This window comes from Protopterus annectens, chromosome 5.part0 (assembly GCF_019279795.1).
Source record: "Protopterus annectens isolate FY-2018-M chromosome 5.part0, PAN1.0, whole genome shotgun sequence".
NCBI classification, from domain to species: Eukaryota; Metazoa; Chordata; order Ceratodontiformes; family Protopteridae; genus Protopterus; species Protopterus annectens.
This window is the reverse complement of record NC_056735.1, coordinates 31,334,448-31,478,626: the sequence shown is the minus strand read 5'-3', so window position 1 is coordinate 31,478,626 and position 144,179 is coordinate 31,334,448.

Here is a 144,179-nt window from a genome sequence, read left to right as displayed (position 1 = left end):
CCTATGCATTTCAATACCCAAGGCTTATATGTTCTCTAGTTATGTAAGTATTCTCTGCATGGCAACAACAGAAAGGCTTTCAATGTTGGCAATTCTTTAACAGTATGCTTATTAAAACTTACTTGCATCTTACAATCTCAGACAAGCTTACCAGATGGTCATTAAAGCATTGTTACTTAAACACAGATCAACAGGCACTTTCTGAATAATAATAAGCATAAATCAACAGTATAAAAATATGGCAGAAACTAGAACATTCTGCAAAATCAAGGACAGATGTAAAGCCATTGTAGTACTTGTGTCTACCTTGGATGGGGGGATATTCTGCACATTTACACTGCATAACTGCTCCTTGCCTTGTTTGGGCACATCCAGAGTCACTACATGGAGGAGTGGGTTGCCACATGTATGTCACAATTTGAAATGTCTCTGGCTGACTGTGATGGCCCTGACACATTTGTCATACCTCTCAACCTCAGAGCAAGAATTCTGGACAAAGCCATACATAGAAGTGGGACAAAGGCCCACAAATAAGGACAATTTTTAAATATTGCTCTTATAAACTTAGAAAGATAATAGAATAGTAGGTCTTGCAATAGTATGAATTTTCTGAAGGGTATGGAATCTGAAACTGAAATGTCTGTCATTATTTTCTAACTTCAGTCTTTAATAATTTGCCACTAATTTGCCAAAAAAAACCCCACAATTTTATGAAAAATGGACCAAAAATGTGATTCAAAAATATAAAATAAATAGCCACACAATATAGCTGGGATCCCGTCAAAGAAGGGACACTTTTTAATATTAGTACTGCTATCTTGAGCAGCTGACAAAATAAAAGAATCTACATGCATTTCTGAAATAAAAGTACTCTATAACTGATTATTACAGTTATTTATTAATTGTAAACCCTCCATGTTTTCTTGCAAAATTGCCATTTTGCGGAGGGATTATTAGGGGAAGGGCAACATTTTGAGCCAAAATTGGGGACAGTTGAGAGGTTTGGATATGCCTAATTCTATAAAGCATTTTATTTGCATGTACCTCTCAACCTGTTAATGCAGGAAATCTGGACAAGGCCAAATATATGGGGGGAACATATAAACAGTACTAACAATTGCTCTAGTATAAACTGAGACAGTTGATCAAATAGCAGGTCTTGCTCTAGCATCCATTTTTCTGAAGGTTATGAAGTCTGAAACTCAGTGTCTGTCATTATTTAGTGACTTCATTCCTAAATGATTTGACAGAAAACCACAAATTTTATGAGGAACAAACGAAAAATAAGAAGCAAAAATCTATTCATTCTGCAAAGATCTGGACAGTTGAGAGGTATAGTTCAGCCGGGGCTGTCTTTGATTTTGCTGCCCTTCCCCCCTCACAAAATCATAGTCGAATGGAGCTTCCCCCCTACAGCCATTCCAGTGAACCATTACTTGGCTATTTCACCCCATTTACCATAAACACTAATGTGCATACTGCTTTACTTCTGCGATGATTTGGACTTCATTTAAAAGTTTTATTTTGTATTTTACAGTGCAAACACTAATAGATATCATATCTGCTAAACAAAGCAATGCAGTCTCACAATGAGAACAGACTTAGCATTAACTCTCCTCTGTCCTTGAAAACTCACAATCACTGAAACAGCATTGAAACCCACATTCAAAGAAAATATATTTTGCCAGTGGCAGATTAACTTTAGGTTTGGGCTGTTTTCAAATCACAGGCCCCTTGCACACAAAACATACACATGCTCTTTCATACACCTTCCTGATTGTATTAAATCATATTTCTTGAACAATACAGTACATTTTTAGAGGGTGTTTTAAATTTATTTTGAAACATTTTCCAGTAAACAATGAAACAAAATGCATGCACCAGTAATGACAAAACTGCCCAATTCAGAACATTTCCATCATAAAAGTCTACTCAAACTTCTACAGTCCACCAGTATCAGTACATGTGCACAATCTCTGAAGAAGTAAAAGTCATCTAAATAATTCCACATTAAAGAGATCTGTAACTAATGAAGAGGTTGCTGCTAGCAAACAACTTTGTATTTCATTGTTTCATCTACAAATAAAGTGCCTGTTACCCTTGAGGAATAAATTGCCTATCTTACACTAAAAAATGACAAGCTAGCAATATTGCAATAGGGATTGGATGGCAAACTGATAACAGGTTCATATAATGTAGAAAGCACAAACCAGGAAACTAAAAAACGGATCGTAGCAGTAACGAAAGCAAAAACAGTATAGGCAGTAAACAGGACAGTCTTTAATCAAGTACAATGAAGCGCTTTTCGTCTGCCAGCATCTGCAGACTTCTTCAGACAAGAGTAACTTACAATTAAAAAAGCTTAATATACTTAGCTGGTCAAGAATAACCAATCAAATAGGGACAAACTAATATGAGCAATTAAAATAAATTACCTAACACAGGCTGTTAAAAACTAGTAGTAATTCAAAGTAAAACAGTCTTATACCAAAGACTTTAGTCTCCCTAGCTGATTAACCAAAACAGGGTAAAAAAGCAAGTCAAAAATACATTAATAAGTATTTATCATAAAAACATAAAACGTCATCTCAGGAAATTAGTTATCTAATAAGGTTTTTAAGTTTTAAAAGGCTGCTAATAGAGCAGCTATCATTCAGCCCTGGTATTACATAAGCATTTAACCTAATTTGCCAGCGTAACTCAGACAATTCCAACAAAAGGTGTGTAGGAGCTCCCCTTTTACTCTCAAGTATCTGGTCTATCACCATAAATCTAAAATAATGGTCATTTTCTTGGCTAATATGTTTGGCAAGAGCATTTTCTAATTTGCCTTTACTAATGGCATATTGGTGTTCATAAATACGCTCTTTTAGTTTACGCTCTGTCTTGCCAATATAAAAACCTTCACATTTTTGACACTGGGCGAGGTAGACCACCATCCTAGAGTTACAGGTGCATCTACAGTGGAGGTCAAAACTAGTATGATTAATAGTGAATCTGTTTGATTCATTAATATGTCTACATTGGTTACAATTTTGGCATTTAAACATGCCTGGTGTTCGTGTTAAATTACTTGTAGGTAGTTCTAGTAGTGCTTTTAAATTTTTACCTCTCCTATATGTAACTCCGGGGTTATCGCCTACTCTGCCCATCACTGTGCTATTGGTACGAAAAATATTCCAGTTTTTATTAATAATGTCCAAGATGAGGTGACTGTTGATGCTATATGTCAAAATTAGTCTATTTTTAAAACAAGCATCTGGTTCGAGACATACAATCCGAGTAGGTACAACAACATTATCAGTTGAAGGATGTGGGGCAACACTAAGAATGGCTTGATAAGTACCATTCCTTCTCTTATTGATCACCTCCTTAACCAAACCTTCAAGCAATCCAGTTGGATACCCTCTGTGTGTAAACATGTTCTTTAATTTCTCACATTCAGCCATAAAATCCTCATCCAGGCTAACCATCCGGGCTGCTCTAACGAGCTGTCCCTTAACAACTGACCGTTTTTGGTGGTGGGGATGGCAGCTACTAAAGTGAAGAAAGGAGTTTGAGTGGGTAGGCTTCCTATAAATAGTAGCAACATAACCATTCAACTCCTGGTTTTTAGCTAACCAGATGTCCAAGAATGCTATGGCATCTGTCCCAAAGTTTGAAGTAAAGGACAGAAAGTCCGTAGACGTGTTAAAGAAATCTAGGATGAGCCTACCATCTTCTTGATTGCCCTCCAATAATATAAATATGTCATCCAGGTAGCGAGTATAATACCTGATCTTAGACATGAGGGCATGGTTGCTCAAAACTTTCTCCTTTTCCCAATGCGCCATAACAATATTAGCCAAACTGGCCCCACAGGGTGACCCCATGGCCACACCTGTTTTTTGAAGGTAAAAATTCTCGCCTAGCATAAAGTAATTATTAAATAATACCAAATCAGTAAGTTCTATTACTAGTGAAATTTCATCTGGTGGAGCATTCTTACTAGTAAGAAAAAAAGCCACCCACTCCAATGCAGTTTCTAGGGGAATGCAAGTGTACAAATCCTTGACATCTATTGTCAAGAAGTTGAAATTGTTGTTAAATGTGCATTCTCCAATTTTGGCTAAGAAGGACCACGAATCCTTGCAGATTTGTTCTTCGTCCTGCAAGTATTTCTGTAAGATTGTGTCAACAATTTTTGCACATGCATAGGTGAGAGAGCCTCTTCCGTCAACTAATGGTCGCATTGGGGGATTAGAGAGGTCCTTGTGGATCTTAGGGATCCCAAAAAGACAGGGGAATCTTGGAAATAAGGTAGTCAAATATTTGTGTTGTTCTTGGTTTAGTCTACCCTCTAAATGCATCTCGTCTAAGTTGTTTTGAATATTACGATATGCTTTGTTGACATCAGACTTAGAGCTAACACTGTATGCATCATCAGCAAGTAAATCTAACATTCTATCGTAATAGTCAACATTGTCAAAGACCACCACTCCCCCACCTTTATCAGGTTTACAAATGCGTAAACTATGCAGTTTCACAAAATCTAACAGTAATTTTTCCTCCTTACATGTGTCATTAGTTCTAAGGTGGCACAACTTGTCCCTTAGATCAAGTTCACACATGTTTTCAAAGCAATGGATTAATGGGTGTAAGGGAGGATTAAATAAACTAGGGACCCTGAAAGGGTTGACGTGTATTATTACTAGGTGCATTATTACTTCCATTATTGGACTCAAAAATCATGTTGAAGTTTAACTTTCGTGTGAATAATTTAATGTCTATAATAGTCCCCACTAAATCCGTCTTACGTTGAGGGACATAAGTATACCCTTTAGACAAAAAATCAGCCAATTCACTAGGTATAGGCACAGAAGAAAAGTTGTATATTTTAAAATCACCCAAATGGTTAGTAGAAATAACAGGTCTAGGATTCAGATCACCAAAGTTAATAGAGTTCTCATCCAGGAATTCAACCGGAGAAGGAACCAAATTCGTCAGGGGATAGGTACAAAAAGTATCTAAGTCAGCATGCACAAGACCCATCTCTAAATAGGGAGGGGGGGCATAGTTGCTGACAGTCCTGAATGTTACAGTCTCTGTTGGTTTCATTTCTGTTGATAACCCTTGTGTGTTGACTGATAATTGTTCCTTTTCTTCGGTATGGCACCTGGGTGGTTGGCATGGTAAAAAACCTGCTGCTGGTCTGAACGCAAGGAGGTGTTATTAACATTAGAATTAGATTGCAACCTCCGGTTTTGTAGCCTCTCACTTCTCCTTACCACTTGTTCGGGTTGTGTGTCTTCAAATGTGTCCAAGTCCCAAATGTTATTGTCAATAGGTGCGCTAGAATTTGAATTTGTAGAGCCAGTTGCTCAACATTCCTCCTCCCCGTTTTGAAACTAACTCTAATTCTAATCGTGGGGCTATCGCAACAACCGGAGAACACCTACAAAGTCTGGCTGCTCACATGGACACAGAGAGTAACCCTGTGCTGCATGAATCCTATGAGAACGCTAATGCTCAGTCGCTTAGGAACTCCTTTAACGGAGCTCCTTCCTTGAGTTCTTGGTTAACCGAGGATTTTGTGTTTTTGAGACACAATGACGGCACAGCGGACATTAGGAATACCAATCAAGGTGTCCAACATGAGGTAAACAATAATTCACTTTCTGATAAACTGAAACTTTTTGATAAATTTCTTCTCAAAATTAAAAAGCTCAAACTAGAAATTTCCTATTTTAGGGAATGTATCGAATGTAAGGTGATACCTAAGGGCCTCAGACACTTTCAATTTCCAACTGGTCTAATTCCCAACTCTGACTTTCATAAAGATTTGGTCAATTTATTTGACCAACATGGGTTCGAACTCCTACATGTAATGATAAAGCATTACTTAATTTGGGTTGAGCAACTAACTCTAGAAATTTCAGAGTTGGATAAACTTATTAATGCACATGAGGAATTCCCAAGGTATAAATACGACTACAATAGATGCTTTAGTAGTATTGAACAGTACTTGAACAAACTCAAGTTGAATAAAATAAAAAAATTAGAGCGTGACCTTAAAGCCTATGAACAAGGGGTAGCATACCCTCCCCCTGCACAGTCACAAGTTTGGCAACCTAACATTATTAATGATCATGGCTCTACAAATTCAAATTCTAGGGCACCTATTGACAATAACATTCGGGACTTGGACACATTTGAAGACACACAACCCGAACAAGTGGTAAGGAGAAGTGAGAGGCTACAAAACCGGAGGTTGCAATCTAATTCTAATGTTAATAACACCTCCTTGCGTTCAGACCAGCAGCAGGTTTTTTACCATGCCAACCACCCAGGTGCCATACCGAAGAAAAGGAACAATTATCAGTCAACACACAAGGGTTATCAACAGAAACGAAACCAACAGAGACTGTAACATTCAGGACTGTCAGCAACTATGCCCCCCCTCCCCATTTAGAGATGGGTCTTGTGCATGCTGACTTAGATACTTTTTGTACCTATCCCCTGACGAATTTGGTTCCTTCTCCGGTTGAATTCCTGGATGAGAACTCTATTAACTTTGGTGATCTGAATCCTAGACCTGTTATTTCTACTAACCATTTGGGTGATTTTAAAATATACAACTTTTCTTCTGTGCCTATACCTAGTGAATTGGCTGATTTTTTGTCTAAAGGGTATACTTATGTCCCTCAACGTAAGACGGATTTAGTGGGGACTATTATAGACATTAAATTATTCACACGAAAGTTAAACTTCAACATGATTTTTGAGTCCAATAATGGAAGTAATAATGCACCTAGTAATAATACACATGTCAACCCTTTCAGGGTCCCTAGTTTATTTAATCCTCCCTTACACCCATTAATCCATTGCTTTGAAAACATGTGTGAACTTGATCTAAGGGACAAGTTGTGCCACCTTAGAACTAATGACACATGTAAGGAGGAAAAATTACTGTTAGATTTTGTGAAACTGCATAGTTTACGCATTTGTAAACCTGATAAAGGTGGGGGAGTGGTGGTCTTTGACAATGTTGACTATTACGATAGAATGTTAGATTTACTTGCTGATGATGCATACAGTGTTAGCTCTAAGTCTGATGTCAACAAAGCATATCGTAATATTCAAAACAACTTAGACGAGATGCATTTAGAGGGTAGACTAAACCAAGAACAACACAAATATTTGACTACCTTATTTCCAAGATTCCCCTGTCTTTTTGGGATCCCTAAGATCCACAAGGATCTCTCTAATCCCCCAATGCGACCATTAGTTGACGGAAGAGGCTCTCCCACCTATGCATGTGCAAAAATTGTTGACACAATCTTACAGAAATACTTGCAGGACGAAGAACAAATCTGCAGGGATTCGTGGTCCTTCTTAGCCAAAATTGGAGAATGCACATTTAACAACAATTTCAACTTCTTGACAATAGATGTCAAGGATTTGTACACTTGCATTCCCCTAGAAACTGCATTGGAGTGGGTGGCTTTTTTTCTTACTAGTAAGAATGCTCCACCAGATGAAATTTCACTAGTAATAGAACTTACTGATTTGGTATTATTTAATAATTACTTTATGCTAGGTGAGAATTTTTACCTTCAAAAAACAGGTGTGGCCATGGGGTCACCCTGTGGGGCCAGTTTGGCTAATATTGTTATGGCGCATTGGGAAAAGGAGAAAATTTTGAGCAACCATGCCCTCATGTCTAAGATCAGGTATTATACTCGCTACCTGGATGACATATTTATATTATTGGAGGGCAATCAAGAAGATGGTAGGCTCATCCTAGATTTCTTTAACACGTCTACGGACTTTCTGTCCTTTACTTCAAACTTTGGGACAGACGCCATAGCATTCTTGGACATCTGGTTAGCTAAAAACCAGGAGTTGAATGGTTATGTTGCTACTATTTATAGGAAGCCTACCAACTCAAACTCCTTTCTTCACTTTAGTAGCTGCCATCCCCACCACCAAAAACGGTCAGTTGTTAAGGGACAGCTCGTTAGAGCAGCCCGGATGGTTAGCCTGGATGAGGATTTTATGGCTGAATGTGAGAAATTAAAGAACATGTTTACACACAGAGGGTATCCAACTGGATTGCTTGAAGGTTTGGTTAAGGAGGTGATCAATAAGAGAAGGAATGGTACTTATCAAGCCATTCTTAGTGTTGCCCCACATCCTTCAACTGATAATGTTGTTGTACCTACTCGGATTGTATGTCTCGAACCAGATGCTTGTTTTAAAAATAGACTAATTTTGACATATAGCATCAACAGTCACCTCATCTTGGACATTATTAATAAAAACTGGAATATTTTTCGTACCAATAGCACAGTGATGGGCAGAGTAGGCGATAACCCCGGTGTTACATATAGGAGAGGTAAAAATTTAAAAGCACTACTAGAACTACCTACAAGTAATTTAACACGAACACCAGGCATGTTCAAATGCCAAAATTGTAACCAATGTAGACACATTAATGAATCAAACAGATTCACTATTAATCATACTAGTTTTGACCTCCACTGTAGATGCACCTGTAACTCTAGGATGGTGGTCTACCTCGCCCAGTGTCAAAAATGTGAAGGTTTTTATATTGGCAAGACAGAGCGTAAACTAAAAGAGCGTATTTATGAACACCAATACGCCATTAGTAAAGGCAAATTAGAAAATGCTCTTGCCAAACATATTAGCCAAGAAAATGACCATTATTTTAGATTTATGGTGATAGACCAGATACTTGAGAGTAAAAGGGGAGCTCCTACACACCTTTTGTTGGAATTGTCTGAGTTACGCTGGCAAATTAGGTTAAATGCTTATGTAATACCAGGGCTGAATGATAGCTGCTCTATTAGCAGCCTTTTAAAACTTAAAAACCTTATTAGATAACTAATTTCCTGAGATGACGTTTTATGTTTTTATGATAAATACTTATTAATGTATTTTGACTTGCTTTTTACCCTGTTTTGGTTAATCAGCTAGGGAGACTAAAGTCTTTGGTATAAGACTGTTTTACTTTGAATTACTACTAGTTTTTAACAGCCTGTGTTAGGTAATTTATTTTAATTGCTCATATTAGTTTGTCCCTATTTGATTGGTTATTCTTGACCAGCTAAGTATATTAAGCTTTTTTAATTGTAAGTTACTCTTGTCTGAAGAAGTCTGCAGATGCTGGCAGACGAAAAGCGCTTCATTGTACTTGATTAAAGACTGTCCTGTTTACTGCCTATACTGTTTTTGCTTTCGTTGATAGCAGGTTCATAGTTACTAGGTATCTTCGCCAAAAAGGAGTGCAGCATCCACCACTTTTGCAACACAGTACAGTATCAGCAATGCATCTATCTACTGTGGGAGTAGAACCCACAGCTTTCTGCATCAAAAGCAAGTATACTACCTGTTGTGCTATTAACAACGCAAGCAGACTCAGCATAAGCAGCACTAAACTTTTTCTCCCCTGCAGCTCTCAGCTCCTTGTAAAATCTACTCACTCAGTTGTATCTCTGAACTTTGCAGCACAAAGAAATCTGGAAAAAGCCAACGTTTATTGTGGGGGTGACAAAAGCCCAAAAACCAGGGACACATTTTAAACATTGCTTGTATAATGTTGGAAAGTTTCTAGAATAAAATGTTGTGCTACCACCATACATTTCACTGCCAAGCCTTAAACCCAGGACCCTGTGCAAAACAGTCAAAGCAACATACACAATGCCATATCAGCTGTTTTGTGAAAGAGGAAGACGGAAACTTAAATGGCTACCATTTAGTGAATTCAGTTCTCACCATAGCACAGCTGTCAACCTCTTAGCACAAAACACCTGAACAAAGCCAATAATGGATGAATACAGCCCCCAAACATTCAGTGAATTCAGTTCTTACCATAGCTCTCAGCCACTTAGCAAAGAAAACTCGGACAAAGCCAGTAATGGGGGAATATAGCCCCCAAACATATTCAGTGAATTCAGTTCCTACCATAGCTCTCAACCTTAGCACAAAATCTGGATGAAGCCAATAATGGGGGAATACAATCCCAAAAATAGGGACAAATTTCAAATATCCATCTTATACACTTAGAAAATTGCTAGAATAAAAGCTTTCGTGTTACCATGCACTTTCTGAAGAATATGAAGTCTGATATTCAAATGCGTGTCATTTTTAACATTTGTTAACCAGGAAAGTCTGACTTGGAACAAAAGCTAATTTTTAGCACAGGCCCAGGGAGAAACACTCCAGACAGACACATGTCTTTGTAAGATGGGAGGACATTAGAGGAAACAAAAACAGGGAGGGCATACAGACTCCACACAGAAGGTAAGGCACCCCAGCCAAGAGTCAAACCAGAGAACATGTAGCTGTCAGACAACAATGCTACCCCTCCACCAATGCACTACTGGCTTTGCAAGGACACAAAAATACAGAAACCACAGATTTTATGAGGAACAGAAGAAGTATGATGGAAAAATCTGCAACATTTTTACAAATGGTGGTGGGTAGGGAATTCAGGCTCTTGTCACCTGGGCCCAAGGTACAGGGTTCAAGCCTTATTCTCTACCCACCACCATGTAGCACCTGGGGCATTTCACACACACACACACACACACACACACACACACACACACACACACACACACACACACACACACACACACACACACACACACACACACACACACACACACACACACACACACACACACACACACACACACACACACACACACACACACTACCTGGGCCAGGTCTGTTGCAGCACTAAATCCTTCTACAGCAGGTCTGTTTGTTGCTGCACTAACAGCTTTGTTTGTTGCAGCACTAACAGCTTTGTTTGTTGCAGCACTAACAGCTTTGTTTGTTGCAGCACTAACAGCTTTGTTTGTTGCAGCACTAACAGCTTTGTTTGTTGGAGCACTACAAGCCCGCGAGATGTCCTTCCCTGACGAGACTCCCAGCCTGCCAACGTTGCAGTCTGATCCCTTTCTAGTGACAGTCTATGCAGTTACAACTGCATAGACCTCTGGGATCTCTGCACTTGAATCCCTCTTAATCTGGACTGCTGCCTAGAAAGTCTGCGCATGCTCCAGACTGTCTCAGCAGCAGTCTGGATATTGGAAATGCTACTTGCGATAATTTTTTATTTTATTTTCTTTGTATTTTATTATTTTATTTTACTTTCTTTCTTTTTTTTATAGCTGGGGGACTGCAGTCCGGCAGTCCAATAGCACGGGCCGCCCCTGCGCATGCTCCTACTGCTCAGCCCCCATCCCAGGCACCTCCAGGGCTGTGCAGGTGCAGTTGTGACTGCCCATGGGTGGGGACCTTGGCCCCATTGTTTCCATTTGGGGACTCATGGGCTTCCACTTTCCAAACACCACTCCCCATCCAAGGTGCTTACCCACCACATGTGTCATATACAACCCCTGTATGCTGTCTTGTCTGTCTTCCAACCCAACCTATCTCCCCAAATATACCTACTATCCTTCCCCAACATACCAATCTCACCTTCACAAACAAGGGCAATGTGTTCCCAACATGGATTTCACCCCAGACATAACTGTCCATTTCGCACCCGCTTACTACTGTGTATATATATATATATATATATATATATATATATATATATATATATATATATATATATTTATATGTGTGTGTGTATAGATATGTGTGATGTTTTCTTATACATATAGTGCAGCACTGTCATTAAGCAGTAGGGGAAATGTATTTATATATATATATATATATATATATATATATATATATGTGTGTGTGTGTGTGTGTGTGTGTGTGTGTGTGTGTGTGTAAGTGTGTGCATGTGTGGTTGCGCGTGTGTTTGTATATATCTAGACATCCATGTATATATATATATATATATATATATATATATATATATATATATATATATATGTGTGTGTGTGTGTGTGTATACATATATATCTATATATATCTATATATATATATATATATATATATGTGTGTGTGTGTGTGCATATATATATATATATATATATATATATATATATATATATATATATATATATATTGATTACATATATATATATATGGAGTTCATTCAAACATCAGGTCCACAATCTCTAACTCTCCTTCCTCCACAGCTGCACTGTTCTGCCTTGCTACAAAACAGACAGGTGTCACATGTGGACACAGCCTAACATTAGGGTGGTATATATAGGGACATATTGCAGGTAAGCCTATTACAAACCTTTGACGTTTGTGTGTGATACATTTCATGTTAATATGACTGTCCTGCAGGTGGTGAGGTCTGTAACTCATGTGTCTATCATAACTTCATTACTTCCACCACCAGCTATTTGCCGCACTAATATACATGTCTTGAGGTACAGAACACACACCCTGATGGCTTGCATCTTGTCATTCAGTGCTGATCGGCACAGTTGACAGGTATGGCCCACTGCCCACAGGCCCAGATGCTATGTCCATAGCAGTTGTTCAGCAGGACATCATTACAACAAGAACTCTTGATGGCACATATAAATCTTTCCACATCATCTATCCCATTATTACAGTCCAAGTACTACATTCAGTTACATGCATATATGTTTCACATACCTGTTGTAGTATTGTCCTCTCTTCTAGGTACACTTTTATGTATCCCTGTGTTATATATTTTTGTTTTTGTTTGGTTTCTAGTTTTAGTTATTTGTTTATTTATTTTATCTCTCTCTCTCTCTCCCCTACAGGGATTGAGCTGCTTTGAATAGGTTGCAGCATGGATTTTGTAGGTGATGTTCATGATCAGGTAATGGCCTCTGCACCAATCAGTGTTCACCACTTGCTAATTGCATGCAGCTAGCTGTGTAGTACTTCCAATTACCACTGTAATGGCAACCCACTACTATAAATTACTACATGTGGGAGTTGTCCCTTTACTTTTCCTGTGTTGAAGACATCCTTCCTGTGTGTGGGCAGCAGTGCTACAGACAGCAGGTAGCAATACCTCTTACAACAGGACTTGCAGACACAGGCCAACAACATATTTGTATAAGGTTCAATACCTATGGACAGTATGAGTATTGTTGTCATATGCATTGTATACCGCTAGTTTTACAGCATTTGTGTGCACATGGTAGTTTTGCATGGAATGCAGACTGTATGCATAGCTCACAACTGTGAGCCTTTCCACATGATGGCCAGAGGACTGGCTGTTATGTTTTGTTTGTTCACCCCACAAGTCTTGTCTCTGATATATCAGTGGCATTCTGTCTGTTGAGTGCTATCAGTACATGGCTACATCCATTTTGTTTCTGACTTCATAATCCTGAGTAAGGGTATGTTGCAACCAATCCTGTAACACCAGCAACGTTCACAGTGTATAACAACAATAATGAAAATATGGCCCTGTGTTCCAGCCTCTGTCCTCCACCTATATACCAGGCTTTGTCCGTATGCCATGCATTAAGAGGTTGTTAAGTAGTGGCCTATCATTATGTAGTGCTGGCATTCCTGTTCTCATTCCAGTGATGTTGTGGACTCCCACACATATTGTGGGGTAGGGTCCATATATATGAGGACTACAGCTGGACAAACCATGTGTGATCTTGTACAGTCCAGAGGTCATTGTATGTAACACTGTTATATGCCTATGTAAGTCATTCTATGAAGGAGGTGTATGCACCATTTTTAACCTAGGCTGTTACAACATGTGAGGGATATCAATAGTAAGACACATGAAGGTATATGGTTGTACATTTTCATACATTTCACCATGGAAACACTGGTGGGTTAGTGCTTCCTGTCTTAAAGACAGTTCTGTTTGTCAATGTGATAGTGATGTTTTAAGTTAAGCATTGTTATTTAACAGATACATTTTCATTGTGACAACGTAATTATTTCCCCTCTAGGGCTTGAGTACAGAGTGTAAATGGAGGCTGTTGAACTACATCTGTAATTAATTAGTGTTGATTGATTCTTATCTTCCAGACCCGTGTTTCTTTACTGTTGTACTACTTGAAGGCCTTGGACTGGACAGCAACATATGTTATGCTTTCAGATTACTGTATCAAATGTTTTGTTTGAGAGTTGCATTACTCAGTTATTATAGTTATTATATATTATTATTATATATTTCAAACACATAACTGATATATGAAATGGCATATACAACTGAAATAGTACACAAATAAACATTTCTATGTATGCAAACTTGTGTGTGGTATATCCTTTGACATGTCTGTGGGTATATGTTTCATGCAATAATTGTCTTTTGTATGAAAGAATCAAACACTGGCCATTTTAAAAGGTGACAATTGAAGGAATACTCACTGTTTGATATGCTGTGCACCCTTTAAATATATATCTTCTTATACATATCTATAAGTAGTAATATATGTATATGTGTGTATGTGTGTGTATGTGTGTGTGTATATATATATATATATATATATATATATATATATATATATATATATATATATATATATATTTATACAACGACCCCCCATTAATATTCCAAAATGTGCACGCTGATTAGTCAGCATGCACGTTGTAAATCAGAGTTATAGTAATGGAAAAAGGTCCGGTCGCCCGGACTTTTTCCATTAGTATCTTTTTTTTTTTTTTTTTAATACAGCAACGGAGAACGCAAGATCTCCGTTGCTTTTTACAACCTGTCTCGCTATGTTTAACATAGCGAGACAGCTTTAAAAAAAAAGCAACGGAGCATCTCTGTTGCTTTTTTTAAAGCTGTCTCGCTATGTTAAACCCATTTAACATAGCTCGACGCTTTTAAAAAGCAATGGAGATCTTGCTTTCTCCGTTGCTTTTTTCAAAACTGTCTCGCAATGTTAAATGGGTTTAACATAGCGAGACAGCTTTAAAAAAAGCAACAGAGATTCTCCGTTGCTTTTTTAAAGCTGTCTCGCTATGTTAAACTCCTTTAACATAGCGAGACGATTTGTAAAAAGCAATGGAGATCTTGCTTTCTCCGTTGCTTTTGCCCTCAGCTCTGATGTACTGCAAAAGTATATGCATGTGCAGTACATCAGAACTGCCGCAGAATACCAGATAGCTGTGGAAGGGCAGCAAGGAGGGATTATACAATGCCATTTTTTAAGAAAAGCAATTATTTTTTTTCTTAAATAATGTCATTGTATAACAGCAATAACCCACTTCTGGGTGTAGGTAATGCTGGATTTACCCATGGTTGTCTTTGTTTGGTCACTCGGGCTTCTCCCTCGTGACCAAACCACACCAACCGTGGGTAAATCCAGCATTACCCACACCCAGGCGTGAGTTATTGCTATAATATATATATATATGTATATATATATATATATATATATATATATATATATATATATATATATGCGTGTGTCTGTGTGTGTGTGTGTGTGTGTGTGTGTGTGTGTGTGTGTATATATGAATCATTGGAATGTTTACTGCTTCCACATTGTACATTCAAAATGGTAGACAGACTGTTCTGCATGATATGTTATTGATATCATCCTGACGTCATACAGCTGAGATGGATTACTGTTTACTTGTTGTGGCTATGTTGTGTAGTGTCCGGGGTATGAGACTTGCAAGTGCTGGTTACTATGTTGCAAGGTAGATCTGTTCAGCTGTGGAGGGGGATGATATCAATAATAACAAGAGGTACTTATTCTGCGACCCCTCTCCCCCATTAACAGTGCCTTTGGTCATATATTTATTTGTTGTGTTTTTTATCTATCTACATATATATATATATATATATATATATATATATATATATATATATATATATATATATATACACACACACACACACACACACATATATATAAATATATATAGATATCAATATATATCTAATATATATATACATACATACATACATACATACAGACATCTACATATATAAATATATTTCCCCTACTGTTCAATGACTGTGCTGGATGATATGGTTGAGAAAACCTCATATTTATTTACATCTGAAATGGCTTAGTGGTAAATCACTTTGGCTATATTGTACAGGATCCTGTGTTTAAGACTTGCAAAAGGTGCTTATTTTGTTGCTGGGCAGAAAAGGAGCTGATGGAGACAGAGTGATTAAAACACTTTAAAGCAGTTGTAAGTGGGTTTGCACAGGTTTGAGAAGAGCTAAGCAACACTTATGTGAGCTTAGCTTTTCTTATGCCTGCTTACGGCCACATAAACCTGCTCTAATTTCTAATAAAGAAAAGAAAAAAGGGAGATAGGAAAGTGGTGAATTTGGGGCAAGCAGGAGGACAAACAAGAGGAGAAACAGGCAGGGATGTGCAGGATGGGTGTAGGAAAGGACAATAGCTCTGTATTTCTTTGTCAGCAATAGCTGCTTTCAGTGTGGGCAATTAGAATTTGGAGCCTCACATCCTACAGGGAGGTGTGTGGGCATCATACAATACAGATGACTGGTAGGGTTAGATTGTGTGATGAGTACATGTCTCAGGGCGAAATGCAGAGCTATGTATGAGACGTGATTTTTTTTGTGAGAGAGATGCCCTTTTTTTTTATGTGAGAGTGGGATGTTAAGAAACGATTATTGCTAAGTGTAGTGAGGGATGTTTGGTAGGAGAGATTGCATTTGCAGACAGACAAGACAGCAGATGGGGACAGTGTATGACACATGAGGGTTAAATACCTTGATGGGGATGGTGGTTGGGAATCTGAGGCCCATGAGCCCCCCAGATGTTAGTAGTGGCACTGATGTGCCCACCCAATGGCAGTCACCACTACGCATTCACAGCCTGGAAGGTGGCTGTGCTGGGGGCTGGGCTGGAGGGGTCACCTGCCCCTCTAATTGCAACAGCCTGCCTGCCTCCTGGTGTAGGTGGTCATCCAGCTCCATCTGGAGGACAATGCGCACCATGCCACAGACCTCGCCCCAAGTGACAACGTCCTCACCGCACCCACTTGCAGGGGGGTGAGCCCCATCCCCTGCATTGGTTCCACCCAAGGGTAGTGCAGGACAAACAGATGAGGGAGGCCTGGGTTGGGTCCCAGACATGCTGGGACCCGGTACCTCAGCCAGGTGGGGTGGGAGAGCCAGATCCACTGGGATCTGCCTTCCCATATGTGCTATGGTGTGGAAATTAACAATGAATATTTGTTAGTCATGTACAACACATTACAGCATTAGTCAAAACAGCATGCATGGATATTCCCATTTACCCAAAACAGTGCAATTATAACAGTACCATAGCAAACAGATCCCATGCATATATGGAATGGCATTCAGGGTTACAACAGCATGCCAGTTAGTGGTATGTCAGGCAGACAATAAGATGATTATTCAACAGGGAATATTAGTATGCACACAGTTTAAACAATGATAAAGCAAATGGAACACCATTCCTAACAGTAGAGGTTTGTTTAGGAACATACCCATGTTGGTTTCACTGTGATGGTTGGATTAGTTGAGTGGTGGGGGAAGGGAACAGATTCAATTGACAACTGCTATCAAGTATATTTGTCAGTACACTACTATTCACTACTCTACATTCTGACCACACTTGCAATCTACCTGGGCCATGGGGCTGCTACAGCACACCAGCAGTTGTAGATATCAACAGAGCAATTGTACCCTTATTTTAGTTATACACATCAGACCTGTCTCTAGACCAATTTCTTTACCTGTAGGCCTGTGCAGATGAACTGTGTGTACATTATATTGCTGTTTCTGCACATATTTCAGATTCACATATAAGTTGCAGGCCCTGGAGTGTGTGTTGTGCCTTTCACATACATCTACTGTGACCAGACCTCTCAACCAATTGGGGACAAATTTCAACAGAATCAGGGGCAAGTCAAGAAAAAATCAGGGATAATCAGGGACACTTTTAAAATATTAGTGCTATTAACTTGAAACATTGACAGAATCAGATAATATGAATTAATACACATTTTCTGAGGTAAAAGAAGTTTATAACTCTTAATTATTGTCATTATTCATTAAGTGTAATTCACCATCTTTCCTCCAAAAGTCACTAGTTTTAGGAGGGATTAAGAGGGACAGAGTTAAAATTTAAGTCAAAATCAGGGACGTCCCTGAAAATCAGGGACAGTTGTGAGGTATGACTGTGACATTCTCTGTGCGCAGGTTTATTGGCAGCTGGGGAAACTGTCCATGACAGCATGACACTTGAGGGGCTTTTCTAGGCCAGACTGCAGAGTGTGGATGTCTAGCTTGCATCTATTTGTAGGACTGGGGCTGATCAACACAGCAATTGTACACCTTTCATAGTTATACACATTATGCTAGTATTAGTATTTCTACTCAGATTTCTTTACCAGTGTACCCTGTAGGGAAAATGTATGTGTTGCAGTACATTATTATTTCTATTCAGATTGCAGTTTACAACTGTAGAACCAGACTGAGATGTTAGTGGCGGTCCCGGGATTCGAACCGTGCTGTGTGTGCAAAAGTGAACTATAGGCCTAGTCCTTATCAGACTGAGCTACTGGGAAGGTGGTTTAGGCTGCTTGTGACATTTCCATCTAGTACATATTTTTGTGCACAGTACTTTTATTATGACATTGCAGTATTTGTTTCCCATTTTCAGTAAAAATTATGCATACACAACAGACATTGGTGTCACTGTTTGTGAAATGTGCACATTAGCTGGATTGCACATTTGATTGTTTTACAACTACATACTGCAATTTAGATCCCTGAGTACACAGTGTAGGTTTTAAGTCTGCACCTGTTAGCCTTATACATTTCTCAGTACATTCACAGCTACATACGGCTGAAATTAAAAGGTTAACAAAGGACAATGCTGACAGGCAAACAAGTGAAACACATTCTGATGGGAATATGAATTGTTGCTTTTTTCCAGTTATTTGACATGCCCATTCTAAAGTATGCAGGCAAGCAGTGCTAAATCAGTTCACCTCAGTTAATGCATTCTGCAGGACATACACATTTCTAGTTATCAGGTACAAGTAAGATGACACACACCATGTTTGAGATCACCTTTATTAGTTTTGACATACATATCTGTGTACAACTCAGAAATCCACAATTACTATTTCTGCATGATCTGCACAGGGGAATGCTTTTCATTTCTAACTGTTACAGTAGCCCTGACATGGCACTTTCTTGGCAGGTTCACTCAGACACTCTCATACATATTCTAATAGTCCTCTCCTGCATATTGTACCTTGTTTGCTACTGATATCTGTATTACACAGCAGCTGGGAATACTCCATTGTAACACTGGCAGCCTGGCACAGGCATTTATTCCTGACTTTTACAGCACAGTTATATATACAGGCAGTACTACCATTACTATAATTTAGATTTTTTGCTGCTAATAGTAGCAGGTATTCTGTACTCACCATACTGCCAATGCAGCTGAGCCAGTCACTGGGCATGAGCCTACACATTCTGGGACCTCTCCGCAGCAGCTGTATGGGGAGATATCACACACATTAATCACACTTGCACAGTCACAAGTTGAACTTTTTCCATACTTAGAGATACATCAGACTGCATACTTACAGACAGGTGGGACAAGGTGCGCTTGGGCTTCTTGAATCCACTGGTCCAAGAGTGCACCCCTCCTCCACTTCAGGTCATTATGGTGATGATGTACCTGCTCACCAGTCCAAGGTATGCCAGTGGCACTGGTGAGATCATGTGCAAGCTGGTCCCAAGCCTCAACTTTGTACTGTGAGCCCTGGTACTGGCCCTGCAGCAGCCTGCCATCATGATTTTTAACTAGGAGCCCAACCATGACCCTGGACTCCTGGATGCCCTAATGTTGTACTTGGAAGTGAGCACCTTCACCAATACCAGACATTATGGTCCTGCTGTGTGCAATCCCAAATGGTTATGGCTGTATTCCCACCTGTGCGGTTTAAATAGGGCAGTTTTCCCACACTTTTTCTTGACTGGCCAGTTTTAATATGCTGCACTATGCTTAGCTCCACGCAAATCCACATAGCAATGCATACACCAGCTAAGCAGAGCTGACAGCAGGTAAGCTATGCTTACACTAGCAAAGCATTGCTTAAATCTATTTTTTTTCATTACATTTATAACGTATTCTTTACATTTATATTTTACATATTGCCACCCCTACTGTGCTGTACGTGAGCCATATGATTGACATCTATCATTCAAATTCCTTAAAAGTTTATTAAATAATTTGGCGGGGGGGGGGATGTTCGAACCAAGCATGCTCTACCATGGCAGTACCACTACACTACAGCAGCTTGATGATGCTTTCATCACAGTAGCACTTGTCTATCATTTTCAGGATTTCAGCCAGGCTAAGCCTAGTGGCACGCCGCGCAAACAAGCTACTCTGTGCTTAAACTTCAGATTTATTTCATGGAAAAAAAATACTATTGCATGTTTTTATTTTTATTCCTCTCCTCTTGCCCTACTGCGTCCATGCATGTAGGGCAAGAGTGCATAGATTTGGGGGTGTGCACTTGAAGGCTGCTGCCTTTTAGGTGTTTCTGTTTTATATTTTTTTCAGGCTACTTGTGTGCAATAATAGGTTCATAGGTTCATAGGTTCATAGGTAGGTACTAGGCTATTGGCCCTAGGGCCTATACAAGCCTAGCCAAAGAATGTACCCTGGCTTTTGCCACCCAATAAAATTCTTTTCCTGTGCCCCTGTTGAGCAGAGCCATAGAAGTGATCCCTGGGGTAAATTTCCCATTTCCCATCCAATCATCAAGATTTCTCTTGAAGAGTGCTAATGAGGAGCTCTGTTTGACATAGATAGGTAGTCTGTTCCAGAGTATGGGAAGTCTCTGGGACAGGAATCTATCCCTCCAGCATGTTCTGTTTATTGTGGTGACAAGGTTTAGGTCCCCAGAGCATGTAGCTCGGAGGGATTGGGATTTCTTTAAGTGGAGCATGTCCAACAGCTCTGGGTTTGACATAGCTTTGTATGTTAGGCAGAGATCTGGTTGGAGGCAATGGTGAAGCAGAGCATGACAGAAACCTCAGTAAAGTTCCAGACAGAACACATGAAGTGAATTTAAAGCTCAATCCTCTGAAGTGCAAATTCAGATTATTAGAAGGTACTTATGTAGGTCATTTATTTACCAGTACAGGCTTATGACCAGATACTTCCAAGCAAGCAGCCATTCCTGAGATGCCTGCTCCAGACAATATCCAAGCCTTACAGCGTTTTCTTGGTATGGTTAAGTATTTGTGCAAATTTATCCCTGATTTTAGTGAGTTATCAGCAACTTTAAGAAAGTTGAGATGCAAAATGTTGCACGGTCATGGTTAGACCACCAGAGAGCATTTGATGACTTCAAACAGTAAATTGCTAACCCACCTACTTTAAGATACTATGATGTCCACAAACCAGTAGTTCTTTCCTGTGATGCTTCAAAGTTCAGTCTTGGTGCAGTTATTCTTCAAGACGGCAGACCTGTTGCCTATGAATCTGGAACTCTTACCCAAACTGAGATGCAGTATGCCCAAATTGAAAAGGAATTTTTGGAAATTGTGTTTGCATGTTTGAAGTCCCATGATTATATTTATGGCCTAGCTATCCAGATAAAAACTGACCATTAACCTCTAGTTACTATTTTAAAGAAGCCTATTCATTCCACTCCAGCAAGACTACAAAGAATGATGCTCAAATTGCAAATGTATAATTTCAAAATGGTCTATACAATAGGTATACATCTTTATCTGGCTGATACCTTATCCAAATCACCCAGAAATACTACAGAAAAGATTGATGAAGAGAATTTTGACTTTGATGTCATGGAAGTGTGTAATATTTCTACCACAAGACTTGATGAGCTTAGAGATCATACAGAGACTAATCCAATTTTTCAAAAGCTCCACCACTTCATCAATGTAAGATGACCATCAAAGCAATCCTGTATACCACCAGAAGTCCAACCTTATTTTCCATATAGAGATGAGATGCTGATGAAAGATGGTATAATTTTCAAAGTTCAAAAATTTGTTGTTCCTACTTCCTTACAACATGAATACATTCAGAATTTGCATCGTGTCCACCCAGGTTCTAATTCTACCAAAAGAAGGGTGAGAGGACTAGTATTTTGGCCTTCTCTAGCAACAAGACACTGATAAAGTGCTTTCTTCTTGTTCAGTGTGCAACAGTACTAAGCCACATTTGCAAAAAAAGCCAGTTCAGCTAAGCCAACTTCCTGAACTATCTTGGTCAACAGCAGCAACTGACATGTATGAGTGGAACAGTCAGCATTACTTAGTGTTGGTAAACTTTTATTCATGCTGGTTTGAGATCGATTTGCTACCTAACTTAACATCCATTGTTGATATTACTACGATGAAACATCATTTCTCAGTGCGTGGTAGTCCACAAAATTTTTTTTCTGCCAATGGTTCTCAGTTTACCAGTTAATTGTTTTAGAGATTTGCTAAAGAGTGGGACTTTATCCATGTTACTAGCAGTCCTGAATATCCACAGTTAAACAGTCTTGCTGAATGTGCAGTACAGAGTGCAAAGCAATTACTGGAGAGGTCAAAGTGGGACAATACTGATATATTCTTGAATTTACTCAATCTCAGAAATATACCCCATAAGAATCTACTTGGCTCACCTGCTCAGATACTTCTATCTAGGCAAACCAGAAAAACCTTGCCTATCAGTTCTAGTTTGTTGGTGTGTAATGCCAAAAACAACAGAGCAATCAAAGCCCAACTTTTTAAGAAGCATTCTTCTCAGAAGTCCAGCTATGATAAAACAAGCAGATTTCTTCATTCGTTAAAAGAAGGAGAGACTGTGAGGATACAAACAGCAAAAGGCTTTGATCAAAATGGTCAAGGTATATGTACCGAGCTGAGATCCAACTTAATGGAATCTGAGGGTACAGAGTACAGGAGAAACAGCAGACATCATTTTCCTATATCAGAAATGATATCATAGTATTGTACCTGTGATACAGACTCTAGATCTCAGAGCAACCCTGACAATGTTCATACCAATGAACATGTCTCAGTATCCATTCCCATTCCTGATGATGTCCCAGATGCCCCAAAGTTGAACATTCCTTGAAGGGAATCCCTGTTGCTAGATCCAATTCTGACTTCTATGTTACACATTCAGGTCATATTTCCATACCTAGTGTAAAATACACAGCAACTGGGATATAATGTTTTATGTGTCTAATTGTGTATGATTGCATGTCAAATAACTAGTTCTGTATAACTGCATGTCAAAATATCATTTCTGTAAATTGCATGTCACTGAATACTGTCATTTCATATAAGGACTATTTATCAAAGAGGGAGGATGTAGATCTTTCTGTTTTTCCATCAATACCCTGGACTATTGGTGTTCAGACTTGGGGATTTTAACTGATATAATGCTAGGGGCTGCTGTAGGTCTGCTACATCTGTATGTGCTAGAGGCTGAAGTCAGTGCTGCTGGTACTGCTGACAATAAGCCTAGGCTGAGAAGGAGAAAAAGTGTTCAGGCCCAAGGTAACTTTCTAGGGACTACATGAGCTGGAGACTGTAGAGCGCTACAGGGTGGACAGGGACATACTACAAGAATTCACTGAGCTTGGCCACCCCCAATTCAGAGCCAGAGCCAAGAGAGGGGAACCCACCCCAGTAGAAACAAAGGCATGTGTATCCCTTAGGATACTAGCTACAGGTACTTTTCAAAGACCAACTGGAGACATGATGGAGGTGTCACAGGCATCTGCATCCAGGATTCTCCACCAGTTCCTGGATGATATGCTACCACATGCCAGTGAACACATATATTTTCCCCTTGCACCAGAGGCCAGGGCCAGCAATATACAACAGTTCTGCCACATAACACACTACCCTGCTGTACTGGGTGTCATAAATTGTACCCATGCACACATCAAGGCACCACATGGTGAGCAGGGTAGAATCTACGTTAACCAAAAGGGTAACACTCTATCAACTCCCAGGTCATGTGCAAAGCCTAGGTTTGTTTGTTTGTTTGTGTCTTTTGGCTTTTCCCGGTTAGGGGTCACCACAGCGGAACTCCGGTCTGCTAATGGTTGGCAGTAGATTTTTTTTACGTACTGGCTTGCCAGGCCTAACGCACAACCTTCAATGAAGGAACGCCCATTCATGCATGTTGCCACACAGAAGATGCTCTAACTGAGAATCGAATGGGCAACATCTAACTGTGAGGCGACAATGCTACCGCAGCACCACCACTGCAGTATATGCATGTGAAAAGCCTAGGTTATTATCCTAAATGTGTGTGCTGGCTGCCCTGGCAGTTATCACAACTCCTATATCTGACACATCATACCTGTACAAGATGTTTACTAGGGGGGACATCCCACATAGCCATTTAATGGGGGATGCTGGCTATGCCCTGGAACCACGGATGATGACACCCATCAGAAATGCATATACACCCACAGAAGAATGCCATAATGAGGCAGATGCACCAACTAGAATCATCATAGACCATGTGTTTGGGCTGTTTAAGTCATGGTTCTGGTGCCTAGATATATTTGGTGGAGCCCTGCAGTATTCTCCAGCCACATGTGCACATATATTCGCAGTATGTGCTATGCTACACAATATGATCCTGTGGAAACAGCTGCAGTAGGATCAGCAAAGAGATGGGATACACAGCCCCCCCTACCAGTGCCTAGGTCACCACAGCCACAGTCACAGGAGGGCTTGGAGGAGGAACCCCCTGCTGATGTCCCTGTAGGCAGATGTAGGCATGCTCAGTAGATCCTGTCTTTGGGAAACAGGCAACACATAGTGCATTCACAAACAACCTAGGGACTGATACCTTACTCCTACTCACATACAAAAATTAAAAATGATGGCAGGCAACCCACACATCCTGTACCTACTCATGCATTGACTGTGCACTGCTTGCATCTGACAGAGTCAGCCCTGAAATACGGTTGTGTCAGCCACTGCATTTGCAAGGTAAGTCGGTAACCTACATAGTACTCATAAGGGTGGTTATGATATGGCATTGTATGCATGGATGTGATACATTATGCAAGTAAATATAGTGGGCAACTTGGACAGAAATTACATCCACATGAGACTACAGATACCCATTCCACTATCATGTTTTCATGACTATTCACTAGGCCTCATGCATGGAATATTCATGCAGTCCTATTGCAACAGATTACTGGTACATCAGTCAAGGGAGATGTTAGACAGTAGGGTGACATAATTAGCTATTATGTATCCCAGCAGAACATGTGGTTGTGTTCCACCAACCCCAACACACCAGTGTTCTCTTGTAACTGTTCTAACAGAAACTCCTCAGTGGTATTTCAGCATTCCAGGCAGTCTCAGGACAGTAACATAAAAATTGATCAGACATTGTATATCTTACTTACAGCAGTAATAACAATATAAGTACTTATGCAGTTGATTGAGTGATTAATGATCACTGTCTTTCAAGCAACTCATGTGGCTCAAAGGTGTAGGGCAATTAGCTTGTGTAGTGGTGTTTGTGGTTCTAATATAACAATAACCACTTATTTTGGATGTGAGGTATTATTACTTTGTGTTTTACAGACTGTCAGTCTGTGTGTGGTGTAACATTATTAACCTTTATCACATATTAATTACATCACACAATTAAACAAAGCCGTATCCAAGTTCAGTGATGTGCAGCACTGCAGAAACAGGGACAGATGTCATTTATTGTAACACACAAATCCTGGCCTGGAATACATGTAGATATGGGCTGGAGTCAGTTTATAACTAGTGGAAATCCCATCGGGCATGCTCATACACTTAGTTAAGCAGAGTGCACGTCTGTTGCTCCCTGCTCAAAATGACATGTTATATATAGATATGTCTACAGATACATACATATATGTATACATATCTGTCTGTCAGTATCTCATTCTCCCTATAGATGTGTATATATATATATATATATATATATATATATATATATATATATATATATATATATATGTGTGTGTGTGTGTGTGTGTGTGTGTGTATATATATATATATATATATATATATATATATATATATATATATATATATATATATATATACCTATATATAGGGACATGTGCGAGTGTTGTAAATACTGTGATAAGTAATGTGTGAGACTTGATAGGTAGGGGTTACAATCTCACTCCACCCCCACGTGGTGTGTGTGTGTGTGCATCTGCTTCCAAAACAAATGGGAATTCCACACTTACTTCCAAATTTCAATAGTTCTGCACTTTTTGGCCTTTGCAGGTGATTTCCAGCCTCCAAACCCCTGTCTTCCACAAGGCCTGCTGGGGTCATGTACCTTAAGACTACCAACTGCCATAATAATGCAAAATTCATCTGTGACGCATGCTATAAATACTGTGTAAGACTAGGTAGGTAGGGGTTCTAGTCTCATTCCAGCACACTTGTTGTGTTTGTGTGTGCACATCTCCCTGCAAATTAAATATGATCACCACACTGCCTTAGAAAGAGGTAGGGTTTTGTAGTATTTTGATTGTAGCAGGTGGCGTGCACCTCCAAAGTCCTGATCACAACAAGGCCTGCTGATGTCATCTACCATAACATTACCTAAAGAGATGTTAATAGCACACTTGTGCTGTGATGCTTGCGTTAAGTACTATGTTCTGTAGTGTGTGCCATTAGATAGGTAGGAATTCTAATCTAAGCAAAACGAATCAACCACAAAGGGTAAAGTGCCTCGAGCAAAATGTAGTTTCAAAATCTAGATAACCTTTTCTTGAGGCACAACATGACAATAAGAAGCTTGACCTTTTATTAAACACACTAAACTACAGAACAAAACAATAAAACATCCAGTAAGCACTTTCACATTCTCTCAAATGCTTCATCTGACAGTCAAACAACCAGACAGCACACTGGATGTTGTGTGACATGATGTGGGAACACAGACATGTGTTCTGGTTACATAAATGTACAGTATGACATATGTAGGACATGTGTGCGTACAAACACTTTGGCCAAAGGTGGCCTCCCCTCTCTAGTACACCTTAGATCCAGGTCATGCAGATGTGCACCATCAAGCTGTTGAAGGTCAGGCTGCATGAATTCCTGTGAAATTGTCACCTAACAGGAATCACTGCCACTGTGGTGTTTGCTTGAGCAACCTTGGATGTCTTTGTTACCGGACATTGAGCATCATATTGTGATGCTGCAGCTTTGCTCCAACTCACCATCTGATCAGTAGCTTAGTAAAATCCTAACAACCCTGGAATACAAGGCATAATACATGTCAAATTGAAATTACTGCTCCGATTGCTAATCAAGGCATCTACCTGGAAAAGGCTTTGTCAAGGCTACAGAGTCTTGCATGACATGAGACAACTATGTGGATGAACAAACAGGCTGTGGCCTATTTCTTATGTGGAGCTTGGTACTAACATTTTGCTTTGGGTAAGAGGCAAAGTGTAGAAGCATGGCTTCCCAGGAGATAGGGGTTGTGGTGAGACCAGCAGTAGTAGTAGCCAGGCACCAGCAATTCAGAAGACTCCCCTCTTGTCAGCATTCTTCACAAGGTAATTGTGCCATCATAATACACACTGCTTGAGTGGTGTGCAACTGCAAAATAACTTTGCAAACACACCCTCCTTACCTTTCCCAGTGTGCATGTATGACTCCCCCCACTGTTTGCCTATGCTTTGTACAGACCCAGACATGTTGGATAACTACCTTGTTGGAAGCCATGATGGGATTAACTTCAATACTTAGCTGCACACAGAGCAAGGCAGTAACAAGCAGTGTCCCCAGATGTCTCAGTAGTCTTACATTAAACGCCATGAAAAGACTTATTAATGAAATGATTAGTAACAATGTGGTACACTTTGAAGGCACTGGCCCACACCCAGATTGTGTTGTTCAAGCTCAGATTATGCCTACCCTAGGCAATGGTATTCACTGAGTGTTACACTATGCAATGAATGAGGGGAGAATGACTCACACCACCTACCTTGGCCTGAGAAGGCATTTGACAAGATTAGGCCATCGGGCATTGTGGAAACACTGTAGAAGTTATTTACAAGCCAGAATGTCAGCTATTGGATGGCCAAGTGTCTGACACTTATTATCCGGGAGGATAGGATTGTGTAGGCCACTGCTACAATGACACCAGTCTCACCAGTGCACTAGCCAAACACATCATTCCTGGGACTACCCCTCCTAGCCATTCCCTTCTCTGCAATCATGGTCACTGTCAGTGACCTCAGACTGACTACATTTGCAGATGACTGAAAATTAGGAGCTGTCACTGAATCCCACACAGAGCCAACAGTTATCCAGGATGGGCTGACACACACATTTAGTTGTTGTCAGAGCCATTGACAAGTACTACATGTTAAGGAATGCACACTACTATACTTTTGGCAATCATCCACCCCTTGGAAAATATTGTATTGTCCGCACACCTCCAACAGTTGACTCATTAGTCAGGGACTTATGGACACAGATAGTGATCTAGCCTTTGAGTTTCACTGGTTGGCAAGATGTGGGGATTCATGCACAGTTGCACAACCTATAGAGAAAGGTATGGCATATAAATCCCAGAATGTCATTGTTACACTGTATGTGACACTCATCACACCTTTCTCTGAGTGCAATACCACCTTTGGTATGTAAGTACATAGGCATATCTGACACCTGTAACAGCTAGAGAGGTCCCACAGTGACCCAATACACAGTGTACATAACATGTCCTATGTATACCTTGTCAAGGCTGTAGCTGTGTATTCTGTTTCCTACATACTTTGGAGGGGAGGTGTATGGCTGCCATACAGGGAGATATTCTTAGGTTCATAGGTGTTTACTAGGCTAACGACCACAAGGTCCTTTTTAAGCCTAGCCATGCATCCCAAATTTCTGACAAGTTCTGATACCCTTGATAAGTGTAAGCAAGGGGCGGTGAGATGAACAATTTACAGGTTACCTGTTTGCATTAGAGACATGGGGGCCAAATTAGGGATGCATTTCTGGTTTCCTATCCAATTGTCCAAATTGCACTTGAGTTGGGTTAGGGAGGAGCTAAGCTTCACATGGATGGGGAGCCTGTTCCATAGATGGGGTAGTCTCTGGGATACATACCTATCTCTCCAGCAGGTCCTATTTATACCACAGACAAGGTTTAAGTCTTTAGAACAGGTAATTCTGCTACTGCATGTTTTGTGGATATGCAGGAGGTCCATCAGAGTGGGTCTGAAAATGCCCTGTATGCCAGGCATAGATCTCCCCTCAAAAGCCTGTAAGAGACAGAATAGGGACTCGAGGCAGTCTGCATAGGACATATTACTTGTGCCCTGTATTCTTTTAGTGAGGAACCTCTGTGGGTGTTCCAGTTGTTGGATATGCCTGGTTAGATACATGCCAAAGGGTGCATTATGCACAATGATAGGTCTGATGAATGCCAAATACAGTGGAACAATGATTTCCTTGGACTTAGATGTCATACCTTTGTTTATAAGTTGCGCAACATAGAATGATTTCCTCACCACTGTAGACACATGATGATCAAAGGCTAGATTACTATCTGTGTCCCTAAGTCCCTGACTACTGGGTCAACTCTAAAGGGTGTGTTGTCAATACGATAGTTACCAGGGATGGATGACTTCTCAAAGGATACTATTATGCATTTCTTGGCATTTATTTTTAGTCCATGGCTCTGACACCAGTTATTTGTCTGTGTTGGCCCCTCCTGGAGAACATTTGTGTCAGTGTAAGATTCAATGACAGCTCCTAATTTGCAATTATCTGCAAATTTAGTCAGCCAGAGACCACTGACATTGGCCTTGACTTCTGAGAAGTAAATGCCAAAAATGAGTGGTCCAAGGACTGATCCCTGAGGGACTCCAGTTGTGATTGGCCTCTTTGTAGAGGTGGACTCCCCAATTCTAACTTCTATGAGCCAGTTGGCTATCCACTGGGTGACATATATGTTTGTACCTATCCTCCTGAGTTTGGCAACAATGCCTGAGTGGGGTATTGTGTCAAATGCCTTGGCCAGTTCAAGGTAGGCAGTGTGAATGATTTTTCCCTCATCCATTGCTTTGGTGACCTTCTCAAAGAAGTGCACCAGGTTGAGTAGGCACCTCCTGCACATCCAAGAAAGGACTAGCATGAGAAGTACCTGTTCTACACAGCTGCACATTGACTATGGTATAAATAGGACATGCTGGAGAGACAGGTATGTAATCCTCACACTACACCCTATATGAGACAGGCTCCACATCCATGTGAAGCACACTTCCACTGTAATGCACATCCATGTGCAAGTTACACAATGGGATGCGGAACAAAACAATCATAACTGGATTAGGATAAATGACTCTAATGGACACAGGGTAACTGGAGATGGTTCATCTCCTATGACAAAGCTTGTAGATGTGTCAGCTCCCAGAGCTCTGCTTACACTTATCAAGGGTACCACACCATGTCAGAGATTAGGGATGCATGAGTAGGCTGCATGAAGCCATTGTCCCTGTTAGCCTGTGATACACAAATTAATCTTTGGAGCCATGCACCTATACTGCTTTACTTTTGTAAAGACCTTTTGCTTCTGCACTGACATTCCGTTTTGCCCTCTGATATTTATGGGTTTAGTGTAGCTGTGTACCCATAGCTGTGTCCCACATAATCCTGAATCTAAAACATAAACAGTTCTAGAAGACACCATTCACTGTGTAAGTATACAGCCTTTGAAACATCAGCAAATGTAATGTACACAAAATAATGTGGTTTACTCATTACAAATGGCAGCAGGCAATATCTGCAAGCGACCAGTTCAAGTGGCATGTGAAAAGCAACAATGGATTAAACACATACATAGTAATTTAGGTAGTCATGCTGTGCATCAGACACATAGCTTCATTTCTTTGCACTTATGACTAGGATGACAGGGATGTGGCACAGGTGTCATCACTGACACAGGGTGATGTGTGGTGGTGCAGGAGGCCTAGGCTGACACAATAGGTTAGCAAGTGTTTGTGTGTGTGTGTGAGTCAGGAATGAAAGCAGGCAAGATGGACCATGGAAATGTGTCATGCGTGTCTGTATGTCCTGACTGTGGCAATGGTGTGTGAGTGTCTGCCTGAACACAGTGATGCTCAGTGCTAGCCCTACATGACTGTATGTTGGATAGCTTTGAGTCATGCATGGAAGGGTGACAGTTCACCTTCTCCACCACTGAATATGGGAACTGGCTCTGCTAGGAGTTGCACTGGCACTTTCATGCCCAAGGCTAGAAGCAGGCTACTACCTGAAGGTGACTGATGTCTGCTGGGACCGTGTCCTCCATTGGAACACCCAGGACCATGAACCCATGGCCTGCCACATCTTAGTGTGGACAGCACACTGGCCTCTGAGGCACTGGATGTACTGCCACTATGGGAGCATGATTGAGCACGGCCACATGGACTCTCAGTAGATGTAGTTGCTGACCTATGTCTATGAATCTGATGCTCAAGTCCAACCAGATGTTCTATCACAAACAATGGCTGTTTCAAGATAGATATTCTGTGATCTGTCTCAGACCAATGTCTTTCCACTGCATCAGTCAACTGATCCAGGGTATCAGCAATGTGATGAAGGCAGTCACAGATGTCAGACTGTGCTGCTCCCATAACCCTAAGCATTCATCAGGAGTTCCTTTGGGAAGATGCCTGTGCTTCCGAGTCAGCCCTAAAGATATGCTGAGTGACATGTGACAAGACATCTGCAACAGGTGGTAGAAGGACAGCAGGCCTCCTACGAGCACTCCTATCAATCTGCCTATTTGGAACCTTGATATTTCTTTGCTATGGTCAGTATCAACACTCACTGCAGGCATAGTAGCCACAATTTCCTGTTCAATGTCCCCACCCTCTGACTGTCCAATATCTGTGACCTCAGGGGACTGGGTACATGTAGGCATACTGACTGTGTACGGTGATAATGAGGGCAGAAGGGGGATGTCAATCTCTGTGACAGATTCAGCCCTTGTAACCCCCACATGTGCTTCACTTTGGCCACCACCATCATCATCAGAGTCAGAAGAGATATTGACATCAGGTTGTGAGGAGGACAGAAACCAACCCTCATGGTCATCTGCGATAAAAAAGGAAAAGCAGTACATTAATACCTGCACTAGTACGATCTGCAGTACTGTTTTGCAATATATGTTAAGCTGTAAACTATACCAGGACATGAGGACATTTTTTCTAAGAAACTTCTGTAGTCACTTGTAAAGAATAAGCTCTTTAATCAAGAATCTCATGAGCAACAGTAATGTACACTGTTGACATTTGGCAAAATGCTGCACAGTTGACAAATATGGCAATCAATAATGTCCTGAAAATACTGTAAATCTATCAGTGTGGTCACACCTACAAGGCATGATATGACTCTAAACTGTGTTCCGTTGGAAAAAATCTGTGCAGTTGGAAATCATGCAGACAGTACATTAATCCAGCTGGCAGGCCTGGGATGACACTTTAGTGAATACATTGCACTAAATTTGCATCTCTAACAAGACAATGTTATGCTAACCAGGAGCAGAAGCATGGCCATGTCCAATTCCTGATGGTCCTGTGAAAATTTAAGGGAGAGGTAATGTAAACAGCACCATATGTTGCACTAACAGGCTAATACATACAAATATCTGATGTTTAAAGTACATACTATGTTAATTGATATGTTGGTCACAATGTGAGCATGAGATTCAAACTGCATCTACCCTCTTCCACCATAAAAATACCTGACACCCACATACACCTATGTACACCCTGACACACCGGATGCTACAGTATTTCAATGTTGATCCAACTAAGCATACCTGGACCCTCCTCTTGCATGGAAGTGGTGGAACCCACATCCACAACATACCATGTGATGGATGCCTGGGAGCTGTCGTGTGTTCCTAGGTTCACCAGGAATTCCTCAGTGGCTGACTGTGGTTGTTCGACTGCAGGCCCTCCACCGATGACACAAAGATCCCTGGCCATGTCTGCTGCTCTTCTGCATGCAACAATGAGCATATCAGTGGCACAGTGTTGAACCTGCTCATATGCCTTGCTCTGGTGACTGATAGCACTGACATTGCGAACCAGGTCAGCCCACAATGCTGCCTGCTCTTCCATGTTTGTCCTCCCCCTTGACAGCAAGAGTTGGTGGTGTTGACACAAGACATCCAGGATAGTGTCGTTCTCTGTCTCTGTAAAAGGGCCATGGTGTCAGGGATACATATTTCCTGAAATACAACAAAATGGGAACACATGTCAGGATCACATACATGGGAGTACTGTATGTAAGATTGCTACCAGTAGTCACTGTTTGGTTACACATCTCATATTCAACATTGCTACCAGTAGTCACTGCTTGGTTACACATCTCATATTCAACACTATGCAAACATAGTAAGAACGTGGATGCAACTAGGATAGTTGCAGTAGTCATCTATTCCTGCTTGTGGCATGACAGATACAGTTGTATGGTCATACACCCAACACAGAAGTCCATTAAGTTGTGGCCCCTAAGTGTAACCCCCCCTTATAATACTTAAAACCAGCAGTGCCACATAAATAGCAGTGTAGTATTACCATCGCTATTAAGGGGAAATTTCCAGGAGTCTGGTATGCTTAATTAACAAAAAGCATTCTACCTGTACCGCACTCTAATTTCTCTGTAGGTGTAACACATCTGCAGATCAATGGCATGTCATCAGTACAGTTCCAAGAAAAGCTTAGCGATGTAACACCCATTCCCTATAAGTATATTGAAACATATGCATCATGTTGGAAACAAAATGGTTACATACCTGATGGAGTACAATACTCTGTTGAAAGGTACAGACATATACATGTTGTGCCAATTAGTTCATCCTGCAAAGTAACTCTCATACACAATGCTTCCCCTTTGCTTTTTTAACATGGTTCTCTATTAGCAAGTGATTGCCTCTGAACCAGTCTGTGCTTCTGAAATGTTAACTGTGGCCAACACAGTTGATTTGAAGTATAATAATCCAATCCCATTCAACCACCAAACAAGATATAAGACCTCAATGTAGATTACAACCCTTTTCTCATATGTTGGGTTGGAAATTACTGTGGTACAGATATTACATCATGGCAGACAGCATGTCTGTAGCAGGTATTATTTGCACACAAATGTGTGTGCTACAGGCTGAAGCCAAAGGTTATGCTGCAGGCAATAGGCATAGGCAGAAAGGGTGAAGACTTTGCAGGAAAATAAGCTTTAAGAGTATGCGTGGGACCTGTGGCAGCCTTGTTGTATAGGCAGAGCCAGATTGAGGGCACCCACCCCACTGGGAAGTAAGGTATGTGTGTCAGATAAGTCTGTCAGCCAATGGTATCAGTACCACAATGCAATGCAAAATATTAGTATTAGTTTAAGGGTGTGCACTCTTATGCAACCAGCTTATTGAACATTTTTTATTTTTTATATTTTCTCCTAACAGATTTGTTTTATTTTCAATTGAATTGTACAGGTTATAGGTAACATTAAGGGTTTGAAAAGTTTTGCAATTATTTATTGTGGTCTCATTTTTTTATATCACAAAAACCTGGAATTTTAACAGGGGGGTGTACACTTTTTATATCAGCTGTAGTTAAGAGTGGTCCTATCTGTAGGCCTTTGACTTATATTATTTAGAAGCAGACATTCCATCTGTACTGTTTTGGGTGGATAAATAGGTGATGAGACAGACATTCATATCACAATTTATAATCTTGATGTCCACATGCATGTATATTCATTGCTAAACACAGCTGTAAGTGAACCCAGGACCATGTGTACCAAAAAATAATGTTTTAATGCATTTTACAGACTGAGCTAGAGAGTCACTGTTATAGCAGGTATATTTTTACATGTTGTAGTTATCATTCCTCAGTTATCTGCTGTTTAATACTGCACTTAAATGTATTATTATGTGTATGGTCCATAAAGTGCTATTTTTGTATACCAGAGTCCCAGTTAAAATCCTATTTTCCATTAATTCAAGTGTGTTCTTACATGTTGTAGACATAATTGCACGGTTACCTGCTATTAGATACCTCACTTACATCTAAGGTTATGTGTGTGCATTTATAGTGATGTATTTCTGTAGTAGAGTGACAATTACAGTGTTATTTTTCTGTTAATCTCTTAGCTGATTTGAGTGGTGTGGCGTGATGCACAGCATCGCTTAAACACTCTTAATGGCGGGAACTTGAGCATTAGTAAGTTTTGATTAAAACACCTATGTTCATTAGCAGCTACGTGGTTTGGTGGGATGATCAACTGTTTTGCAGCTGTGATGGCGCTTGGTTTGAAATAGGGTGCAGGTGTACTTTTTGAATGTGATAAATATTGTTCCAAAAGCATATATCAATATAGTGCTATTTAGCATAGCTAAGCAATGTGGCATACTGTACCATGTAATTCAAAAAATCTTTACAGAAAAGAAAAAAGTTGAGATAGGGTAGTGGTGAAATGGTGTGCAAGGAAGGGGAAATGTAGTGTAAGGCAGGTAGGTATATGCAGGACTGGTGTAGGCCATGTCACAGAAAAAAATCTTTAAAGAAATGAAAAATGGGGAGATAGGACAGTGGTGAAATAGGGCACAGGCAGAGGAAAAAACATAATAAAACACAGGTAGGGATATGCAGGATGGGTGTAGGAAAGAACCATAGATATCCATTTTTGATCAGCAACAACTGTGCACTTTCACAGATTTTTTAGCTGAATTTGGACTGTCACTCCCAGAGGTGGGTGATGACAAATACGTGTGTTGTCAAGCTAATTGGACCAAATTAAGTGTGTCCAGTGGATACATGTGTGAAATGGAGAGCTCTGTATGGGATGATATTTTTTGTGGGACAGGTGCCCATTTATTTTTTAAGGGGAGAGCAGAATGTTGGTGAAGGCACATAGGTAAGTGTAGGGGAGGTAAGTTGGAAAGGTGAGGAAGCTTTTGCTGACAGGGACAAGATAGACAAGACAGCAGACAGGGTTGGTGTGTGACACAAGAGGGGGTGAACTCCTTGGATGGGGAGGGTGTTGTGGAATTAAAGTCCCATGAGCATCCACACAGTAGCAGTGTGACTCAAGTCCTCACCCATGGAACTGTCAGCACTTTTCCTTCACTGCCCCTGTGGTGGCAGTGGTGGAGGCTGGCATCCGGGGTGAGGCTGTCCCACCAGGATGGCAAGCATACTTGTTATCCAGTGCAGGGGTACACCAACAGTTCAGTAGAGAAACCTGTGCACCATACCTGACAGTTCTTGATGGGTGAAAAAAATCACCCCTCCACCTCCACTCCCAGAGGGGGGCCCAGCTCCAGCCTGTGGGGAACAACTACCTGATATGCAGGTAATGCAGGGGCAGCAGAGGGGGCACCACCAGACTGCAGCCCAGACGTGCTGGGCCTCGGTGCCACAGCCGGGTGAGCCAAGGTAGGTGGAAAGCCTGGAACTGGCCTACCTTGTCTTGCTGTAGTAAATTAAATATAAACATAAGGTTAGATAAAAAATAACCAAACAAATGTTAGTATTAACTAATGGTAGATAAAATTGATTAATCAAAACATGTTTATGTATATTATGAGAAACGCAACAATAAATAATATAAAGTTAAGTATGTTAACAGCAAATCACCAGTATATTAAATAATACATAAGACCAACATATCAGTTAGTTACAAATAATATATTAATATCAAATCATAATAATAAATAACATTAATAAATTAAAGAACATAAGGGATGGGAGGAGAGAGAGAAACATGCCATTAGTAGCCTTACAGGTAATATTACTACACAGAATACTAATACATACTTCTACAGATGTGCAGTGTTAGTTGTGAGTACAGTAACTACAATTCTTGTATAGATGATGTTACACATACATACCTCTCAACCTGTTAGCATGGGTCAGTATGGGCCAAGGTAACCAATGCTGGTACACAGGCACAACTACAGGGAACTGTTTTACATAGTGTGCTCATACATTACTACCAAGGTGTTCTGTAAATGGATTTGTCAATAAATTGCATTCCAAGTGTGACAACCCAGCACTGTCAACCAGTAATTAAGGATCCTCAATCCTCACCACTGGCAACAGTGGGGGACATTCACTGAGAGGATAACAGGTACACACACAGTATTTTCAGATGAAGCTCTCTGCATCAAGTGCAATTTCCCTTAAGAGCACACAGAGACCACAGTCAGTCTGGGACTGGTTTCTCCTTCTTCCTCCAGATCCCCAATAACACTCCCTACTGGCACAGCTATAGAGTTGAGATCTCTGCTGAGTGATAAAACCAAGACCTCCGGCATCCTCTCTGTCCAGCCAGTGCTTTGTGTCCCTGCCCAAGTAGCTGATACTCACACACACACACACTCACACACACACACACACACACACACACACACACACACACACACACACACACACACACACACACACACACACACACACACACACACACCTGGGAAAGGCTGACACAGGTTTACTAGCTATGTCCCCTTTGCCCAGACTATAAGGTAGTTTCCACTGCCACCAGTCACTCCTTGACAGCTACTTTAAGGCCCTTAACAAAGGGTGTCCAATCTTACTGTGTAATATTAATACTAATACAAATGGCAGTTTGACCAAGAGCAAGGCTGTTAGGAGTGGCACACACATTGTCACCAAATAAATATGCAAGTACTCTCAAAACTTAAACATCTCTATGCAGATTAGTCTAAATGAAATGTTTAAATATATTTAATAATAAATAATAAAAAAAAACAAGAAAATACTCAGTTTATATTCACAGTGACATCATAATTCAAAACCATAGGAAATATTTAAAATATCATTGCAGTACAGGCTCACACAAATATAGAAAAACATCTAAACTAAGCTTCACTATATTCTTGACTGAATTTAAGAGAATTATACTATTCTAACTTACTATTAGATCAAGGCAGATGATGTGGTGAATGGTTTGTTTTGTTGTCAGGTCCAAGACAGACTGCAGAATGTTCTGTCTCACTAAGAGACTTCTCAAAATAATATCTAAAATATTACTGATGAGATAGCTTGCAGAATGACAATTTCTGGTCATCTGACTTCTAGTTCCCAGGCAAAGCCCCCATTGCTGAAGCTGGCAGTATTTAGCATCTATCTGTAAAAATACTCATGCAAGGGCTTTGCTCAGATCTTTGGCAGATGATAGAAGTCATAAAACAATTGCATTACTTTATGCTTACAATGTAGCAATTAGTTCACACTGAAGACAATACAGAAAGCTTCCTAGAACAGACTTTATGTCTCTAACTGCATTGAAACATCTTTATGGCGTAGCCTATAAAGTAATTTAATTTCAGATAGTTTTCTAAAGTTTGCTGGACTGAGGTTAACCTCCTGTGTTCCAGCTTTCACTGTTAAAATATATACATTTAAACAGTTACAATAGTGCATGTACATTTCTTTTCTCTTCCAGTAGGGCGCACTGTGGATACATTTTAAACAGAGCACTTTACAAATACCTTTTCAATACAAACATCTGTACAGAGTAGTTTGATATACACACAACGTACAGTTCTAATACATTTGTAACACAAGCATCTTATATAATTTAGTTTGATATTCACAAATGACATATAATTAGTTACAAGATTCCAGCTAGCTGTACTGGCAGTACCTCATTTTGTCACACCAGTCAGGTCATGTTTCTGCTGATCAAAAGCCAGTCATAATGGGTCACTAGTCATTACATTCTGCAAATGAGTGACAATTGAGAGGTATGCCTGTGTACACTAAGTAAACTACACAGTTGGCTATTTATCAGCTGGGTGCCATGTGATTAGAACCCACAAGCAGTGACTGCAGGAATTATGTGCACTTTATTTCAATATAATGAATTCTGAAAACAATAGCATCTTTAAGATGTTTCTTGCAACATTTTGTGTGAAATGATACATTTACACATATGTATAGCTGTGTGTGGGGTCACACTGGAAACTAAATGCAGTGAACACATGGATAATGAGCACTTTAGTTGACTACAGTAGTTGCCAAAGCACCATCTCCTTTTATACTCTAATGATTGATGTCACATAAAATTTGCCAGTTACACACATTTATGGCTGTTGAGGTTGCCTGTTGACTTATACCCTGTTCATTTACTGTGTGCTATCTACAGAATATTTTGGGAAAATATTTCAGAACTCAAACTTGACCCTTAATCTGTGTATTGCACTACATTTATGTCTGACATTTGTTGGTGCACTATTTATTAGTTAATATATAAGAGTTGACTGAATGGAACACACATGCAGTGAATAATGAAATATTAACAGCTTATTTGAAAGATTACTTATCAAAGCACAATCCTGTTGTCAAATTTATTTATACAATGTTCCTTTAAATCTGGCATTTAGACACATGGATAGCAGTCCAGGACTTCACTTACCTTACCCATATACCATGTTCATTACCTGGGTGGAATATATAGCATTATGCCAGACAAAGTGAGCAGAACATAGACTTGAACCTTACTCTGGGTAATGCACTGCATTTATTTCAGACAGTTTTTGCTGCATTCTTTATTGGTGTACATTTAACAGTTGACTGGTGTCAGATTAGAACACACATGCAGTGAATACAAGAACAGTGAACAGTTTTTATTTGAAAACATCATATATAAAAGCACCATCACCCTTTAGATTTTATTGATTATTGTTGCTTCAAGTCTGGCATGTAGACCATGGATAGCTGAGTAAGAGATCTAACAAATAACTCATATGCCCTGTCCATTAATTGAGTGCAACCTACAGCATATTTCAGACAATGAGCAGACCAGGACAGTGACTCTTAATATTGGTAGACACCAACATTAACTGATGTTTGGAAGCTATACTACACAATAATGCATGTTTACCTGATGTAACCTGCTTTAGCATTACAGGTAGGCGGTGACACATAACTAAACATGTTACATGTCCCAGGTATAGCAATACCACCAAATCCCACACTTGTATGAAAAGGTGCAAGGCCCAAAAACCCTCAAGGTATAATGAAAATCCAAAAAAAGGCCAGCACTCCAAATCAGCTCTCCAGCATGAAAGAGTTGATTTCAACTCTAAATTAAACATACATTTGCACAAAACACCCATAGAGTGAAAAATTAAGCATACCGGTTTCGGCAATCAGCCTTCATCAGTGCAATAAAGAACACAATTACATCATATATATATATATATATATATATATATATATATATATATATATATATATATATATATATATATATATCATCATCGTCTTTCAGCTGTTCCCATTAGGGGTCGCCACAGCGGATCTTCTGTTTCCATTTCTTCCTGTCCTCTGCATCATGCTCTTTCACACCAACAGCCTGTATGTCCTCTCTCACCACATCCATAAACCTTATCTTTGGCCTTCCTCTTTTCCTCTTACCTGGCAGCTCCATCCTTAGCATCCTTTTCCCAATATACCCAGCATCCCTCTTCAGCACATGTCCAAACCAATGCAATCTCACCTCTCTTGCTTTGTCTCTAAACTGTCCAACCTGAGCTGACCCTCTAATATACTGATTCCTAATCCTGTCCATCCTAGTCACACCCAGTGCAAATCTTAACATCTTTAACTCTGCCACATCCAGCTCTGACTCTTGCCTTTTCGTCAGTGCCACCATCTCCAACCCATACAACATAGCTGGTCTCGCTACCCTCTTATAGACCTTCCCTTTCACTCTTACTGGTACCCATCTGTCACAAAGCACACCTGACACTCTTCTCCACCCATTCCACCCTGCCTGTACTCTCTTCTTCACCTCTCTTCCACACTCACCATTATCTGAACTGTTGATCCCAAGTACTTAAACTCATCCACCTTTACCAACTCTACTCCCTGTATCCTCACCATTCGTCTACCCTCCCTCACATTTACACACATATATTCTGTTTTAGTCCTGCTGACCTTCATTCCTCTCCTCTCTAAAGCATATCTCCACCTCTCCAGGGTCTCCTCACCCTGGTCCCTACTCTCACTACATATCACAATGTCATCTGCAAACATCATAGTCCACAGGGCCTCCTGTCTGATCTCATCTGTCAACCTGTCCATCACTACTGCAAATAAGAAAGGGCTCAGAGCTGATCCTTGATGTAATTCCACCTCCACCTTAAACGCATCTGTCACTCCCACCGCAGTCCTCACCAATGTCACACTACCCTCGTACATATCCTGTACCACTCTTACATACTTCTCTGCCACTCCCGACTTCCTCATACAATACCACAACTCCTCTCTAGGCACCCTGTCATATGCTTTCTCTACGTCCACAAAGACACAATGCAACTCCTTCTGACCTTCTCTTTATTTCTCCAACAACACTCTCAGAGCAAATATTGCATCTGTAGTGCTCTTTCCTGGCATGAAACCATACTGCTGATCACTAATCATCACCTCCCTTCTTAACCTAGCTTCCACTACTCTTTCCCATAACTTCAAGCTGTGACTGATCAATTTTATCCCTCTGTAGTTACTGCAGCTCTGCACATCACCCTTATTCTTAAAGATAGGTAGCAAAACACTTTTCCTCCACTCCTCACGCATCCTCTGGCTTTCCAAAATTTCATTAAATAATCTGGTTAAAAATTCCACTGCCATTTCACCTAAGCACCTCCATGTTTCCACTGGTATGTCATCTGGGCCAACAGCCTTTCCATTCTTCATCCTCTTCATAGCTGACCTTACTTCCTCCTTGCTAATCTGTTTCACTTCCTGATTCACTATCCCCACATCATCCAACCTTCTTTCTCTCTCATTCTCTTCATTCCTCAGCCCTTCAAAGTACTCTTTTCATCTACTCAACACACTCTCCTCACTTGTGAGTACGTTTCCCTCACTATCCTTTATCACCCTTACCTGCTGCACATCTTTCCCAACTCTGTGCTTCTGTCTAGCCAATCGGTACAGGTCCTTTTCTCCCTCTTTAGTGTCCAATCTCTCATACAACTCTCCATATGCCTTATCCTTTGCCTTCACCACCTCTCTCTTTGCCATGCGTCTCATCTCTTTATACTCATGTCTACTTTCTTCATCTCTTTGGCAATCCCACTTGTTCTTCACCAGCCTCTTCCTTTGTATACTGTCCTGTACTTCCTCATTCCACCACCAGGTCTCCTTGTTCTCCTTCCTCTGTCCAGATGTCACACCAAGCACCTTTCTAGCAGTCTCCCTTATTAGCTCTACTGTAGTTTCCCAGCTATTCGGTAACTCTTCACTGCCTCCCAGTGCCTGTCTTAACTCTTCCCTGAACTCCACCTCACAATCACCCTTTTTTAACTTCCACCATTTAATCCTTGGCACTGCTTTCACACTTCTCCTCCTCTTTTTGATGACCAACGTCATCCTACAGACCACCAATCTATGCTGCTTAACTACAATTTCCCCTGTCACCACTTTACAGTCTCCAATCTCCTTCAGACTGACCCTCCTACATAGGATATAATCCACCTGAGTACATCTTCCTCCAGTCTTGTACATCACTCTATGCTCCTCCCTCTTCTTAAAATACGTATTCACCACAGCCATGTCCATTCTTTTCACAAAGTCCACAATCATTTGACCTTCTGCATTCCTCTCCTTAACACCATACCTATCCCATCACTTCCTCATTTCCTCTGTTGACTTCACCAACATGCCCATTATGGTTCACTCCAATCACTAGTCTCTCACCCTTGGATATAGTCACCACCACTTCATCCAACTCACTCCAAAATTTTTCTTTCTCATCCATAGCACACCCAACTTGTGGAGCATATGCACTAACAACATTCATCATTACACCATCAATTTCAAGCTTCATAAACATCACTCTATCAGACACTCTCTTTACCTCCGAAACACTCTTGGCATACTCTTCCTTTAGGATAACCCCTACCCCATTTCTCCTGTCATCCACACCATGATAAAACAATTTGAACTGGCCTCCTATACACCTGGCCTTACTCCCCTTCCATCTGGTCTCTTGCACGCACAATATATCAACCTTCCTTCTCTCCATCATATCAGCTAGCTCTCTCCCTATACCAGTCATACTGCCAACATTCAAAGTTCCTACCCTCACTACTACTACACTCCTAACCTTCATCTTCTCTTCCTGCCTTCCATCAAACAAATCCTATTGGCCATTATAGTTGCTCATTAAGGCCAGGAGAAAATAAAGCCCCCAATTTTATAATCCACATCTGTTCTTTATAATCTAACATAGAATGTCATCCCTTCTTCCCCATAGTTTGACCCCATACTTTATCAATAATAATAAATGAAAATTTAGCACTAGTATGTTTCAAACTGTGTTTGTACAGAGCATTAGTACCCTTAGCACATCTGATGTCACCCAAATGTTCAGAAATTCTCAACTTAAAGGACCGTGATGTCTGCCCCACATAAAAGGCTGAGCAGGTGCATCTTGCCAAATATACAACCCAGTCCGTATGACAATTACCATAAACCAAAATATCAAAAATTTGTCATACCTGACTGTTAAGACTGCAAACTCTGTAACTAATTTATCATCAGATTACGTTATGCATTAAGTTATTACTTTGAAGTTTTCCTACTTACCACACTTTCACCTCATACTGGCCAGGCACCCTGCATGGGACTAGACATTTCAAGCTCTGTCTACTGCAGCTGTTAAAAGAGAAGAAATCCATTATACATACCAGTTTTGCACAGATTCAGCTTGTATATTTCTAAAGTGCTGCCTAACGTACTCATGTATCTGTGAGGTCTGCCCAGCCTGAGCTTCTTGGAACCATGTGTCCAAGGTTCCCCTCTTCCTATGCTTCAGGTCATCATAGTGGTGATGACGCTGCTCACCAGTGCAGGGGATAAAAGTAGCACTGGTAAGTTCCCTAGCCAACCGATCCCAGGCCTCAGACTTACACTCTGAGTCCTGGTCATTGCCCTGCAGCAGCTGGGGTTCATAGTTTTCACCAGGAGTCCAACAAACACTTTTGACTCCTGCATACCCCAACTCTGTGCCCAAAAGCATGCTCCCTCACCAACACCACCAGGCATATCAACAGCCAAGTGAGAACTCCAATGAATGGTGTGAGATTCCTGCCTATTGGACTTTATATAAGCTGCACTCCTGCCCTTACACATCATACTGCAACTTTCAAAAAAGTGGTGCATCGCTTAGCATCTCACAAACTCGCACAAACCATTTCAGAGGAGCTAAGCATTGTGCAGACTTGCACTAATCATGTTTATGCATAGCTTAGTAATATGCAAATAAATTAGACCATTGACCATGTTTAAGTAGAGCTTAGCACTGTGCAGCTTTGCTAAATGTCACATTTTTTTTAATTTTAAATTAGACTGCTGTTTCAGTCATCTGACTCATTTCCAAAGCAATAAATGTAAAACATATGATCACTGAAGACTCAAACCCAGGACTTACTACACTGTAGGTCATAATTCAACCTATCTAGCCACTTGGATAGCACAGGGAAGACGTACATCTTCAGATATACTACTAAGATACTGTTAGCATTGTGCAGCAAAGCTGCACGGGTTTGCACATTGCTAAGCACAACAGAAATACAACCATTAAATACACCTGGATTCTATTTTTAGCTATATAGCAGATGTCAGGTGTATATGCATAAGTGCAACTCAGCCTCACTGACCACCATGCAGATAACACATACAAATAAAAAAAAAGATAATACTGTTTTATGCTTATTACCTGTCCAGACATTTTCTGGACAGTCCACAAGTAAGGGACAGCCTCTATATTGCTGCTTGCATTGATTCAATAGCCACGTAACGTGATCTCCCTCAGCAGTGTGCCATAATTAATATGTATGGCATGCTGCCATGGAGGAACCATGGCCGTGTACACAGGCTCTACATGGAGCTTACATGAATTTTATTGAATCCTGGGGTATGTATCATGGTAAGAACTCGATGATAACATATACACTCATTTTATTATTGCAAGGTAATCCTATGATAGCCTACTCAAACCTGATACGTAAAAAAGCTGTTTGTTAAAAGTGTTGCTTGTAACCACAGTGTTCAGAGACATCTGCTAATAACTACAGTGATCAGAGACATGTGCCTCTCTTGGAGAGGGATTTCTAGGCTGAGACTGGAAACTCATGCTGGAACCAGACTAGAAGAAGCTGTAGAAGTGACAGAATTACTAGAATTCTATGGATTTACTCACAGATTACCAGGAACCAGTGGTGGATTAAGTCTAGCTTGAACTGGGGGCATTTTAAAACCATGCCCACATGCACACCTTTTTTGACCAGCCATTAATATACATGTTATAAAACAAACAGAAACCATCTCAAAGTATCACAGAAGACAAAGTTTAATATGTTTAAAACCAACAACCTTTCACACAACAGTGTATAAGCCAGTTTTTGTTTGTTTTATAGTTTTATTTTTTACTTTGCTCCGTTTTATCTGTTTGAGGTTTTCTTCTTTCCTGTTTTATAAATACTCACATTTTTTGGATTCACCTTTGCGATTGTTTTCACTGCATACATACCTAACAGGTTGTTTTAAATGATTTAATTGTTTAATAAAGCAAAATTTGTGTGTTTAAGTTTGAGTAGTCTTGATCATTTTTACAGCAAAAAGTGACATCAAATTTGCTAACCAGCAGTAAGAAAATTACCCATTTAAGGATATTTCAGCCATAAAATACCACTCAAGCTGCTGTCATTTTAATCCGTCAGTGCCTGCATCTGTCAGTTACAACCACTTGACTGTGTTCAACTCAAATATCTAATTGTGGTAAAAAAATGATCACAGTAAAGTTATCTAACTTACTTTACACAAGTGCACTCTACCTTCCAAAGCCATATTAATGACTGTTTAACTTGATCAAGATGGAAGATCATTCATTCTCACCCACAGGAAGAACCCCAGTATCCAGCATGGGTTCCGGCATGTAGATCGCAAGACAAATGCCCATGAGCTATAATGCCGAAAGCAGAAGGCCGCAGCACTGCGAGATCATAGAGCAGTGCTGCCGAAAGATAGATATGCTGTGGGAATCCACGCAGTACAAAAAAGGGTAAAATGGAGATGTCCCCTAATGTAAATAAGCGGGCTGTTTCCTGACAGTGGAAACAGCCGCTCTAGACAAATGATCAGCAGTAGTGGAGAGCATCCAAACACTCACAGAAAGACAAAACAGCTTACCTGTAGACCATGCACAAGCATTCCAACCCCCCAAACACAACCCGTACAGAAAATCTCTCTGTGGGAAGCTGACGGACAGAAAATGCCAAAGAAGCTGCAGCCGAATGATAACCCCTGTACATGCGCACCATACACAAGACATAACAGCACAAGAATCCCTTCCCATACACCCCAACCATACCGTTTCCACAGACTACCCGGACTACTGCAGATTGTGTGTGGCCCATAGTGAGAACTATTGTGGCTGTCTGGCAGAGTAGTGGCAAAGCAATGTGTACAAAGTTAGAAAGTAATGACAGACATTTAGAGTTTCAGACTTCACACTACACAATATGCATGCTAATGCACAGCCTGTTATCCTATACACTGTACAAGTTTGCAAAGGCAGAATGTGACCCTATGTCTACCACTAGTGGTATGGCTTTGTCCAGACTACCTACTCCAAGGGGCTGAGAGGTATGCCTGCAACAGAAGGGCACTGTCCTTCCAGAGCCACTCTAGGGCAGTGGCAGGTGGACACATGTCAACCCTAGCAATCACAGACTACCTACCCAACATTGCAAAAGCAACCACAGTAGAAGGAAACACAGACACAAAGGGGAGGGAAAGTATGTATGGGACACAAAAGAGTATCAACCCACCTCCAAGTCCACAACAAGGCAGCATGCCCATAATGTGGGGGTTGTCAAACTCATCCAATGGTTGTTGCAGCTGGGGTATGCACATATGCAGGGACATGTAGGCAGAAAATGGTGCTACACAGGGAGACATCCCTATGTGATCTCTGTCGCTGAAACAGAGGCTGGGCCCCACACCCTTATTGGCCAACAGCAATAGCTGGGTGTTAAAGAGGACTTGTGCAGTACATGCAGAACCAGTGGTCTATGCAAGCTGGGAGACTCCTGCTGGACTACATTCACTTGCCAATTGCAGTGTTGTGTGAACTGCACATAGAGAATCCCTAGCAGGACAGGTAGTACGAGCAAGGTGGTGTGTATACTGCTGAAAAGGGCTATCGTAGCAAACACTGCATATTCACAAGGGTACAACACAAGGTGTTGTACAGAAACATATCCAAACTGTGATACTGGCCTGTACCGAAGTTGTATCTACATCCAGTTCCCTGCTACACTGGCTGTGATGGATACCGAGAGGCCATCAACAAGTGGTGTTACCATGATGGAATCTATGTACCTGTATAGCCCCGGTCAGCTTGGCAACAGATACAGCACAGTGCCCAGCCAATGGGGCAAACCAATGCTGGTAGTAGAGGGATACCGCTACCATTTGGAGCATGAAGCACCACCTAAATCGTACTGGGCATGTATCGAGTGCAGAGTAAAGGCCTGCAGAGGTCGTGCCATTGCTGTTTGCCAGGATGAGGGGGAACAACTGCTGAAATCACTGCCACACCAGCACAGCCCAGATGCAACAACAGCCCAAGTGGCTACACTGTGTGCAGAACTGCAGCAGAGGGCAGTAACCTGCAATGACCTGCCAAGTCTGGTAATGCAGAGTGTCCTAGGCACAGCGGATGACAATGTACTACAAGAGATGCCTTTCCATGCCACCCTGCATTGTAGCATAACCAGGGTACGGCAGAGGGCACAGGCATCCATGACCACACCTCCAGCAACACTTGCGGATATTGATGTCAGCCAGTATCCACTCCATAGTGACAGCTTTATCCTGCGTAAAAGGTCTGATATTGATGGGACTGATTCCTTGGTTCTACTTAGTACATCACAGAATCTGACTGATCTGTGCAGGTCTGACATCATTCTTGGGGATGGCACCTTCCCCACATGGGCTGATATATGTCGCCAGCTGCATACATTACATGGATGTATTGGCACCCCCACCACAGCAAGGATCATCTCCCCTGGTGTACTGTCTCATGACATGGAAGTCAGAGTCTGCATACAACAATATGTGGGAGATACTGAAGGGTATGGCCTCAGAACAGGGATGCACCTTGGCTCCACAGTCTATTATGACTGATTTCAAGAAGGCGGTGATCCGTGCCAGCCGTAAGGCATTCCCAAAGAGTATTCTGAAGGGGTGCCTATTCCATTTTGCACAGATCATTTGGCGCCAGATCCAGCATCACCACCTTGTAGCCCTCTATGGTATGGACACTGCTTTCTCAATTGCCATCCGCAAGCTGATTGTGTTGGCATTCCTATCACTGGAAGACGTTGTCCCTACATTTCTGGACATTGTGGTTACATTACAGACTGTGCTCAGCCTATTGGCATATTTCTGGACCATCATTATGTGTGAGGCCGACCATGCAAGCATGCATCCCGCTGCTCAGCACAGCAACGACTCCCATCGTCCTACACTTTGAGGTTTTGGAATGTGTATGATATCTCTGACATGGACTTCCCATGGACTAATAACCAGGTGGAAGCATAGCATCGTCAGCTGAAGGTGTTACTGGGATGCCCTACTGTGCAGCTATCTGACCTTCTGTCTGTTCTGCAGCAGGAACAGAACCTGACAGATACCAGACAGGAGTCTCTTTTGAGGGGGATGCCTGTGACACTGCGTAGGAAGGCAATTATTGTAAGGGAGCATCATCTAAAGCACATCTTGCAACATAAGTGTGACTACAGTGATGTGCATGATTTCTTCCATGCTGTGGCACATTTCTACAAGTTGTGATTATATTTGGGTTTAGTACGCACCAAGCACTACACACATCACTTTACATTTTGTGTTAATAAAGGCTTTGCCCACAGCACACAGGTTTCATGTTATCATTTTCATGCCCACGTGGCATCCTATGCCAGCCACATGTTTCGCTGACAGTTGCACATGGTGGCTTCTAGGGGGGTGCAGAGTGTATCACTGTGGGGGTTTGTGTCTGCCACCTGTGGTTAGGGTGCAGGGAGTTCCTCTATTCCCACAGGGAATTGTCCGCAGGCATTTGTCACTGCAGCTAAACTGCCAACCTGCCATGTGTCCACATCCAGCTGTCTCACAGGGGGGGTTTGCGCCGCCTAGGTGCCTGAACCCATCCAGCATTGACAGCCCCACGGTTGACTTTGTGTAGCTCAGATGTCTAATTGAGGTAAAATAAATAAATAAGAATATTGACACAATAACATACCTTATGTTTTATGTTTGTTTTGCACAAACACACTATAGCAGATTCCAGCTTGTTGTACACAAATGCAAACTATCTTTCAAAGCCAGACTGTTTAGGTTGAGCAAAGAACAAGAAAATAAGTTACACTGAAGCACAGACAGCCCCCATCCCCACTCATGCAATTATAGCCATTTTATTGTGCATACCTCATCTCACTGTGACAAAAATAATATATCATGAACAAATAATGAGGGTCAAAGGCCCAAAATCAGGGCAGATTTTAAATATTGCTGTTATATACTTAGCAGGTGGCTAGAATAACAATTAATACACCAACATTCATTTTCTGAAGAATATAAAGTATAAAACTTTTGTTGTTTTTTAGTGACTGCAGTCCTCAATGAGTTGCCAGAAAAACTCACATTTTGCAGAAGAGGCCAAATATATGCATAGTATATATGCAGCACTTTTATATGTGAAACAGTCACTGTCACAGTGATGGCCCTCTCAGTGCAGCACTCCTGGTTCTATTCCAAATGGGGTGGGTTATGGGGCAAGGATAACCCATCTGCATTATTGTGATTAGTGCCAAGCCTATGTCTAATGATAAAATGAAAAAAGCTGTAGTGATACAGCCTACGTACAGAAGTTGGTGTTTATGTCTGGTTGCTTGTACAGTCAAGGCAGGTATGCACAGTCATTTACCAAAATGAAGCTGTTTCCAAACAGTAATGTTGTAAAAAGTTCATTCCCACTTAATAGTGAGACATTCTTGTTCTGCTGTAGAGTATCTTGTTACAGACTTGCTTATCTTCCCAGGTACATAGCAGACTGGGTGTTCCTCATCCCTTGCTTCCTAAGATAACTCATCTCTGAGCCCTGAATTGAATGCATTGGTGTACACAATAAAGGGTTAATTAAAGGTAGGGGCAACTGGCTGTGAACATAGGATTTCAGTTTATTAAAAGCCTCATCTGCCTCTATGGTCCAACTAATCTGGATTGGGATATTACTTCTATAAGGGCTGTCAGGGGTCTGGATATGGTAGCAAAGTTGGGTGCACACTTTCTATAACAGTGTAATAGTCCTATGAATGTTTTCACTTGTTATTGTTACTGGGTACAGCTTTGTTTTCTGCTCTCCTGAGTGTGTCACCCTTTAGATGAGATAGTAAACAGAGTATACATCTGCCTGAGTTGATGGCAGTTCAGGTACATGTAAAAGATTCCACTATACTGACTGAAAGAATAGGAGGAATTCTTGATCCCCTGGCCAAATTTCCCCAGGTCAGTATGAATATTACCTCAGGTCTCCCCTGAAAGGAGGCCATTAGTCTAGTGAGACTAACATGGACAACAATATATAGCTTTTAACAGCTTCTGTTAGGGTTAGAGTTAGCACCCCTTACTAAGGTGGTGTGTGTGTGGGGGAATCTACAAAATTACGAGTGTCCCCTGGGACTACATGAACCTTAAATCTCAGTGACCTCCTGAATGAACGCATTATCTCACATGCCCAAATTTGGGATGGTAGCTGGTTCTTGATGACAGGAACAAACTATGAGAAAGAATTAATTCCTGAAGTCTTTCATCAAGCCTCTGGAATAGGCAGCAGCTGCGCACCAGATGACCTGAGCTATTTTAAAGAGTTATGTAGCCTGAACATCTCCATAAGATAAACAGAACTTAGTTCATGCATGGTGTGAATGACAGACCATAGATAAGATATTAAACATACATCTTACTGTAAGTAACCCCACAGTGCACATCAAATTTCATTGACAAGTTGCTGATATGCCAGACAGCAGACTAGTCATAGAAATTTGCACCTATTTCAGGCATAACAACTTCCCATCTAGCAGAGCTAGGTACAGAGCATTACATTTATCAAGGTGGAATAACTCTATTGCATTGACCACTAACGCCAGGTCTGATTTTGGCTAGTGGTGACTAACATGGTCTATGAAGGGGAAACAGGATGCCTTGACAACAGCAGACACCAGGTCCTGAAGGCTCAGCTTGTTATTAAGAGCAGCACCCAGATCATCACACTTGAAACAAATTCCAACTAATTGTTTGCATAGATCACCAGAGAAGAAAGCAGTGGATGGTTCAACAGATGGAAAGAAGCATGCATCTGCATTATGTTGGATCAGTTAATATTCATGCAGTCAAGGTTGGAATCCAAGCAGTCTCCTAGTGGCATAAAATCAGACCCTTTATGTGAAGATAAAGAGAGGTAAAGCTGAGTATCTTCGGCAAGTGCTTGATAAGAACTACCCCTCATTATGATGATCTCTCTCAGTGGCATAGAAGCCAAAATTAAGCCTGGTGTCATACCACACTGCAGTTGCTCAGACACTGAAGAATTTAAACCAGACAACATTCGCAGAGCATGGCTAAAAAGATACAGCACAAACCAATTCAAGAGTATACCAGTTAACCCACAGTGTAGCCTAGGTACTCAACCAGCATTCCATGATCCACAGTGTCAGAAGCTGCAGAAAGATCAAGAAGTACCAAGATCAAATGACTGTCATCGATGTACTAAGTCTTGACATAAAATCAGACTGTCAAGGAAGCAGTAGGTTTTGAGATACTAGAGAGGAGTACAGGTGTGCATAGACTTCCTTTTTTAATTTCTACAAGTCTTTTGAGTTTCTAATACCAAGACGGGAATGAACTCCATTCCTAGGTCAAAGTACGATTAAAGTTCATGAAATTAGTATTGTTTCAATCTTTGATGTTAGCCAAAAGTGCTCTTCGGAGCACCTGCAATGTGCCCAGTAATGACTCCTTCTGCAATTCGTACGGAGTTACATGGATTGGTAACATATCTAACTACGATTGCAGATTCTTTTTTATAAGACCCATTGCTCCTACTACTGTTGGCACTCTCTGGGTATCTTTCTTCCACATTGTTCTCATTTCTGCCTGCAGATCCTGATATTTTATGATTTTTTTGTGTCTCTGTATGCAAGACATTGTAGTCACTGGGTGTGCCGATTTCAATGATCAATGCTACTCTTGTCTTTTCTTGAACCACTATATCCAGTTTTCTAGCATCTGTCTTTTGAACTGTTGGTAATGGGTGATATAAACATGAGACATCCTTCTCAGTAGCCTTACTGATGACAGGGAAGTAGGAGACAGGTCAATAATTACTCATCACATTTAAATTTAAAGGTGGCTTCTTGGGAATTAGGGTAACCAAGGCCTCCTTCAAGGAGAATGGAAACATCTGAGTTCTCAAAGAAGATCAAATATAAAGAATAACTTGTCAAAGAGACTCAAAACAGGTCTTAATTAATTTCATAGGCTGCAGGTCCAGTGCACTACAGGTGAAATGAATAGATGAAACCATATCCATGGGCCTCTCATAATCATCATTTTTGAGTTTCTGATCCCTGTAGACTGGTCCTGCATGTTGTGAAATGATGGAGAAAGAGTATCTGATCTTAGCAATCTTGTATGTAGAAAACTAAACAATATCTTCATGTTCTATGACAGAAAAAACTCAGCCAAACAAACTGGGGTGTGCAGCCTGTCAACAACCCTGAATAGTGCATCTAGATAGTTCAATGCAGCAGAGATCTCTTTAACTACTAATATGGGCATTTAAGAGGAGATCCAAGTCTGGTATGAAGCACAATGTTCATCTAGAATAAGCTTATGTGGAAGCAGATGGGTCTGCCTTCAGTTTTTTCTCAAGCTGCTGCCTCAGCCTATAAATTGACCCCAACCTGAGTTTATACCATGGATCATAATGAATTAATTGGTGAGTAATTTTTTGGGGCAATTCAGACCACTCGCATCAGAAGAATTACATGCTATAACAAAGTCATCTGGATCATCCTCACTGAGTTCCTCACATAATGTGTCAAGGCATGGACCCAGGTTTTCAGAAATAACTGCCCTCAGAGCTCTACACTTGATCAGTTTGGTCAGTGGAGTACTACAAAGGGAGAGACCAAGCCTAAAGTGTACTGTGTTCTGGCCTGACCAAGAGATAGTCTTCACCCCTAAATCCCTGGTCTCCAGAGAAAGCTAGAAAACCAAATCCAAAGAATAGCCTAACTGTTGGGTTACAGTGGAAATGACCTAAGTGAAGTCAATGATTTCCATTACACCTCATCGCTCTATGGCAAGCTCACATGCCTTGCAGTCACTGCAGGCGTTCAAGTGACGAAGGGCTAAGCATGAGGAGAATGGATGGACAAAGTCAATGAGATCAACACAAAGGCTCCCAAGTAACCTGGTTCATTTCTACCTCAAAGCCAAATTAAAACCTTCTTAGCTCTCAATGAAGACCAGACAATATGAAGAATAAATGGTTAAAAGGACTCAAGACAGCTCTTAATTTCATAGGCTGCAGGTCCACTGCACAACAGGTCAACTAAATTAAAATGAGGTGCATGCTTTAGCAGTAATTCTTGATAACTTTAGGTCTGTTGAAAAACAAATGGATACCCCTACCACACTTCCTGCCATAATATCCAATCCTAGTGCTGTGAATCACATTATAAGCTAGTGGAGTACAAAAACTCAGGCAGGGGCCTAAGTTTTTGCCCATTCAGGTTTCCATGACATACACAAGCAGCTAAACATATGCGCAATAAAATACAAAATAAATGGCTTTGACTAGAGGCCACATAGAATAACTCTATTACGTCCTATCTGGAGCTATCTGTGCCAGTAGCTAAATATTTACTGATTCTGCCTACTGCTGATCTGAAAGTCCAAACAGTACTTTATATTTCTACAGACTATGGGACTTCTGGTATGAGCTCTGTTTAAGAGTGCAGTCCTCTTATGCACAATCCAAAAGGAAGCAAGCAAGCAAAATGAATAACATTCTTTTTTCTACTTATTTCCACTGTTCTTTAATTTGATTGATACTTTTTCAGTTTCCACAGTATTTTTCTATGGGGAGTCGGTCCAGCAAGCTAGTGTCCAAGTAAAGTAATGTTTTTTTAAGAAGAAAATATTGAAAATGTATACTTGTTGGAGATGCCAGATTTAGTTTCAGTTCTAACAGTTCTACTGTGTTTCCACTTAAAGTAGTCACATATTCTATGCAATTTACTTTTCCAATCTATACAGTTAACATGTTTCTTGCTGCAAGATTTACAGCAACCAGTTTTATGAAAAATAATATTAGTCACAACCCAATACCATTTCTTAATGTTAAACCTGTGATAGACCTCAAGTAAGTCTTGTAAAAACGCAAAAAAAATAAGTTTGAGGGTGCAGATGCATAAAGTAATGTTATCCAGTTCACTTTCTTGACAGATCATCTAAATTTGCATTACTGACTAGACTCTGATTTCTGTATTATAGGACTGCAATCCCAAACTCCATCTAAGAAGATGACTGTTGTACCCACTATCTCTGAGAACCCACTTTAAGGTATTATGTTGTGTAGATACTATAACGTTTCTGCAACACAAGTAGGGTTGAAGATTTTGGAGAACCTTTGGTATTCACAAATATCCCTTTTCCACAGCTTTATATGATTCTTCCATTGGTCGAAGACTACAACAAAGATATACCATTGGATGTTCTCACTTTGAAGACATCTAGCTGAGTACAACACACAGTCCATAGTATGAAGAATCTACCTGCATGACAAACTCTTGACTATAACTAGGACTAGCTGGTGTGGTGGGGAGTCCCCTTGAGACAACTGTGAGTTTTTGGAAAGCCTTCTCACAAAAAAAAAAAAAAAAAAATCCCAAAATATTTTCTAGTCTATTCTTTTAGATAATTTCTATCAGAAAAGAAGATGGTACCACAGCGAGGAGCAAACTTTCTGTAATACCCCAACTGTTTCAAGGAACGACCTTAGCTGCTTTGTAGTAAACACAGGTAGATTATAGGTTCACATTCTTAGACTTAAAATAAGTGAACCAGTAGAACATTAAGAGCCTTGCTATTGCAAGTTTCATATGTTTCTTTCCTCTATCAGCATCAACAAAAAGGAGACAGCCCAAGGGTGAGATTTTTCACCACATTCCAATCATCAAGATTTGTTTTGAGTTACTTTGCTTGATCTGGAGTGGGAGATACTCCATAATTAGTGGATTTTTAGGAGAGATATCTGTCCTGCCATTAAGTTCTGTTAACATTTTGATGTAAGGTTATGTCCTTGCAGCAGGTGTTCATTCAGTTCCACTTCATATCATCAAATTATCATTTCATTGAATTTCAAATCATCGAGACCAAATCGTCGAAAACTCATTTTGTCGAAAACTCATATCATCGAATCTCAAATCATTGAAAACTATAAAGCAACTAGAAATAACATTCCACAAAGTTTTTACTACATTTATGCAGGGGGGCAAGCCCCCCTGCACTCCACATGTGGGGGGCTCTGCCCCCACCCCCCGTAAATAAATATACCAACTCCAATGTCGCACTACAGTGGGGGAAAAAGGTAATTTCTTAACCCCGCTGTAATGCGACCTTGGAGGTGGACACAGTGAGGACAATACAGAGTCCTGGGAGGGTTTTATAAACTGCCTTAAATCATTACAGCTGGAGGATTATTTGTTCTTGATTGGTGGTGACTTTAGTTCTATGAAGGATGGATAGATTACTGGCTGGAGTAAAAAGAAACCCCTGCAACAGCAATGGAAAAATATATATTGCACAAGTAATTACCATCCAATATCACTACTACAATTGGTGGTAAAAATTTACACAAAGATTCTAACAAAATGATTTGACAAAGTTATTTCACTTCATAGTACAACAGACTACCAAGGTTTTTTCAAGCACATGGCAGGTAGCCTGGACTTTGTGTTTGAACATCCAAAAGAGGGAGCAACATTTTCTTAGGTAACCGGGGGCTCCTTTGGTATATTTTGAAAAGGTGTTTGACTGGAATTAAATTTTTTATGGGCTTTAATGGATAAAATGGGTTATGTACTCAGTTCATGGCAAAAAGCCAACTGTTATACAGGCAGACAATGTTGTACATAATTAATTACTGAGGGTATACATATTTAATAATGGTGTACCTAATTATTAATGCTGTACATATTTATTAATGGTGCACATAATTACTAATAGTGTACATATTTATTAATTGTATTCTATCTAAATACTTAATCCTGAAGAGAGGTACGAGGCAGTGGTGATCACTCTGCCTTTTATTATTTCCACTCACAATGGCAACACTGGATGAGTACTTCAAATTTGTGCATGTTAAGGACACCCTTATGCACATGGTCTCAATGCTCATTTTGACATTCTGGTTTGTGGATGATTGAGTGGTTTGACTCGTGTCAACTTGCTCTGGCTAAAGAGGTGTATTTAATTTTTTCAAAAGTTTGCAAGGGTGTCAGGCTTGAAACTAAACTCATTACATCCGAGTGACGCCTTCTGGTGCATCTGCAGTTACCTCCTATTGACGCCTCTAGGCATCAAATATTGGTTGTTTATATTTGCATCAATAATTCCAAACCTATGCTATGTACAACATTTTAAAAGATTTCATCTTAAAGCTTACACAATATCAAATTCAACTGCATTAATATTTGACCTCTGTCTAGTGCAGGTAAATGGATATTAACTGTTGTTTTTATGATATTAATTTATATACATATAATGTTCACATTTTTCTAAATATCTCAACAACCAAGTAACACAGACAGAACTCCTTAACCTCATATGAAAGCTCTCAGCTGCTGACAGTATTGATATAACTTGGGTGGTTGCTGACATATTGTAAGTTGTTTACAAAATATTACAAATGTAACAGTTACTGTGTTTTCTCTGACTTATAAGATTTGGTTTAAGACCTAGAACCTAAAGAATACTACCACTATAAAAAATAGTTTGTGCTGAAGGGTTTGCCCTGTTTCTATTTTACTTCTTTCATAACCCCTATGGTTCCAGAGATATGAACATTTGTTTGCAATGGGAGGACATAACTGATTCTGTGATAGGCTTAGGCTCCGCCCATTGGAAGTTACAGTGCAAACTTCCTGAGCTCCATTGGAGTGAATGAGTTATACCAGATTATTTCCATTGATACAACAAGGATGGAGAGAGCTCAGAAAATGGGAAGATATACTTTATAAACTTGTAAAGAGAGTAGAATATTTAAGAATTTAGCTAGACATAAACATATTGCAAATTATTGTATTGAATGCCAAGGCACTGTAGACCTTTTCAGACAAAGAGAGAAGATTGTAGGGAGAGACAAAATTGCCCTTTTTGAGTAGGGTGCAAATTGTAAAAAGTTTATTTGTTCCTAAGATATTACTTTTTATGAGGCACTTGCCTTACATGGTGTTCTCTTCTTATTTGGAAGAATGGCAAAACTTAATTACGGGATTTATAAACCCAGGAGTGCTATGAGAAAATTATTTGCCCCTATATGACAAGGAGGCTTACATATACGTGATCTGCAAATTTATGTCAAGTCAGTTATAGGATGGCAGTATGTCAGAGCTAGAAGGCCACCTAGGCCAAAATAGTTTTAGATGGAAGTTCAAATATTTGAATCTTGTGTTTAGTTAAACCTACTGACTTGCCAAAGTATGGGATCCAGAGGGCTAGAATATTGGTTTGAAAAGTTATCATAGAGACCATAAGAAAGATAAGGTTATTTTACCCACATTTTACCCACAGCATCCTTGTGGGTGAACCTGGAGATCCATAGTAATAAGTGAGAGATTTGTTAGCAAAGTTGGTTTAATAAGGGTAGTAGTTTTGTCACGGATTGTATGGTTGGTATATGATTGCCGTTTTTGTCTTCCACAGAGAGATAACAAGACTAGGGAAATTTGGACAGGGACACAGCAGTGGCCGTTGTGGCAGATCCAAAGCTGTATCTCCAGGGTCCACAGTTGAAGACCATATCATGGCGAGAAGAGGAGAGAAGGTCTCTACTTAGAGTCCAGAGGCAAACAGGGTAATGAGGTAAGGCTGAAACATTTTTATTATCAGTTTATGGGTATGGACTTGGGGTAGGAGAGTCACTACAGAGGAAATAGCAAGATGTTGTGCAGGCAGTATCTATAGTGACTTACCCCCTATAGGTAGATTTATACAATTTGAATATTTACATTGTTGGTGAGTCACCACTGGTGACACTTTCTGGTTTTCTTTAAAGGCAAAATAAAATATGGGGATGGTTAATGTTGGAGATGTTAGTTATCAGGAGAGAATTATATGCATATGATTTGGTTTTGTGATAAAGATAGCTCAATATGGACCACGGTAATTGATGCCATGGAGGGAGGAGCTCCAGCACATGCATGAAGTGGATGCTCTAAATGGGAGCATAATTTAATCAAGAAAATTTGGTGTGCAGTACTCACAGACATTACAGTGGCAGAGACACCAGCATGAGAACCACGTGTACTTCTGTCTGAGGTTTCACTACTGTCACTTACAGTAGTATGCATGTGAGACATCCAGTGCATTAGAACGATGGTGGACAGTACGGGAAATATCCAGGAAAACATATTTTCATCTTTGGAGACCATTATGCTGATTCTGCAGAAAACCAGGGAGGATAGCAAGTTAATTATAGACACAGCCACAAAGCATGACAGCTGTTGGATAAAATTTAGGAAACTCTTCTCAGCCAGCAACAGGAATTAAAGGAACAGAAAGTGGTAACATCCTCAGATGTTTTCAACATTGCCAATCTGCAAACACATGCTGTTCAACTAAAAGCTATGGTAGACAAATGGAGAACAGTTCCAGATGCAATAACTTGCAAGTGTTGGCACCACCAGAATGGGTGGAAGGTGACCACCCACTGATTATTGAAAGAGCACATAACCGTATTCATCCAAGGCATTTTAATTTTAGATGCCTGGATTATAATGATAGAGAGTTGATATAAAAAAAGCAAGAGATTTGAGTAGTAATGTAAAAATTGCTGGCCATCCTGTGAAAATAGTTGTGGATTATAGTGCAGCCCTGTTTGGAAGGCATAAAGCTTTGGCCTCATACCTATGCTGGGCACCTGAACTGGGGTTTGGAGTGAACCTAAGATATCCTGTAATCCTGGGCATTACTAAATGCATGCAAACCTTTCAATTCCTGCCCCCTATGGATGTGGAACAATTTCTACAGGACTTGGATTTAACCCTTGGCAAAAAAATCCTATGCAAATATACTAAAACAGACTGCATCCATCATAGATGGTAAACAGAGAGACAGGCCCACCCATGGAACTCCTACTGAATCTCCTGCACCTAAAAAGAGCAAAGCAGTAGATCTGCACATTTCCAAACAGGCAAATCAAGGAGGAGTAAAACAGAAGCTATTCTCTACAATGCATACATACATACATACATGCATACATACATACATACATACATACATACATACATACATACATGCATACATACATACATACATACATGCATGCATACATAAGACTCTGATGTAAGCAATGCACTGCCCATTTGTGTGCTGCTTAGCAACATGCAAAGAAGCCAAAATGCCACTGCACATGCCCATACACTTAGTTAAGCAGAGCGCAAATCTGTTGCTACTTGCACAAATGTGTTCAAAAATGTGTGTATATGTATATATATATATATATATATATATATATATATATATATATATATATATATATATATATATATATATATATACATGTATATGTGTATATGTGAGTATGTATCACACCTCTCAACCTCACAGAGCAAGAAATCTGGACAAAGCCATAAGTAACGGGGGGACAAAGGCTCAAAATAGGGATATATTTTAAATATTGCTCCTACAAACTTAGAAAGTTGATAGAATAACAGGTTTTGGATTAGCATGAATTTTCTGAAGGGTATGATGTCTGAAACTCAAATGTCCATCACTATTTTCTGACTTCAGTCTTTAATGAATTGTCATTGCTTTGCCAGAAAACCACACTTTTATTAAAAAAACTAAAATATGAAGCAAAACTCTGGTCATTCTGCAGAAATCTGTACAGTTGATGTGTATGTCTATATTGCCCTACATACCCAGATCATGGGGAGTAAACCTGCACTACAACACTTATAATGTTGGACAAAGGACCAAAAGGAAGGGCTCAGCATTAGATAATTCACTTACAACAATGTGGAAATGCTTAGAATAACGTGTTGCAGTTGGAGGACTATTGGGATATCTGAAGTTCAGAGTTCTAGCAGTCTTCTCTCACATCATGGCTAAATGATGCCACATTTGACAGCAAATCACAATTTAGTGTGAACCACACATAAATATGAGTCAACTTTGTGTACTTGCTGCAAACATCTGGACAGTGATAAGTCGTATCTCCCTAAGAAAGCATGTGGAAATCTTGAAAATGTATGGCATCATATATGAATATGTGCATATATTGTCAAGCCATATGTTTGTATCTAGAGCAGCAGCAGCAACCAAATTCACTATAGCGCCCTGTGTCTGCTGAATTTCACCACACACACATCAACAACTGAACAAGTTGTGTACTGTATTATGTGTGCACACTAATTGACATGGCTAGTTTAGTTTTGCCACAGGCTTTCCATCAAAATACAAACAGACACATATGCCCAGTACGAGCACTGTTGTCACATAGCTAGGCTACAAAAAAAATTCTGACTATTAGGCTACTATTTGCAGATGACAGTAGGAAGTAATGTGACTCTGCAGGCTTCCTAAGCTGTTTAACACTGGGCTTGTTTATTTTCTCTAAGATTACTTCACCTGCAGTCATTTATAAAGCAGACTTGAGCAGTGGCATGTGCATTAAGCAGTGTGCTCTATAGTATGTAAGACTAGCTAGGTAGAGGTTCTAATCTCACTGCGGTCTACTTAGTGTGTGTGTGTGTGTGTGTGTGTGTGTGTGTGTGTGTGTGTGTGTGTGTGTGTGTGTGTGTGTGTGTGTGTGTGTGTGTACTTCAAAACTGGCATTGCTTTGCACATTTTGGCCATTGCAGTTGATGCAAACCTCCAAACCCATGTCCTCTACAGGCCCTGCTGATGTCATCTACCATAAGAGTAACTAAAGCCTTATCAATATCAGACTGAAGCTGTGGCATGTATAAGGACTGTAATTTATAATTTGTAAGACTAGATAGGTAGGGGTTTTAATCTCATGCCAGCCTACTTGATGTGTGTGTGTATGTCTTCCGAAAAAGAGCAAGTGTGAATACCACACTGAACTCAAAACTGGTATCACTTCATACTTTTTGGCCATTGCAGTTGATGCAGGCCTCCAAACTCTTGTCCTCCATAAGCCCTGCTAATATCATCTACCACAATAGTACCTAAAGCCATGTTAATGCCAGAGTTAAGCCATGGTGTGTATGTTAAGTACTGTCATCTGTTGTGTATAATACTAGATAGGTAGGGGTTCTAATCACACTCCAGGCCACTTGGTGTGTGTGTGTGTGTGTGTGTGTGTGTGTGTGTGTGTGTGTGTGTGTGTGTGTGTGTGTGTGTGTGTGTGTGTGTGTGTGTGTGTGTGTGTGTGTGTGTATCTCCCCAAAGAGCAAGTGTGAATACCACTCTGATTTCAAAACTGGCTTTTGTTTGCACCTTCTGGCCATTGCAGTTGATGCAGGCCTCCAAACTCTTGTCTGCCACAACGCCTGATGATGTTATCTACCATAAGAGTACCTAAAGCCACACTAATGTCAGGCTTAAGCTGTGTTGCATGTATTAAGTGCTGTGATCTACAGTGTATAAGACTAGATAAGTAGGGGTTCTAATCCCACTCCATCAAATTTGGTGTGTGTGTGTGTATATATTTTCCCAAAGAGCAAGTGTGCATGCCAAACTGACTTCAAAACTGGTATTGTTTTGCACCTTTTGGCCATTGCAGTTGATGCAGGCCTCCATCCTCTTGTCCTCCACAAGCCCTGCTGATGTCATCTACTATAAGAGTACCTAAAGCCATGCTAATGTCAGACTTAAGCTGTGGTGCATGTGTTAAGTACTATGGTCTATACTATGCAAGATTGGATAGGAAGGGTTTCTAATCTCATGCCAGCCCACTTTGTGTGTTCATGCATGTATGTCCAGGGTTTTGCACTGTTTTGGGCCTAGCATGTGATGCAGACCACCAAACTTTTGTCATCCACAAGGCCTGCTGATGTCATCTACCATAAGAGTACCTAAAACCATACAAATGCCAGACTTAAGCCGTGGTGTGTGTATTAAATACTATGATTTGCAGTGTATAAAACTACATTGGTAGGGGTACAAATCTCAGTCCAGCTAGGTAGTAGCACTACTCTCACTGCATTCAGGTGTGTGTGTGTGTGTGTGTGTGTGTGTGTGTGTGTGTGTGTGTGTGTGTGTGTGTGTGTGCGTGTATGTGTGTGTGTGTGTGTGTGTGTGTGTGTGTGTGTGTGTGTGTATGTTAGTCAGAGCATTTTACATCAGCCTATGGGATCATAGGATCATTGTAATTTGCTAAGCTTATGGCCATAGGGCCCTTACAACCCTAGTTAAGTTCTCACCCTTCTTTACATAATCAGTAGCTAATGCCCCTGTTCAAGGGGGACACAAGTGGAACCATTGTGGTTAAATTATGGTCACCCATCCAATTGCACAGGTTGCATCTGAAGCGGACCAATGAGGTGCTCTGTTTGGCATGACATGGGAGTCTCTTCCAAAGGTGTGTTAAACTCTGTTAAACAAATCTCTCCCTACAGCAGGTTTTATTAATATCACATACCAGGTTAAAGTCTCTACAGTGAGTAACCTGTGCACCATTTGACTGATAGATATACAGCATTTCCAATAAAGCAGGGCCACAGATTGCCTCATGTGCAAGGTAGAGATCACATTTGAGCAGTCTGCATGACACACACTAAAGTGACAGTGACTTCATATGATCCCCATAGGACAGATGCTGAAGACCTGAATTTCCCTTGTGAGGAACCTTTGTAGTCTCTCCAGTTGCTGCAGGTGCTTGGAAAGGTACATAACAAAAGGCTATTGCACTCAAATATTGGTCTGATCAGGAAAGAGTACAGGGAGGTTATAACTTCTTCTTCTTCTGGAGGCAGTGCCTTCACTTATGACATGAGCAAGATAGAATGCCCTTCTTACCACTGTGACAACATGGTGATTAAAGGTAAAGTAGCTGTCAACCTGTGTGCCCAGGTCTCTCACCTCTGAATGTGTACTTAATGTGTTGCTATTTATGTGGTACTTAGCAAGAACATTGTTGTTACCAAAAGAAATTATAATACATATATTTGCATTGAGTTTAAGCCCATGTCTTTGGCAACAATCATTTGTTCATGTAACCCCCTCTTGTAGGATGTTGACATAATTTGGAGGTTCTATGACTGCTCCCAGTTTGCAGGCATCAGCAAACCTTCTCAGCCACAGACATTTACTTTGTGCTTGTACTTTGGAGAAATAGATTCTGAACAGTAGAAGGCCCAGGACTGAGCCCTGTGGAACACCACTGGTTACAGCTCTGCTATTGGCGGATTCTCTTATTTTGTCTATATGAGTTCTATCAGTGAGCCAGTTAATGACTCCTCTAATGATATAAGGGTTGATGCTTAGTTGGATGAGTTTTTCAATGATGCCTGAGTGGGAGATAGTGTCAAATGCTTTGGCTATGTCCAAGTAGGCTGCATGCACAGGTTACCCATCATCCAGGTCCTTGGTGACTATCTCAAAAGAAGTCCACCATATTTAACAGGGATGATCTCCCTTTGACAAATCCAAACTGTGTAGGGTCAACTATTAGAGATTACCAGTATCTGTCTTGATAAGGTCCATGATGATTCGCCCCATGGCCTTGAAGATATGGCTAGTCAGGCTAATAGGTCTATAGTTCCCAGGGTCAGTGGACACACCACTGCTGTGCAAGGGAGTAATGGTGGCTGCTTTCTAGTCAGCTGGGATGAAGCTGGTGGTTACATTATGACTGCAAAGAGTTCCCAATGGTGTTGCTAATCCATGTTGGAGTCCATGTAGGACGCAGCCTGGGATGTTATCAGGTCCCATAGATGCTGTGTTTTTGTCCTTAGTGAGGCCAATTTCCACTTACTCTTTAGAGATACAAGGTAGGGGACAGATGGTAAGGATGTCATGGAGTACCTGTGGTTGGGACATGGGAGTGACATTTTCGCAGAACCTGTCAGACAACAGGTTAGCTATGTCTACAGGCTCAGTATATGTGGTATCATTAACTACGAGTTCAGCACAAATCTGGGTCTTTCCTTTTAGGTCACATATGTAACTATAGGATGCCTTGTGATTGTCCTTTGTGGAAGAGGCTAATCTGGACCCATACTTTGTTTTGGAGGACTTCACAACAACTCTTATTTGCTTGTTTAAGCTGAGGAGGGAGTGTTTCCAGTTTAGGGGGACTCCATCCCTCCTACTGTTATACAGCAATGTCTTCCTCTTATTGTAAAGCCTTTCACTGGCAGTTGTTCACCAGGTAGGTTTGCTCTTCCATGGGGAGCTTGTTTTGCTCCTATCAGGTAAAGCCAGGTAAATGCAGTTATACAGATCTTTGTATAAAGTACTCGTGTAGAGTTCAACATAGTTGCCAGTTCCATCTGAGGGGGGAGGTGCAGTGAAGCTATTTATACCATGCCATAGGAGGTTATAATCTGCTTTGGTGAAGTTCTTTAGTTTATTTGCTGTGGGGGGGGGGGGTTATCAGGTGTGATACTTACTTTAAATGAGAAATATTTGTGGTTAGATATCACCAGGGAGGACCTCACAGTGGGGGTGTTACAGTAGTCTTCATATTGGTAAGCACCCAATCCAGTATGTTGTCTCCCGTTGTGGAGGGGTCAACCAGCAGGTCCAGGGCATCAGAGTTAATGAAGTCAAGTAACCTTTGAGCAAGTGAATTTGGCCACGAGTAATCTACCCAGTCATTGGGTAGTTAAAGTCACCCAAAACCATGGTGTTCAGCTGTATCTTGATAGACTCAAGTAAAGGCAAATAAGCAGAGTGGGTGTCCTGATTCATGGAGGGGCTCTGTAGCTGACAATGATTTGAATAGATGCACCTGCAGTGTATCCACTGAATCATACTGTTTAACCAATCTTAATGAAATATCAAGAAAATCCACACAAGATAATTCACTCCCAGCTCATAAAAGTTAGCAAAATAAATCCACCGGATATACTTAAAAGCACCAAAAATCTGTTTAATACAAATGTTTAGAACAAACAATTCGATCGTCAAGCGCTTTCACTAGACTATGCTAGCTTCATCAGAACAATTAAAACAGCTGATTACTCTTCATTTTAAATGAAAAATGGCGCCAAGAATAAAAACAATCCTTAAAGCAACATGCTGTGATTAAATTCATACTTGTACATATATATTATACATACATTATTTGATAATACAAATGCCAATAATAATATGAAAAAATGTAAAATGAATGAATGAAGAAATAAATAAATAAATAAATAAATAAATTTATGTACTATGGCTAAATATTTGTTATATTTTATATGCCTCTATTAATTGTGTAACATCAATAGAGGCTTGATAGTGAAATAATCATTGATGCCTGGTGTTCTAGTGGCATCTGTTAACACTTGCCAATAAAGTTCTCTATAAGCTAATACATTTTTTATATTACCTCCTCTGGGATCACTCTTAACTGCCTCTATTATGGCAAATTTAAACTTGTGTTCTTCCCCTTCATCTATAATGTGCCTGGCAAGTGCATTTTTCAAATCCTTATTTTTTATGCAATATAAATGTGCATATATCCGCTGTCTTAGTAATCTTTCAGTCTTCCCTACATAAAATGAGGGGCAGACTGTGCACTTAGCAATATATACTACCATACTTGATTTACAATTGCCCTTAACTGGATATATTTTGGTTCTATTCTCGTTTCCTAAAATTATTGGACTCATTGTGTATATACTTGAACATTGTTTGCATGTCCCACATCTCGAAGTGTGTACGTTTACACTGTATTTTGTCTTATATCCTGTTTCAAGAATTTTCTTAATGTTCATACCCATCTTATTCACAAATTTGGGTTCAGTTCCCAATACATTAGCTGTTTCTTTATCCTTTATTATAAGATGCCAATTTTTGATAATAATATCTTTAATGTACTGGCTGTAAGGACCAAATTCTATAATGCATGCTCTGTTGTACCTAATGTTAGTTACTTTCTTTGTAACTTTGTCGAAACGGTAGTCAGTATGGAAAATGACAATACTGATGTAATAGTGTCAGAACAAGTTAAAATCATCACTAACAATGCTGTCAATGAATATAAAAGTTTTAAAATTTACAATTATAGCAGCATGAAGTTAGAGACAGTACACTTCGACCTTTTATCTAAAGGATTTAATTTTATTCCAACTCCCAAATTCTGCCTGGTAGACAATATCCTAGAATTTAAGAAATATACTAGGAAACTGAATTTAGCACTTATGTTTGGAAATAATGATAGTAAAGATAAAGAAAACAGTGAAGGATTATTGGGGTTGAAAAAGAAAAGTAATTTTATACCTATGAACAATCCCAGTGTACAGATTTATGACCAAGTGGTTACAAATGAAATATATAGATTGTACCGAAACAGAAAGAAGTTTCAAATTAAACATAACTTGTCCATAGAAGAAAGGAATACACTATTAGAGCTACAGAAGGATACCAATATACGTATAATGAAACCCGACAAGGGTGGTGGCATAGTTATGTTTGACACCCTTGCTCATAATGCCAACATTTTAGAAATATTACATCACTTGGGAAATTATACAGTATCATCCATTAATGAGGTAAACATAGCCTATAGAGGATTGATATGTACCTAGAAGAATATCTATTGGAACACAGAATAACCGAAGAAATGTACAGTTATATGACAGTGGAACACCCTATCTTAGCAACTATCATAGGGATACCCAAGGTACATAAAAATAAAGACAATCCTCCAAGTAGATCCAAGACATTTCCAATTGGAGTTGTAATAGACACATTATTGAAACCTATATACAAAGAAGTGAAACATCTTGTAAAAGATTCGTGGGAATTCTTAAAAAACTATCCTATTGATAGGTACCATCAAGGCATTTTATTCAGCACAATTGATGTTATAGACTTGTTTAGTTCCATACCCATGGAAGAAGGTATTGAGGCCTTTACTAACAGTTTAAGAAAACACACTAAAATGACATGGGACAGAATCCAATTGTTGGCTGAATTAATGAGCATTATTTTAGATAATAATTTTATTTTCCACGAAGGGGAAATATTCAGGCAGACCAGGGGGGTAGCTATGGGAGCAGCTTGTGCTCCCATATATGCCAACCTGGTTATGCTTGAATGGGAAGAACAAAATGTATTGGATGGCATACATGATGAATCTATTATATATTACTCAAGATTTCTTGACGATATTTATATCATATGGAACGGGGGTATTGATGCATATACTGCATTCATTAATTATATCAACACCAGCAGTAATTTTTTAAAGTTTACTTCTGTGGTAAATGAACATGGTGTCCCGTACCTAGATACATTGGTAACTACTGACAATGGTACATTGAAGTCCACAGTATACAGAAAGGACACTTTCACCAATTCTTATGTGGACTTCAATAGTTTTCACCCTAGAAAAGTGAAAAGAAACATCTATAAAGGACAATGTATAAGGGCTGTTAGAATGTGTTCTAATTATATTGACATGGTCAGGGAAATTGACTACATCACATCCTTGTTCTTGGACAGAGGATATGATAATGATTTGATGGTAGATATCTCTGCATATGTGATAAGTCAATGGGGAATTAAATATAATTATTTATTTGGCAACACAACATCTCAAAAAATAAATAAATAATGAAATCAAAGAACAGCAAGTCATGGAAGTAACGACAAAGAAAGTAACTAACATTAGGTACAACAGAGCATGCATTATAGAATTTGGTCCTTACAGCTAGTACATTAAAGATATTATTATCAAAAATTGGCATCTTATAATAAAGGATAAAGAAACAGCTAATGTATTGGGAACTGAACCCAAATTCTGTGAACAAATGTAGTATGATTATTAAGAAAATCTTGAACAAGGAATATAGACAAAAATACAGAAATAATTTTAAACGAGAAATGAGAATAAATAATATCAGTTAAGGGCAATTGTAAAAAAAAGTATGGTAGTATATATATTGCTATGCACAGTCTGCCCCTCATTTTATGTAGGAAGACTGAAAGATTACTAAGACAGCGGATATATAATATTTATATTTGCATAAAAATAAGGATTTGAAAATGCACTTGCGATCCCAGAGGAGGTGTAATTAAAAAATGTATTAGCTTATAGAGAACTTTATTATAAGTGTTAACAGATGCCACTAGAACACCAGGCATCAATGATTATTTCACTATCAAGCCTCTATTGATGTTACAACAACAATTAGAGGCATATAAAATATAACAAATATTTAGCCATAGTACATAAATTTATTTATTTATTTATTTATTTATTTCTTCATTCATTCATTTTACATTTTTTCATATTATTATTGCATATTATTTTATCAATAATGTATGTATAATATATATGTACAAGTATATGAATTTAATCACAGCATGTTGCTTTAAGGATTGTTTTATATTTAAATGAGTAGAAATCAGTTGTTTTGTTTGTTCCTTAAAGAGCTAGCATAGTCTAGTGAAAGCGCTTTTGACGACTTAATTGTGTTTGTTCTAAACATTTGTATTAAATGTTTTTGGTGCTTTTTAAGTATATCGGTGGATTTATTTTGCTAACTTGAGCTGGGAGTGAATTATCTTATGTTGTGTGGATTGATATGATATTTTAGTGAGTGGTTCCATACGAGTTTGTTTTTGTTCCGGTTTAACCAATCTGGATGTGTATGTATCCTTAATGAATATTTATACAGCACCAACATTAGCTTGCATGCCTTCAGTTTGAGGTGTGCATGTGTGGAAGGAGGTGTAGCCTGGTCTGGCTGTGTCTGTGACTGCACAGATGTCTGTGGTTTCCATGGTGAGGACAGCTTCCAGTGATTGCAGTTTCGTGTTGACACTCCTAGCATTTAGCAGCATGACCTTGATGTTGTTTGTACATACATGGGGTTTTACATTGGAAATTCTGTCCTTGAGACACCGCCTAAAAAGGGCACTATTGGGGTGGCAAGAGCCTTGAGCATTAGTCAAAATCCCAGGGGTGGCAGATGAAGATCATCTCTGACAAAGCATCGAGGTCTGTTTAGCATGTCATCCAAAGCTGACAGATAGTGGATCTCCTTAGAATGACACCAGATGCTAAGCCAATTATTGAAGTCAATCATTTTCTGTTTGTTCTGAGGCATCATTCTAGGTGAAGGTAAAATGCAGCTGAAGGCCAAGGGCATACCTGCCTGAGAGCTCATTCATGTCTGTCTTCATACAGTCTAGAGAGGTACATCTCAAGCTGTACATACTAAAGGAACTATAACATAGTCATAACAGTACTGTTGTTGACAGACTAGAGTGCATGTGTGATATGGCATATCCTGGCTCCTCACAGACAGCTGACCGTGACCTTTCCCTTATGTAGCCTGCTGAGAGGGAGATTAATGTAACTCATGATGTAATCACCTATGACTAATATGTTTGATTTTGTGTTTTTCCTTAAAGGTTTGACCGGTGAGACAGTGATGTGTGAGCTAGTATGTGTACTGTGTTCTGCAGAGGTTCATAGGTTGGTACTAGGCTATCAGCCCTAGGGCCTATACAAGCCTAGCCATAACAATTCCCTGGCTATTTCTTCCCACACTATCATTTTGTTTGAGAATGAAGTGGTTGTCGATAAACATGAGGTGATTTCTACATTGCCTCAGGATGCCCATATCCACCAAGGTGGTAAAGGTCATAGTGGGAAACCTCATATACATGGCAACATATCCTTTTTTATTGATTAAATGGTTGTACTGAGAATATCACTCAATGTCACAAGTGTCTGTTCTGCAACTATGGGGCAGTGCTTGCCACTGCATGCTGGTTGTCCTGTGTGCAACACAGTATGGGAGTTAATTCCATCATGGTTTCCAAGAAAAATGTCACCCAAGGTGTCTGAGTCTGTGCAGAGCACTGCCAAACATTGAAGGTGAAACTAATACATAGGTAGCTAGCTATTGGCCCTAGGGGCCACTATATATCTTCTAGCCAAAGGTACCCTGCTTTCACCCAGCCAGACAATGATTTTCTGTGCCGTATGTGTGTACGTGCAGAAGGGGCTATAAAACCCCTGCAGTTTGTACAGAAGTTGTGTTTTTCTTTTTTAATTTTCTGGGCGCAACGTGGAGCCACGGTTGGGGACCATAAGAGTGGCAGGCGGTAGAAATAAAAGACCAAAAAGAAGGTGGGTTCTATAGAGTGAAACGAAAGGGTAGGGGTGGTGTATGGGAGTTAATTCCATCATGGTTTCCAAGAAAAATGTCACCCAAGGTGTCTGAGTCTGTGCAGAGCACTGCCAAACATTGAAGGTGAAACTAATACACACACCCTGTAAAGTTAAGGATGGTCTATTTAGGCAGTTGTTCTGACATTAGACACTAATCAGGCAATGCTTACTGAAAACAAACAATTACCTTGTTAAGACCACTGAAAATAGGGGAGTCACCTGAGTTGCTGCTGTCTGACTACTATTACTGCTGGTCTCACCATGACCTCACTCTGCTGGGATACAAAGCTCCTGTTCTTTTTCTCTCACCAGAAGCAAAATGTTAGCACCAAGCTCAAGATAAGAAGTAGGCCGCAGCCTGTTTGTTGATCCTCCCACTTGCCCCAGATGATGCATAGGTTCATAGGTTCATAGGTAGGTGCTAGGCTATTGGCCCTAGGGCCTATATAAGTCTAGCCAAAAAGGTACCCTGGCTTTCACCAGCCAAGACAATGATTTTTCTGTGCCCCTGTCGAGCAGTGCCACAGAAGTGATCCTGGGGTGAATTTCCAACTTCCATCCAATCATTAACATTTTTCTTGAAGAGCGCTAATGAAGAGATTTGTTTGATATCGATAAGTAGTTTGTTCCAGAGTATGGGAAGTCTCTGGGACAGGAATATATACCTCCAGCATGTTCTGTTTATTGTGGTGACAAGGTTTAGGTCCCTAGAGCATGTAGCTCAGTGGGATTCGGATTTCTTTAAGTGGAGCATGTCCAACAGCTCTGGGTTTGACATAGCTTTGTATGCTAGGCAAAGATCGCCTCTGAATAGGCAATATTTGATGGAGTAAAGCTGGAGTTTTTTGAGACGGTCTGCATAAGGCATCAGTTTGAGTCTGGTAATCCTCTTTGTAAGGTATTTCTGTGTCCTTTCTAGTTGTTGTAGACACCAAAAGGGGCATTGTACTCTATAATGGGTCTAATGAGTGATGAGTAGAGGGGAACAATGACCTCTTTTTTCCTGGATGAGAAACCTTTTGTGATGAGGTGTGCCATGTAGAAGGATTTCCTGACTACTGTGGTGATGTGATTATCAAATGAGAGATTACTGTCCACCTGTGTCCCAAGGTCTCTTATCACACTTTTTGTGTTAAGCAGACTACTGCCTATGTGGTAGTTCATGGGTACAGAGTTTTTACCAAAAGGGATGACAATGCACTTTTTGGCATTGAACTTGAGGCCATGGCTTTAACACCAGGCATCTGTCTCAGTGAGGCCCTTTTTAGGATGTCCACATCGTTAGGAGTTTCAATTATGGCTCTTAGTTTGCAGTCATTTGTGAACTTCGTTAGCCAAAGACCTTCTGTGTTAGCCTGTACCTCTGAGAAGTAGATACCAAACAGGAGAGGACCCAGGACTGAACCCTGTGGTGCTCCACTTGTCACTGGTCTGAAGTCGGATTTGGAGTCTGCTACTTTCACAGTGTGGGGTTGGTCAGTGAGCCAGTTGGCAACACATCTTGTGACATAAGAATTTATACCTAGTTTGCACAAAGCTCTGTAGACTTGTTGTAGCCTTTTCTATGTAGATGCCTTGATTAGCAACCAGACCAATTTTTTTGACTTTTGCATGTATTATGCCTTGGGTTCTGAGACTCGTATGATTTGACTAGGGTATTGACCTGACAGTGATTAGGAGCACAGCTGCTGCATCACAATATAAGGTTAAGACTCAGGTGACATAGATGTCCAAGGTTAGTCTAACAAGGTCCACAGCTGTAGTGATACGTTAGGTAAAACTTTTACAGCAATTCATGCAGCCTGCCCATCAACAGCATAATGGTGGTGATCTGCGTGACTGTAATAAAATTCTGTATGAACAACTACTTTGTATCAGGCATAATAAGGGTTAAACTATCTTGTGTGCAAAGAAAAAATTTTTAAAAGAACTGTTTGACCTGCTTAAACAGGCTGACCATGAAAGAATGTGCAGATGTTAACCTGCAGTCCGAGAAAGAACAGAACTTGTAATTATCTTATGACTCTTGCATATTTCTGTCTTAGCTGAAACTGACCCTTGCATATTTCTGTCTTAACTGAAACTCAGTGTCTGATAAACATCTTGTTGAGTATGTGTGTGTACGTGCAGAAGGGGCTATAAAACCCCCTGCAGTTTGTACAGAAGTTAGCCTGCTGACATTCCACCATCGATGTGGCAGGTCTCCATGCATGTAAATAAAGCTTTTATTTGCTTATCGAAATCGCTGTGTTTCTTCTGGCGAATGTTGGAGAAATAAGTGTTTTTCTTTTAACATTTTCTGGCGCCCAACGTGGAGCCACCTCTTCACGGTGTGAATCACACAAGAGGGACTGAAAACCTGTACAGGAAGGGAGAACGAATCTCGGACTCCCTGACAAGTGAAAGACCTCCGACGAAATCTTGTCGTAAGTAGAGGCCAGTCGCTCTTGATTCAATCCGCGAGACAGTGACGAACGAAAGGGCGGAAGACTCACAGCAAGGTAAGCTTTCCCTTTTTTTAATAACGGATAGGGAAAAAGGAAGGGACTAGTCATAAGGGACAATTGTTTGTTAAAAAAGGACTATCTTTAAGTAAAAATTCTAAAGATAGCTAGAGATCTCAGGAAAAAGGAATACTTTCTCTTTTAAATAAGGGAAATGGGAACAGGAAATAGTTGCTGTTCAACAGAAAAAACTGAAGTTAGTGAAGATGAACAACATATGTTTAAATTACATCCAAAAAATCTAAAATATTTAGACAAATGGAAGATGGAGTATCAGTTTTCAGGAAAATTAGATAAGTACCAATGTCAGAGGTTGGTAAGGGACCTGCGCAGAGTCGCAGGCAGTAGAGTAAAAGACCAAAAGAAGGTGGGTTTTCCACAGGCACAAAAATGGCTTGAGGAGGCAAATAAAATATATCTTAGTAAAAATATGGCTACAAAGGATGATTCAAGTGCAAATTCCACGTTTTTTGTTAATAAAGAAGGCGACGAAACCTCCGTATCTACTCTTTGTAATCCTTCCGCCCCGCCTTTTTTGTTAATAAAGAAGACGACGAAACCTCCGTATCTACTCGTTGTAATCCTTCCGCCTCGCTCTACCTCGTGGAAGATGCGGCGAAGGGGGGAGGGGCGGTTGATCCGCCACAATACCAGGAAAGTGAAAAAGAAAAGGTCCCCTCCGCCATTTATCCTCCGCTACCAACTGTAACATTGCAAAAAACTCCTGGCACTTCTATAGAGTTACGAAACCGAAAGGTAGGGGGTGGTGAGTGGAGAATAAAGGATAAGTCGGTGTCAGATAGTGAGAGCAAATACCCTTTGATTCAGGTAGCAAACCCACAGGCAGGAATGGACGGTCAGGGTCCCACAATCCTGGTTTACCGCCAATGGACCAAAGCGGACATTAGAAAAGCCATAGAAGGAATCCCCCACCCAAAAGACAACATTAAGAAATTCGCCGATGACATGCACGGTATGCAAATAAGTTATAAACTTAATAGTATTGAATGTGAACAGGTACCCCGACAGATTTTAGGTCCTGATTGGCACCTTATCTGTGGAAATTGGAAACCCCTTACGGAGGACGGGAAGCCTCTTGGTCATGATACCGTGGAATTTGAGAGGCAACTTAAAATGTTACTTGAGCGGGTTGCAGAAAAATGGAAGGCACATGCGGACTGGACACACATTAATCAATGCGTACAGTCCGATGACGAGAAAGTAGATCATTACTTACAGTGTTTAACTGTTATTTTTAATGACCATAGTGGCATAGAAGTGCCCACTAATCAGGGGGCAGACTCATCATATGAACAACAGTTAACGAATGCCTTTTTGAAAGGGTGTAGATCTCCGATTAGTAATTTTATTACTAAACATATGACAGACCACAGAACAGCACGGTTACAACCACTGTTAGAATATGCTAGGCATGCGGAGAAGTATATAGCGGATAAAAAGAAGAAACAAGCACAGACCCTCATGGTTAATTCGGATGGCACGATTATGTTGCTGCAAGGTCAACCTAATAGGGGCAGAGGAAGGGGCAGAGGCAGGGGGCAAGGAAGTGTAGGACACTCTGAGGATTATGAGGGAAGGGTAAGGAGGGGGGAATGTTTTAAGTGTGGCAAGAAAGGACATTTTGCAAGAGATTGTCGTAGCTCGGGACAACCGGGTGCTTCACAAGCACCGGCGCAGTCCTCAGCATGACTATATGACGGTGAAGAAGAGTGGCCAGGGCCACCGGATGAAATTATGGAAGGTTATGAGGAGGAGAATGAAGAGACCAAAGGGGAATGTGCAGGATGGGAACATGAGCAAAGCAGTTTTTCTGCTGATGGAGAATATCAAGTTGTCAATTTGACAGCATTAGCGTCAACTATGCAACTGGAGGTGCAACCTGTGATTAGTTTACAGGTTGAAGGACAAGAAGTAGAATTCTTGTGTGATTCGGGAGCAACTAGGACCTTGCTAAAACATACTGCTGTGCCATCTGATGCAGCCACGAGTGATTATGTATTAGTAAAAGCGGCAAATGGACAGATTTATAAAGAACCGCTGTCTCGACCGCTGTGGTTCACAGACCCTCAAACAAACCAGACCATTAGGTTTCGTGTAATTATTTCACATATTTGCCCTGTTAATTTGTTAGGAAGGGACCTAATGCATGTTTTTGGTATAGCTGCAGTCCCCACAGCCCATGTTATACAGGCCAAGCGAGTACAACTTGAAGCTGCATTTTTGCAAGAAGGACAGGGAGATTTGACAGGGAGATTTACATTACTGGTACAGTAATGATTTGGTCTCTACAGGTCCTCAGAGCATAACAAATGACTTACTAAATTTGGCCTTAAGTAAGTATGGTCATCAACCACCAGTGAAGGCAGAACAGTTGCACTGTACAATGTACTATAGGAAATTGATAGGTCCTGATACGGTATATGAAACACTGTTTTTTTAAATATAAAATCACGAAGATTGTTTTAAAGCAGCTGTACTGGGATAAATTAGGAAACTCTGCAGCCACATGCAGTCTCACAAAAGATATGCTGGCACTTTTTAGGAGTAATCTTACACCGCATGTATCTGTAACGAAAGAGGAAGAACAGGTTTGGGTCTCTGTAGGTAAAAAGGTAACGGAATGGAGTACCTTGTCGGAAGAACAGTTACAAAGCAGGGGGGGGTTCAGGTACAAAAGTTGAATTGGGTTACGCAGGCTACACCTACAGTACATTTGAGGGAAGATAGGGTGTTGCCCAGCTGACTTTTCATACTGAGTCCGCAAGAAGAAAATGATTTGCGGACTATACCACAGTCTTTGTGGTCGACTGGGCAGCATGATATAGGATTAATGAAAACAGCAGGTGCGGTCAAAATCACACCTAAATCTGATTATAGACCGCACAAATGACAGTACCCATTGAGCAAAATAGCAGAAGGAGGAATTTCTTCGGTAATTGAAGCATTACTATGGGCAGGGGTCTTGATCCCGTGCGCAGATTCACCGTGTAATACGCCTTTGTTTCCAGTAAGGAAGCCGGACGGAACTTGGAGGATGGTACAGGATTTACAGGCTGTTAATACAGCCATAGTACCAAGGGCCTCGGTAGTTCTGGATCCGTCTGTCCTACTGAATGATATCCTTCCCACAGACCAATATTTTACAGTTATTGATATCAATAATGCATTTTTCTCTATCCCATTACATGAGGATAGCAGGTTTTGGTTCGCCTTTACATTTATGGGCAAATGCTACACATACACACGATTACCTCAAGGTTACTGTGAAAGTTCTACTGTATTTTCTCAAGAAATGTCAGTGAACCTGGCTCAATTTTCACCGAAGCATGGAAGCCATCTATTGCTGTATATAGACGACATCCTGCTGGCTGCCCCTACAGAATCTGCCTGTAAAACGGACTCCCTGCGGCTTCTACATTTTTTAGCAGAAGAAGGACACAAGGTAAATAAGTTTAAATTACAATTTTGTAAACTAGAGGTACACTATTTGGGTTATTTAATATCTAACCAAGGCAGGCAACTTGATGGTACTAGAAAGGAAGCTATTCTCCAGGCACCTATGCCCCTCACAAAAAAGGAAATGATGCCATTTTTGGGGATTACTAACTTTTGCCATAGTTGGATACCTAACTATGCTAAGGAAGTAGGTCCTTTATCGGATCTGATCTTTGCACTCCCAATGGCGGCAAATGATCCCATTTCTTGGACGGATAGGTCCATTCAAACGTTTACTCAGATCAAACAATTGATAGCAAGTTCAGCAGTTCTAGGTTTCCCTGACTATTCTAAACCTTTTATTCAAATGGTGGTCTGTAAAGGCGGATACATGACATCCGTCCTGTTACAGTCGCATGGGGACAAACTCACACCCCTGACGTTTTATTCAAGTAAATTGGACGCTGTTGCGCGATCATTACCACACTGCGTGCAGGCAGTGGTGGCGGCGGCATTGGCCATTCAAGCTTCGGCGACACTTATTTTATTTCATCCACTAATCTTGTGAGTACCGCATTTGGTAGCAGTGATTCTGCTGCAGAATAAGTTAACTTTTCTATCTCCAAGCAGACACTTATCGTGTATGACTATTTTGTTGTCTCAACCTCACATGACTATAGAACGATGTACTACCCTAAACCCGGCTACTCTCCTCCCCACACCGGCTGATGGAACTCCACATGTGTGCCTGGACATGATTCATGCGAATGTTTTACCTAGACCTGACCTTAAAGATCAACCCTTACTAAACACTGACTGGACCTTATTTGTAGATGGGTTGGCCAATAAAAATGAGATAGGTAACACCCAAGTTGGTTATGCAGTGACAACTGGTACACACATCATAGAAGCTAATCCTCTCCCCAGGAACTTGTCCGCACAAGCAGCAGAATTAATTGCTTTGACCAGGGCATGCGCATTGTCGGAAGGTAAAGCAGCCACTATCTATACAGATAGCCAGTATGCTTTTTCTACGGTGCATGTCTTTGCCCAGCAATGGAAAAACAGGGGAATGGTTACTGCTTCGCGGAAAGAAATCACGCATAAAACCCTCATCTTGGATCTTTTACAGGCTATCCAACTACCTAGTAGGCTAGCAATTTGTAAATGCGCGGCCCACACTAATGCTAAAGATCCGGTAGCACTGGGAAACGCCCTAGCTGATAAAACCGCTAAGGAAATTGCTTTAACATCCGCTTTTGCACTTGAAACAGACCTACAACCTTCAGATAATCTTAATTTACACACCTTACGGGTCATGCAAGAATTAAGCACTAAACAGGAAAAGCAAAAATGGATGAAATATGGGGTGACACATGAGCAGGGGGTTTATATGGGACCAAATGGTAAATACGTTTTACCAACAAATTTATTTCGTTATGCTTCCCTCATTACTCATGGGCCATCTCACAACAGTCCAGCAGCTATGGTTCAGGTAGTGCAACAAGTATTTTGGAGTAAAGGATTTGTAGCATATGTAAAACGTTTTTGCCTGTCTTGTCTTGTCTGTGCTCGTTTTCATGGGCAGGGTGGTATACGTGTTGCACCGGCAACCTTCCCAGTTCCACCCTATCCCTTTCATACCATCTGTATGGATTTCATTGAACTTACCCCTGCACAGCAGAAAAAGTTTGTATTAGTTATCATTGATGCGTTTTCTAAATGGGTTGAAGCATTTCCCATCATTCATCCGGATGCTTCAACAGTGGCAAAAATTCTAACGAATGATATTATTCCACATTTTGGAATTCCAGTATGCATCTATTCTGATAATGGCACTCATTTTGTTAATCAAGTTATTCAGAAATTGGCTGTTGTTTTCAAAATTGACCTTAAACACCATTGCGCTTACTATCCGCAGTCAGCTGGGTTGGTTGAACGTCGTAATGGTATTCTCAAAAGTAAGTTACGAAAACTCATGGCCGAGACACATCAGTCTTGGATTACCTGCTTACCTTTGGCACTCCTCTCCATGCAGACCACACCTACCTCCAAAGGTATTACGCCATTTGAACTCCTTTTTGGCCGCCCCTATTACGTCCCGCAATGGCAAGGGATATTGCCTGCGGAACGTGAGGGGGGTGAGGAGTTAGCAGATTACATGAAAAAATTGCTGACAAAAACTGAAACGCCTCTAACAAATGATTGCTTTTCAGATCAACAGAAGAGCAGAATTCTCGAAGTTAAGCCCGGAGATTGGGTCTGGATCAAGATAATCAAGAGAAAAAATTGGGCTTCACCAAAGTGGGAAGGTCCATATCAAGTGCTGATTTCGACTCCTACTGCGGTTCGAATATAAGAACGAACATCGTGGATCCACTTAACACATTGTAAACTGGTAAAACAGTTTGAGCTGGACAAAAATTTAGGTCCCCCTGAGGAACCTTAAGAAGTGACAAAGGGGGTGGTATTTAATTATTTTTGAGTACAATTTTTAGTTTTAATATTTTTGTGTAGTTGTGTATCCATTTTAGTTTTCTTCGAACAAAGAAATGGAGTATTTCATACCTGGAAGAAGACAAAGAGACAATGATAATACACGAGAGCAACCTTTCCCACAGAAATACTGTACAGTAATTTTGTTAACAATCATTGTGGTTTCTATGTTTTTGTTTTGGCCCTTTTTATTTTCAGATACTGGTAGTCGAACTAAGAGGAGCACGACCTGGCATCCATCTTTTGACACATATCAAGCTATTAAATATGCTTATGCATCATCTCTTAATGTGTCAAATTGTTGGGTATGTACTGCCATACCTACTGTCCATGGAGGACTAATGTTAAGTACGGTCCCTTTGGGGGCAAATGAAACCTGGACAAATCTAATATATGAGACTTCTAATGTCACTTCAAAAGACAGAATAGCCTTGCAGCTGTTCGGTCGACGAAATGGAACTGTGTGCTTTCAGAAATTTGGTAAAGTTAAAGTAGGATGGAGTTTTTGTAATATAACAGTTCCTTATAAATATAATAATGACTCCACCTACTGTCACGCCACTTATAATTCATTTTGTGAACTCATGCAAAGAACATATGAAGAAGTAAGAAATGATTCTGCTCTTTATAAGCAATTAATAATAATTGATAAAAAGGTATTTTATTCTGAACAAGATTATGTACACAGCAATGTAACTGCTAAGGTAGAAAACTGTTATTTTATATGCGGCAGAAAAGCTTATAAGTGGCTACCTGGTAATTGGTCAGGTAGCTGTTTCTTGGGATATTTGGTACCAGCAATAAGACATGTATATGCACTACCCCAAGGTAAAATACGAAATGTATGTGCTATTAATAAACCTGTTAATCCCATAGGTAACATTGATGCATCCTGGATCTATCATCACAATTTAGCCCACAGTAGCAGCAAGGGGCTATCACATATGGACTTGGGTGATGATGTTATTTCTGGTGCTGGTATTCTTCCAGCATATGGGACAGTAAAATCTATCTGGGAACTCAGAAAATTGTCAAAATTGTTAGAGACTCTGAGTAATGCAACTTTTTCTGCGCTAGAATTGGTGACAGACGAATTGACGGCAATGAGAACAGTAGTGTTGCAGAACCGTATGGCGCTCGATTTCACCCTAGCAGTGAAAGGAGGTACTTGCGCTCTTATCCAAGAGGAGTGCTGTTCGTTTATCCCGGATAATCAGCACGAAATTGAGAGTCATCTCGAAATTATTCAGAAGGTGTCTGAACTGACAAAATCAGGACAAAATCTATTGACTGAATTCTTCCAGAACTGGTTTGGAAGTTGGGGAAGTGTTTTATGGACATTTTAATTGCTGTATGTGTTGGTGCCATTATATTCTTGTTTTTAGGTTGCTGTTGTATCCCATGCATCTGAATGTTGATGTCTAATGTAATAACTGCCAATATGACAAAAGCTTACTATTTTGGGTACAAAGGATACGAATCAAATGAAACGTATGACCAGGATGTGTAGTGAAATATTTTGGTGATAAAAAGTGTTGTTAGGGGGGAAATGTAATAAAATTCTGTATGAACAACTACTTTGTATCAGGCATAATAAGGGTTAAACTATCTTGTGTGCAAAGAAAGAATTTTTAAAAGAACTGTTTGACCTGCTTAAACAGGCTGACCATGAAAGAATATGCAGATGTTAACCTGCAGTCCGAGAAAGAACAGAACTTGGAATTATCTTATGACCCTTGCATATTTCTGTCTTAGCTGAAACTGACCCTTGCATATTTTTGTCTTAACTGAAACTCAGTGTCTGATAAACATCTTGTTGAGTATGTGTGTGTACGTGCAGAAGGGGCTATAAAAACCCCTGCAGTTTGTACAGAAGTTAGACTGCTGACATTCCACCATCGATGTGGCAGGTCTCCATACATATAAATAAAGCTTTTATTTGCTTATCGAAATCGCTGTGTTTCTTCTGGTGAATGTTGGAGAAATAAGTGTTTTTCTTTTAACAGTGACATAGATGTGAGGCCTACTGCAGAGGAGTGGCCACTTTTGGCCAATGCATCTGTCCCTCCTACATGTCCAAGGTATGTCATACTGTGCATTTATGTTCCTGAAACACAAAACTGTGTTCCCACATTATTTCACACAACATCCATTTGCTGTCTGGTTGTTTGACAGGCATTGTTGACTTGCAAGGGCAAAGTAATTACTTCAAAGGTGAACAAGTTTTCTGTGCATGCACGGACATCCACATCTTCACTGCAAAGAGTGCCTACAGAGAGTGTATTTGAGGCTGTGAACCCCAAGGTTGTAGCAGCATGACCCTTACTTTTCTAGAGTTGTACATTGTCACATTTGTAAGTATGCTATTGTGATTCTGCCTAATAACAGGATTATGGTTCATGCAAGTGTCACATGCCTGACAAAGCAGCATAATCAATCTACCATGTTATCCCACACTGTCAGGTACTGTTTAATACTAGTAGTATTATGTGTAGCATCCTTGCATTTGTGTTTGTGAGGTGTCTTGTGTTTAGGCATGTTTCTGGTAAGGACCTCTGCATATGTGACTATGTGTGATGTAGGGTTGTGTGATGTAGGGTTGGGTGGAGTAGGAGGTTAGGTGTGCATGTTGGCAACCCTGTCATTGCCATATGTACTGACTGGTGTGAAAGAGCATGGATTTAAAGTTTTTAATATAGTTGCATCTTTCACACATTGTGTTTGTGTGGAGTAGGAGTACAAGGTTGGGGATGCTGTCCACATCTCTTCAGCAGTCATTGATAATGCCATTAGCAATAGATTATTGCTGGTGTATACGTCACAACAAGCCATGGTTATGCAGTGGCCTGACAGATGCTTAAATATAACATGTTATTACCTTTATGGTGTCATCTTAAGGTAAAACAGTACCTGACAATGTGGGATAACATGGTAGATTGATTACGCTGCTTTGTCAGTCATGTGACACTTGCACCACAGAGTTCAGTCCTGGGTCCTCTCCTGTTTGGTATCTACTTCTCAGAAGTACAGGCTAACACAGAAGGTCTTTGGCTAACGAAGTTCACAGATGACTGCAAACTAGGAGCCATAATTGAAACTCCTAATGATGTGGACAACCTACAAAAGGGCCTCACTGAGACAGTTGCCTGGTGTCAAATCCATGGCCTCAAGCTCAATGCCAAAAAGTGCATTGTCATCCCTTTTGGTAAAAACTCTGTACCCATGAACTACCATATAGGCAGTAGTCTACTTAACACCAAAAGTGTGATAAGAGACCTTGGGACAAAGGTGGACAGTAATCTCTCATTTGATAATCACATCGCCACAGTAGTCAGAAAATCCTTCTACATGGCACACCTCATCACAAAAGGTTTCTCATCCAGGAAAAAAGAGGTCATTGTTCCCCTCTTCTTGTCACTCATTACACCCATTATAGACTACAACACCCCTTTTGGTATGTACCTCACAAGACATCTACAACACCTAGAAAGGCCACAGAAATACCTCACAAAAGGATTACCAGACTCAAACAGATGCCCTACGTAGACCATCTAAAAAAACTCCAGTTTTACTCTGTCAAATATCGCCTAGTCAGAGGTGATCTCTGCCTGACATACAAAGCTATGTCAAACCCAGAGCTGTTGGACATGCTCCACTTAGAGAAATCAAAATCCCTCTGAGCTACATGCTCTAGGGATCAAAACCTTGTCACTACAATAAACAGAACATGATGGAGGGATATATTCCTGTCCCAGAGACTTCCCATACTCTGGAACAAACTACTTATCTATATCAAAAAAAGCTCCTCATTAGCACTCTTCAAGAAAAATCTTAATGATTGGATGGGAGTTGGAAATTCACCCCAGGATCACTTCTGTGGCTCTGCTCGACAGGGGCACAGGAAAATAATTGTCTTGGCTGGTGAAAGCCAGGGTACCTTTTTGGCTAGGCTTATATAGGCCCTAGGGCCAATAGCCTAGTACCTACCCATGAATCTATGAACCTATGCATCATCTGGGGCAAGTGGGCGGATCAACAAACAGGCTGCGGCCTACTTCTTATCTTGAGCTTGGTGCTAACATTTTGCTTTTGGTGAGAGAAAAAGAACAGGAGCTTTGTATCCCAGCAGAGTGAGGTCATGGTGAGACCAGCAGTAATAGTAGTCAGGCAGCAGCAACTCAGGTGTCTCCCCTATTTTCAGCGGTCTTAACAAGGTAATGGTTTGTTTTCAGTAAGCATTGCTTGATTAGTGTCTAACTTCAGAATAACTGCCTAAATACAGTATCCTTAACTTCACCTTCAGTGTTTGACAGTGCTGTGCACAGACTCAGACACCTTGGATGACATTTTTCTTGGAAACCGTGATGGAATTAACTCCCATACTGTGTTGCACACAGGACAACCAGCATGCAGTGACAAGCACTGTCCCCATAGTTGCAGAGCAGACACTTGTGACATTGAGTGATATTCTCAGTACAACCATTTAATCAATAAAAAATGATCTGTTGCAATGGATATGAGGTTTTCCACTATTACCTTTACCACCTTGGTGGATATGGGCATCCTGAGGCAATGTAGAAATCACCACTTCATTCTCAAAAAAAATTATATGGTATGTGAGAGATGTGAGAGATGTATATACAGAATGTCACTGGAGGCAAACGTCTCACATAAAAGTATTCCTAATGTCAGTAAGGTACTCAGAGGTACACATGCCGCACCCATCACACAAAATTCAAAGCAAACATGAGCTGAGGCACTGACATGTAACCTTCATAAATCACAAAGACCTCATAGAGAAAGTCCAGATAACAAATACCCTCAGCAGCCCCATATGCATGCTGTAAAAACGACACACATATCAGCACTTAGAGCTACATCTCATGGAGGATCAAATTATAAGCCCATAAGGCAAGCTGACACACAATCCAACATTCTAGTCATTGCAGACTTCATTGTTAGACACACTGATGTCCCTCTCACCAAGCTGAATAAGGAGAAATGCATGGTCACTTGCTTATCAGGGGATCTGATCTGCCACATTATATATGCACTCATGTCATTGGACCACAAGTAACACAAACTCAACACATCAGAGATATAACTATATTAACAGCCTGGAATACATGCTCTCTCTAGCACACCAGTCAGTACATATGACAATGAGCAGGTTGTCACCATGCAGACCTCACCTCCCACTTCACCCAAACCTATATCACACATACCTACATATGTAGAGGTCCTCACCAGAAACATATATAAACACCAGCAACCTCCCAAACATAAACATAAGCATGCTACACATAATACGTTCACTGCAGAAGGCAACACACATGATAGTTCTCACTACAGTCTCTCACCTGTCAAGCTCTTAAGGCAAAACGGTAAAACAAACATATTATTCATATGGGATTCCATTGTGACACGCACAGATGTTCCTCTTACTAGGATGGATAATGAGGAGGTCATGGTCAGCTATCTGTCAGGTGACATGATCCACCATACCACACATGCACTCATAGGTTCATAGGTTCATAGGTTTATACTAGGCTATCTGTGTAAGGCATATTAGGCTTACGCCACCCTTATTATAAAAAATATACTGTGCCCATTAGTTTGCTGTGCCTCTGTCCAGCAGTGACACAGAGATGATTCCGATCTCCCACGCTACAGATTCCTCTCCCACAGTATCCACACAATCTTGAACAGAGGTTTCTCTCTACGAGTGCTCTCCACGATTCTGGATTACTTGCATGCATAGGGAGTCTGCTGAGTGATAAAAGGTCTCTCTTCCAGCCTATCTATATAGTTAAGTTCGTTGCTCTAGTGGCTTTTGTGGTTTTGGATTTTTTGAGTGGATTTGGAGGTGGAGGGGTGGAGCATGGCCATTATTGGTGTATGTCAGGCACCTTGTACCTTGAGCATGCGGTATGCTGTTGAGAGGAGCTGCATTTAGATCTGGCTGAGCATTCTTCAATCTTTTGGAGTCCTTTTATCCTTTTTGAGAGGAACTTTTTAGGGTCTCTTTTGTCTTTGGGGTTGGGTGAGATGATGATGGTGCAGATGGGGCACCATCATTGGCCTGATAAGTGAAGAGAGTAGGGAACAATGACCTAACTAGATCTGGATGAATATCCTTCATGATCAGGGTCATGATCAGGTGGGCAATGTAGAAGGTCTTTCTAACCACTTTAAGCAAAAGAGTGTGTCAAAAGAGTGTACCAGACCAACCTGGGTCCCTGGGTCCTGTCAACCTTTTAGCTGATTGCCACCCTATTGGTAGCTTGGGGGTTACCTTTTTCCGAAATCCCGGCGACTATACATTTTTATACATTTTTGGCGTTTAACTTCAGGCTGGCACCAGCTATCTGTTTATCTGTTCCGTGAGTCCGTGTCCGATCCGTGGTTCCTCCGATGCACTTTAGTTTGCTCGCAGTTTGCAGTGCTTTGTCAATAAAAGTCTCCAAAAGTCCTCCCTGTTGGGCCTGTAGTCTGATGCCATGCCAGGGAACAAGGGACCGAGCCCTGTGGGACACCACTTGTGACAGGCTTGGAGTCTGTGACACAACACAAGCGCCAAGCAACTCTAACCCTGTGGGTTCTGTCCTTAAGCCAGTTTGCAACCCATCTTGTGACATATGGGTTTACATTTAAGCTGGTAAGTTTTTCTACAATACCCCAAAACAGGTAACATTGTGACTGTCATAGTCCATGTTGGTGTGAATGACTTGAAATGCACCTCTCTGGAGTATATGTCGAGAGACATGACTGAACTGTCGGACTATGTGTCTCAGGCAGGTATGCCCCTATACCTTATGCTGCATTTTAATTCACCTAGGACAATGCCTCAGTACAAATGGAAAATGATTGACCTCAATAATAACCTCAGTTTCTGGTGTCATTCTAAGGTGATACAGTATCTGTCAGCCTGGGATGACATGATCAGCAGACCCCGATGCTTTGCCAGACATGGTTCTCAACTGTCACCCCTGGGATTTTGACTACTGGCCAAGGCTCATGGCACCCCCACAGTAACTTTTTTAGGCAGTGTCTCAAGGACAAAATCCCAGATGTGGAAATTATATATTAAAACAACCTTAAGTTTATGCTGCTAAAGGCTAGGTTTCTTAACATGAAACTGCACTCACTGGAAGCAGTCCTCACATTGAAAGACTTATACATTTTTGCAGTGATGGCAACCTGGATCATGCATGTGGGGAGCACCCCAACCATATCAGCCAACACCTCCTTCCACACACATTCAGACAACAAAGTGAAGGTGTGAAAATTTAAGGAGGAGGTGTTTCCATAATTATTTCAAATGAATACACATCCAGATTGGTTACACAGTAGGATTCCCTGAGAATACTTCAGGTGTAATTAACTGTTGGTAGGACACCTATTCAAGTCAGTGCCAGCTACATCACCCCTTCTGTGGACTAAGACAACCACTCTGCCTATTTGGATCTATTTGAGTTTATTAACATACATCCAAACACCCTGGCTTTGGGTGACTTTAAATACCCATCCATTGAACGGGTAAATTATTCATACAGTTACTCATCTGCCCAAAGGTTCCTCGACTTCATTCACTCCAGTGCACTGGACCTGCTGGTTAACACCACCACAAGGGGTGCCATCATCCAGGATCTGGTGCTTATCAATATGGGGTGCCAGTCTACCACCCCCACTATGAGGTCTTCCCTAGGAGATCTGACCACAAGTCAGTCACATGTGAATGGAGTATCACATGCCCCCCCCCCCCAACCATGAAATAAACTAAAACACTTCTCCAAATCACATAATTACCTTGTATGGGATGGTATAAATAGCTGTACTGCTCTCTCTCCCACCAATGGAACTGGTAACTATGGCCAGGTCTACACCAATGTGTCATACAAACAACTGTTTAACTGCATTGATTTGGCCATACCTGATAGGACCAAAACAAGCTCCACAAGAAAGAACAAACCTGCCTGGTGGACAATTGTCATTTACAGGCTTTACAATAAGGGGAAAAAAATAGCTGTCTAAGAGTAAGAGGGAGTGAGTCCTAAACTGGAAACACTCCCTACTCAGCTTAAACAAGCCAATAAGAGTTATTGTGAAGTCCTCCCAAGCAAACTATGAATTCAAATTGGCTTCCTCCACAAAGGACAACCAAAAAGTGTTATTTAGTTACATCTGTCACCTAAAAGGTCAGGGCCAGATCTGTGCCAAACTGGTATTTAATTATAACACATATAATGAACATATGGACATAGCTCACCTGTCAGCTGACAGGTTCTGTGAATATCTCAGCCCCTGGCCTTGCCACATGTACCCTATGACATACATACCAACTATCCCCTACCTTGTATCTCTAAAGAGCAAGTCAAAAATGCACTCTCTAAGGCCAAACACACAGTATCTATGGGACTTGATAACATCCCAGGCTTCATTCTACATGGCCTCCAACAGTAATTAGCAACACCATTGGGTACACCTTTCAAATATAGTCTAAGCACTGGCTTTGCCACAGATGAGTGGAAAACAGCCACCATTATTCCCTTGCACACCGGTGGTGCTTCCACTGACCCCAGGAAATATAGAGCTATTAGCCTGACTAGCCTTATCTGTAATGCTGGAGTGAATCATCATGGACCTTATCAACAAAGATACAGATAAGCTCCAAACAGCTGTCCTTAGTCAGTTTGGATTTGGCAAAGGGAAATAATGCCTGTGAAACATTGTGCACTTCTTCAAGACAGTCACCAAGTATCTGGATAAGAGGAAATTTGTGGATACAGCCTACTTAGATGTAGCCAAGGCATTTCACACTATTCCCCACTCAGGCATCATTGACAAAGTCATACAGCTAGGTATCAACCTGTATATCATTAGATGGGTCACTAACTGGCTCACTGATAGAACCCATATAGTGAAAATAGTGGAATCCACCTCCAACAGCACATCTGTAACCAGTGTTGTTCCACGGGGATCTGTCCTGGCACCTCTACTGTTTGGAATGTAGTTCTCCAAAGTCCAAGCTAAAATTAAAGGTCTGTGGCTGACAAAGTTTGCTGATGACTGCAAACTGGGAGTGGTCATAGAAACTCCAGATGATGACAACATCCTACAAGAGGGTCTTACACATACAAATCATTGATGCCAAACCCATGGCCGTACTTTTGATCACCATGGCTCCAAAAAAGGCATTCTATAGTGATCACCTCATAATTAAGGCCATCCCACTCAGAAGAGTAGAAGTAGTTATAATCTCTCTGTACTCTCCCCTTATCAGGCCAATAATGGAATAGAATGTCCCTTTTGGTATGCACCTTTTTAAGCACCTGCAGCAATTTGAGAGACCACAAAGGTTCCTCAAAAGGATAATTCATGGTTCTAAGCATCTGTCCTCTGTGGATCATCTGAAATCACTGTCACTTTATTCTGTTTCATGCAGACTACTCAGAGGAGATCTATGCCTTGCATATAAGGTAATCTGTAACCAGGCTTTAATGGAAATGCTACATACCTGCAAATCAAATGGTACATGGGTTACTTACTCTATACACCTTATCCTGGTATGTGATAGTAATACAACATGCTGGAGGGATAGATTTCACTCCCAGAGGTTACCACACCTTTGGAATTGACTCCCATGTCATGTCAAGCAGAGCATCGCATTGGTCCTCTTAAAACACAATCTGGACGAGTGGATGTGTAATCGTAAATTCACCCCAGGGGTTCCACGTGTGTTCCTCTTGGACAGGACTAATTCTTGCTGATCATGGAAATAAAGGTAGAACTTGGATAGGCTTGTAAGGGCACTAGTCTACTAAGTTCCTGTGATCCCATGATATGACCCAGTCATAGTCCATGTGGGAGTACATGACCTGTGACATACCTCCCTAGACTATACTTACAGATGCTATTTGAGCTCTCAGAAGATGTCTGTGCATTCACTGGCACATGACTTAAAGCCACAGAGTGCACAACAACAGTGCAACTTTATTATGCCTTCCACACAGTTAGGCCACCTACTTCACAGACAGGGACTAAAGGTGGAGGTGTCTCTATGTACATCAAAACTAAAGATACCTCAAGGCTGGTCACACAGGACAATGCACTTGAGCTGCACCTGGTTCATATCACAACAGGAAAAATCCAGTACTTCATTCACACAAGCTGTAGGCCTTCCTTTATGGATCAGGAAACCTATATTATTTATTTAAATTTATTGACAACACTAGCCATCCCATGCAATACCATATGCACGGGTGACTTGCAGTATCCCACTATTAACTGTGAATCCTATATGACACCAAACATACTGGCATAGAGATTCTTGGATTTTGTAAACAGTAACTTCTTGGACCAGACAACCAGTACACCAACCAGGGGAGCAACCATACTGGGTGTGAGCATTGGCAATATGGCAAAGTCATGCACACCCTGCACTGTAATGTCTTTCCTGGTAAGGTCCAAACACAAATGGTCTCCTTTAAAGTAGAAATAAAACATGGACCAAAATCTACACATGGAATAATTAGGAACTACTGTAGGGCTGACCTCCAGCTATTAAGTGATACACTGTCCAAATCTCAAGCCCCCATAAACACTAAGAACACTGCAGCCTATGCAGACATGCTGACAGAAACTCTTTACAAGCATGTTACTAGTTGCATAGAGGCAGCCGTACCCACCAGGGAGAAGTACAGACCTAACTCAAAATCAAGCCACCTTGACTGGATCACAGAGTCGATAGGCTGTATAGCAGAAGGAAGAAACCCATTGCAAAATATAGGAATGCAGCACACAGCAGGATAAAAACACTCTCAAAATAAACAAATAAATCGGAGGACAAATGAAGTCTACCACAGCCAGATTTGATGTAAGTTTGGACTACCAGGTCAAGGACAACCACAAAGTATATTTCAGCTATGTCCGCAACCACAAAGGTAAGACACAACTGTGTGCATATCTCATTGTAACTGGAACTACCAATAATGAGGCAGATGATATAGCAAACCTCCTGGCTCTTAAATTGGGATCCAACATTACCCCTTTCTCCCCCTCAACCTTCCTGTGGGAAATAATATCAAATATAATTACCCCTACTATCACTTGGGATCAGGTCCTTAATGCTCTCTCTAAGACCAAGTAAACCTCATCAGTGAGCCCAGACGGGTCTATATTATAAGCTCAAAAGCTTAAAAAAACATTGAAAACACTAACTAGCAAAAACACAGGACAGCAATTTTTTTCCCCATTGAAAAAAATTGCTGCTCCGCAAAAAAACAAACAAACAAAAAACAAATACAAACACAAAATAAAGTGGGGGGCTTTCCCCCACACCCCCCTACAAAAATATACCAACTCTGAGATTGAACCACAGTGGAGGAAATGGCAAAGTCCCAAAAACAGCCCAGTGATTTGTTTTCCCTGGGAAAAAAGTGCTGTTCCGTGTTTTCGCTATTTAGTGGTTTCAATGTTTACAGCTCGATAAAAGAGCATTCATTCTTTTAAGCTCTCAAGCTTGTGATATAGACCTGGCCCAGACAATATCCCAGCATGGCTTCTGTATAGCATGAAATATGACCTTTCAGGGCCTCTGGAATTAGTATTTCACTGTAGCCACCAAACAGGCATCATGCTTTATGAATGGAGAACAACAACAGTCACCCTTCTGCACAAAGGTGGGCCATCTACAGACCCTGGAGACTATAGACCCAGAAGTGTCAGTAATCTGATATGTAAAGCCATGAAAAGTATTATCCTGGAAATGATCACTAGAGATGTAGTACACCTACAGACACTGGACCAAACCCAGTTTGGTTTTGTCAAGGGCAGATCATGCCTACCCTACTTGGTGGACCTATTTTAGAAGGTACCAAAAGCAATAGGTGAGGGAAAACTGATTCAATCCACCTATCAAGGCCTGACAAGGCATTTGACACTATAATCCCATTAGGCATTGTTGACAAAATCAAGAGGTTAGGTACAAGCTAGTATGTCAGCTGGTGGATAGCCAAGTGGCTGACAGGCAGGATCCAGGAAGTTAGCACTGGAAAGCTCGCTTCTACAATGAGACCAGTCACCAGTGGACTTCCAAACAAATCATTCCTCAGACTGCTCCTTTTAGGCATTTACATCTCCACAGTTATGGCCACTGTCAGTGTTCTCTGGCTGACTAAATTTGTTGATGATTGCAAATTAGGTGCTGTCATTGCATCCCATACTGGCACAACTGTTATCCAGGAGGGGCTGACACAGATGTACAGTTGTTGTCAGAGCCATGGACTAACAATAAATGCCAAGAAATGCACAATACTATCCTTTGGGAAATCATCCACCTCTGGTAGCTATCACATTGACAGCACACCTCCAACAGCTGACCCAGTAGTCAAGGATGTATGGACAAATAGATAGTCATCTAACCTTTGGCTCTCATGTGTCTGTAATACTGGGGAAATCATTTTATGTTGCACAACCTATAAATAAAGGTATGGCATGTAAATCCAAGGAAGCCATTGTTCCATTGTATTTGGCATTTATCAGATCTATCATTGAGTGCAATGCCACCTTTGGTATGTAACTATAGAGGCCTATCTGACAACTGTAGCATTCACAGAGATTCCTCACTAAACCACTACATGGTGTTGTATGTAATGTGTCCTGTGCAAACCACATGAAGGCCCTATCTGTGTATTCTGTCTTCTACATGCTTTGGAGGGGAGGTGTGTGCCTGCCATACAGGGTGGTGTCAGACCCCACTGTGGACCTCCTGCATATCCAGAAAACAACTAGCACCAGAATTACCTGTTCTATAGACCTACACCTTGCCTGTGGTATAAAAAGGACATGTTGGAGAGACAGGTATGTACCCAGAGACTACACCCTATGTGGAACAGACTCCCCATCCATGTGAAGCAGAATTCAACCCTAATGCAAATCAATTGCAAGTTACACAAATGGACAATCATACATGGTATAGGACCAATATCTCTAATGGACACAGAGAAAGTTTAGATGGTTCATCTCCCATGCTCTGGCTTGTAGATGTTTCAGCTCCAAAAACCCTGCTTATACTTATTAAGGGTATCAGACTTTGACAGTGTTTAGGGTGCATGGCTAGGCTTAAAGAAGTCATTGTGTTCATTAGCCTATTAAACACATATGAACCTATGAACCCATGAACCTATACTGTTTTACCTTTCTGATGACATTTTTTTTCTGTGCTGACATTCTGTCCTGTGCTCTGATGTTGATGGGTAGATTGTAGATGCTTACCCATAGGTGTGTCCTACACAATCCTGACAATAAAACATGAACATTTCCATGAGACACCTGTCATTGTGTGATTACACAGCCATTAAAACAGCATCTATTGTAATGTATACACATTATTATGGTATACCCAATATAAATGGTAACATATAATATCTGCAAATGACAAGTAAAAGTAGCATGTTAAAAACAACAATGGATGAAGCAAATTCATATTAATGTGGATAGTCACCCTGTGCATCAGACACATAGCTTTATTTCCCTGCATCCATAAGAAAGATGATATGGATGTTGACACAGGTATCATCACTTGCACAGTGTGTTGGGTGGGAGTGTAGCAGGCCTAGCCTGACCCAATAGGTAGGGAAGCAGGCAAGATGGACTATAGAAATGTGGCATGTGTGTCTCTGTTGGTGACCTGAATGTGACAGTGGTGTGTGTCTGCATGAACACTGCCAAGCTCAGTGCTAGCCCTACATGTCTGTATGTTGGACAGCTGTGAACTATGCATGGTAGAGTTGACAGTTCAGCGTCTCTTCCCCAAACATGTGAACTGTCTACCATGAGTTGCACTGGCACCTCCATGTCCAAGGTCAGATGCTGTACTACTGAGGGTGACTGCTGTCTGCTGGGAACATGTCCTTCACTGGAATGCCCAGGACCATGAGTCCATGGCCTGCTATGTCTGGGAGTGAATAGCACAGTCCACTCTGGAGCACTGAATGTACTGCCACTAGGGATTGTGATTGTGCATGGCCATGTTGACTCTCAGCAGATGTAGTTGCTGACCTACGTCCATGAGGCTGACACTCAACTCCAACCAGACATTCCATCACAGACAATGTATGTTCAAAGGCAGATAGTGTGTAATCTGTCTCAGACCAACATCTTTCCACTGTGTCAATCAACCATTCCAGTGTATCAGCAACACAGTGGGGGCAGTCACCAATGTCAGAGTGTGCTGCATCCATAACCCTGAGCATTCATCAGGATTTCCTTTCTGAACATGCCTGTGCCTCCATGATGGCCCTAAGCAGATGCCAAGTGACACAGGATGAGACACCTGCAACAGGTGGTGGAGGGACAGCAGGCTTCCTACGAGCACCTCTATCAATCCGCTTGTGTGGAACCCCGCCAATTCTTTGGCTAGGCTATGGCCAGTGTCAACAGTCACTGCAGCCACAGTAGCCACATTTCCCTGTTCAATGTCCCCACCCTCCAACTGTCCAATATCTGTGGCCTCAGGGGACTGGTTATGCATAGGCATACTGGCTGTGTACGGTGCTAATGCGGGCAGAAGAGGGATGTCAACCTCTGTGTCAGATTCAGCTCCTGCAACCCCCAGCTAGGCCTCAGTTTGGCCACCATGATCATCAGAGTCTGAAGGAACACTGACATCAGGTTGTGAAGGGACAAAGACCAACCTCTCTGGTCACCTGTGATAAAAAGGAATAAGCAATACATTAATACCTGCACTAGTATGCTCTGCAGTACTATGTTGCAATATATGTTAAGCTGTATACACTGCTGTCACTATTACTCACTTGGATAACTCACAACCTCATATAGTAGGACACGAGGACATTATTTTGTAACCCAAATCTGTAATTATTTGGAAATAAAAGTTCTTTAAACAAAAGTCTCATGAGCAAAACATAAATGATGTACACTGTTGACATTCTGCAGAACTCTGCACAGTTGACAGTTATGGCAATCTGTGATGTCCTGACAATACAGTCAGATAAATCATTGTGGTCACACCTACAAGGCATAGGTATGGGTGTAAACTGTGTACAGTCAGCAAATATCTGTACAATTGGCAATCATGCAGTCAGTACATCAAGGATGACACTTGAGTGAATACATCAAACTAAATCTACATCTCTGACCAAACAGTTTTGTGCTTACCAGCAGCAGGAGCACACCCTCTTCCAATTCCTGACAGTCCTGAAAAGGTTTGAGGGAGAGGTAATGTACACAGCACCGCATGCTACAGTATAGCAGGGGTAATACATCCAAATATCTCACATTTACAGCAGCTGCTATGTTAACAGGTATGTGAGTCACAATCTATGCATGAGCTTAAAAGTGAAGCTATCCCACCATAAAACACCTGACACCCACGTAAAACTATGTATACTCTGACATACTGAATGCTACAGTATTCCATTGCTGATCCAAGTAACCATACCTGGACAGGCCTCTTGAGTATAAACAGTGGCACCCACATCCACGATATATTGAGTCATGGATGCTTTGGAGCTGTCCTGTGTTGCAAGGTTCACCAGGAATTCTTTTGTGGCTGACAGAGGTTGCTCTGCTGCAGGTCCACTAGCAGTGACCTGACAATTCCTGGCCACATCTGTTGCACATCTACAGCTGAGCTGATCATATCTGTGGCATGGTGTCACACCTGCACATATGTTCGATTCTGGTGACCCACGGCATTAATGTTATGCACCAGTTCATCCCACAAGGCTGCAAGCTCTTGCCTATTTGCCCTCCCTCTGGACAGCAGGACTTGGTAGTGTTGTCATAAAGCCCCAATAATGAAGTCGTTTTGCATCTTGCATGCATGATATCCTCTGAAACAGAAATAAATGAAAACATGTCAGGATCACATATGTGGGAGTACAGCATGTAGAGATACAGAAATAGAGGAAGCCTGTTATTATTCCTCATTTGATTACACATCTCATATGCAGCAGTGTGCCAAACATACAAAGGTTGTGGATGCAAATAGGATAGTAGCAATAGTGACCTACGCATGTTTACATCATCAGTAGGGTAAAACTAACCTGTCTCACAATGGTCTAATCCTAGCTCATGTTCCATATTAGTGGGTGAACAATCCAACACTTGGTGAATTCTGCTTCACAATGATAGGAAGAGCTGACATTGAAGGATCAAAAAGTGATGTTGCTTGAATGCTTGGCTGCCACAAGCCAGTTATTCCTGTGATAACTTTTCTGTCACCTCCTGCTTAAAACCCAAAATGCCAGAAGGATCATGAAGCCCCACTTTCATGGTCTGTATTCATACTAAAAATCAAGATCAAGCGAGCTATTGCCCTTCTGCTCCACTGGAGGATTCTGTCCTCCCTGAGCTCGCCTTAAGACACCTGCATTACTCTTGGACAGGTGGACTGCCCCAGTCAAAATCCCGACCTGACACTGTCCCCAGAGTGGGTCACACCCAGACGCCCAGCAGCTTGGAGCCAGACGTGAGAGCCCCGGTGAGGCTCGACCCCCCGCTTCACTGGGTAAGTGAAAAAATGATATGATCACACACTCAACACAGGAGCCCATTGTAGTGTGCCCCATAGCAGGAACCCCCCCCCATAACATATGCATAAACAGTGCCAACCAAATAGCAGGGTACTACTACTACTGCTAACAAAGGCAGTATCCAGGAGACCTGTGTACCTAGTTATCACACAGCATTATACCCCTGGTGTACTCTACAGCCTCGGTAGGTGTAACACAGCTGGAGATCACTGGCATGTCATCAATACAGTTCTAAGAAAGGCTTACTGATGTAATCCACATTCCCCCTAAGTATATTCAAACATATGCAACATGTTGGAAACTCCTCTTTTGAAAGATACAGATATATAAGTAGTGTGACAATGAGTTAACCATAGAAAGTAACTTTCGGGCACAGTGGTTCCCCTAGCTAGGAGCTTGCCTTTTTAAGATGGTTCTCATAAGCAGGTGATGGCCTCTGAACCAATCTGTGGTTTAGGAATGCTAAATTCAACATACATAGCTGATTTGCATTATAATCTGCCAATCCCATGCAACTATTCAGCAAGATATAAGGCATCAATGTAGACACAATCCCCTTTCTTATATGTTGTGGTGGAAATTACTAAGGTATATCAGCACAGAGAGAATGTTAGTAGCAACTACTTTTTAAATACAGATGTGTGTGCTACAGGCTGCTGCTGCTACAGGCAGTAGATATAATCAGAGAGGCTGCAGAATGTGCAGGGCAATGACACTTAAGAGTAACTGTGGGACCTGTGGCAGCCTTGGTTTACAGCCAGAGCCTGATTGAGTGAACCCATCCCACTGGAAATTAAGGTATGTGTTTAAGGTGAGTATGTTAGCTAGATGTATCATTAACTGAGTGAAAAACAGGATGCTTGGTGTGTCCTAGAACAAGGTAAGGGGTACATTAACCATTATGTCAATGAGATGGATAACTACCAAGTTATGTGTTATGTCATGGTAGTCATCTGGAACGCGTGTGCTGGCAACCCTTGCTTCTCTAGTATGACCTCCATATATCTATTTTAGTTGTGCAGCTGCGGTGGTGGTGCTGCGGTAGTGTTGTCACCTCACAGAAAGAAGTTGTCCTGTTTGAGTCTCAGCAAAAGTGTCTTCTGTGTGGAGACGTGTGAATGGGCGTACCTTTGTTGAAGGTTGTGCGTCAGAGCTGGCAACTCGGTATGTAAAAATCTACTGCCAATCATTAGCAGACTGGAGTTCCGCTGTGGCGACCCCTAACCGGGAAAAGCCGAAAGATACAACAGTTGTGGTTGTCTGTAATATAAATAGCAAATCATTGTGGGATGCAGTCTGATATGACTAGGCCTCATTTGAATCAAAAACTTCAAAATCCTCTGGGAATTTATATTAATCTATAACCTGACATTCTGTGCACTTTCTAGTGTTGTAATATGAATAGTTTAGATATGGTCCTATCTGTAGGCCTTTGACTTCTGTTATTTAGAAGCAGGCATCAAACTGTACTAAGACAGTCATACATATCAGAATTTGTACTGGTGATGTACACACACACACACACACACACACACACACACACACACACACACACACACACACACACACACACACATGCATTTTAAATGCTAGACACATCTGTATTTGAACCCAGGACCATGCAGACCAAAAATTAATGTTTTCAAAGCATTTAATAGATTGAGCTACTGCATCACTGTTAGAGGAGGTGTATTTTTACATGTTGTAGATATAATTGAATACTTAGCTGCTGTTACATAACTCACTTACATTTATTATTATGTGTATGGCTTTATAGTGACATATTTCTCTACCAGAGTTCCAGCTAAACTCCTATTTTCCATTAATCTTCTAGCAGATTTGCGCGATGCGGCATGATGCGCATCATTGCTTAAACACGCTTAATGACAAAAAATTCCAATTACTATGTTTTGCTTAAAACAGCTGTTAATCAAGTGGCTGTGTGGCTTGGTAGTTTGATGCACTGCTCTTTAGATGCAATAGTACTTCGTTTAAAATAGGGCACAGATGTAACTTTTGAACGTAATTATTTTGTTTTCAAATACATATATCAATATACCGCTATTTAGCACAGCTTGGCAATGCTGTGCGTAGCACAGTATCGTGTAAAAATTCTTTAAAGAAAAGAAAAACTGGGGAGATAGGACACTGGTGAAACGTGGTGCAAGCAGGGGGAAAACATAGTGAAAGGCAGGTAGGTATATGCACGAGGGGTGTAGAAAAGAACCATAGCTATCCATTCCTTCAACAGCAACAATTGTGCACTTGCAAAGATTTTTAGCTGAATTTGGACTGTCACCTCAGGGAGAGGGGTCAGGACAACATAAGTGCATTGTCAAGCCAATTGGACCAAATTAAGTGTGTACAGTGGACACATGAGCGAAATGGAGGGTTATGTATGGGACGATATATATATATTTTTGGGAGACAGGTGCCTGATTTTTTTTTAAAGAGAAAGAATGGAATGTTGGGGGAGGGGGAAGGTACGTTGAGGAGGTAAGGAAGCTTTTTGCAGCCAGACAAGACAGACAAGACAGCAGACACGTTTGGTGTGTGACACAAGAGGGGGGGGAGTGAACACATTTTTTGGGAGGGTATTTTGAAATCCCAGTCCCATGGACATCAGACATGGTAGCAGTGTGACTCAGGTCCTCCCCCATAAGACTGTCAGCACTGCACCTTCACTGGTCTTGTGGAGGCAGTGGTCGACACTGTCACCTCGGGTGAGACTGCCCCACCAGGATGGACAGCATATCCTCCATCTGGTGTAAGTGGGCACCAACAGTTTGGTACACAAGCCTACACATCATGCCTGGTAGTTGGGCTTCGGTGATAAAAGCACCTCTTCCATCTCCACTCCCAAAGGGTGACCACCCCCAGCCTGTGAGGCAGAACTACCTGATGGAGCAGGTAGTGTAGGCACAGCAGAGGGGGTGCCACCAGGCTGTGGTCCAGACATGCTGAGCCCTGGTGCCTTGGCTGGAAGAGCCAAGGTAGATGGATCACCGGGAACTGGCCTACCTTGTCGCTCTGTGGGAAATGAAATATAAACATAAGGAAAAATAAACATAAAAAATCAAAAAATCCAAATCCATCAGGACCACGAGAGCTAAAGACTTAAACCTCGGCACAAGTATGAATAGGATATGCTGGAGGGATAGATTCATAACCCAGAGGCTTCCCATGCTTTGGAACAGGATCCCAGTTCGTATTAGGCAGAGCCCCTCACTGACTCTCTTCAAGAGAAATCTTGATGAGTGGATGGGAGATCGTAAGTTTACCCCAGGGGTCACATCTGTGTCACTGCTAGACAGGGGCACAGTAAACTAATTCTATTATATAAGGGGACCTTCACTGTGTCACTACTAGACAGAGGCACAGTATTCTAGATTTGTTCTGTACATTTTTGTACCATTTCATGGGGTGGCAAAAGCCACATCACTATGGCTAGGCTTACAAATGCCCCAGGGCAGATAGCCTAGTACTATACTATGAAACTATGAAACTATAACCAAAACAAATGTAACTAATAACATAAGAGAAAGCAATAATGAGTAGTGGAAACAAATTGAAACTAATACAATGAAGAACATGACAATAAATAATGTAAATTAAAGTTTTTTTAACAGCAAGCAATATTAAATTATAAATAAGGACAACATAAGAGGTAATTACAAAGAATATGATAATATCAAATGACAATAATAAATATAATTAATAAATAAAATAAGAGAAGGGGTGGGGTGACAGAAAAAAGATGAACATTAGTTACTTCACATATACTATAACTACACAGACTACATCTACATACTTCTAGATATGTTAGATTTTACTTGTGAGAACACTGACTGCTTACATTGTATAGGTGATGTTGAATGTACATAGCTCTCAGCCTGTTAACATGGGAAATTATGGACCAAGCCATACATAATGGTGATACAAAGGCACATCGACAGGGAACATTTTTACATAGTGTGCTCATACAATAGTAGCAAGGTGTTCTGATAACAGATTTGCCATTAAACTGAATTTCAAGTAATGTGCTATATCTGCAAATCAAATGACCAGACATATGGGCCAATATTCATTACATTCTGCAAAAATCGTGACAGTTGAGAGGTATGTCCATGTACACTGATTAAACTAGACAGCTGGACATTTCTCATTTCACTGGTGTGGGATTAGAACCCACAAGCAGTGACTACAGGAATACTGAACATTTTATTTAAAAAAATAAATTATCAGACCACCATCTCTTTTAAAGGTGTTATTGATTCATGTAGTGTCAAATAGTGTATTTACACACATGTATAGCTGTGTAGAAGTTCTGTTACCTTACGTATTTACTCTGTTCATTTATTGACTACAACCTGCAACATATATCAGACAAAATGAGCAGAACACAATAGTGACCCTTACTCTGGGTATTGCACAGCATTTATTTATGACATATGTTGAAACATATTAACTGCTTTACATTTATCATTTGGCTGGTATCAGACTAAAATCCACAAGCAGAGACTACAGGAACACTGGACATTTTATTTGAAAAAAATTATCAGACCACCATCTCCTTTAAAAGTTTTATTGATCCACGTAGTGTAAAATAGTGTATTTATGCACACGCATAGCTGTATAGGAGTTCTGTTACCTTACACATTTACCCTATTCATTTATTGACTGCAATCTACAGTATATTTCAGACAATGAGCAGAACACAGCATTAAATCTTAATCTGGGTAGACCACAACATTAACTGATGTTTGGAAGCTATGCTACACAGTACTGCAAGCTTACTTGCTTTACCTTGCTTTACCATTTCAGATATGCACTGATACATTAATGAAAATGTATGATGTCCCAGGTGTTTCATGCATAACTATTAAGACTGCAGTATCTTTATTTATTTTACTGTATTATTAAGCTATGCATTAAGTTATTACTTTATTGATTTTCTTACATACCACGAGCTTGCCTCATCCTGGCCAAATGCCTTGCATGGGACTGGACATTGCAAGCCCTCTCTTCTGCAGCTGTGGTAAGAGAAGGAACCCATTATGCATACCAGTTTTGCACAAATTCAGCTTGTATATTTATAAATTACTAGAAAACATGCTTACATATCTGTGGGGAGTGCCTATCCCATGCTTCTTAGATTCAGGTATCCAAGGCTACCCTCTTCCTTTGATACAGGCCATCATAATGATTATGACATTGCTCACCAGTATGGGTGATACCAGTTGCACAGGTCAGGTCCCTGGCCAACTGGTCCCAGGCCTCAGACTTACACTCTGAGCCCTGATAGTCACCCTGCAACAGCCAGGGTCTGCGATGTCATACCGGGAGTCCACTGAAAACCCTGGACTCCCACAGATCCCACTTTTGTGCTCTAAAGTGCACTCCCTCATCGACACCAGCAACTATACTCACAGTCAAGGTCAGGCTCCAAGGAATGATGTGAAATTCCTGCCTATTGGCCTTTAAATAGACTGCATTCCTGCTCTTGCACGTCATACTGCAGCTATCAAAAACATGCCATGTTGCTTAGCATCACGCAAACTCACACAAACCATTTTTAAGTGAAGCTTAGCAATGCACAAACTGGAAAAGTCCGTTGACCATGTTTAAGCACTGCTTAGCATCTTGCATCTTTTCTAAATATAACAATTATTTAATTTAAAGTCAATTGATGTTTTAGTCACGTGACACAGTTTCACAGCACTATATATAAAAAGTATTACTGCCCAGGACTCCAACCTGGGACCTACTACACTATAGATCATGACTCAACCAATCTAGGCACTGGGATATTGAAGGGCACTTGTATATCTTCAGAAATACTATGAAGGTGTCTGTGAGCATAGCACAGCTTTGCTGCATGGGTTTGCACATTGCTAAGCACTGCAGACCTACAACAACTGAATACATCCACTTTCTATTTTTAGCTGATCAGCTGATATGTAGTACTTTAGAACATCATGCTATGTTTAGCTAAGCAATGCAATACATCATGCAAGCATGCACATGTAAAAAATATTAAAATTAAATGCATCTGGTTTCTATTTTCAGCTGTCTAGCGGATGTCTAATGCTTAAGTACACGGCACTACGCCTAGATAAGCTATGCACCACAACGTGCAAACAAGCACATGAAAAAACATTATTCAAATTGAATGCATCTGGTTTCTGTTTTTAGATGTCTAATGGATGTCTGATATATATGTGCACAAAGCTAAGCATAACTATGCAACGCACTGTGGAAAGAAGCACATAAATGTAAAAAAAAAATACAGTTTACCCAAATAAATTGTCTTATACATCTTTCAGTCAAGGTTAATGGGCCAAAAGGTATATAGCTGCACTGCCAGTTTTACACGGATTCCATATCCGTGTTGTTGTGACCTCCCTTAGGCTCATTATAATTAATATGTATGGCATGCTGCCAAGGGGGAACCATGGCTGTGTACATGGATACATTGAGTGTAGGCTCCATACAGAGCCAATATGGACTTTATTAAATTCTGGGGGACAATCTTAGAAAAGGACCCAGGATTAGGTAGTATGGAACTATTGGAAATGATATGGGATAATAAAGAACATAGATTCCAATCTGAGAAATTAGGAGTTTTAAACTATTTGCCCATCCAATGCTAAGACATTTGAGACAGGATATTTTGCCTGTTGGAGTCTCTAAGCTGGAGAAGAATCATAGACAATTAGGTTGGCACTGGATAGAAAACACAACAGCACTCCACCACTGATCACAACTGGTAACTACAGATGAATCCTATTGTGGGACCAAGCTACAGCTGATTTTGGACTCCCAGATAGACTAAGAATCCAGTATGAAAGTCTGATGAGAAGGATTGGGTTGATTAGTTCATGAAAGATTAGGAGAGAAGATTGACCATTTTTAATACAAAGAATAATTAATCACAGAGTGGGTAAAACAGGATATAAGAATCTGATCTCCCAGATTAAAAAGAAATGATTATCCCCCACTCAAAAAAAACACATAGTAAATAGTGAAAGAGAAAGCTGAGAAAGATTCTTGGATTCAGAAATATCTGAAGCACAGTGGGCAAATATAATGCTGATAGCCCATGTGGCAATCAAAGCAAGGAAGTTCAGAATGTTTTGGTGGAAATGTCAGCCTAAATTATTTTTACACTCCAACTAGGCTTAGTCAAATGTCTTCAGGAGTAAAAGGGATTTTTTGGAGATATTTGGAAGGGGAGATGGGATCCTGGGAGCACATCTTCTGGACCTGCACCACCCTAAATGAATACAAAAAAAAATCAAGTAAATGGTAAATTAGTAGGACATACACTGTTCTCACCAAGAGAGGCCGCGGTGGTGCAGCAGTTAGCATTGTCACCTCACAGCAAGAGGTTCTCCATTTCAATTCTCCGCTGGAGCGCCTTCTGTGTGGAGACTGCATGTTCTCCCTGTGGTCGTGTAGCATTCAACGACATGCAGGTAGGTGCGTGCGTGAATGGGTGTGCCTTCTTTGAAGGTTGGGCATCGGGCTGGCAACTCTGCACCATAAAAATCCACTGCCAATCATTATCGGACCGGAGCTCTGCTGTGGTGACCCCTAACCGTGAAAAGCCAAAAGACACAGATACTGTTCTCACCAAGAAACTGTTCTTTATGGGAGCTGGAGAAAAAATGGTATATGTCCCAGAGGTTAGAACATTTAATATGATTACTATTGTTATTGGCAAAGAAAGAAATTATGAAGAAATGAAACAAACACCCCATCCTGACCCCCACACCAGCACACACAATATATAAATTAGAGGCAGTGGTAAAAAGCCTAAGACAAGAGTCAAAAAGGTATCTGTAAGCTAAAGGCAGTAAGAAAATGCTTAGATGGGCCACATGGGTTCACTATGGGGGTGAACTGAATCACTTAAACTTACATATCAGTTTATAAGTTATTGCACAGCATGGGGTGTCTATGATTTAATGTATAATTGCAATATAACTGAACTTTTGTTCTGGTCTTCTATGTATTTTTCTTTAGCTAGATTATTTTTTCCTTATTTTATTTATAACATAAGATAAATGTAAAATTGAGATGTGTTAGTAATGAAGTGTTACTGAATAAAATAAATATTGTGAGAAAAATAATTAAAGGATCTTTGGGAAAAATTACAATTAACAATGGCAGAAAAAAGGAAAATAATTTTAGAAGTAAATTGATGCTGACTTAGAAATGCAGCTATTGGAAAACTTTGCAATGTAAAGTTGGTTTGAGCAAAAATAATAATCATAATAATAATAATGAAATAAATCTTCATTTTTATTTCAAGGAAGAAATAAACTATGCCCAGGATTTAATGTTCAAAGGTGACATAATAATTCATATCAACTGAGAAAACAAAGGCTTTAGAGGATCCATGAATCACATCTGACAATAGTAATGTATAAAGAGTAACAGATGCAATGTTTTGACCAGGGATGTTGATTTAAATTGAAAAAAAGTAGTGCAACAACCATTATGTTTACTATGTTTATACATCACCGGTCTTAAGAAACGCTAGCTTATCTAGTTTCATATTATTTGCTGAGCTGAGAAGGTTATAGATTTGTCACAATTCAGATTGTTATTCTATGTTCTTTGAAATGACCAAACTGACAATCATAACAAGTTTAAGTATGATTATTGCATTAAAGTCAGAACTGCTGAGGTTATAGATCCCAGATATTCTCATATCTGACAATTATCCACCACAAAGTATAAGGCAGGAATTTAGAAGATTTGTGTGTAACTGAGGCTTCAAACATATACCATGCAGTCCACCTACCTGCAGTTTAATGGACAATAACTTGAACTATCTGAACAGATTATAAAACCTCAGCATAAGAACTGTATTAAACGTTATCAAGATGGTTGGAGTCTGCGAATGTAGGCGAATGTAGGCATATTCAATGGCAATGAATCAGTCTTTCCCCATCTGGTGATGAGCATAATGTTGACAAGCAAATTGCTTTCTTTACATTATGGATGCCTAAAAATAAAGCTAGTGGAAGCAGCACAGCTAAGTTCCAACGTGGCTTATAGGGAAGGTGATAAGCTGTACAGAAGAAAAATAAACAACTGAGCAAGACAAATCCATGGAATTTTCAGGAGGATGACTGACCATAACAGTACAATCACTTCTGAACGAAATCACTTAAACTTACATATCAGTTTATAAGTTATTGCATAGCAGGGGTGTCTATGATTTAATGCATAATTGCAGTACGACTGGACTTTTGTTCTGTTCTATGTATCTGCAGTCTAATGGACAATAGATTGAACTATCTGAACAGATTATAAAATTTCACGGTAAGAACTGTATTAAAAGTTATCATCTTTTGAGTTTGGGAATGTAGGCATATTCAATTGCAATGAATCAATAAGGACTTTGATAGTGGGAATTGTATATTCCTGATGTTCTGCCTCCAAAGAAATATATTGTCCCAAAGGAAGACCAGATATCTACCATAAATAGCATAGCATAGTTATATTTCCAGATACAGCAAGCTGCTTTAGAATGGAGATAGATACACAGACTGCTCCAGTCAAAAATTACTCTGAGGACTGAAAAGACCCAGAGATTAACAATGCTGTTCCACATACATGCATCCCTGCTCCTACACATGCAGGACAACAACAGCTGTCACTGGGCTTGAGTAGCCATGGTGCATACCCTCCCTAAAATGGCCACCTGCATTCAGTGTTTGTGACACTTCCATCCACAATATCACAGTGGCAGGGATAAGTGGATAGGAATCACATTCCTCCCCCTGAGAATAGACACCACCCACCGTCCATGGCAGAAATATTAGTTACCTGAGCTGCTCACCTGGACAGTAGTCATGGCTTTATGTCTCTACCCCACTGGGCTGGCTATCATTGCACTTCTTCTAAGGAAGAAAAGGAATAAGCAAGGTTAGAATATTTAATATTTTCAACAGAAAATATTTCTTTTCACTCCAGTAAAAGCTCAGTGGACTACATCTACATTTTACTTTGACAGTTATTACATCCACATATAATTCGCTGTCTCGCAATATTTTAATCAGTTATGTCAATATCTTTGTTGCAATTATGTTGACTATATCAGTTTATCTTTTACTTACTCTCCAGTTCAAACTAACATGAACTATGTAAGCTTTACATTTCTATATGTATCTCTGTCTCTTTGTCTCATCTCTCTTGTCCATCTTCCCTCTCTGTAACTGACCTTCAGCAACCACCAGCTCCTGTCCTCATTCAGTGGGTTTAATGGACCTTAGCCTCCCCTGCTCTCAATCTGATTCATATCGATGGCCAGTGAGGAGATAAAGGGATGCCATGGAAACATCATGTTGCTGTCATGGAGTGTCCACTAACTCCTGGCCCCCCTGCAGCAGCATTGACAGCTCCTGAATCCTTACCATCTGGAGGTGCACGCTTACTTCCAACCATGCACAATCTCCTGATTAAATGGCTTATCACTTACGTAACACAAAGCTCACTGGGTTCACATGCTGCTTATTGCTATGAGCTTAGGCTGTCTCCCTCACCCCAGGATGGCTAAGCCAACACTGGCCTCTTACTTCCATCCTCCCCACTGCTGCCCTGCCAACATCCATGCTGCCAATCAAACATGGCTTTTCTGGGGCACAGTAAGACACATCCCTATGTGTCATGGGGATGCTCTATCTTACCTGTATAATCTCTCTCTGTCTCTCTGTCTTTCTATATCTTGCTAGCCTGTGATCTGTACCTCAGCCTGTGTAAAATAATGAGAAAAGACATGATAATAATTACTAGAGGATGTTGTGCAATGTAACATGTACTCAAGAAATGCACTTCAGAGATCTTTCAGCAGTAGCAGCATGTTTCAAGTGGAAATTAATGAAGGTGACTTACTGCCAAAAGGTAGTTTATAGTGGGCTTTTATATCATAAAACGTAAGTGCGTGAAACTAAATTGATCTTTTCGTTGTGTTGAAGAAATTTGTTAAGATGGAGCAACATGTCAGAGTGTGTGTGTGTGTGTGTGTGTGTGTGTGTGTGTGTGTGTGTGTGTGTGTGTGTGTGTGTGTGTGTGTGTGTGTGTGCGTGTGTGTGTGTGCATGGTGGTAATAAAGGTCTATGGAATTTCAGCTTTATCTGTTAACTGAGAAAAGCAAAGAAGGGCTGATGATGACTGCACAATGCATCAGAGACATAACATGCATACTTAATGGAAGATGTGGATTACTGAGGTACTACACATTGACATTTTGATATGACACAGTTTGCAGGGGTGCCAAAATCCTTTCCTACCACAGCAAGTGCATAAGGAAATAAAGCACACAGACAGACAGATACACCTAAAGACATACAATCACAAGCATATACACATATAGCACTTCCAGACAGACAAAATATAAAAACACTCACTCACTCACTCACTCACTCACTCACTCACTCACTCACTCACTCACTCACTCACTCACTCACTCACTCACTCACTCACTCACTCACTCACACACACACACACACCTGCACGTGTACACATGCAACTTAATGCATTTGGTGCTGAATCTTACTTTTAGTATATAAACTTTCACAACCACAACTAAGAAGACACAAAGATAATGGAATGGCTATGCACACAGATATCAGCTTATGTGATTGTAACTTCAAGGCCAGGTATGAAGACTTTATATGTTGCATCTCAGATGATGTTGCTCTCCGTCATCAGATGTTTCAGCATGTTAGCCTCTTCCTGAGTCAGAAGGTTACTTCTTATTCTTCTTTTCAGAAATACTGCTCTAAAAGTTGTTTTCCAAGAAATGCCATTTCAGTATGCAGTGCATGTAGTGAGGTGGACATGAACTAATGATCTCATGACATTAATCAAATGTTTTAGTAATGCAAGTTTTCAACATTTTCATATGGCTTATAACAAAAGCCTCTCCTGGTTGTCGACATAATTTGGCAGCTGCAAGGTCTAAATGTGCATCACAATGCAAAGAGTACACTAACATGTTATATAATAATTTAATGATGCAAGGGTGGAAAAAGATGCTGGTCACTTTTTTTCTGGAATTCCTTCTGATAGTAAAAATTATGGTACACAAGAATGTTATACTACAGCTCAAAGAGCGAGCATAGAGGTTCAGTGCATATTGTTTCATTATTAGCTTATATCACTGGTCAGTCTGAAAAGGTAAACTGAACAAAGAACTTTGCTGACTAAGGCTTATACTTTTTTTTAATTAAAAATAAATATTACACACACACAGTTTTCTGCAGACTGAAGAATTAAAAACTTTGGGTAGAAAGATGACCTTTGTTCTTTTGACCCGTGTAAGTACTCTTTTTAGATAGTTAATGATTCCTGTAACATATATGAGCTAATAAGCCCAGGTACATCTCTTGGTACAAACACATGTGCACACGTAATGACCACATCCACCTATCATTACATATAGGTGACCACATAACTAATATATTTATTCCAAATATCATCTCTCTCACTGGACAAAGGGTGTGGTGACTCAGGGAGTTAGATCATTATTCTGTGTGAGTTTGTACTGTCTTGATTCACTGTGCTACTTAGCGACAGCATTCATTCAAATGTGGCTGATTTACAATACCATCTTTCATAGGTTCATAGGTGAGTACTAGGCTAATGGCCCTTGAGCCTTTACAAGCCTAGGCCATTGAAGTGACTTGGCATCGTGCTGTCCGACATTAGTTCCCAGTGCCTCTATCAAGTAGAGTCACTGCAGTGATCCCTGGGGTGAACTTTCTATTTACCATCCACTCATCAAGATTTCTCTTGAAGAGGGCCAGTGAAGTGCTCTGCTTGACATGTATGGGAAGTCTATTCCAGAGCATTCTTTTTGAACAATAATGTAGAGGAGCCCAAGAAGAATAACGTTTTCACCTTAAGAGCATGATCACTTTCTGGATAATGTTACAATGCCCCCTATGATAGAAAATAGTTTTCTACACCATGACATAAACTATCCCTCCACTGGCTGGAAAAACAATATTTCAACCAATAATAGGGTACAGAAACTACTAGGCTTCCATGTATTAAACATTCTGAACAGATGGCAAGAATGCCAGTAATGGTTAAAAACATACTAGCTATCAGCCTGATAACCATCACCTTATAATCATCCTTATCAGCTAAATGTTACCCCACCCATTTTCCTACTGGTCTCAGAGCTGTGACATTCCTCGTATACACCAAACCAAACCTACCAAAACAAAGCCCCCTTTAAAGAGTTTTCAAAGGTCAGATATGCTGATCTGAACAATCACCTTGCATCAGTCAACTGGGAATGCAAACTAGACCCTGCATGTGCACGTGCACATTTGCACACACACACACACACACACACACACACACACACACACACACACACACACACACACACACACACACACACACACACACACACACACACACACAGGAATCTGACAACTCTGCTTATTGTCTTTCAGCGAGTGTCATTTGTGTAAAGTAAAATCACTGAAAAAAACACTTTCAGCACTAATAGACTTTACATGTTTTCACATTGTGGAGTGACCATGTGGTTGTCAAATACAGTTTATTGTATATAGGACCTTCCTTGGAAACAATTACTTAAATTTGCTGAAAGTATTTTTCAGTACTTTTGCTTCATACAGTGGCACTCGTGGAAGTTACCTTTGATGGCATGAATCCATGACAACCTACTAGTGTTTTTCTGTTTTCATAAAGTCATACCTCCTGAATGTCATATGTTTTGCAGAATATTCTTAACGTTGCCTCATATTTTTGCCCTGTCTTGTACAATTTTTGATTTTCTGGTACATCACTAAGGATTACAATCAGCCAATAATGCCAGCATACCTCTCAAGTGTCCTGATTTTGCAGAACGTCAATATGATTTTGTCTCATATTTTTTGCCCTTGTCTCAAATATAGTTCTTGATTTTCTGGTAAACCACTGAGGATTACACTCCGCCAATAATGCCAGACAGATCACACTCAGCTAATAAGTGCAGACAGTAGAGTTTTATTCTTATTCTTCAGAAAACACAAAATGTATTTTATTAACTTTCTGAGTGAATTAGAGCAACATTTGTAAATTGTTCTTGATTGTAGATCGTTGTCTCCCATCTTTTTGGCAATGTTTAGTATTTGTGAGCAAAGAATTTGAGGGGTGTCTCTGTGAGATATAAATGTAGTAGAACAGTCTATAATAATCTGAAAACCCATTATTAAACTTACAAAAAAAACAGCTTCAAATGTTATCTATTACAATGCGACAAACTGAGTACCATCCAAAAAGAAGTCAGTGAAATAATTAAAAGAAGAAAAATTACATTTGGTGTAAAACTTGCTCCAGGACAGGTAAGAATAATTAACACCTACTACAATCACTACTACTGAAGATGAAGTGAAGAAAAAGAACAGATTGTGAACAATCATTTTATATCAGTTATTTGGGACCATAAATTAGACCCCTCCCTTGCATCCTACTGGTGAACCATTCTCAGCCCTCTGCAACACTTTAAATAATAACACTGTTAAACTCATCCATGCTGAGCATAAATATAGTGGAAAGTTCCGGAAATAATCTAAATGACGGAGTTATCAAAACAAGAAATTATTAAGCTGAAAGGAGAGAGGACAAAGATTTCAAACTTTATACAACCTACTGCAACATCGCTAAGGTCAAGTGCATCCAAAATCGACTCAGAAAAACAAACAAAAGAAGGCAGGTTCAATATGAGATAAAACTTGCCATCAAGACTCATGAAATTACTAATGGCTTCGACAGTTATGTCTGAAAAAGGAAGGTAAGAAATAATACTGAAGTTTGCTATTAAGCTGATATCACCATAAAAGAGCTAACAGAAAATAGTAAACACACTAGCATAAAACTGTGGAGCAGGTTTCTGGCCAAAAAAAGTGATTTCTATCCATTCTTCCTCTCTGTGATATGATTGCACCCCAAATTACAATTGCAGTGCTCACCTCTGCCTTCAGTAAAGCCAGAAACACCAGTTCATTTGGACCAGATGAGATAAAAAGTAGACTAAATTTGTTCTGACAGGAATAGCGTAGCAGATTCTTTTACTTTCATTCATAAAATCGCTTTCAAGCTGTCTGTTTCACTAATATCTTGAGGTAGGCCATGGAGGCCCCAGTTGATAAATGAGGCCCTTCCACAGACCTCAGTTATTATAGACAGATCAGCCTCACACATATGATGTGCAACATGCTGGACATAATCATGGAACTTATTCAGACACACAGAGCAGAGAAAACTCTATGATCAATGACATTTGACAGAAGTGCACTCCACAAATGAGGCTACAGTAAGAAGGACTAGTCCATCACAAATAGATAAGGCTGATGGAAAGCCTTTCACCTAGCATAAATATTCCATCAAATGGGAAAGGTTTGATTTTTTTCCTTTTAATTCGGGTGAAACAGTGCCCCAAATGCTTCAGCCAGTCAGTTTACAGGTGATCCTGAAGTAAATTTAGGGCCTCTGTCACTCATCCATAATACACATTCATGTTTTACTTATTCTCATACAGAATACCTTTGTGAAGAGCAGCGGTGTGGCCACAGCACCTGTTGGCTTAAGGATTAACTTTCACAGCAAGCTTGACTGCCCTCCCTTTGTACCATCCATCTTAGCAGCATCCATCTTGGAAGAAAGATTTTCTTGGTGGTCATCACTTCCTTCTGTCTCAGGATCTAATAGTTGCAAGCATATAGCACATGCAGGGAACCATATGTAGGACTGGGTGACCCATATGACCAACCTATATTTCTTTCCACAAGTCATCTCCGAATAAGCAATCATTTCTTTCAAGTTTGATAATAGTTCTGAGCGAACACTTCACAACCTGGATATAGATCAGCTCAGGTTTATCCTGAAGAGGTGTTTCAGTTTAGGAAGGTACTTCCTCTGTTCTGAGAAGTGAAGGGGTAGCAGGTGCCAAGTAAACCCCGTCCAAGTGAATAACAACTGGATTAGCTTTTGCAATTATGTAGCTCACCACTCACAAAGTAATGTTGAGGTCTAAGGCTGCTCTACCACAGGCATGGTTGCTCTAATTACGTGCTTCATAATACTTTGACTGTAGCCATCTGTACTGTGCATACTTGGTCATTTGTTCATATCTTCACCAAGCATTTCTTCACTGGGCACAACCTAGGATAAAGAGACCCCTTTGCACCCTGCTAGAAATACCTCTGAGTAGACATACTTGCACTGTAAATAAACTGCACTTAACTGCTAAGGGAGTTTTCAGTGTATTAATCATTGTATACTGATGCTTGTTGCAGTCATAGTTTTCAGATATATCAAGCTGCACTGTTTTTCATATTTGCATCATGACCTGTAACAGAAAACCTATTGTGAGATAACCTTCCCACATATAGAGAGATATAATTGTTGTGCTCTGTGTTAACACACCACAGAAGAGACAGCTGACTTTACTTTCGAAGTGTATATTTATGTTTTTTTCAGACAGAAAGAAGAAACACACAGTATGTTATGCAGATCAATTTGCAGATAGTGACTTTCCATGGGAGGAGTCTGTCTCTGCAAGAGAGGACTAAGGTTACAAAAATACTTTGGCAGCTTTAGGAAAAGATGACTTTTTTAGCCTCTGTACTAGCTACCCTAAAGAACACTCCACAGCTAAACAAACTGACTAAATATGATGATATTGGGGCATAATTTGTTATTTTTGAAAGGTGTGCTACTCAGGAGAATTGTGATCAGCCTGACTGGGCTAAAACATTATCTTCACAGCTGATAGGTAAAGCATTTAAGGTCTATATGGAAATGGAAGGTACTGGTTACATAAGCTACCAAAAGCTAAAAAAAAATGCTGAGGCTGGTGTGTCTTTAAACAAAACAGTAGCATTCAAATCTCTGATAATCTCTGATTTAAAGCTTTTATTAAGCTATGGCTATAGCCTGACATAGAAAATAGAAGAGAAATTATAGATTTATTTAAACATTTGTTAACTGGGAAAGTCCGACTTGGAACAAAGCCAATTTTCAGTGGAGGCCTGGGGAGAAACGCTCCAGACACATGTCTTTGTAATGTGGGAGGAAACCCACAAGAACGCAGGAAGGACATGCAGACTCCACACAGAAGGCACCCCAGCTGAGAATCAAATCAGAGAACCTCTTGCTGTGAGGCGACAATGCTACTGCTGCACCACTGCGCCATCCAGATAGATATTTTAGCTGTTGAAAATTCAAAAAGGCACCTCTACGTTATTTACATATATGGTCATTCTAGAGTTACCTAAAGATTACTAATACATTGATCATAACAACTGAACGGTTATTAGCTAATGGGATACTGCTTAGAACTGAACAATACAAGCAGCCTGTAACTAATAATGTACAGATGTCTGGAAATACTCAAAGACTGTAATCATAGTATGTTTAACATGTGGGAGGTGGGGGCACATTACTAAAAAAGTTGTTTAATTAATAATGCTGTACCTGACAATAATGTGACTTTTGAAACAAAGTGCTGGGGATAAAAAAATGTTTTACCTATGAAGGCTGCGATTTCTAATTAAGATGTTAGTAATGACACGGTACTAAGGAAAAGTGCTTAAATAATCACTAGAACAGCAGAATCAGCATATTGTCTCTTAAGCTACTGGTCAAGCCAAATGTATGGTATTAGTGAATTGGAAGAAATTGAAGGGAAGGGGTTACTACTTTCTGGGTGCATGGTCACACTTGTTAAGGAACCTCATGTCTATAGACATAAAGCAAATAATAAGAGGACTATGGAAGCAGTGTGAGTATCATATTATACATGTAGTGATTCAAACTTTGTTGGGAAAAGCTACAGTAGCTATTTTAATACACAGTGTCTACAAGGCACTGTGGAAATTGTGTGTGGGGGGAATATCACAGTTAGATATTCTGTGGCCAGTCTATACCCTGACAAAAATGGGGAAGGAGGCAACAGTAGCCTGTCATGCTGTTAATAATGCAGCATCTTAGACCTATGCAAAATTTCCCCAAATCCCATGCAAATGGACCAAACTGAGAGGGCTGCCATATTCACCCCCATTTTTTGCTAGCATCTAAACAGCTACATAAAACATTGTACCGGTCTACTGTAAATATAATTGTAAAATTCAGAAATAAATTCCTTTGGTGGGAATCCAATATTAATGAATTATATAACAGAAAAGGAAAATAACTCCCTTAATTGAAGACTACACTGAAACATGCTAGAAAAGAAATTAAGAGCACTGTTAGAAAATGTAAAGCAAGGTAGGAATTAAGGTCACTACAGATACCAAAGAAAACTACAGAGCTTTCTTCAATTATGTCAAGAAATTAAGAAAAATGTTCAGCAATACACTGAGCTCATTTGTAATAATATCACATATTCTAATCCCAATGATATAGTCAATATACCATCAGACAAATGTACAGCTAACTTTTTCTCACCAACCCACTTTGCTTCACCCACTCTCCCTACAAAACTAGTTTCCCCTGCATTCACCTTGGAACAAGTCTTAGAATCCCTGCCAAATGCTAAAAATAATGTTTCTATGGGATCAGATAACATACCACTTTCATTATTTTGAGGAGATGGAGAATCCTATATATTTCATAGCTCCTGTGACCAATCACACAAACTCAAACAATGTCTTTATCACAAAATATGGTATAAAAACTATAAAAATGTATCTATCTCATCTAAATTTATGTGCAGCCCTCTTATCCTTGTAGATGGTTGAAGCAATACCATAAAACTTGGGTACATGTTAACCAGAGAAGAGAGAAGGAATAACGTATCATCTATCCACATATAAATTAAGGGAGAACACATTTTCTCTTAGCGGGTAAGATTTCCACCTCTCTTTGGACTTTTTCACAAGAATTACTAGGGATTCAATCAATGTCAAGCATGAAAAAAGTCCAGAGTGAAGATATTCTTATCTGGTACCACAGCCTTTCCTTACATTCTAGGAAGCAAGGACCTCATCTATATAAGAGAGAATTAATCATACAGTGTGTTCTGTAGGGTCTTAATAAATGTAACAACACTGAGAAAATATAGACCCAACCTAATATATCAAAGATCATTTGTATAGAAGTACCCATGACGAAGAAGTCATTCCACCGTAAGTCAAAGAAGATTTCTAAATTAGTCAGAAAAAGTGTTTTGGCAGTTCTGAAGAATGTGTTTTAAAAGTATGAAAGGACTTTATCAACTGATTTAAATGGTAATCACAGTCATGTTCAGACATTGCTATAGTGAACTGGGCAATACTGATTGTTACTTAGTTTACTCTGCATTTTAATGTCAGAAGTTCAGGACAAAACTAAGGGATTGTGGCTGACCAAGTCTGCAGATGACTGCAAAACAGGTGCAATCACTGAATCCCCAAATTATGCCAATATATTCCAGAAGGGTCTCACATAGACCAGCAACTGGTGTATTAGTCATGGTCTCAAACTGAATGCAAAGAAATGCATCATCATTCCCTTCGGCACAATCAATGTCCCTTCACATCATCAAATCAATAACAATACCCTAAGTATCCATGAACTGGTAAGGGACCTGGGATCACAAGTTGACTGCGACCTTAACTTCGACCACCATGTGTCTACTGTAGTAAGGAAAGCTTTCTATGTTGCACACTTGGTTAGTAAAGGCATCACCTCGAGAGCAAAAGAAGTTATAAACCCCCTATACTCATCACTTAACCGGCCTATAATTGAGTATAACACCCTATTTGGCACATACCATACTAAGCACCTGCAGCAATTGGAGAGACCTCAGAGGTTTCTAACAAAGAAGATCAAGGGGCATGTGCCTTACACAGACCGACTAATGTCCCTGTCACTATACTCTGTATCATATAGATTTCTTAGGGGAGACTTATGCCTGGCCTACAGAACAATCCAAGACCCAAACCTAATGAACTTGCTGCATATCTGTAAATCAAATGGGAATAGGGCTACTCATTCCAGGGACCTAAATATGGCCTATGACTTAAATAGGACATGGCTGGAGGGACTTATTTATCTCCCAGAAACCACCACATTTTTGGAACAGTCTACCAATTCATGTGAAATAGAGCACCTCTATGACATTGTTCAAGAGGAACCTGGGCATGTGGATGGGGCACCATAAATTCTTACTGGGGATAGAGCCCACAACCCTCTTGGACATAGGCAGTCATCACTAAATGCAGTCTTGGCCATTGACTACCATTGCTATGGTATTACATTGAGATGAAATGGTTAGGCTTAAAATGACCTCCAGGTCAATAGCCTAGTAATCTCCTATGGTCCTATGAACTACCTGTTACAGGTAGAATGGGACTCTTAAAATCAAGTACTTATCATCTAGACAAGTACAGCTTCTTTCTTAGGAAAAATAAATTAGCCATTACTACATAGTAAACATTTGGCTGTAATGTGAGGATCTTCTGTACAGGCCCTAATGATTGATTTCTACATGGTATTCTACTTATACTGGGTGATTGCCTGCTATATTGCACTTTCAATTGTTTTGTCTAAGGAGGGTGCATGACAGTGACACCTCTTTTACCTCTATTATTGCTTATGAGCAGAGACCCATCATTTATGCAGACAAATGGCAGGAATCGGTTCTTGGGAGTAAAGCTGGAAGAAAAGAGAATGAAACACTGTATTTGATGATATATCATAGAATGCAGAACGCTGGAAGAATACCTTTGACCTGGTGATGAAGATGGAAAAATTTATAGTGGAAAGAGGATTTAAAATAAATGTTAATGAGGCACACTGCTCCTCCTAAACATGCCAGATGGCAAAACATAGTATAGAAGCATATATTAGTAATAGGCTAACTGCCTTTGTGGGTCATTTTAAGCCTAGCCAATTACCCCATGCGAGAATCAAACCCTGCACCATATGTCTGTAAGTAAAACACCTTAACCATTATGCTAACCTCCCACCCAAGCAAGACTAACATTAACTGAAGTGTTAGAAGGTCTAAAATATTGATGTTATTTTTCTGTAGTGAGGCAAGACCCAGGACTAAACTTTAAATGCTGTGGTTAATCAGGCAGACACTTACATCTTATGAGACTCACATTTTATACTAAGCTTTTTGGACAATCATATAACCTATAGTTCTTAAAAATATCTAGATAAAATATCTAGTTTGCCTAGAAATTTTAACATCGTTATTTATAATTGAAACACAAAATATGTTGTTTATTAATGTATCATGTTTGCTCTGTGGCAGTTTTTACATTGGAAAAACAGTAAGAAAGCTTAAATATAGAATTTTTGAGCATGTTAGAGCAATCAAAAACAAGGACCAGTTACATGCTACCTACAGACATTCCCTTAAATGTAAGAATTTCAAAATATTTTGATTAGGAATTCTGGAATACATACCGATTTTGGAGGTGGAATTAGGAATAATTTGTTGAATTATAAAGAATATAAATGGCAAATTTTGATGGCTGCTTGTGGGTGGAATGGTCTTAAAACAAGTGTTAATTTTGAAAGTGTTTTTTTGAAAAAGAATCAAAAATGGTACTTCAAGTCACAGGATTAGTCATGTGACTTATTTTTAAAATATTTAAAGTTTTTTTTAAGTGTTGTTGAAGTCTGATGAAGTCTTGATTACAGTATTGTAAAGATGAAAGCCCTTACTTCAGCATTAAAAGTGTTTTGTATCATCTTGTCTTGATCCAGTAGATTATTTACGAACTGTGTTTTAAGTGCATATGTAACTGTTAGCCCACAGTATTAGCATGGGATTATACTATCTCCCTGTGGCTGGTTCACTGAAAGCTATGCGAATCTGAAACCTAGACAGCACATGCAACAAGGGTTATGGGTTCTAAAGTTATATATTGAGGCAAGGGTACAGTAGGTAAATGGGGTGAGGAGGCTATGATTAGCACTAATCACAGCTGATCACTAGGAGACTAAAAGAGGTGGTAGTTATGGCTATACAGTAGGTATGTGCACCCTATAGCATATGATATACACTCACTGACTGACATATTTAATCCACAGGTGTACAGGTACCAATATGACCACCCAAAGAGAGACTACACAGCTTGCCACCCCTATCCATGGGCATCATCCACTTCATGGACAATGCTGCTTATCAGGCTCATAACATAGATTCATACTAGGCTAACAACCACTTTACAAGCCTAGCCATGCCTCCAAACACAGTTTTGGCCCAGAGTTCCTTGGATATCTATATGTTGGGGTATGTTAGTAAGGCGGTAGCTTAGGGTTATTTATGTGGAGGGTATGTTGGTTGGGGATTAATTTAATTATTGTCAACCTCTTTCCATCTGAGACAAGGGGGCCAGGCCAGGGGCAAATTTGTAATTTCCCATCCAATGATCAAGCTTCCTTTGAACAGGGTCAGGGATGAACTCTGCTTCATGTAGATGGGGAGCCTGTTCCATAGCGTGGGGATCCTTTGACACACATATCAATCTCTCCAGCACATTCCATTTATGTTGCAGGCAAAGTTCAGGTCCTTGGATCTACAGTTTCTGTTGTCGTTTGTCTTCAGGATGTCCAAGAGGGCCATCAGAGCTGGATCTGTGGGCACCTTATTTGCTAGGCTTAGATCACCTCTCAGTAACCTGTAGGAGACTGAGTACAGATATAGCAGCTTAAGGAAATCTGTGTTTAGGACAGGGTATTCATACCCTAGATTCTCCTGGTGACAAACCTTTGAGGGCATTCCAACTGTTGCAAGAGGCTGAATAGATACATGTCGAAGGGGGCATTGTACTCAGTGATGGGTTTGGTAAGGGATGACTAGAGTGGTACTCTTACTTACTTGGACCTGGATGCCATACCTTTGCTTATGAGTTGGGTGACATAGAATGATTTTCATACTATCCTGGTAATGTGTTGGTTAAAAGCCAGACTACTCTCTACATATGTTCTCAGATCCCTAACTATAGGACCATCTCTTAGGGATGTTTTATCAGTGAAGTAATTAGCTTGGGTGGATGCTTTCCCTAAGAGCACTGTAATGCATTTCTTTGCACTGAATTTTAATCTGTGGCTTTTCACATCAGTCATTTGTTTGTGTTAGACCCTCTTGTAGAATGTTGGTGTCATGGAGGCAGTCATCTATAAACTTGTGAGCCAGAGGCCTTTGACATTAGCCTTAACTTCTGAGAAGTAGATACCTAACAGGAGTGGGCCCAACACAGAGCCTTAGGGTACTCTGCTGGTGACTGGTCTCTTGGTGGAGATAGTCTCACCAGTCCTGACTTCTTGTATCCTATCTTGGAGCCAGCTGGCAATCTATCAAGTTATATAGGGAATTTATGCCTAATTCTGAGAGTTTGTCAACAATACCTGAGGGGAGGTATTGTATCCAATGCCTTGGCCAGGTCAAGGTAGGTAGTATGCATCATTTTCCCCTTATCAATAGCCAGGGTGACTCTCTTGAAGTCTACCAGCTTGACTAGGAAAGATCTTCCTTTAACAAAACCAAACTTTGATGAGTCCAGTGTCTGAAGGTTACCAATGATTTTATTGATCATTTCCATGATAATTCATTCCATGCTTTATTTTATCAGACTTGTCAGACTGGATGGGTCTGTAGTTCCCAGGGTCAGGTAATGATCCAACCTCATGACGTGGGATGATTGTTCTGGCCCTCCATTCCCCTGGCACATAGCCTGTTGAGGCTGTAGACTGCCTGAAGTGGTCATGCTAGGTCATGTCTTAGACTATTTAGGAAACAAGTGGGGATATTGTTGGGGCCCACTGAAGCAGTGTTTTTGGCCTTAGGAAGCACCTCCAGGACCTGCTGCCTGTTGCTAGTGGATGTGATATGCTAGAAGGGATTTCACAGTGGGGTAGTGGGGAGTAGTGGCTGTGAAATTAAAGATAAATATATCATCCAGTAGATTTGCTATGTCATCCTGGTCAGTAAAGGTCGTGCCATTTACCACCAGTTCTGCTCACTGTTGAATATTACCTTTATGATTCCTGACATAGCTGAAGAAGGCCTTCTGATTACCCTTTATCTAGGATGCTAGCCTGACCTCATAATTGGCCTTGCTGGACTCTATTAGATCAGAGCTCTTGTCTTATGAGAGTTGCTTTTTCTGAATTTGCCCTTGACTTTTTTCTTTTGTAATATACCCTGTTAAGGATTCTGCCAGTGGAGTTTGTTTTTGGAGTTAGATCTGGAGTTACTTCTAGTAGGTATGGCAGCCTCAATGCAGCCATTTACATGTTTGTACAGGGTTTTTGTAAATAATTCTGTATAGGTAGCAGTGTTCTTGGGGTTTGGGGGAGCCATGAATTTTGATAAATCATCACTTAACAGGATATGTGATACGTAATCAAGCAGTCCAGCGAATGCTAGAACCACAGCCACTCAGAATATATGATACCTAATAAAATAGTCCAGCGAACACTAGGACTACAGTTATCTAGAATATGTAATACCTAAACAAACAGTCAAGCAAATTTTAGAACCACAGTTACTACTTAATCAAACAGTCCAGCAAACAATAGAACCACACCTACCCAGAATAGGCACTGAGTGTCCCTCCTCTCTTGGCATAGATGGCTGTGACATGCAACTCTGTGGGCATTGGCTCCTGCAGCAGCTACTTTCACATTGCACTGCTATTGCCACTACTTCTGCTGTCGCTGTCATCATGTACACAATGAGTCTGTGTTCAAAATGGGTATGCACCTTGATTCAGAACAGCTGTTTTACATGTTTCTGAATCAATCTCACCATTTCAGATGTCGGCATTTGCATACTCTGTGTAGCTCATTTACATGGGCTTCCTCATTTCAGTTTTACGCATGTTAGTGTGACATGGGCTTCCTCATTTCGATGTCATTTTACACATGTTAGTGTGACATGGGCTTCCTCATTTCCATGTCATTTTACACATGTTAGTGTGACATGGGCTTCCTCATTTCAATGTCATTTTACACGTTAGTGTGACATGGGCTTCCTCATTTCAGTGTAATTTTACGCATGTTAGTGTGACATGGGCTTCCTCATTTCAATGTCATTTTACGCATGTTAGTGTGACATGGGCTTCCTCATTTCCATGTCATTTTACACATGTCAGTGTGACATGGGCTTCCTCATTTCCATGTCATTTTACGCATGTTAGTGTGACATGGGCTTCCTCATTTCCATGTCATTTTACACGTTAGTGTGACATTGGCTTCCTCATTTCCCTGTCATTTTACACATGTTAGTGTGACATGGGCTTCCTCATTTCAATGTCATTTTACGCATGTTAGTGTGCACCTCATACCATGCTGTTTTGCACCTTACATGACCATGCTGTGTCTTGGAATTGCCCACAATCTGTGTGTTTCTGTTACCCATATTAATTTGTGTTCTACAAAATACCTCTCAACTGCCAAGATTTTTGCAGAATGTCCTGATTTTTGCCTCATATTTTTGGTCTTTTCCTCATTAAATTTGTGGTTTTAAGGCAAATCACTGTGGATTGAAATCACAAAATAATGACATTCGAGTTTCAGACACAAATACTGTTATTCTATCAACCTTCTAAGTTTATAAGAGAAATATTTATATACATATCTATTTTTTCAGTCTTTATCCCCCTGCTGTTTTTGGCTTTGTCCAGATTTCTTGTGTTAAGAGGTTGAGATGTATGACTACAAGTCTATAATTTCAGACCAAGTCTGATTACATGTTTTCTGTTAAACTTGGGATGACTTTACCTTACCATACAAAAACTTCTGATAGTGAGAAGCATACCTCTCAACTCTCTGAATTTTCACCGAATGTCCAGATTTTTGCCTCATACATTTGGTCTTTTCCTCATAAAATTTGTCATTTTCTGGAATATTACTAAATAATGACATACATTTGAGTTTCAGATTTCATATCTTTGAGAAAATGCATGCTAAACTAATCCTATTATTTTAAGTTTGTAAGAAAAATATTTAAAACCTCTCCTTATTTTTGGGCATTTGTCCTCCCATTATTTTAGGCTTTGTCCATTTTTTTTACACTAAGAGGTTGAGAGGTATGGTGACAAGAGTGATGACTTTTTTTTATTAGGGATCTTAGGATGTGAATGCCTTAAGCAGCAACAGGTACAAGTGATAAGATACAAAATCTGACTTATATTCTAGAAATGTATCATCGAAAAACAGTACTCACTATAGAATTGTATATTTAACTTTAAGCATAACAAGTGTCCTGTGTGTTTTGAGTACCCACACTAATGTGGTCATCACTGATGCTTAGTTTATTGCCAAGACTAGAGCAACAAGCAACCTGTCAATGCTACACACTAAATAGGTGATTGTATGATATTAATCATTTGTTATGTTATCATTCAAGGAACTAAAACTGATAGTTCAGTACAGCCATGTGTTAATCCTTTCATTTCACTATATTTACTTTTCCTATCCTTAAACCTTTGCTCTTTTTGAGGGCATAACTTTCATGGCTAACAGCAGGGAAATTTCTGGCAACAGGGTTTGCATTGTATTATTCTCTAAAGTGTATTTTAAAAGTAACCAATACTTCAAAGGCTTCAGAACAATAACTCCTCATCCAATAGAATCCACTGAAAGTGCAATGTGTCTTCACTCAAGGTTCATTGTAGACTTTTTTTCCCTAAACGAGTCACAGGTGGGAGAACATGCACTCAGTCTTTATAACTCTAGCCTACCTGTACGTTTCACTAAATCTCAATTCACTGAAGTTTCAAATGGATGCGAAAATATGGTTTAAGCGTCAGTGTAATGAAACAAGCAAAGCATTTATGAAGTACCCCCTCATCTCCTCACTTATGTGTTCTAAGTTCATGATTGCACAGTCATGGAGAAAAAAATCCTAGACACTTTGAATCCCTGTGGGCACACAAATAGAAACTGCACGTACTGATATGATAATCGATCAATCGATCAGGGAGTTACACACAGAGAAACAGAAATCGATATGTTGAAACTCATGCACCGTGTATTCAGTCAAATGTAGGAAACCCATCCCTTTCACTTTTGGTGGTTCATATGGGTGTTGATAAATTAGTAGGTTTTGTATATTCATTTTCTAATGTTTTTATTCCACCCCGCCTCTCCTTTTTCATCCATGCCATTGATGAGCATGTACACGTTTTTGAAGACATATGTTTCTCCAGATTATCAGACCATTCCACCCCTTCATTCTCTCACTGGCCTGTATGTGCTTTATTGTTGTGTTGCTTTACACTACTAACAGCTGTTTGTATAATGAGAGGTAAGAGCAGGGCCTGTGACTAGCCCGAGATGAGAGAGGAGAGCTAACAAACAAGTGCTGAACTCCCAGCACACCAAATTACTCCTCTGACCCCCCCCCCCCCGGTCAGGATGTACTAAACAAAAGTTATTGGCATAATAGAAGAACAGACATAACACACTTCAGCTCTCATCTAAATGATTCTGCTATGAATTAGTGAATGGTTTTAAAAGTATAATAAGTGTATACAGATCAAGAACAATGTAAAGACATCAATTCAACATCAAACGATCCAAAAACGTGACTGATAAAAGCAAAGAGCACTAGCTGTTGTTAAGATTTGTTGATTGTGTTATAAAACCATTTTGTGCCATGACACTTTGCATTAAGCTGAGCAGTATCAGTTCCTTTATGAGAATTTGCACATATTTCCCATGATGCTTTGTGTTCTGATAGAAGGCTGATAATGTGATCTTCCTTAACGTTAAATTACATTTTCAGTATCATCTGTACTACAACTTGCCAAATAACATTTTTATTGAAGAGTCATTGCTATTAACTTATTTTAAAACATTTCCTAAACTCCCAGAATTCAGACTTATTTCAAAAAGTACTAAATTTTATGAAATGATCAGCTTGATTACATGGAGGTGTTGGATGAAAAAATAAAATCTCATTTTCTATAAATTAACTGTATCTCAGTTCTGGTTTATATTATTTTTTTTCAAGGAAGCATATTTGAATTTTCATTGTATAGTGGACGAAAGCTTATTGTTACACATACAGACAGTTAGCATAATAGCATACATATTGATGTATTTCAAACAACACTGCATGCTGTAATGGATTAACAGTAGTAATAACACCCATTTACAGATTATTTGAAAGGACGTGGAATGGGAGTGCAGACAATTTGCACAAAGAAATAAATTCAGTTTAAGCAGGTTAAGACACTTCCTCAATGCCACAATGCAGAATGCAAGCTACAAACACTTCCTCTGGTTCCTTGGCTTATGCTCTGACCAGAATAGAAGTGATATAACTCTGCGAACAAATTAAAAGATTAATTTAGTTTGCTAGTTTACAGAAAGGTGTTGCCTACACTGTTCATGTTACCAGGAATACATGCAGCTGTAGTAACATGGATTCAAAACCTGTGACAGGGGTTAATGATTCAAGACTAATGCTAGAGTACCCACGCTGAATGAATCAGAAAGCAAAAACAGAACAAGGACCCTTGAGAAGAGAAGATGCTGGTGAGTTTAAGCACATCCAGCAGTTACTGCCTTCATAAAAACCTGAGGCCAACAATCAATGCCTTTTAGTTCTTCTCATTTCTGTTTTATTCAGAATTCAGACAGTCCTTTCAGGACCTCCTTTAATTTGGTCTGTGGTAAACATGCTGAAGCTGAATTAGTCAATATGAAGTCAGAGAGTTCAGGCATCACTTACCTCGAAATGTACACACTGTGAGTAACATATTTACGAATCCCAGCTACTTAAGCAATTCATTCATCAGACATATGCTAGGAAATATCAGTATGCTTAAATATTATTACATCAACAACTCTGAGTAACAGCTTAAAACTCACAGCTATTATTGATAAGTGCCATGCTTTTCTTGAAAAGGGTTGTTTATTAACTATCAAAGCACGATATATTGAATGCGCTACCTACATCTGACTTGTGATTGTTGATAATTACTGTGCACCATGGCTAAATCACTGATGATGTACTGCCATGTGTAATTATTGAACAATACCATTAGCCTTCCCCGTTGTTTGAAAGCCGTCTTGAACCTTGAACTTTACATAGCTTCTTGGCAAAAGTTTTAGCAAGAAAGTTTCTTTAGTACACATTCTATCTGGAGCATTTCTCCCCGGGCCTCCGCTGAAAACAGGCTCTGTGGAACCTAGTCGGACATTCCCGGTCAACAAATGTTAAATAAAATAAATAAAATAAAATTATACAAAAGTATAAACTAATCCACCTGTTTTTTTTTTTTTTTTAGTTTGCATTCTTTTGTTTGCATCTACCACAAACACTTACATATCATTTCTAACAACTCCAGCTATTTTGCCTCCTTCACAACAAAATTGTAATTACACTTGTATATACTGTTTATAACTGCAGTAGTCATAGCTTAATGTATCCATCCATCCACAATCCCCTTTTTAATTTTTGCATAAGGAGCCAGGATGTCACTTCAACAGTGAAAATCACCTAGAGCCAATGTTCACACAGCCATGTGGCTAGCCCTGCTGAGGTCGTTCTTCTACAACACACACACACACACACACACACACACACACACACACACACACACACACACACACAGGCAAACTCACAACTATGGTCAATTTAGAATGCCCAGTCCACCTACTGCATGTCTTTAGAATGTAGTTGGAAACCAGAGTACCCAGAGAAAACCCACATGAACACAGAGAGGCTATGCAGACTCCACACAGGAGGTACACCAGACAACCAAAGGACCTCTTGCAGTGTATTGACGTAATATCATCCTCCACACTGATTACACATTTATCTATGACTCTGGAATGGGTCATGGCTGCAAAGCATAGCTGAATCAGTTCAATAACCCAGTGTTCAAATGTCAGATAAATACATAAAAAGGTAATTTGTGCATGTAAGTAATTTTATTCTACTACACTGTGTAGCCCTTATTATTAACTACACTGCCTATAAATTGTGCAACCATTCTGTTTGCTACTGTAAATCATCTGTTTATTTATGTTACCATCAATAACCTAATTGCTGTATGACAGCTCTGCAACTGCAGTGTATCAGGAACTTTTCATCAAAAGCCAAACAAGTGAAAACTGTCCTTGATGGAAGTTTTCTATGTTTGTTATATAGGGTCAGAGAGGTTGTGATATTTATTGAGGTTTAAAATATACAAATTATCAGTGAGTCTAGCTGAATGGCAATTAAACAATTAAACAGTAAAAGCAATTGTGATATGCAGAGCCTATAACTGGTAAAAGTGCAGGTTTAAAAAACAAAAATATATTTATATATATATATATATATATATATATATATATATATATATATATATATATATATATATATATATATATATATGTGTGTGTGTTTGTGTGTGTGTGTGTGTGTGTGTGTGTATATCTAGTTTTATATATATATATATATATATATATATATATATATATATATATATATATATATATATATATATATATATATATATATATATATATATATATGTGTGTGTGTGTGTGTGTGTGTGTGTGTGTGTGTGTATATCTAGTTTTATATATATATATATATATATATATATATATATATATATATATATATATATATATATACACACACACACATATAGATATAGATATATAGATATATATGCATGTATAGATGTAGTGTGTGGTCGAACTGCATAATCGTTATTGCTAACATTGTCACAATTGTGCACATGCTCGGAGGATTAACCTCAGGTCATGCTAATGCATACATGCTTTCTTCAGGGATGCAAGCCCCCTGAACCCCTCATGTGGGGTTACACCCCCCACACACTGCTGTTAATTATAAATACTAACTCTGAGATCGCGCAGTTCCCAGTGAAAGGGTATATTCCCCTACCCTGGTGACTGTAGGCCTCTCACATCTGTCAAACACATGTATTGTTGATAAAGGTTTGTCATTTTTTTTTTATTTAATTTTATTTATTTATCCTTTGTTGACCAGGTTAGTTTCACTAGGCTAGTGACTTCTTTTCAGGGAAGACCCAAGGTAGTATGTCTGCTAATAGAGAATATTTGGCCAGGAAACTTGGGAACTTCCCCTACTTTTTTTTGATAGTTGCCATGGGATCTTTTACATCCACTAAGAGTCTGCCAACTCAAGAAGATGGCACCTTGGTTTAACATCTCCTTAGAAGGATGATACACTCAGAAGTGCAGCAGTCCCCTTCAGTAGACTGTAGTGTCCACAATCAATCTATCTGATGTGGGAATACAATCCACAGACCTCTGCACTAAAGGTGGGTGTACCTACCTGTTTTGCCACTCATAATATATATATATATTAGAGAGAGAGAAAGGGAGAGATTTATATATATATATATATATATATATATATATATATATATATATATATATATAGTTATAAATATAAATATAATACAGATTTCAGTGGGTTTTGTGATACCTAACCTAATGGGGACACTACTGGATATTAATTGCCACTTAGGTTCTTGATGATGCACACTATCACGGGCATGTGATGTCATACCTCTGAGTGTTCTGTACTTCTCACTATATCCCCCATAGACAGTATTACTACTGTTAGAAAATGGCAAAGCTGAAGTCACAGAAACAAGCAGCAGCTTTCTATTTCCACTTATTTGTTCAATAAATTCACAACATCCCACTTCAAGAGAGCCACAATCAGTCACCTTTTATGATGTTTCTTAATCCATTATGTAAACTCATTTGTAGTATCCCTTCAACCAGGAAATCTCATCATCTATGCGCCTTTTTACTCAGTTTGATAAATTTTGCCACCCTTTCTCCCTATTTCCTCCTTCATATATTTTGACTTTTAGCTACTTTTGTCCTTCCAATGTGCTATTTATCTAACACTGATAACCGTCTTTGATGGGTCAGTGTTTGGGACCATCCTCTCTACCAGTCAGAGCTCAGTGCTTTTTATCTTGGTATTCCTGACTGGGTACATATGTGCCTAATATCAACTAATGTCATGATGTCATGTACCTGCTATATAAAGATGCCCAGCTCATGTGCCCTCCCCAATTCTTTTCTGCAGCTCACATAGTTTAGATCTTGATTGAGGCATTTGTGGTACTACAAAACAGCAAGGTGAGACTCTAGCATCATTGGCTGTACTAGTGATTCAGCCAGCACTGCCACAAGTGCCAGTGGTTCAAGGAACATGTATCAGAGTGTAGGTGATAGTTCAGCTAACCTACAGTTGAGTTCATGTCTAAAACAGCTGTTCACCTCTGGTGTTTGAGTTTGCCCTCTGAAAGTGAATGTTCAGACTCAAGTCCATCCTTCAGTTCAGTGGACAATGATTGGCCATGGGAGATAATTTCTGGCTCACACTGTGAGGATGTACCTCTGCATGTAGCCATTAGCCATCTTCTGGTTGATCAGACAGAATTCACCACTAAATGCCCTGATCCTAGGGAATTATTTCATGAGTAGTCCTGACATGTGTCTTGGTGTACTCATGATTGACGGCTTTTCTCCTAAAGTCTCTACAGAGCCCAGCTGATCTGATAGCCCAGGCTGGGAGGAGGGTGAACTGATTTTCCTGCCATTGGATTTGAATTTTGGAGTTTGGACGTTTGGTGGAAACCTGAATTATGGGTACAGGAGCACACATTTAGAGAATGCATCTTGCATCCTGTATTTTCATAGCCAATTACAGTTCCCAGCACTGGATTCCAAGAGGCCGTCATGTAGTGTATGCCAATTGTCTGTCTATCCCTGTCCAACATCACAAGATCATCAGATCATAGGTGGTTACAAGGCTAATAACCCCAGGACCCTTACAAGCTTAGCCTAGTACAACTCCTCTTCCCAAGAATATCAAGGTATTAAGTGGAACTGAGTCAACAACTACTGCCCCTGTCCAAGAGAGACACAGGTGAAACTCTTGGGGTGAATTTGCAGGAGTAGCAGAATTGTATTATGTAGGAAATTGCTGCTCAAATAATAAAATAAAGTTTTGGTGTTGTTAGAATAGGTCTATATTATGCAATCGAAGCGTCTACTCTTCAAATACATAATAATCAACAAATACACAGCGAACACTGTAAACCGTGAGCGGCCAAGTCTGTAAATTTTTTCCTTGGAAAACATTCACATGGCTGTAAAAAAACAAATAAACTTTAAAACACTAATCAAGTGCAGGCTGTACCCTCCACACTCCCCTAACTAAATATATCAACTCCTAGATTGCTCTACATTGAAGAAAAGGGCAATTTCTGATAACGGCCAACGGAATTTTTTCCCCAAGGAAAAAATTTGCGGATGTGGGCATTCGCAGTTTACAGCATCCACTGTGTATTTGTTGATTATTATGTGTTCGAAGAGTAGACTCTTCCATCACATAATATAGACCCGTTAGAATATATAGCCCGCTGTTCAGTTTGAATTTAAATTCATTGTTGGGGATTTTACAGAAGCCTTGAAATCTAAAACTCTAGGCAACAGCAGATTAGAGGAAACAGATGAGACATGAAAGTATTCTGGACTGTATGGAAGACCTGCATACAATTGCTAAGCACTGCCAGTGTGTGACATGTGTTGTCCAAATGTAGAAAACTGATGGATACTAGACTGCTCTGGTACCTAACAAATTCTCGCTTACCATTCAGAATTGTAGCAGTATATACATGTTACGATTACAGTGGGATGCATCGAGGTGTGCTGTGAACAGGATAGCTGCAATTTCCTAGAAAAGATGCATACATTTGGTGTGGCAGGAAGTCTCATAAATCTGATCTGTGTTTGTTTAAACAGAAAAGTCTATACAGGTGTCATAAGTAGTCCATGAGAGATGCATATGAAAAAATGTTAAAAAAATGGAAAGGCAAACAGAACTGCAAGATAACAAAATGTAAATGTGTGCAAAAGGTGGTGTGATGATAGGTGAGACAGAATGTCATCACCTTCTGTGTTAACACCATGCAGTAAATCAAAATGACTAGAAAATTAACTGCATCATTTCAGAAGTGGCGACAGTGAAACTTAAGATAGCCATAGTGGCTACTGTGCCCAGTTCTATGTGTTTTCTGCAAGCATATGGCAAATTATTTTCACACATCTCAGTGAATAAGTAGCAAGTGTTTCAGAAGTGGACATATCAGCATGTGTCAAGGTAAGTGTTCTGATTTCTAATAAGGTAAACTAAAAAAAATGAACTTAAAAGTATGGGCGACAGAGCTAGCACTATTGTAGAAGGTGAACAGGAAAAATCAAACTGTTACTCATTAGGTGGCAATATTTAAGCAAGCCTGCTATAAACTTGAAGCAAATAGATGTCTTCATTATTGATAGGTGTCAAACACAGCTTTACCAAATGTATGGGGTAAGGGTAAAACAGTAGAAATGAAATTAGTGCCAAATGTAGTTCAAACTTTCATGACCCCAGACCAGTGCCCTCTGTCCAGTATAAAAACGAACTAAATGCTGAAAAGTGTTAAAGTGGTGTGTGAAACTAAACTATAAAGAAAGGGTATCAGCCATAGAGCTAATAGAGTCATATGTGGATATTAGGTTAGCTGTCCTTTGGGACCATTTTTAGCCTAACCAATAAACCTTGTATTTATGGAGTGCACTACTAAGGCATGCCTATCCCCCCAAAGTTAGTTCGTAGGTAAGTACTAAGCTAACCGCCCTTGCAGGCCATTTTAAGCCTTTCAGAAGTGAGAATCACATGCTATGCATTTTGTTAACGAAATACGTTAACCATTATGCCGAACACCAAATGGATTTATCTGAGAAAAGTAAAACGAGATTTCACAGTCACCATTAAGCCAATGCAAAGTGCAGCACAATATTCCCCTACCATGAACTGAAGATTCTTTCACATTATTACAGCTTGTATGTGTTGGGTAGCATTGTGGTATTTGTGAAAACCAACTTGGCACAGGCATATTTGTAAATGGAAATAGAAGAGCCATCTTAAGGCATTTCTTAATAATTAATATACTTAAAATGGTGTTCCAATGTAAATGACTGTATTTTTCAGGTTTGCATTCATACCAGCTGTTTGGAAACAGGCAATAGGCAAAGTAACAAACTCCTTAAAGAATACAAAAACACAAACCAAGAAACAGACAATAGGCAAAGTAACAAACTCCTTAAAGAATACAAAAACACAACGCAACAGTCGTGCTACTTTTGTGATCAAAAAGTGTGATGGACAGCATTTATGGAAAATCCTAGATGGGCTTAAAGTATAAACATGGACCAAACAAGGGGATGTGTTTATTTTATTAAAAAAAAATTGCTCGTATTGTGGGCATATAAATGAAAAAGGTGACTGAAGTCATGTGTTAAAATAACAGAGTCTGTGTTAGCAGTATATGTCACAGGTAGGACCCATGTACAACCGGTAAACCAATAGCACAAGCTGGTTTCAAACCGCTTGATGATATTACATCCATTAAATATGTAGATATAAATATATTCAAATAGATCAGGTGTAAGAAGAGTAAGCAAATTACGATGTGAAATTAAGTGCTGCCTTACTTTAATCAACCTTAGTTTATTAGGATGTCATGTGACAATTCATCTTTCAGAAATGGAGCTATTATATTCCACAAGCTGTTTGGCAGACGAAAGAGACCCACTGTATTTCCTTCAATTTGAAGGCCAGAGATGAATATAGTCATGCCTATGCAGATAAAAAAATCTTGACTGGAGATTAATCAAGTTCATTAAATACCTATATATAAAATATTTATATTGCCAAATCAGTGCATGCAGTGGTAAAATGGCCTTCTGTCTAGTCAGTGACATCTGAAAATGTAACAATAGTATTCAGGACAATGCTTACAAGAAATTACTTGCCTGAGCAAATTGTTAATGATAATTGTCTGCAGCTGACATCAGAAGAATTAAAAACATGTATGAACTAAAAACATTTTAAGCAAGGACCTCACTACAGAGCAATGGAACAGCTGGCTAACATGTCTGTACAGTAATTCAAAAAGCAGAGAAAGCTATAACCTCCAGTGACAAGAGCCGCAACATGAGACAGGTGATTGTCTTTTCATTTACCACTATGTCATGCATACAGGCAGCCATACTATGCCAGCAGTGTTATTCCTATGCAGGAAGTTCCATTGTAGATTGAACTTGTGTATTTAGCTGTAGTTTCAACTTGTAAATTAGACAGCTTTGAAAAGTTTTATCATACAGAAGTGACCGTTGAGAGACTACAGAACTGATTAATAGCAAATGGGTCAAATTGCTTCAAGGACTTTGCTTCTAGACTATGCTTGTTGACATGTTGTGCTGAGAGAACATAAAAAAACGTTCAAGACTTTCCTAACAAACAGGTAACATAGTTATTTTGTTGCACAAGTGAGTTTTGGAGAACCATGTGATAAGCAATTTGGTACCGTGAAAGTGCTGATTTCAGTTACCTAATAACTGGAGGGAAAACTGGTAAATGAAGCTGTACACCATGAGAGATGCCCGGTCAGATACTTAACTAAAGAAATGTGGCTGCCAAACAAGTATTTCCAAATGGATATGGCTGACCGGTTCTGTACCTCGAGTAAAGATTACACTGATCAGAACTTTAAACAGGAAGGGCCGGTTGACTTAGCTTACTCCACACCATTAAGTGAGCAAGATTCCAGTGCCACAGTATATCTAACAAATGATATCTCTTACTAGTTTACTCAGGTCCCTGATCTAGGTCAGGTGGATCCACAGAGATACTATCCTGAATGTCTGAAGGGTCATCTTTTAGAGGTTAAAAGTCTGGGATAGGAAAGTGTATACATTCTTAGAGAACTACCGCAAGTCCTGTAGCATTAAATATGTTATGGCTGAAAATAATATGAAGTGGTCCTAAGCAATGCATCTTTACTGTACACCATCACTTTAATAAATACAAGTAATCTTGGAGGTCTGAAAGTTTTTCATAGTGTTAAATGGGATGAAGGCTAATCATGAAGGATCCATATGCATTAGACATGTACGATAGAGTGTTTAGTACTAAATAATCATCCTACTGCTAGTGGCATGATTGTTTATTTTCTGCTGGGCTAAAAATTAAAATAGGAATAAATGTATTATGTACATGCTGATGATGGTATGAATTGTCCATGTGTTCCCTGCTAGGCATTCATTCTGACAGCAATTTGCATATGTGTACTACTTTGGTGCATGGGTGTGCACAGTGACAGTAATTTGCATATTTGCGCTAGTTCACTGCTGGGTGTACATTGTGACAATACTTTGCATATTTGTATGAGTTCACTGCTGAGTGCACATTCTGACAATAATTTGCATATGGGCACACGTTCACTACTGGGTATACAGTCTGACAGTAATTTGCATATGTGCACAGGTTCGCTGCTGGGTGTAGAGTCTGACAGTAATTTGAATATGTGCACAAGTTTGCTGCTGGGTGTAGAGTCTGACAGTAATTTGCATATGTGCACAAGTTTGCTGCTGTGTGTACATGCTGACTGTAATTTGCATATGTGCACAGGTTTGCTGCTGGATGTACATGCTGACAGTAATTTGCATATGTGCACAGGTTTGCTGCTGGTTGTACATGCTGACAGTAATTTGTGTATGTGCACAAGTTTGCTGCTGGGTGTACATGCTGACAGTAATTTGCATATGTGCACAAGTTTGCTGTTGGGTGTACATGTTAAAGGTAATTTGTATATGTGCATGAGTTCACTGCTGATGGTGCTAAAGTAGCTAATGAAATATTAAGTCAAAGGACACATGTCCAGCAGCTGTAACTCTGCAAAGTTATTACCAGTCTAATGTTGTGTTTTACAAATACACAACGGAAGTTTTGTGACCATACCTCTTTTAACTAAATGAACTGTGATTCTGATTTTGGCTATTAAAACAAATTGCATTTTTGTGTATGCCAATCACAGTGTGCCTAAATGCAGCAGTGTTGAAAACCAGAAATCCAGTTTAATCCTGTTAAACCCAAGAATAAGATACATTTCTTAGGATACTAATTCTAGGTGATATAAAGTATGAGAATAGCCGAAAATCAGAAAAAGTATTTTGAAATGTTACACTTTAATATTTAATCACCTTAGAACAAGTGTTAAAATCCTTACTAAAGACTAAACATAGTACTTCCATGGAAACAGACAGCATACCAGGCTATATTCTTATGAATGCCATGTATGTGCTTTCAAGCCTGTACTTAAAATGCTTAACTTCATCCTATCCACAGAATTTGTACCTAATGCCTGGACAACAGCCACTATGAATATTCTACACAATGGTGGGCCCTCCATATATCCAGGCAATTACAGGCCCATCAGCTTCAATAGCCCTATATGCAAAGCCATGAAATGTATTATAGCCAACTCATTTATGCAGAAACAGGCAATTTAACTGCTCTAGACCCCAATCACTTTGGTTTTGTGAAAGACAGGTCCTGTCTGCTGAACCTAGTAAGCTTCTTTGAAAATGTCACAGAGCCTGTGGACAGAGGTCACTCAGTACACTGCTTATCTTGATCTGATCAAGGCTTTTGACACCACCCTGCATGCTGGTATTGTTAAAAATGTAGACAAACAATATAAACCGCTATGTTAATCTGCTCAGTTGCCAAGTGGCTATCTGACAGATCCCAGGTTATGAAAGTTGCTGGTACCCTATCTGAATGTAAAATCGTAACTGCTGGGATGCCATGGTGATCAGTACTGTGCACTGTCCTGTTTGTCATTTGTTTTGCAGGCATCCAGTCCAATATCCCAGAACTGTGGTTGACCAAGTTTGCTGATGATGCAAGATGGACACTGTTACCAGATCCTCGATTAATACTAAATAACTCCGGCAGGATCTAGAATACACACATATGATGCACTAGATATGGTATCAGCTTAAATAAAATAAGTTCAACTTAGTGACATTCACCAAAAAGCTGTTTCCACCTCATGCTTTATAAATTCTACTCCTCTTTACACATTCACACAGACACAGTCGTAAGAGACCTGAGTACTTGTGTGGACAATTCTCTTTCATTCAATCATCATGTTCCTTGTATCAGGAAATCCTTCTAACTATCCCAGATAATTTCCAATGAAATATCTTCAGGATCCAAAGTAGACATCTTGCTACTGTACACTTTGCTCATTAGACCCATCACTGAATACAGTGCCCACTTTGATATGTATAAATCAAGCATATTGCTCAACTAGAAACATGCCAAAGCAGCCAAAAACATTAAAAGCTTTAAATCCTTCAGCTATCTAGAAAAATTAGTACAGTTCAAATCTTATACTATGTAGCTTGCAGGCTGCTCCAGGGAGAGCTATGTCTCACTTTTTGAGCCATGAAAGACCCAATCCTATGTGACCTCTTAGTAAAGCCATTGCATCTACAAACACTTAAACTGAGGACCTAAATCTACACCAACAGATAAACAAGATTTACTTGCCAGACAGGTTCATAACTGTTCAATTCCAGCCTATGGGATAATTTGTCATTACAGATCAAAGTACCACCCTGACTACTTTTATAGCTTGTCATGAAGTTTGGATAGGTAGGCACACATTAGCTCCAGAACTGTCATATACAACCTTGCTTAATTTGGGAGGTGAGCAAAATTAAGCTCTTGAAAAGGGAGACACGAAATTAAGTGTGTCTACTTAAGGATGTACATGGCTAGGCATCTTATGGTTCTTGTGATCACTTGTCTAGTTTGGTTCTTATGTTCCTGCATTCCTAACAATTATTGTGGTAAAGAGGTTGGAAATGATGGGTTCACATTAGAATGACGAAACTGCATTTTGTCGAATGCATTTTCTTTGACACATGTAGGGCGAACAGGCAAAACAGTGAAGCGGCTGTTCAGCGAATTCTTTCCCTGGGAAAGAAGTCGCTTGACCGCTTCATTGCTTTGTCTGTTCTGGAGTGTAGTGTGGTCCCTTGTCCGGTATAGCTCCCGAGCGTGATTGTGCAACAGTTACTGACCTTAGGGTTAGGGTTCGGGTTAAGGTAAGTGCATATGTATGAAAGTGTTTACTGTTTTATATTTTGCGTTAGATGTATGGTTGAGTTATGTGTGTGTGTGTGTGTGTGTGTGTGTGTGTGTGTGTGTGTGTGTGTGTGTGTGTGTTTTTAGCTTTATACTTTTGTTTTGGAGGGTAAGGTTAAGGTAAGTGTGTTTGTGTTTAGAACTGTTTTTGTAAATGTGCAAGAGTTACTGACCTTAGGGTTAGGGTGAGCGTTAAGCTAAGTTCATCTGTTTTAAAATGTTTACTGTTTTTTTTTTGTTAGATGTATGGTTGGGTTATGTGCATATGTGTATTTAGTTGTTTACTGGTTTTTGGGGGAGGTATAATTAAGGTTAGGGTATGTGTGTATGTGTTTGGAAGTGTTTGTTATTTTTGGGGGGGTTGGAACCATGATTTCTTTCCCAAGGAAAGAAATCGCTGTTCTGTGATTTTGACATTTCAGCGTTCGCTGAATATGTGTCGATGTAACACCATTCGCTGTTTTCAACGTTCGATGTTATAATATGAACTCAAAATGACTAACCAGCAGTTGAAAAAAATCACCAATTTTCCTGCACAGATCCTTTCTGCTCCTGCTTCAAATCAATACAAGGCTACTACCTCAGCTCTCATAGAGTTACCGGCTGTCCCTGTTAATCTCTATCTTGTTTCATATAGATCCTTCATATACTATTTTCTTCACCACCTACCATTCATTTTACCTTTACCTTTTTTAAAGCTTGGCATCCTTCCTTGGTTCAATATTTGCAGTATGTCCAACTTAATCTTTTCTAAAGTGGTACCTTGTTTCCTTTCTCAAGATACCTTTTATCTTCATTCAACTCCCCATCCCCATAACACACACATGCTTGTGCACACACAGACACACAGACACACACACACACACACACACACACACACACACACACACACACACACACACACACACACACACACACACACACACACGCACACACACACACACACACACACACACACACACACACACACACACACACACACACACACACACACACACACACACACACACACACACACTGCCTGCCATTATCTTACTGTATTTTGGAAATAAAGAACCTACGGGTTGACTTCTAACCTGCTTTATTTAACATATATGTTTACCTACTGTTTGAATGTTGAAATGTTGTTCAAAAATACAAAAAAAGAAATACATAATCTAACCTGTTTATATTTTGAACTTCATTTTACTTTTTCTTGTTGTCAAAACAGTATTGTAAATCACCTATATATCACAAAGGTGGCAACAAAATCACCAATATATTTAGAATAAGTGAAAAATATTTCAGGTTACAAAGCCATATAGTTTGCCGGGTCTATATTATTACAACAAAAGATAAATTACGGGAATGCATCTTGAGCGACACATATTCATTGAATCGCATTTAAGATTTAAGTTGGGGTGGGGGGGCAAGCTCCCCTCCTATTTATGATGTGAAATTATTTGTTTTTTAGCGAACAGCCACGTAAGTTTTTTCCCTAGGGAAAAATTCGCTTATGTGGCCGTTTGCTCTTTTGCATTTTCATGCATGTGTCGACCTTTCCGTAGTTGCACATATGCACTTTCAGTCATATAATATAGACCCTAGTTTGCCATATTATTTGACTGCATTAGGCTGTTTATTAGCCCTGTGATGCATCATATATATTAAGAAGTATATACAGTGATGAAAATGCTGCATATTAGATCAAAAGCAGAGAATGTGCCTGCTATTGTTTGTTCACGTCTTCATCGTCATCCTCAACTCCATGTCGACTTCAGTACTGAAGCCATGGGGCCCATGGTATTATGGGTATATAGAAAGATGAACATTTAGCCTGAGTTGCCTAATGAGGTTCTGCTTAAGGTACTGCAGGAATTTAGTGTTAAGTATGCTTGTTTTATTAGCATGAGATATGAAGCCTGGCTACAAAGATGTTTATGTTAATTATTTTTGGTGTACACTATTTTCTCAGACATGGTCAGTAATATAGCCACTGCTGTGACGGGTTAAGTGCTTACATGACCTCAGTGTATGTCACCAATTTCAAAGTGCTCAGGTTACTCTGATACAAAACTAACCCTGCAAACCAGTCTTCACAGATGATTAACCTGAAGCGTTTTATGGATCCATAACATGAAAAGAGACAAAACTTTGTATCTGCACTGAAATCTTTGGACTTTTATAATAACTGATCTACATAATGAAAAATGATGACTATTTGAATAGTGGTGATGAAATTGTATCATATGACATTGATATTGGATTTGCCTTGGCATACAATAGACTGTTCTGCATCTTTGTGCTATGTATTTAGAAGAATATATTTTGTTTATTTAACTATTAACCTTTTTGCTTATTTTTTGTTGTACATGTACATTCACTAAGCCAGTTATAAGAATAAATAACATAAACATAATGTTTTGTGAGATAATTTTTTGTAAGTAAGTAGACTCAAACAAGGATGCTGTGGAAAAGCAGGTTCAATTACCACCTTCCCTGGGACCACATGCATCTTAATGCCATATAAAAGTTCACATGCAATGTGCTCTGTATGATGGAGAAAGCTGTAATATTGTACACCCTTATAAAATTAACAATTGGCAACAATAATGTCAATGAAATTCAAGTCCGAAAGTTATTTTTATTTTATTCTAATAATATTTGCTCTAAAACTATAGTAGACTCAAAATTACTTTCTTTTATTTAATCAGCTTCTTGCGTGAGACTTTAAATAATCATAATATTTTGAGTTTCTGCTTGCCAACATATATAATGTAGCTTTTTGTATGTCTCTGTTCTGTGATAGAACGAGTGATATCCTAGCCCTGCACTGCAAACTTTGAGAGACATCACTTTTTGTTCAAACTGCTCTTCTTTTTGCTTTGGATGGAATTCATCATACTTCAGCCTACGGACTAATTAACTTCCACCTGACCTTATTCTTTTCAGAGTGAGCACTCTCTGCAATCCCATGAGCACGCTCAAACAACTCATTCTGCTGAATGAAGGCAGGACTGTTAAAGATTATTATGAAACGTAAAGGTGAGTAGGGGATGCAAATGCTAGATACAGGAGTTACTGCAGCTTTCAGCTTTCATTATTTGGGATCCTATCTTGTTTTTTTTAATGCTTTCATTTTATGGTAGCACATATGCCAATAACTCTGAAATAAAAATCATTGCTAAACTATTACCAGAGCCACAGACAGTAAATTTACTATCTCTTACATCTCACAGCTGTCCTGGATTTTGTCTCATATTTTTGCCCTTCCCCTCATAAAATGTTTGATTTTCTGGTAAATCACTAAGGAATACAGGCTGTCAATAATGCCAGACATGAGTTTTATATTTTATATTGTTCAGAAAGTGCTTGCTGATGCAAAACCTGCAGATTAGAATAATATTTAAAAACTCACTTTGATTTTTGGCCTTTGTCTCCGTTATTTTTTGTCTTTGTCTCTGATTCCTGAACAAAGACCAATCACTTCTCAGCCAGGCACTTGCTCAAAACTCATAGCAATAAACCTTAGCACTAGACCCCCCTATAATGTAGAGAAGGACAAGACTCTCTATTCGACCTCACCAGCCAATCAGTAAAACAGTTCACTGTACCTGTCCAGGCATGTCCAAATGACAGATTTAGGTGTACTCTCCGGTCCAGCTGGTGAATCTGGGCATTTTGAAGCAATGTTACAACTGCCTCATGTACACAGACAACCCTCTCCTCCTACCACCAAACGGTAATACCTGCAAGAGATGCAATTATACAGCCAAACTGGAGGCTAAGCTCTCTCAACCCAAGACTGGACCAGGCAGTCAAGAGGAGAAGGGAATTACTTGCATCACACCACCATTCTCACATAGACCTATGAAACCAGTACCGGCAAAAAGCACACATAAATACATGAAAACATACTCAGAGGTTCTAAATAAAAATCTGCAAAAGCAACAGAGACCTCCAAAGCAGACATCCAAGCAATCTCCACCCCCCCCAACACAAACCATGAAAAACATACTTCACAAAACCAGTGTGCCACACAATCATAGCCCTTAAGGCAAAATAACATACCCAACACACTAGTAATAGGTGACTCTATAGTCAGGCACACTGAAGTCCCACTCACTAGGCTGAACAAGCAGAAGGTTACTGTTAGCTGCCTGTCGGGTGCCAGGATCCGCCACATAACACAAGTACTCAGTTCACTCCAGAACAAGTACAAATATGACTCAGTCATTGTCCATGTTGGTGTCAATGACCTAAGCTGTACCTCCCTGGACTACATGAAAAGAGACATGGAGAAGCTCTCTGATCACGTAGCCCAGGCCGGTATGACCCTGACCCTGAGTAGCATTTTGCCCTCATCAAGAATGATACCACAGTATAAAGAAAAATTATCAATTTCAACAATTGACTAAGCTTCTGGTGTCATTCAAAGGGGATCCAGTGTCTGTCAGCCTGGGATGACATGCTTGACAAGCCACGCTGCTTCTCTAGATACAGCTTGCACCTGTCACCCTTAGGATTTTGAATACTGGCCAAGGCTCTTGACACCCCCATAGTGCCTTTTTTAGGCAAGGCTCAAAAGACAAACCCACCAAAGTAAATAGCACAAGTAACAAAAAACTGAGGATAATGCTACTCAATGCCAGAAGTCTAAACCTCAAAATGCATGCACTCGAGACACTCCTCAGTATGAAGAAAATTGATATATGTGCAGTAACAGAAACCTGGTTTAAGGCTCCAGAGAGCACCCCAGCACTACCAAGCTACAACTCATACCATACATTTCGGCCACAAAACCCGGACCGAAACACAAAAGGTGGGGGGCATATCCATATTCATCAAGGATACCCACATCTCCAGGTTAGTGGCAGAGCACGATGCCTCAGAGATCATCTGCGTGCAACTAACAATGGGCAAAACTGCAATCTAAATTGTAGCTTGCTACAGATCACCCACCATGTCCCAGGACCCTCATTTCGCATTTCTGGAAACACTGAGAAACATACAGGCCCTACTAAACACCCTGATATTGGGTGATTTCAATTACCCAAACATTAACTGGGAGAACTACTCAAGTACTAACTCCCTTGCCCAACATTTCCTAGAATTTATAAACTCTTAACACCCTGTATCAACTTGTTAACACCCCCACCAGAGGTAACAACATATTGGACTTGGTCATCACCAACATGAGCGACCGGTGTTCCACACTGGAGGTCAATCCCTTGCTGGTTAGATCTGATGATAAACTAATCACTCTGGATATTCACATTCCACCCCCACCACCGGTTAAAGAAACCACCATGAAAAACTTTTCAAAAGCAAACTTCATGTTACTTAAGACCGAGGTGAAAGTTTCAAAGCCCCCATACTAAAGAATAACACTGTCCAAGCTGCAAAATCCTTTACAAATGCACTCTACGGGCACCTACATGAATGCATGAATCATGCTATCCCAAGCAAAACCAAGACTCACTCCTCCAAGAAAAGGAAACCAGTCTGGTGGACCCTTGCCATAAACAAGCTATACAATAGAAGGAGGAAACTAGTACAGAAGAGAGTAAAATCCCAAGAAGGGAAGACATCCCTGATCAGCATCAGCAGGAAACTACGATCCCTCAGTAAATCATCCAAGGCTAGCTTCAAAAGAAAAATTGCCAAGGACTCCAAAGATAACCACAAGGCATTCTTTAGTTATGTCAAGAATCCAAGAGGCAAGTCTCAGATCTGCTCAGAGTTAGTGCAGAATGGCACAAAATAAACTGAACCGACTGATATCACCAACATCTTGGCAGACAGGTTCAGTGCAAACCTCACCCCCCCACCCCCAAATGGGCCCATAACCATACAAGAAGAATGTAGTGCCCCTGAAATCACAGATACTCAGGTTAAAACAGCCCTCTCCAAAGCCAAAAACACAGCATCAATGGGACATGACAGTGTCCCAGGCTGCTTCCTACACGAGCTTAAGATGAACTAACCCCTTACCTAAACACGCTGTTCAAACTCAGCCTCTCCACAGGCTACATGCCCATAGAGTGGTGCACAGCATTGGTTATTCCGCTCCACAAAGGTTTAATCACAACAGACCCTGGGAACTATCGCCCTATAAGCCTGACTAGCTTGGTCTGCAAGGCTATGGAGTGCATCATCATGGATCTCATTAACAGAGACATTGGGAACCTCCAAACAGTGGATCCTTCCCAGTTTGGCTTTGTTAAGGGCAGATCGTGCCTCCTAAACCTGGTGGACTTTTATGAGACAGTTACTAAAGCTATAGGTGAGGGAAAGGTGGTCCACACCACCTACCTAGACCTTGCAAAGGCCTTTAACACCATTCCCCATTCAGGTATTATAGACAAGCTCACCAGCTTGAACATAAACCCCTACGTCATGAGATGGGTTGCCATCTGGCTCATGGACAGAACCCACATGGTAAGAGTTGTGGGAGCTAGGTCTGATTCTAAACCGGTTACAAGTGGCATTCCCCAGGGCTCAGTCCTAGGACCCCTCCTGTTCGGCGTATACTTCTCAGAGGTACAGACTAGCACAGGAGGACTATGACTGACCAAGTTTGCAGATGACTGCAAACTAGGACTATAATTGACTCTTTGGCTGACACTGAAATCCTCCAAAAGGATCTCACTGAGACAGATGCTTGGTGTCAAAACCATGGCCTCAAGCTAAATGCCAAAAAGTGCATAGTCATTCCCTTTGGAAAAAACATAGTACCCACAAACTACCACATAGGTGGTAGCCCCCTAAATACGGAAGACGTAATTAGGGATCTGGGGACCCAAGTAGATAGTTGACAATCATATTGCCAAAGTGGTTAGAAAATCCTTCTATGTGGCCCACCTAATCACAAAAGGGTTTGTATCTGGATCAAAAGAGGTCATTGTGCCCCTCTACGCATCACTCATCAGACCCATCATAGAGTACAACGCCCCATTTGGGATGTACCTTACAAGACACCTGCAATAGCTGGAAAGACCATAGAAGTACCTCACCAAGAGGATCACTGGCCTCAAACAGATGCCCTTTGCAGCCCGACTGAAGAAACTCCAGCTGTACTCAGTTGCATACCGCCTACTCAGATGTGATCTCTGCCTGACATACAAGGCCATGTCCAACCCAGAACTGATGGAAATGCTCCATCTAAAGAAAACCATATCGCCTCGAGCCACACGCTCTAGGTATCTAAACCTCACCACAACAATAAATAGGATGTGCTGGAAGCATAGGTTCCTGTCCCAGAGACTTCCCATGCTCTGGAACAAGATTCCAATCTACATTAGGCAGAGCTCCTTGCTAACCCTCTTTAAGAGAAACCTTGACAAGTGGATGGGAAACAGAAAGTATACCCCAGGGATCACTTCAATGGCTCTGCTGGACAAAGGCACATGGAACTAATCTAAGGGGGCAGCGTAAGCCTCAAACAGATGCCTTATGCAGACCGTCTCAAAAAACTCCAGCTTTACTCCATCGCATATCGCCTACTCAGAGGTGATCTCTGCCTAACATACAAAGCTATGTCAAACCCAGAGCTGTTGGACATGCTCCACTTAAAGAAATCCCAATCCCACTGAGCTACATGCTCTAGGGACCTAAACCTTGTCACCACAATAAACAGAACATGCTGGAGGGATAGATTCCTGTCCCAAAGACTTCCCATACTCTGGAACAGACTACCTATCTATGTCAAACAGAGCTCCTCATTAGCACTCTTCAAGAAAAATCTTGATGATTGGATGGGTAATAGGAAATTCACCCTGGGGATCACTTCTGTAGTTCTGCTTGACAGGGGCACAGGAAAATAATTTTCTTGGGTGGTGAAAGCCAGGGTACATTTTTGGCTAGGCTTGTCTAGGCCCTAGGGCTAATAGCCTAGTACCTACCTATGAACCTATGAAGCCAACACATTCTGGCTAGGCTTTATGAGAGGTAACCTGTATGGAGTTTGTTTTATTGTTCCTTTTCTTCTCTAACATTTGTATTTGAACGATGACACCTGACTGCTACAGCCCAGCCAAGCAAATCAGTTGTTCGCTATAGTCATCTGAAAACATGAAATTGTACTGTCATGACAGTATCAGTTTAGGTGCGCATTTCTGTTTTTTCCAGCTCTATGTAGTTTATGTTCTAGGAATAAAAGCTCTGTCCAGGAAATGAGCCATTGTTTTATTAGTGTACATCAAAATGATGAATGTAAAAAAAAGACCACTATCTAAATTATATTATTTGTCTGGACGTTAAAGTTAGACAAAAATCTGTTTTTGTTAGTCAAAAAAAATGATTTTATTTTATTATACCATTGTTTAATTAGTGTATATCAAAATGATGAATGTAAAAAAAAGGCCACTGTCTAAATTATATTATTTGTCTGGACGTTAAAGTTAGACAAAAATCTGTTTTTGTTAGTCAAACAAAAAAGATTTTATTTTATTATACACACATAGAAACACAAAACACACAACTACATTCATGGAGGCTCTCAA